This window comes from Hypanus sabinus, chromosome 23 (assembly GCF_030144855.1).
Source record: "Hypanus sabinus isolate sHypSab1 chromosome 23, sHypSab1.hap1, whole genome shotgun sequence".
In the NCBI taxonomy this organism is placed as follows: domain Eukaryota; kingdom Metazoa; phylum Chordata; class Chondrichthyes; order Myliobatiformes; family Dasyatidae; genus Hypanus; species Hypanus sabinus.
In genome coordinates, this window is record NC_082728.1 from 51,095,726 (window position 1) to 51,239,904 (window position 144,179).

The 144,179-nt window shown below is 42.6% G+C and overlaps 1 long non-coding RNA gene across 1 annotated transcript; it reads left to right on the forward strand.

Moving 5' to 3' along the window:
* The first annotated feature begins 20,590 nt into the window (after window positions 1-20,590).
* Window positions 20,591-102,884, forward strand: LOC132380332 (uncharacterized). The gene is made up of 5 exons (XR_009507738.1): window positions 20,591-20,728; window positions 21,402-21,436; window positions 88,601-88,785; window positions 99,460-99,575; window positions 102,761-102,884. It is a non-coding gene; the product is annotated as an uncharacterized LOC132380332 (long non-coding RNA).
* The last annotated feature ends 41,295 nt before the right edge of the window (window positions 102,885-144,179 follow it).

The window sequence follows — 144,179 nt, forward strand, 5'->3', positions numbered from 1 at the left end:
AGATGAAAAGTTTAAAGGGGGGAAATGTCTTCACTCAGAGTGAGAGTGTGGAATGAGTTGCCAACATAAATGGTGCATGTGAGCTCAATTTCAATGTTTAAGAGAAATTTGGACAGGTGGATGGATAGTTAGGGTATGGAGGGCTATGGTTCCAGTACAGGTCAATGGGAGTAGGGAGTTTAAATGGTTGGGCATGGACTAGATGAGACAAATGGCCTGTTTATGTACTGTACTTTTCTATATTTCTATGACTCTATACTACCTTGAGATTCATTTTCTTGCAGATGTTTACAGGAAAATAAAGAAATACATAATAATTTATGAATAACTACATAAATAAAGACTGACAGCAACTGATCTGCAAAAGACAAAATGTGCAAACAAACAATAATAAATAATATTGAGAACATGAGTTGTCAGGTCCTTGAAAGTGAGTCCGTAGGTTATGGAAACAATTCAGTGTTGAGCTGAGTGAAGTTATACATGCTGGTTCAGGAGCCTGATGGTTTTAGGGTAATAACTATTCCTGAACTGGTGGTGTGAGACCTAAGGCTTCTGTACCTCCGACCAACGGTAGTAGTGAGAAGACAGCAGAGACTGGATGGTGATGATGAATACTGCTTTCTTGTGGAAGCACTCTGCTTCTTTGTCAGTGTGCTCAAGGGTGCAGCCGGCCTTATGGTTGAGTCTTTCCATCCTTCAGAAGCTGGTCAACAAGACGTTCTGTTGTGCCCTAATTGTTATGTTATGGCAACAGTTCAGGCAAGAGAGGAAAACAGAGACCAATACCAAGAAAGGTAAAGCTACAGAGAAAAAGAAGCACATGTACATCCATACACACATTGACACAAACACACGTACACTTGGATACACACATACACATTGATACAAACACATGTACACACACACATTGACACAAACATGTACGTACACATATACAGACACACGCAGGTAGACACAAGGAGAAGAAGGAAAACAGAAAGGGGAGGTCAACAAAAAACACTAAAAAAAAGCACGCAAGGCTATGAGAAACTGATATGAAGGAGAGGAGAAACACAAGCAGACTTAAAGAGGAGGCCACAGATACTGGCTCATGGAAGGAGAAAAAGTTGGACAGACAAAGAAAATCAGGTAGATGCAGAAAACTGATCTGACAAGCTGTGTATGTATGCATGAAAATGACAAAAAGCAGAAGGCAGTTCGAATTTGTGTAGGCAATGTTGGAAAGAGAAAACAGAAGCCTTGTGACAATGTGTATCACCATAGCAACATTTAATAATGCCACATAGAGCTTCCAAAATTGGATATCAAAACATGTGTAAGGCCATTGTAATAAATATGGAAAATGTGTTAAAAACTCATGGTATGAAATCACAGAAAATAAGAAAAATTAATCAAAACATTCAGTTCCCCTGTGTTTTAACCAAATAAGAAAATTCACAGAAATTGAAATATTTCAGATCATGTTAATTACAAGAATGTGCATGAAGAGCTGGCTGTTGCCCAATCACTGATGGCCAGCTATAGGAAATGATTGCTAAATAGCATTCTACAAACCAGCTTCAAAATACGCAATCACTGGGCACCGAAGCAGCATTTATAATCACAGTCTGCTACAGGGGATCCAGAGAGTTATTTTATCAAGCTACCTCTCTCAATTAAGTGGAAGTCACTAGTTTCTTACTCCCTTTCACAATCTGTATATTAAATCCTTCCCAACTTTACACCAGATACCCTACTTTCCTTCATTGCCTTTGTACTTAATTCTCCTCACACTCCTTATGACAGAACCCTACCTCTTCACTTTCCTTTATGTTAGATTCCCCACTCTCATTTCCTTTTGTCCTCACTTTGAATTTTCCTTCTTTGCCTTTAGACAAATGCCCCACTAACCATCCCTTTTACACCAGACACCCTACTCTCTTCTTTGATATTAAGCAATACTGTTCCTCTTCTCGACACACACTGGATCCTTAACTCTCCTTCAATGACCCCTCACTAGGTCTTCTGTCCTCTACTGCTTTACAGTCGATCCCTTCTTCTCCTCTTCTTCCCTCCTTCATGGCCTTACACTGAGTGACCTGCTCTCTTTTTCCATTGTAACACTTTGTATTCTGCTCTACCTCTTTTATTCAATGGCCTCACAGTAGATCCAGTAGATCTGCTGTAGTCTTCTGGTTGAATAATAGATTCTCCACCCTCACCCTTCGCTCTCTCTGGAGTGTTTCCATTCTCTTTTACTATCCTTGGTATTAGATAACCCTGTTTTGCTTCTCTTCTCCCCCCACCCCACACCCCAATACTAGTTCCCTCCTTTTATTAGCCCTCACATTAGTCTTTGCTGCTGTTACACTGGATCCCACCACTTCTCCTTTGTCTTATTGTTACCCACTATGTATCATTGTTCGTGCACAGATTCCATTCAATCATCTCATAATCTGTCTTTAAGTAATGCCTTGAACCCTTCTTTATCATCCTTATATGACACAGACAGTCATACCTAAACAATGGGAAGATGGGGTGATGGAAACTGATGAAGGATGCACTCCTACTGAAGTGATGATTGTAGCTGCTATTCCTTCACATTCAGATCACAGAAGTGTCTGACACATTCTGGGGCCTTGATTATGAACCATTGTTCATGACCCCAAGATTGGTTTCAGATTGCATAATTGCTCCATCACTAACACAATTCAATTTCCAGCTCCATCACTTTGTCTAATTCTAGCTTCTCTACCATCCTGACTTGGAAATATATTGACATTGCTAGGTCAAAATCCTGGAACTCCCTCCTTTACAGCTTGGTGGTATATCCATGCCTCAAGGACTTCAGTTCTTCAAGAAGACAGCTCACCATCCCCTTCTCAAGGGCAGTTAGGGAAGGGCAATTGAACACTGGTTCATTCTAAGAAGACACCATCCCTTTTGCTCTGCTGTACCTGGAACTTTGCTGCTCAGTCTCTGATTCAAACCAGGACTTCATCACTCCTCTAGTCCACTGAGAAACTTCTCAATGTAATTAATCCACCTTTGCAGATGTGAATACTGTTGCCAGGACTCTTTGTTCTGGAATTTCTTCCCTAAACTTCTCTGGCTCTCTTCAAAGTTCTCCTCATGGTCTATTGATCTGATGAAGCTTTTGTTCATCTGTGCACTTCTTCCCCTCATGGCTTAGCACCAAATTTTGTTTTATAATGCTCTTGCACCTTGGGATGTTTTGTCACATTGATAGCAAAATAAGTTCTTGATGTTTATGAAATAGAAAGCTGAATTTTATGGAAGTGTGTAAAAGCACATAAACATTTCTCTCAATCACAATGGAGTCTGCTAAAGCCAGTAAAGGTGACCTTCCTCAGGATCTACACTAAGCGTCATATATCTCATCTGATCAATGGGTCAGAAAAGCCCTCAAGTTATTTAACCCCAGATTTAAATACACTGGGAATGGTAGCAACTCTGTTTAGACAGCAGCTAAAATGTTTTAACAGATTGCCTGAAATCTGGTTCTCTTATTTGTATATTCAGATCTGTAAAAGCTTTATGGTTCTGGGCCAACGTCTTGAATCAATTGTGCTGAGTAGCAATGTGCTTACCCATAAAACCCATTGCCTGAACCACACCCAAGTACAACTCACACACTTTGCCTTCAACTTGTTATTTAAATGCGCTGCTATGTAATAACAGCATGGTGAAGAATGTTGACCTATTTACTATGCTAAAAAAAGAATAATTAAAATTGGTGAAAAACAAGATTCCTCTGGTTTGCACAGGAGTAGTAATTTTATGTATAAATCTTTTAAAGTTCTTCAGGTGGGAACATACAGTCTTCTATCTTTCAACATCTGTTCCAATACACATTGTCTGATCTTGGTTACATCATGATCATTACAGCTGTGGGTTACTGGCATGGAAGTACTCATCAGATGCCTGATTAGCTTGCAGCCTGACTGGTGTTAATCTGTGTCTTTTGCCTGTGGTATTACCCGGTAATTTTTGTCTGATCCAGGATGACTGGTGTTAGTTGGGTGGAACAGCAGCACAGTGGCATAACAAGGAGACCCGATGTTTCACAGCTTTACTAACCCACGATTTCAGTCCCGGTCTTCGGTTCTGACTGTGAGGAGTTTGCATGTCCTCCTTGTTACGACATTCTATTTCTGCACAGAGAAGTACCGATTGGTTGCTTAATTAGCAACTGTAAATTGTCCCAAGTGTGTAAGTGAGTAGTAGAATCTGAGGAGGAATTGATTTGAATGTGGAGAGAATATTTCCACTGGTATTGGTTTATTATTGTCACATGTACCGAGGTACAGTGAAAAACTTGTCCTGCATACTGTTTCTACCAATCAAATCCTTACACAATGTACTGAGCTCGAATAAGGTAAAACAATAACAATGTAGAAGAAGCTGCTGATAAAATACAGAGCAGGTGAAGGATAAAGTGCAAGATCATAAAGAGGTAGATTGCGAGGCCAAGAGTCTATCTTATCTTACAAGAAAGTCTGTTAACGGTGGATAAAAGCTGTCCTTCAGTTTAGCAGTACAGGCTTTACTGTTTTCGCCCCAATGGAAGGTGGGGAGAATAGCGTATGTCCAAGGTGAGTGGGGTCTTTGATTATGTGCTGCCTTACTGAGGCTGTATAGACCAAGTCCGTAGAGGAAATACTGGTTCGGGTGACGTGCTGAGCTGTGTCCACAACTCTCTGCAGTTTCTTGCAGTCACATGCAGAGCAGTTGCCATATCAAGACGGTATGCATGCAGAGGGAATGTTTTCTGTGGCACATTGATTAAAAAGGTAAGAGATCTCATGGGGATATACTGAATTCTTTTTGTCTCCTGGGAAGGTAGAAGTGCTGCTGAGCTTTCTTGGCCATGGTTGGGACAGGACAGGATATTGGTGATTACAGTCCAGGGGTGGCTGATGATCAGTGAGTACTTGGTGGGCGGAACTATCTATTTCTATGCTAAAAGTGTTTATAACCTTTGCCTGATGTACTCTGCCTGGTCATAATGGTACAAGGCAAAAGAAAATTGGAGAAGTTAAATTATGATTTTTATTTTTACTTCCAGAGAGACAGGATGCTGCACACAAAATACAAGCCAAGAAAAACAAAAATCTGAAAAGTTTAATCTGAATGTTCGTGTGGCTCCTTCATACTGAGATTCCTAAGTGACTCCTATTCAGTGCTCAGAGGGAGAGCTGTCAGACTGCCAGGCAGAAGGGAAAGCCAAGGGTTCTACACCCTGTCAGAGAGGGAGGTCCCTGTACTGTCTGCAAATGAGACCCAGACACTTCAACTTGGATCCAATTTACAACCACATGCTAGAGGAAATCCTCACATGAAATGCAATCAGGCCATAGCCACCATGCTGTCACATGGATTCTGTTGTTACAGCTTGAGTTGATTAGCATCCTGTGCGTGAATCGTGAACCAATAATTGCAACACACTCTTTTCTTTATCCTTCCCCTGAGCACGCCAACTCTGACAGGGATCCAGCTCCACATGTATGCAAGTTACTCAAGACAATGAATGTCAGCAGGCTACTCAACCACTGAGACTTTGTAGGCAAAACAGTTCTATCCTCACGCACATTTTGCAAATACATAGTTTCAGTATGGATTATAAGACATGTAATCAAAGGTCTGATATCATGTAATCAGGGCTTAATCATCTAATCGCAGCCCCACTGAGCAGTAAAGGGGGGTGTGTTGCAAGATAAGGTAGCATCTTTTAAATGGTACTTTTGACAACTGAGAACGATTTGTTTGGATAAGCATAAAAGATGGATTGGCACCAGGATCAAGAAGAGTGAAGAAGATTTTTCTCAGTTGCCTGATAATAATTCCATCAACTGCCCTGCAGAGAAGACGAGATATGTCTGGCACAACTTGTGTGCAAGCAATAGTAGTTGTGAAATGAACTATAAAAATCTAAGTTCTTTGTTTTTTACAAACATTTTAAATTAAACAATTTCCTCCTATTAATTAAAAGTTGGAACTATTTCTATCTTGTATATTTTTATGATAAAACTTGAGCTTTTTCTTTTCTTTTCAACAAACTCATTTGTTTTCTGATGGTGACGTTTGTAGCCTTGTGATGTCCCAGAATCCTTTCAGCCAATGAAGTACCTTTAAATTGTAGTCAACATGGGTAATATGGCAGCCATTTTGCTCAATAAAAGATTAACAATAAGACCTTTTGCCTTCTTGATGCCTTTTGGTGATAAATTATTAGCCAGGATTCCAGGGTAAGTTCTTGAAGAGCTGTCTTAGGATTGTTGGATCCACCCAGAGAGGCAAATGAGTTCTTGTTTAAATGACCCATAAAAAAAAAACAGCATTCTCAATAATGCACAGCACCCCAACTACTCAACTGAAGCCTATATTACGAACTAGGACTTAAACCAGTAACCTGACTCAGGGGCAATAGTATTATCGCTGACTGACGCTAATGCTTTGGAAGCTAGTATATATGTTATAAATCCAGCACAAAGCTATGACCTTCACTGAAGGCAGATCAACTTTGAAGCAATGCATTTCAAACAGCTTTGGTCTGAATCTGTGAGGACAAGAGCTCAAAGGGCAAAAATTATAAGTCTTTGGCTTCAAACGGGACTCATTTAATAACTCTGGCTGAGCTGCATTGCATTGGTAGGGAAAAGGTAAATCTGTGCCCTAATGGTTCCCAGAGCACCAAATGCTTGATCTAGTTCCATATTCAGCATGCATTTGGTTTTCTGAACAACAGCGGGCTGACTGTTGTATTGGGCATGCTTCAAACAAGGTCTGATAACTGAATACTCAAGAAATCTAACTTTTAATACATGTCAGTTCAAGTTTTTTTGAAGTCAATATTGTCTTCTTTGTGAGGTGTAAGATACAAGTCTTTGAGTTAAGTATATTAAATAAGTTAAAAATCAGCAGGCTTATTTTCATTAGAAAAGAGGGTACTTTGAGAGGGCTTGGACAATGTCTTTAAAATCAGGATCTGATGCAAAATAAAAGTAACGGGAACACACTGGCTCCAAACTGTGCTTTCAGACAGTTGAGGGAGGAATGTTGTTTGAGGTGCCAAAAGATGTCCACCAGTGGAATTATAGGGTTGTTATTGTCACTGTGAATCACTGAGATGGAAGGAAGGTACAATCCAGTATTGTTTCAGAAACTTAATCTAACTTTCTGTCTTAAGTGGCTATTAACTGAACCCATCTTATACTATTCAGTGAACTGATCTAATGAAGGAACTATCTGATAAATTACCATTGTCAAGGAGGAGGTACAGGAGATTGCCTGCACATGCCCAATGTTTTAGGAACAGTTTCTTCCCCTCTGCCCCCAGACTTCTGAACAGTCCATGAACCCATGAACATGCTATTTCCTCTTATTTATTTTATTATATAGCAAACTAATTATAATCTTTCATATCTTACACTGTACTGCTGCCACAAAACAAATTTCACAACACATATCAGTGCTAACAAACCTGATTCTGATAATGTCAATGTTCTCAGTCTGTTAGTTGTTGCAGTTGAACTGAGGACATTATGTGAATATGGGGCAGTTAACACAACTGGCAGAACGTTGTGGGGGCTGAAATTAATCATTTTAGACAGTAGTGAGTGGTATTATACCACCTGTATCTTTGATTTCCTGCTTTATATTGAGCTTCCTTGTAGTTAATGGAGCCAAACATCAAGCAAGCAGTTCAATTCCACTCATTTTATGCCAATGCCCAGAGAAATTTCCACTCTCTACTTATCCACATTACACCTTTTAAAACTAAAACCATTTAAACCAACAATGGGGTTGCAAAGGTGGACAACTAAAAAGGTCAATGAAGATGGGAAACCTGAAAGAAAGTGGCAATTTAACAAAAAAAAACTACTTCAAAGAACAATGTGATTGGAATTTTATTGGCAGAAATCCTCGACTGAAATTCCTGTCTCTGGTATTCCAGTCTCATAATACGCGAAATGAGAAAAAGCTGCTCTGGAGCTGGAGCCAGTCCTACACAAACCTTCAGGCATTGCACGAAATAGCATGTGTTTTTCAGGCTTAGGGACCACCAAATGAAAGGGGGGGGGGGAAGGGAAGAACAAACAGAACACTTCAAGTATGAGGTAAGTAACTCTGCTTCTATAGGGAAACTTGTTACTGGCAACATTCTCCAATTTTAGAAATAATTATTTTGTTTTTTTTTGGCCCTTTCCTCTTTGTATGAATGTCAGCACTGGTTCAAAGCATGGGCAGCCCGCCATACCCAGGATGTTTGTTAGCTAGCTGCTTTCATAGCCGCACTCCACTCTATTCTGCTTCATGTCTGAGCCCCTCTCAACTCCACGAAAAACAACGTCATGCTTCACTTGGACACTCATTGAACCATCTGGTCCAAACATTCTTCAAAGTACAGTAAGAGAAACTCCACAGGAGAATGCAACTAGCATAGAGGACAACGAGTGCATTAAGAGTTAAGCAGGAGATTGATTACCGTGACTACATCGAGGAATAATGTTAAGGTGCGAAGTTCACAACAAGTTCACACCATTGCAGCGATGTTTTTGAGTGCATTCTGTGTACATGCATGCAGTCCAGGAACCTGAGCTGCTGCAAACTGTTCCAACTGCAAGATTCAGAAAATGCCTAATGTGATATCTTACAGTAAATGTGACTGGCCAAGCCAATGATGTTTAACCATTAATGCATTAAAGGTTTGACAGCATCTCTGCAACAGGGGGCATAAACTGATACACATTGCCTGTGTTTCACCAAGATCAACCAGACTGCCTCTCCTGTCCACAGCCACAGCTCAGCAGTGAGGAGCTCTTGTGGCTGCAGCTGCTAATCTGAAATAATAATGACACAATAAAAGGCAATTGTGCCAGGTTAATTTTATTTTTCATTCAAAGAACAACACAAAAACTTACTTTACTCAATTTGTACATTTCTGCTGTTCTTTATATTGGAATTTATCCAAATCATTTTGGCATATCGAAAAGGAGTCATTAAACACTACACTAGGTGGCAGCAGCTAATGGATCAGATATTCTGTCAGTGTGACCAATGATTAAGTGATGGAGTGAGGTATGGCTAAAAGAGCAGCTGCAAGAACAAAGAGAGCTACATATCAACTGAAGGGACATAAACTAAATACCAAAGAAGATACTTCTCCATATTTGCAATGATGCCATTCATTAATGTCTTGAGACTGTAAGGAGAAAAGGGTCAGCCTGACATCGTAGGTGGTGCTAAGAATGGTGACAAGTCTAGGAAAGTTAAACTGATTTAGTCTGAGTCAGAATAGCAATGTCAGGAAGAAAGATTTTTATTACATACATGTTACGAGCAGATTTTACGGACTATTGGATGTCAAAACATCATAGTTGAAGTACAGCTGTTGAGTTTAAGGAGAGGAAGTTTAAAGAAAGGGCAAAACATAAAGCATTCTGGGTTTCTGTCTCCAGTCACGTTCCCTTGTGCTCTGAGCCCCACCTCGGTTCTAGCTGCACACCTGCTTGCTTGCTATACCCTCAGCTCATACTTCAAATGAACGAGTGAACCAGATATCAGACCATCAGGATTTCTGATCAATCAGATGCTGGAGAGTAGGAGTTTTACTGTACTTCGGTAGCTAGCATCCAGTAATCATTGCCATACCTGTTAAACAAATCAACTGACTTCCCTAGTGTCCCAGAAGGAAAGCAAGCTGCTAACACCTCTCTCATCCCAGCCTAGGCAACACTCTAGAGATGGCAGACTCTGAATACACATGAATAACACAACTCAGTCATGGAAATAAAAAGTTGGTGTTAAGATCCACCACCTTCTCAGAGTGCCTTGCAATGGACAATAAACGTCACGTTGGAAGTTTGACAATAGCCCAAGAATCAATTAGATGATAATTAGACAAGTATACGTATTGTATTTTCATAAAGATCAAAACTGCTTCTAGAACTTTTGAACCAAGTTTGTGAAATGTGGATTCTACTATTTCAGTGTGGAAGCACATCTCAGGAAATAGATCCCAAACTTGAACTTTCTCTTTGGTTGTTAACTGCCATTTCTCGGGCACTACAAAGATCCTCTCTCAGCAGACAAACTACAAGAGTGGTAAAGGTTAAAGGTGTGTAGTTGGTGTGTGGGGAGCTTTTTTTTTTGCAAACTGACCATCTGGGCAGTCAAAAGAGGAATAGTGAATTGGCCACTACAATGCAGAGATCTCCAAAAGCTACAGTACTGTATGGAGTGTATCATCACCAGGGTGATGTTAAAAATCATAGGAGGTTTGAAGACATCAATATAATCAGTCATTGACATATTTGCATCACACTGGAGTACCATTGTAAGTGGATTATTTGTGTCTAGAGATGAAATGTTCAGGGGAATAGTCAGCTACCATGAACTGTTTCTCAATCAGCATTGACATTTTCCACTTAACATATTTTAATTAATAGAGTAAGTTTTATTCTATCGTACATGGCAGAAAACTTTCAGAATTGGGAACAAAGCTGTTGAGAAACCCTGCCATTTTAGCTCTCTGTTGATTGCAACAGTCTAATATTTGACAAAGTGCAAGACAAACCCATAACCCCCATCCCCTCCAAGTTAAGTACATGTGCACATTCAAGTTTATGTGAATGTTTGTGTGTCTGCACATGAGTGTGTGTGCCTGTGTGTCTATGTGTGTGTCTGTGTGTATGTGTGAGTATGTGTGCCTGTGTGTCTGTATGTGTGTGTGTATTTGTGCCTGTGTGTTTGTGTGTGAGTGTGTGTGTACATGAGTCTGTATTTGTGTCTGTGTGTGAGTGTCTGAATGTGTGTATGCGTCTTTATGTGTGTGCCTGTCTATGTGTGTATATGTGTGTGTATTTGTGCCTGTGTGTCTGTGTGAGTGTATGTCTCTGTGTGTTTGTGTGTGTGTGTGTGTGTGTGTGTGTGTGTGTGTGTGTGTGTGTGAGAGAGAGAGAGTTTGTGTGTGCCTGCGAGTGAGTGTGTGTATGTGCATGTGTGTGTGTCTCTGTGTGTATATGTGAGTGTGTGTTTGAGAGTATGTGTGTATCTGAGTGTGTGTATGTGTCTGTATGTGGCTGTGTGTGAGTGTATGTGTCTGTGTGTGTATATGAGTGTGTGTGAGTACGTATGTGTGCCTGTGTGAGTATGTGTGGGTGAGTGTGTGTGTGTGTGTGTGTGTGTGTGTGTGTGTGTGTGTGTGTGTGTTGTGTGTGTGTGTGTAATCCTTGTTTGCATTCTATAAACCAACTCTTTCGGGTGACGTTAACACCAGAATGGGAAGCACTCAACTCTCTACCGAGGCATGATTATCAGGAAAAGAGTAGGGTAGACTTAAACCAACAATATTCTGTCCTTGACAAAATTCTTGAAGTACGAACCCATCAAAACCAAAACCCCGTTCTGTGCATTCTTTGTGTGGGTGCCGTTACCTGGAGCATTTAGCAGCTTTCTTAGCTTCATTTAAATGCAAGAAGAATATTAAAGAGCAGATAATATTTGCAATGTTCCTCAAACTACAGATGGCAATCTGAAGAATAAGTCCATTAGTTTTTAATGTTAATACGGGTTGATGCATTTCATGTTTTCTTCTCCCATTCTCTCAGTTGCAGCTTGCACCTCCACCACAGGGGGCAGTCATGGGGAATTCTCATCCTCTTCACTCAGAAGCCTTCCCCTCTGATGCCTTGCTGGCGATTAGGGGCTCATCACCTGAGCACAATCTAGGGACAATGGCCTAAAATACATTTGCACCATTTTGTAAAGTAATCAAATTTTGCAACAAAGTTTGAACTTTGCTCGTCATTCTTAATCATTACTGTACTGACAGCAAACTTTGTGGTATTTCTTAATTAGATCTGAAGCTATACTTAGATAATGGCAATAGATGTTCAATGTGAATCTGCTAATAAGGATGTGTATGTACCAGTGAGGAATGCATGGAGCTTGGCAGAGAGAAGTGAGACTGCAGTGAAAACTGTGCGCTTCTATTATTTTGTATTCCGTTATCATCAGCCTCCTTTATATACATTTCCAAGCATCCTTAGATCAAAGCTTCTGTCCATATTATGACAATCTAATTGCCCAACTCAGGTACTCTTACAAAAGAGACTACTGATGTTACAATGAAAGCCAATGTGCTGACCACAGAATAAGGGATGTAGGTCTCTTCTCTGGAGCCTCCAACATGTGGTGGGGAAGGGGGGGGCACTTGAATCGCATCTTTGTCTCCCAGCTGACACTGGGAAAGCCAAGAAACTTAGAGTGATCAATCTTAGACTATGTATTTTCCAAAGAGTGCTTAGAAAATTCAGAACCCGATCCAACCATTTGCCTCGCTGGAATTAGTGCAGTGTGATATGACGAAAGCCTAGACTAGAAACTGGAACAAATAATCTGCAAGGTTCTAAACCCTTACCTTGGAAAGAATAAATTCTGTAACCCAATTTACCAAATTATTAATTCCTTAATATTGCATATCCAGCATCAGATTCTGAAGTTCACAAAAAAGTTCCCCCGTTTGTTTCTATGTAAAGTTGCTTCTTTACTGATTCATTAATGGTGTTATCTCACTTGAATATTTTCTAGCTTACCTTATGAAAAGTATGGAGTATGAAATATGGCTGTATCTAATTCACACATCCAGGCACCTCATTTTCAGGACCTCAATAAGTAGGCACCAGACAACAAGAGTAAACTCCAGAATTTGAGGGACCTGGAGTGTACTCATGAAGGAGTATGTTGATACTGAACTAGAGAGAACATTTAAAGAGCAAACACGAGGAAATCTGCAGATGCTGGAAATTCAAACAACAACACACACAAAACATCTATAGGGAGAAGATGCTGCCTGGCCTGCTGTGTTCCACCAGCATTTTGTGAGTGTTGTAGAGAGAACATTTGGTGCATAGCTAAAACTATTAACCATTGGACTCATAGAATGTACTCATTTACTAAAAAACTAGTTTGGAACAGCAAGAACTGTCAACTTTGAGATCTAACAGAAGAAGATTAAAAAATTCAGTTCTGCATCATGTTGCTTGCTATATGACTGATTCTGGTATCTCTATCCAAGGTAGAACACCTGCTGCAGTTTTCACTAAATATCAACTAGCTTCTCAGTGCAACAACAGTGATTCAGCTGGAGAATTCTACATTGCTCTGATAGGGAACAATTTCATCATAACACCTTGATCAAGCAGCTTTGCAATCCAGTGCCAACTCTGATATCCGACACATACATTTAATGCTGACTGCCTTAGTGCAAAATTATTCTGCTAACAACCAAGTTTCAGATATATTTAAGGGGAAGAGGAAGGTAGAGGGAGGATGCTATGCTCACTAAAGCCTTTCTTCTGTTAAATAATGGAAATGAAGTAATATCCAGCATCGCTTGACTTGGCTTGAGTGAAGCTGCCTAATATATTTATCTTGTCGACTGTGAATTCTCCAATTTCCGCTCTGCAAGGTTGCAATCACATGGAAGATCACATCCTTCTCTACAATTCACACTTACATCTTCCCCCAAACTCACCCAGCCCCACTTCCACCACCAGAATATGGGGTGCAAAGGAAATGCTTTTGCAAATTGGAATTATTTTTGTGGTCCTTCGCCAATGTTATTTACTGTTGAGTGATTCTTACACACAAGAGCAGGTCATTCTGGCCAATAGGCTGCGCCAGAATTTAAGCTTCACTCAAGATTTTTTACATTCCTGCTCACCTCAACCCAAAGCTTTTTTCTTAATATCCTGTGTATTTAGCTTCTAATTATATGTCTCTCTACTACATCTTTGCTACTTCTTGTCATACCTAGTTCCACTCTCTGGTAATAAAGATTTCTCTCGAGTTTCCTGCAGGATGTATCTATTTTATATCACTTTATATTTTATATATTTTGGACCCTATCACCAAAGTTCAGCAATGAAACAGACCCTTCTGACCCTCAAATCCATACAGATTATCAAACACCCACCTACACAAATTCGAAACTAACTCCATTTTGAGTCCCCATATGACCATCTACTGCACTCAGGTTGTTGTAATCACCTACATGTGAGTAAGGTAGTCAATTAATCCTCATATTGTTGAAATTAAAGAAGAAACTGGTTCTCCTGTAGGAAATACACATGGAAACGAGGAGAATGTACAAACTCCACACAGGCAATGAAGGTGGCAGCCACTGTGCTGTCCTTCAGTGTGAAGTCAGTGTTTCGTACTTTTGTTTAAAAAAAAGGAAAATGAAAGTTGGTATCAAGCTTGATCTGATGGGATGTCTTGTACGAAACCTGCTTACAGTGGTGAGAAGCACATATGGACAAGCCACTGACTGCCCTAAGGTATCTACCTCAGAACCCTTGCCTAAAAGTCTGTCACAGATAATCCCCTTCTCCCATCCACTCACTCGCACAAGTGCTGGATGTGACTGTTATCCAGAGGCAGTGTCCTGGGTTCAATAGGGATCTTTTTTGTGCATGTGTGGGAGAAGGGGGGATTACAAAAACAATTTGTTTAGCATGAAAACTATTACATTTTTGGTAGTTAAGTGTGAGGTTAAGGTAGAAAAAAATAAACATAAAATATTTACATAGCATTTATCATTATCCACAGCTTGCTAACTTCTGAAGGAAAGATTAAAAATTATTGCTGTAAGGAATGTTATCCAAAGTTCTTTTCTCATATCGAACAAGAACTAGCCAATCAGTGCCTCAGGTACGCTCCGTCACACAGTCATAATATGGCTAATCTATCAAAAATCCTTTGATCTCTATCTCGTAACATGACCAATCTACGTTGAAAGCTCCAATTGTCCCCCAGCAGGTTGCAGTGGTGAGCTCCGTATTTTTCTTGGGTCGTCATGTACTTTCTGATGAAGCCACATTCAATAAGACCCTTGATTGGTCCTGGAGTCAGGATCGATCAAGGCAGATTACTGAAGTTATTCAAGGAATTAAATATGCCCTAATCAGAGTGACTTATAGAGAGCTTACATCCACTGATTTTTGTAAAGTATTGTACATTGTTGACATTTATCCACCACTTGTGAGAAGTGGGTACGTTACTGTAAGTGAGATGATCCATTCTATCAGGAAAGACTCAAAGTCAAACAGCACTGATGATTCATGTCAATTGAAGCAGGAAAAAGATTTGGATTGAAATAACACTTTACGTTCATGTGCAGTGAGTTACATGAGAATCAGGTGTGATATCACCTGCATATGTCGTGAAATTTGTTAACTTTGCAGCAGCAGTACAGTGCAATTCGTGATAATATGTAAGAAAAAAGCTGTGATTACAGTGAGAATATATATGTATATGGAATAGTTAAATTAAATAGGTAGTGCAAAAACAGAAATAAAAACCAGTGAGGTAGTATTCTTGGGTTCAATATCCATTCAGAAATCGGATAGCAGAGGGGAAGAAGCTGTTCCTGAATCACTGAGTGTGTACCTTCAGGCTCCTTTACCTCCTTCCTGATGGTAACAAGGAGAACAGGGCGTGTCCTGAGTAATGAGGTTCCTTAATAAAGGACACTGCCTTTCTGAGGCACTGCTACTTGAAGATATTTTGGATACTACAGAGGCTGATACTCATGATGAAGCTGTCCAATTTTGCAACTCTCTGCCGCTTTTTTCGATCCTGTACAGCAGACTATCCACCCCACCCCCGACCCATACCATTGAAGTGTGACAAGCGCTGGAGACAAGTGCGACCTCATACACTCATAGATCCCATAAATGCCAGCGAGGTGAATGACTTAGTCAATTGCTTTCTTTGGTTGCAGTGATCGGGGGAAGATGTAGGGTCCAGAACATGAGCAGGGTTTCCCAAGTTCTTCCTGCAGGCACCAGCTTTTATTGTACTTTTTGCACCTCTCAGGGATAAAGTTCCCCTTACCATCAATATCCAGACAGTGGAAAGTACCTGAGATACAGACTCGTTTCCATTCTATGTATTAAACTGGCCACAATCCTCTTTAAATAGAAACAAATGCTTGCAATGGAGGGTATGTCAATTGTCTTGGTACCCTTCACTTTAGCAGTATATAGAGAGTAGTTTTCAGTGGGCTGCTCTTGAAGGAATAAAAGGTTCTTAAAAGGATGCTAGCATTCAGAGATACCGTTATTACTGCAATGTAGTTAAAACAAACATTCATATCAACTCTCTTTTCTTGCTGCTTTCAGCCTCAATGTCCAGACATAGTTTTTACATTTAATGTAACTTCAGATTTACATGTATGATTGGGGGTCTCACTTTCAAATTGCAAAATGGATCCTCTACCTGACTGTGAGTTTCACAGCAGACGGCATACGGCATACAGCAGACGGTTCCTCTTCTGTTGAGAGGAACCGAGGTGTAATAATGAGACTGAACATTGAACTAAAGAAAACCACCATGGTTTTTGGGTGCAACAAATTAACACTAAAGACCCTAAAATTCCTCATACATGTTTGGTTCTGTAAACTAGATGCATTGCCTATGATGGAAATGGTGGTTGTCTTCAGACCAAACATATTCAAAGGGAGGATGAAGAACATGTTGGTGTGGTCTACTCATTGCCTTGTGCCTGTTATTCATCATAGCATTACAAGAGGTTTGAGGAACAGATTTTAAACAAAAAAAACAGAACGCTTGACCGAAGTGTCATACGAGAACAATTTGTGGTTACAATTCTCCACTGTGTTTAGTGCGAAGGAACTAGGATAGGTGATACCACAAAGCATTCGCAGAAGTCAGATGAAACTGTGAAGCATGAAGTAGCAAAGGTACCAGACAGTCTTAGAGTGTAGGATTTCAAATTAAATATATTTTCTGTCTTGGCAATGTGAGCATTTCAGCTACAAAGTTGTAGCTTCCACAACAGTGTACTTGGACTAATTTCCAATGGTAAAATGCAGATATTACCAGCTTTTAGAAAGATAAGGTCTTATTTTCTATTCCACCATAGTTTTATGTAAAATAATAAATAAATGTAATATTAAGTTAATAAATAGGCTTATAGATCCTCAAGAAAATAACGTTGAACTTTGTTTCAATACTTCTTTCCAAGAAAATATTCTACCTAAATTCTGTATCCTAGAGTTCTTCTTTTCAACTTAAACTAAGTTTCCAGCAAAACTCAAATTAAATTTTAGCTGAATATGCAAATACCTTTATATAATGCAGCAGCTTGCAGGAAAAAAACAAAAGCCACTAACTTATTATCTCAGGAAACAACCTGTTTTCTCCATAAATTTCCATTCCAGGATGGAAATTATCAGTTCCATTCACATTTTACTCCAACCCCATCCCAGACACCTGAACATATCCCAATGCATGTTCCCTGTTTAGTAGCAACCTTGATTCTTAATGTACACAACCTAGATAACTGGATATTCGTACAAGAGAATATATGATTTGGCACAGACATATAAACAAAACTTTAGAATGTATATTAGATATGGATTTTTGTACAGATCCCACTATTCTATTTATTCTATTTGATAGTATCAAGTTACTACTTCTTTTGACTTAGGATATAAAACTCTGCTGTATATTAAAGTGTGCACCTACCTTTTATCATGATACATAAATATTCTGCTACATTGATACACACAGCAGTTTAGATACACAAATATTCCTATTAATAAACTCAGTTTTGAGCACAGATCTACCCATTCTCCTTAATATAAGATATACTTACACTCCCATATACATATCCTTGTAAATAAACACCTGATCTGGAATCATCCCTGTGGACAGTTATGTCTGTCACAAAACATAGCCATGCGGATGGGAACTTCCCTGTCCTTAAGCCTGGACACACACATACTGTACACATATAAAGATGTAGATGTTTGTGAAAACATATCAATGTTGTACACAGCTATGCAAATATGCCAAAGCAAGATAAGCCCACAAATATCTGTGAAGATCTGGTAAATGTAACTCCTATCTGAATGCATTCACCTGCATGGAAGCACAGACTTTGTAAACAAGTCCACTCCCCTGCTCTCCTCTGACCTGTTTACGCCTTTATCAAAGGTTCTGAATTTCTTGCAACCATTAAACAGCCTAAAATTTGTATCTGGCAAATCTTTGGTTGCAGTTTACAAAAGACTTTGAGATCTTTCTCATATGATCCACTGGATGTGATTTCTTGGCCAGTAATTAGTAGAAGACTTTCACGAGTGATAATGTTAACTGTTTTTTTCAGCAGTTCTCCAAACTTGTATTCATAAATGACGGAGATCTTTGAACTGTTTACTTGTACCCTGGTGTTCTAACTTAGTGTCTTCTACATTATTTTCTCTACTTTAAGCAATTGGAAAACTCAAATATTTCAATGCAGCCACCAGCCAGTCAAAGCAAGTAATCTTGAGTCTCATCAGTTGATAAAGAGAGGAGAACCGGGCTGGGAATCAAATCCTTCCCTGCAATGTTTGTGTTAACCTTTCCGTCTGCTTTACATGAAAAATAATCTCAGGACTTTAACTAAATATACACTTTGCTATACCAGAGGTGTACGTGCAACATTTTCTACATCAAGCAACTGGACCAATTCAGCACCAACGCATAACAAGACCGGGAAACCACCAGAAACGCACAATCGGGAATAAAGCCCACCCTTACCGTCAGAGTCCGGACAAGGGAAAGGATATGGGTTACAAACCAGCTTAAGGCACCAACTCCTGGGGCGGGTCGTCTGCTTCAGGTAGAAGAAAACAACGGGGGCGAGTGCCGGGTAGGGCAGGTGCTTCTGATCCTGGTCCTGCTGGGGTCCGCAGCTCTCAGCACCCTCCGGGGGCTCCCTGTACTCCGATCCGGGCTCCTCGCTTTCTTCCCGCTTGTTCTCTCGGTCCAAGTCGTTCAGTTTGATGAACGTACTGGGTAACGGTGATCTTCCTTCTTTCGGACTCGCGTCCCTGTCATCTTCAGCCATGTCCCACCTTCCAGTGTTTATGAGAGATACACCTCTTAAAAATAAAGCAAAGGATTTCTCTTCTGTCTATTCTATATCTTGCCTTAAAGAAGAGTTACAGCACTACGTTGATTCTTTGGAGTCAATTGCAACTCAGGCATGTTTACATGAAGATAATCAAATCAATTTTTACATCAAAATTGACTAGGTAATGATTTTTTTGTTCCAGTTCTTTGAATCACCTAAGATCTTCTTTGGAAACCATATTTCAGATAATTAAAAAAAAACAATGTAGATCCCAACAGGCAGAGTCTCTCCTTGGATTTAATTCTTCACAAAGACTAAACAAAATATTTCTTTATATTTGGGATGTGTTTCTGGGATGCTGTGTAAAATCCCTTTGTCTCGGCTCTTCTACAGAGAGGGTGAAGTCTTTCTGTGTAATATCTGGAAAATCATTGATTAATGTGGAGAGAGAATCACTCACGAAAACAATGCCTTTATTTTTCCGCCTTTCCGTGCAAACAGAAAGACAAACTACATTTAGAGGAACAAAAAGAGCACTGGTAATTAGATCTTTGAAACAAAACCCGTAGATTCTGCACGGTCTTCTGAGGATGGCGAATTTAATCAAAAAGCTGTATTATTAAAACACAAATCATTTCAGGAGGATCTCCCTCTCTCGTTTAACTCTGAAAAAGCAATTATTGATGCCAATTCTTGAGATACATTTAATTCACGTTCATATTTTCTGAAGTCCTTGCAAAGCCAACAGCTGATGAGGATAAAAGAATAAAGCCGAGAGGTGTGCGTCTTGCAGGAAAGAATTCCCCAGTGCAAGCGATGATGTCTCTTTTTATTATATTCAAGAATAACTGATGATAAATTCAATTTCTTGTTGCATAGAGAGAAAAAAATCCTCTGCTGCCGGTTTCTTTTAGATATTGGCTGGTGCTGAAATGTTGGTTGAAGTCTGCTGCTCCTCTCTCGCTGCTACTGCCCTGCATTCATTGAGCTGGAACTGACAATCCCCACACTGAAACCTGCACACCCGCAGCTGGAATCCCAGGCAAACTTCAGACAGTCGCTCTCCCTCTGCCTACGCCTCGATTCACCGACTATTGGTTTCCCGGCTCCGATATTTGCCCAATAGTACGCAGGATTGGGCCGAGCTCTTTCGCCTATTGAACAATTGAAATGTCAGTCATCCACCTAACCCGTCCACGCGTGCCAACAGCTGGAATCGTATTGAAACTTGGGGCCCCGCCTCCCTCAGGTGCTCATTGGCTACTTCTTTACACGAATAAACCATCCAGTATATAGATTATATAAACGCAAAATCTTATTGATGGACTAATCTGTCAATCAAGATGAGGTCCTTTGCTTTGACAGCTGGATTCAAATCCATGGTGCATCCCGCCTCTTCTTGTAATTGGTGCAGAGCCGCCAATCAAATATGCTCGATAAACAAATGGTCGCGCTTGATTAGTCCGTCCCGAATACAGTAAACAATCGGGGGTGACTAAGTGAATAATTTCCTTAGTCACCGAGAAGCGATTGGTTCTTCAAACTTTGATTTGTGCTAACCAATAGGAAGAAAGCGGCAACCTCCTGATTTGCTCGTTCACAACCCATTGAGAAACAGCCGTGCCACCATCAAGTCCGGAGTAATAGCCGGGGGTAGGGGGATTACCGGCTGGAGGGCACAGTCGGTGAGGGGCAGTGGGCTCGGACGGGGAGGAGCAATGGCTGAGACAATAGACACGAACAGAGAACAAGGAGTGTTATTTTAAAAAGGGCCCCAGACAGTCCTTCCAGGTGAGGCGACACTTCACCTGTGAGTCGGCTGGTGTGGTGTACTGCGTCCGGTGCTCCTGGTGTGGCCTTTTGTATATTGGTGAGACCCGAAGCAGACTAGGAGACCGTTTCGCTGAACACCTACGCTCGGTCTGCCAGAGAAAGCAGGATCTCTCGCATTCCCATTCTGATACGTCTATCCATGGCCTCCTCTACAGTCAAGATGAAGCCACAATTAGGTTGGAGGAACAACACCTTATATACCGGCTGGGTAGCCTCCAACCTGATGGCATGAACATTGACTTCTCTAACTTCCGTTAATGCCCCTCCTCCCCTTCTTACCCCATCCCTGACATATTTAGTATTTTTTACCCCTCCTTTTTTTCTCTCTGCCCATCACTCTGCCTGTTGTCCATCTCCCTCCGGTGCTCCCCTCCCCCTTTCTTTCTCTCTAGGCCTCCCGTCCCATGATCCTTTCCCTTCTCTAGCACTATATCCCTTTTGCCAATCACCTTTCTGGTTCTCAGCTTCATGGGGTTAAGGTTTAGGGTTACACCGGAAGACCCCCTCTGGTCTTCTATCATTTCGCATTTTCCCCTCCCGCTCCTACTTTCAACTCTCTTACTATCTTTCCTTTCTGTTAGTCCTGATGAAGGGTCTCAGCCTGAAACGTTGACAGTGTTTCTCCCTATAGATGCTGCCTGGCTTGCTGCATTCCACCGGCATTTTGTGAGTGTTATTTTAAGTTTATACTAATGTGTGCTTATACCGTAGTCTGCTTTGGCAACACAGTGCTAAACTTAATGGCACTTACTACCTTGTCTATGTATGCCCAATATAACAACGAACTTGAACATTGGGAGAAGGTGATGGAGTGAATGGGATTTAGGCTTGTCTTGTGGGCCCTGGAGCAAAAGGAGAGAATATCAATCAGTGGAAGGCATTGGGGTGGTGCTCAGAAGGATACAGAGAAATGGGGGAGAGATGGTATTAGTGTAGAATAACAGGACTGGAAGAAGAAAATGGGCCCAGGGTAAGATGATGGGTTTGGTGAGAGGAAGTGGGCTGAGGAGGTGTCAACTAGATTAAAACATGAGAAGAACAACAATAATTTGGAGGAACACATGAAGCATCAGAGGAATCAAGGTCACGTCTATTATCACTGTCTCATACGACGTGAAATCTGTTGTTGTTGAGCCAGTGGAGAGGTATAAAGTTACAATTAAATGGTACAAAAGAAAGAACATTGAAGTGGTGTTCGTGGACCATTCAAAAATCTGAAGGCGGAACGGAAGAAGCTGTAAATTGTTGAGTGTGAGTCTTTTGTCTCCTTTACCTCTTGTTAGTAACATCAAGATGGTATGTCCTGGATGCTGAGGGCCCTCAATGATGAGTACCGCTTCTTGAGGCACTGACTCCTGAAAATCTCCATGATGGTGGGGATGTTTTGTGCCCATGATGAATCTGTCTGAGCCTACAATCTTTTGCAGTCTCTTGAGATCTTGTGCATTGGAGCCTCCATACCAGGAGATGATGCAACCACTCAGAATGCTGTCCACCTTACATCTAAAGAGTCTTTGGTGATATACCAAAACTCTTCAAACTCATTATAAAGTAGAGTTACTGGGGAGCTTTCTTTGCGGTTACATCAGCGTGTGTGCCCAGGATTGATCCTCTGAGATGCTGAGACCCAGGAAGTTGGAGCCATTCACACTTTGCATCATTGACTGCTTAATGAGAACAAACTGAAGGATGCAATAGTTTCCATTCTCAGCTTCTTACTTAATTAGATTCGAGCACTGGGGTAGCCTTTGAGTTCCTGAAGATTCACTTTTCTTGTCAAGTGAAGATTCTTTTATGGCTGTAAACCCTTAAAAGATACAACTGGGCTGAGGAAATCATAAACACGAGAAAGTCTGCAGATGCTGGAAATCCAACGCAACTCACAAAAAATGCCGGAGGAACTCAGCGGGTCAGGCAGTGTCTATGGTAATGAGTAGATAGTCATTTGGGCAGAGACACTTCTTCAGGACTGGGAAGAAGGAATGATGCCAGAATAAAAAGGTGGGGGGTGGTGAACGAGAGTAGCCTGCTGTGCGGAAAAGGTTAAGGGCTGGAGAAGAAGGTAAGGAAATCTGGGTTGAGCTCATACAGAGTTACAGAGGGTGAAAATTTAATTGGGTTGAATTTGCTTATCAATTTCAGGCTGGTAGTTAAAACGTAAGTCAGGAACTAGCAGAGTTTTTAAAGTTGTTTTGCAACAAATAACATTATATGATGTTATGATGGTTAATTTGTGCTTGGACCAAATATTCTTTCATACAAGTACAGTTCTATGATTGCAGTTTTTACTGTTGCAGTCATGACAAATAACAACAAACGATTACACTTTTTTAATTCCTCTTTCTTAGTCTATCAGTCCTCTTTTGTTTCCTCTCCCTCGTGCACCTGCACCCTCTGCACTGTCCTTTTCCTTATTGCCAACTTTGCTACACCATCCGCTTCCTGGTGGTTCAGCTCACTATGACTGTCTTCCATTTGGCAGTACTCGAGACACACAGCAGGTCAGGTAGCACCTGTGTACATCGTAACAGTTAACGATTCATTTGGCTTGTTTCACCCCTCCATCTATGATGCTGCCTCCAGCACAGCTCAATGTCCCCAGCACTTTTTAAAATTCAGTATTCCAGCCTCCCAAGTACATTGTTTCAATTATTTCATTTAGTGAACACATTTTAATATTTTCTTTCAAGAATAATTGCACAGTGGAGATGTGGCGTCACTAATGCTCTATGCCATCTTGATATCTGTTTTAGTTGAGATGCTTATGAAAGTTAACAACCTTAACAGCTAGACAGGGCCAACTAAAGACTAATTAGTATTTAAGAAGAATGAACAATGACATGTTGGACAAATTCCAAAGTTAGGCTAGTGTTTCATCCTATCTACAGTACCATTCAATGATGTCTATATCTGTCTTTGATTCAGGCTTCTTCTGAATTCTATCACCCTCTGCTGACAGATGTGTCTTGGCCTTTTGCTGGGTAATTTCTCTCCCTAAGCCTCTCTGTCTTCTGCTTTTTTCATCCAAGATGCTTCTTTAAACAGTATCTTTCACTCAGCATGTTACATATCTCCACATGGCTTTGCCTCTAGCCTCCACTGATAATGTTCCTATGTAGTACCACGGAACATTTTGTTACATTAAAGATGCAGTGTAAATGCCAGTGCTTGTTATTGTAACGTCCAACAAGGAATTAAGTTGGAATTTTAAAAGTGTGACCATGGAATGATGATGCTGTAAAGGTCTTGGATTAGCCAGATCTGAATAGTGTGAACTCACTTTGCAGATATGGCAAAAGTTACACATTGTTAGAGCAGAAGTGTTACACATTCTTTTTAACTGTTAATTTACATTGAAGTTAAGATGTCTTTTTAAGGTAAAAATGCTTTCAAAATATTTGTGCTGCAGCATTCAAGGCTCCAGCTGTGCAGTCTTGCTCTTGCTGCCAAGCTGTCCTAACAACAATGTTTTTTTTAAGCCTCCTTGCTGAGGAACCTGACCTTCTCCAATCCCTAATGGGCAATAAAACCCCTTTAATGTCTGAATGGTTGGCAAGATGGTATAACACTACTCCACATTCTGACATGCCAGTGGGTAAGACATACGTCAATTTTCCTTTATCAAGCACTGAATTACAAACTACCATGGGAGCTTTTTTAAACTCACTTTTCATAACCGATTGACAATCAGATTCCCTGCAGACTGTGTTGCTAGAGGTTGTGCTTGGCTCTGAGCTGCTATTTAAGCTTTCCGAATTCTTCATTACTGGCTATTTACTTTGAAAAATGGCTGATTTTGTTAACGTTGAACTCATTCCCTTTGTGGTCCAGTAATAGTTTGTCAATGGATATTAGTCAAAGGAACAGTTTGACAAAGGAACAAATCTGACTTGACTTCTGGTGCTAGTTTGTTGATGGATATTTCCTAAGTTGCTCACTACATTTCTTTCCACCCACACTCTGACCATGTTCACTGGTTCCATTTTATGTCAGAGAAATTTGTATATTACTCAGCCTGAGATTCTTACTCTTCACAGACATCCACAAAACAGAAGAAACCCCCAAAGAATGAATAACAGGAAATCCTAAAGCCCTCCTCCTCCCTCCCATGCACAAGCAGCAGCAAAGCATCAACACTTCCCCTTGCTCCACTTGTTCCAGCAGGAGGCATCAACGCCCACCGCCCACCACCCACCAAGAAAACAATATCAGCAAAAACCATTCTTCACCCAACAATTCATCATGCCACAGGCTGTCTTCCTCCCTCACTAACAAGGGACAGAGAGATGCTCTTTCACAGCGAGAGGGACCAACAAACAACTTGCTGTTTCAATGTTACAGTCTGCAGTGTTGCTTTTTATTCCGAGAATCAGCCGCAGCGAACTCCTCCCCATCATCGAAAGAGTGAGAGAGCCTGAGTGCAGAGGCACCTGACAGCCGCACCCACTGCCCTGATGCTTTGATCTCCCGCGATGCCTCAGTTGCTGACACTGGCGAGGAATTCAAGTCCACAGGGTCGTACTAGGCTACATCCCAGGGCATCTGTCTTCCAAGCCACTGCTGAAGATATTGAAAATAGCCAGTTGGGAAACTCTGGGAACGGGAACCCAACCACCATAAGAACTGTGGTTTGAGTGCAGTGTAGATTACGGTTCTGACAGAACCCCGTCCGTGCTGAAAAGGAAAAAAAGACGTTAAAGAGATTAAATTGAACTGCTTTGCAGGTGAGCTCATAGAAATCGCTCTCTGATGCCATCTTAGCTCCAACCCCAGCCATTTTAGCTCCGTTCCCAGATATCTCTATCTTTATCATATTTGAGCTCATATTTCCTCTTTCCAATCCAGTATTCCTGATATGTTTTGATTTTCCTTAACTAAAGATTCCCCATCACTGTGCCCTGTGACCTCATGCATATCCTCAATCTCTTCTGCTCTTGTTAGTTCTCCTTCCAGAACAGTGGCAGTACCTTCTGTCCCATCAGCCTCCACCATCTCCCCACCTTCAGCAATATCACAAATGGACGGTGTCCTTGATCAACCTTGAATCCTTGATTTGTTTGAGCTTCTTCTCATAATCTACATTCCAAAGCATTCCATCCAGATGAAACTACAACTAGCAGGAAATATGTTCCAGATGCTGGGAGAGTCCAGTACCAGAGGGCATGGTTTGAGAATAAGGGGTAGGTCATTTAGGACAAAGTTAAGGAAAAACTTCTTCTCCCAGAGAGTTATGGGGGTCTGGAATGCACTGCCTCGGAAGGCAGTGGAGCCAATTCTCTGGATGCTTTCAAGAAGGAGCTAGATAGGTATCTTATGGATAGGGGAATCAAGGGATATGGGGACAAGGCAGGAACCGGGTATTGATAGTAGATGATCAGCCATGATCTCAGAATGACGGTACAGGCTCGAAGGGCTGAATGGTCTACTTCTGCACCTATTGTCTATCTTTTTAGTCCACAGATGTGACTCATTGATTTCAATTGCCTGTCTCTTTAATACTCTATTTCATTTCCACCCTCATGGTTTCCTCCAGTATTACAGTGAAAATAAACAAAAAGCATCTGAACGGCTTGTATTTGTGTACCTGGAGGATAGCATTCTATTCTGATCACCCCATTATGGGAAGGATGACGAGGCTTCGGAGATGGTGCAGAAGAGGATGCTGCCTGGATTAGAGGGTATGGCCTCTGGGGTGAGGTTGGACAAGCTTGGGTTGTTACTTTCCTCTGGAGTGGCAGAGGCTGAAAAGAAATCTGATCGTAGTTTATAAGATTATGAAAGACATTGATAGATGGTAGCTAGCTTTTTCTCAGGGTCAAAATACATATTGCCAGTGGGAATACATTTAAGATAAGAAGGGAGTAAATTCATGTAAAGAGTACTGAGCAGGTTTTTTTCAATGCTGAGAGTGGTGTGTACCTGGAATGCACTGCCGCGGGTGGTAGTAGAGGTATGTATGTTAAGACCATAAGATATAGGAGCAGTATTAATCCATTTGGCCTATTGAGTCTGCACCACCATTTCATCATGGCTGATCCATTTTCCTCTCTGCCCCAAGCTCCTGCCTTCTACCCATATCCCTTCATGCCCTGACTACTCATGAATCTATCTACCTTTAATGTACCCAGTGACTTGGCTGCTGGTGGCAACAAACTCAACAGACTCACTTCTCTCAGGCTAAGGAAATTTCTTCTCATTGCCGCTCTAAATGGATACTCCTCTATTCTGATAGAGGTGTTTAAGAGTTTCTTAAGCACATGAATATACAGAGAATGGAGGGATTAATTTAGCTAGATGATTAATTACTTGTTTAATTAGTTTGGTACAACATTGTGGGCTGAAGGGCTTGTTCCTGTGCTGTACCGTTCTATATCTATGTCTACGATCACTGATATTGGGAACCAGATGCAGGTGTTGAGGAAGGACAGGGTGGTAAATGGCAATGCATCATTTAATTTGGACCATTTGTTTGACCATCCATTCAGGCTAGTGATGTAAAGTTCCAATGCCTGTCCATGAACTGTAGCCTCTTTGAGAATTCTCAGTCAAAAAGCAGCAACGACAGAACCTGATTGTAGTTACAGCCGTTAAGGAGACTGAGATACTGCATGCATCCAAATGTTATGGAATTGGGTGTAAGTTAACAATAACAGGAATTGGACTGTGTTTTGTATTCTTTCAATAAAAATGGGTTTGAGAACACCTGGGAGAAGATACTGATATATCCCAAGTGAGGATGTCAGATTCAGTGAACAGTTCCAGGTTATGTCACCAGCTTGCTTACTGAAATGAAAATGAGGAAGGTGAGCAGTACAACAGAGGAACAAGCTAATAGAGCATCGTGAACCCGGTGTAATTTAGATGGAACAATAGATGCCAAGGCTTTTCAAACGACCTACAATTACCACTTGCACATGAGGAAGAACAGCAGAGAGAAGCAGTACATAATTGAACCGACAGTTTGATGAGCATACAATTAAAGAGTGACTTTGCAACCAGTGTTTTCCTGAAATCAAAATAGAGGTTCTTATGTATCAGGTTAAAAGATACTAACTTTCAAAAATGTTTGTGTCAGCTTAGATCAACTAACATAATTAATATTTTAACTATGTTTCAGACAAAGATATATGCACTGGGTCTTTAACTTCCTATTCTTTCTCAGTCTATGCCACAAATAGATTTCATTCTTTATCATACCCTAATGGCTATTCTGTATTATTTTTTCTCATCTTATTTATACAGTCTTTCACTAATGGAGAACTCATGTTAGGAAGTAAGCAATTAATAGCTGAAGACCTGCCACCACTACACACCAAACCCTTCCCCCCATTCAATTCCTCAGCTCCTCTTCTGTACTAGTTTTCCATAGCCTTGAATTTCCTAATCTTTCAGAAGTTTATCTTTTTTTTTAAACATGCTCTCAATGATCCAGCTTCCATCGCTTTCCAACTCCGATCACTTTCCAGCTTGGAGAATTCAAAGCCTCTGCTAGCAGAGAGAAAAAAAAAACTGTTTGCTTCTTATATTCTAGATTTTCGAGCTTCAGAACTGAGGTGTTGGATTTGAACTAAAGTGAAATGGAATGTTTGTGCTGGCCTTTGGCTGATGAACCTAATAATTTCCCCACTGAGAGCCACCAGCAGGGAAATTGATGTCTGGGAAAGATGAGGCCAAGTTATGGCTAGATTTCCGGACTGATAGGAGAAATGGATCTCTTGTGTCCTGGGAGGATGGAATCACATGAAACAAGATGCTTTTGGAGCATGCAACATGGAGACTGGCCATTTGACCCACCATGTCTTTAGAGACCATCAGATACCTAGGTTTATTAACAGCTCCTAAATTGTTCTGTAGATGTCAGAAAGACTTTAAGGAGCCAGCAAATAAGTTATTAACCACAAAATGCTCGGTCTCCTACCTGCTTGTAGTCAAACTAGTTATGTTGTTGAAGACACAAGATATCATGGATGCTGGAAATCTAGAGCAACACACAAAGTACTGGAAGAACTCAGTGGGTCAGGCGGCATCTGCGGAGGTAATGGACAGTCAACATTTCAACCTGAGACTCTACATCAGGATTAGAAATAAAGAGGGGAGATAGCTGGTTTAGAAGTGTGAGGAAGGGATGGAGCAAGGGGTAGTAGGTGAGGGGGTGATCTGCGGTTGATGGAGGAGGGGGAGCTTGAGTGATTTCAGAAGTGGGGAGGAAATAGGTGGAAGTGACAATGGACTGAAAATGCTGGAATGTGATAGTAGTGGACAGTGGAGCATAGAATATAGGGAGTGAAGTGGGGAGAGGAATTGGTGGGAGGAATGTGTGGAGGATGGGCAGATGGAGAGGGTGAGGAAGGGGAAAGAGATGGGTGTTGGGTGCTGGTGAGATCAGGGGAAAAGAGAAAAAAGAAGGGGTAGAGAGGAATGGCTACTGGAAATTTCAGAATTCAGTGTTCATGCTGTCAGATAGAATGTGAGGTATAGCAATAAGTGATCCAGCTTAAACATATACACAGACACTCTTTCTACTGTCCATTGAGATGAAAGACTCCTGACTCCCAAGAGAAACTGTGAAACCCTAGTCCCAACTTCAAACATAAGAGGAAACCTGGATTCACCTATCCACCACCCTGTCTAGACCCTTCAGGATTGTGTATGCTTCAGTCAAGTCCTTTCTATCTCTTTTATGTTCATAGCCTGTCCAACCTTTCCTCATAAGGCAACCCAGTATTACCTTCTTTCTGAAATGCTTCAATGTACAGGTGGAGACTCCAAGTAAGTCTCTACCAAGGTTTTCTTTCTCTTTTAGTACATAGACAAAGTGGTGAGAATGTGTATGTTCTTTGTGTGAGAAGTGAGAACACTGGGGGACCTCCAGTCTCCCTGATAACTACATCTGCATGAAGTGCATCAAGCTGCTGACACTTAAAGACTACACTGAGGAACAGGAACTGCAGCTGGATGACTTCTGGCTCATAAGGGAGAAGATGGAGGTGATAAGTAGGAGCTACAGGGAGGTAGGTATCTGGATACCTGTCAGGAGAGAGAAAGGGAATAGTCAGCCAGTGCAGAGTACCTCTGTGGCCATTCCCTCAGAATAACTATACTACTTTAGATGTTGAGGAGGATGAATTACCAAAGGCAAGCCACAACAACTTGTGGTTCAAAAGGAAAGGGGGGAGAAGAGGTGTGCAGTAGTGATCGGTGATTCCATAGAGGAGCAGACAGGAGATTCTGTGGATGTGAAAGAGACACCCGGATGGTATGTTGCCTTCCAGGTGCCAGAATCATGGGTGTCTGAGATCAGGTCCACAGTACTCTAAAGGGGACGGGTGAGCAGCAAGAAGTCATGGTACATATTGGTACCAACAGCATGGGTAGGAAAAGGGAAGAGATTCTGTGGAGTGAATACAGGGAGTTGGGTAGGAAGCTGAAAAGCAGGACCTCCAGGATAGTAATAAATGGATTCTGCCTGTGTCATGTGCCAGTGAGGGTAAGAAGAGGCAGATTTGGCAGGTGAATGTGTGGCTGAGGAATTGGTACAGAAGGTAGGGTTTGAGATTCTGAAACATTGGGATCTCTTCTGGGGAAGTTATGATCTGTACAAAAATAACGAGGGGGACCGATATCCATGTGGGCAGGTTATCTAAAGATGTTGGGGAGGCTTTAAAATAATTTGGCAGGGGGATGGGAGCTGGAGTGATAGGGCTGGGGATGGGGCAGTTGGTATACAAGTAGATGCAGTGTCTAATGAGTCTATGAGGAAGGACAGGCAGATGATAAGGCAAAATTGCAGTCAGTGGGATGAGTTGAAGTGTAACATGGGGGCAAAGTTGAAAAGGGTGATGAATACAGGATGGAAGGTGTTATGTTTGATTGCATGCAGTATACAAAATAAGTTAGAGATGATCTTGTAGAGTAAACCCTGATGGAAGTTATATACAGGACTCCAAACAGTAGCCAGGATGTGGGGTACAAACTACAATAGTAGATAGAAAAATCATGTAACAGGGGCAATGTTACAATAGTTGTGGGGGTTTCTATATGCAGGTAGATTGGGAAAATCACATTAGTGTTGGATCCCAAGAGAAGGAGTTTATAGAATGCCTATGAGATGGCATTTCAGAGCAGAGTGATCAAGCCCACCAGGGAAAAGGCAATTCTGGATTGGGTGTTGTGTAATGAGCAACTGGAAAAATGAAAATGTACCCCATTCTTTAAGAATGGAGGGAGGTGGAAGAATGGAAATTAAAGGCAAGTTAGCCTGACAATGGTTCGGAAGATGTTAGGGACCATTATTAATGATGATACTTCTGGGTACTTGGAGGCGCATGATAAAATAGGCCTAAGTTAGCATGGTTTCCCTAAAGAGGAATCCTGCCTGTCAAATCTGTTGGAATTCTTTGAGGAAATAAGCAGAACAGATAAAGGAGAATTGGTGGATGTTGTTTACGTGGATTTTCAGAAGGTATTTGACAAGGTGCTGCACGTGAGGCTGCTAAATAAGATAAGAGTGCATAATATTACAGCTATGATACTCGCATGGATGGAAGATTAGCTGACTGGCAGGAGGGGCTAAACTCTTTATTTTCTGGTTGGCTGCCGGAAACCAGTGGTTTTCCGTATCAGTCTGTGTTTGGATCACGTTTTCTTACATTATATGTCAATGATTAGGATAACCGAATTGATGGCTTTGTGGCCAAGTTTGTGGAAGATGAAGATAGGTGCAGGGGCAGCTAGTGTTGAGGAAGAAGGGAGTGTGCAGAAGGAGAATAGGCAAAGAAGTGGCAGATGGAATATAGTGTGGGGAAGTGTATGGTCATGCACTTCGGTAGAAGGAATAAAGGCGTAAACTATTTTCTGAATAGTAAGCAACTTCAGAAATCAGAGGTGTCAGGGGGACTGGAGCTTCCTTATGCAGGAGTGCCTAAAGGCAAGCTTGTAGATTGAGTCAGTGGTGAGGAAGGTAAATGCAATGCATTCATTTCAAGAGGAGTAGAATTCAGACCACACTTGGAGTATAATGAGCAGTATTATATCTGAGTAAAGATGTGCTGGTATTGTAGAGGGTCCACAGAAGGTTCACACAAATGATTCTGGGAATGGAAGGGTTAAGGTATGAGGAACATTTGATGGCTTGGCCTGTATTAATCTCTCCCTCTCCCAGTGTAGAGTGCCCTACAGCTTCAAAACATTGTCCCTGTACCTAAAAAGACCAAGGTAGCATGTCTGGACAACAGGTGTCTTGTAGCACTCACTCAATAATAAGCAAATGCTTTGAGAGGCTGGTCAAGGACTACATTTTCAGCTTGCTACCACCCAAACTGGATCCCCTACAATTCGCTAACCGACACAACCAACCGACAGATGATGCAATAGCCACAGCTCTACATGCCATCCTTGCACATCTAGAGAAGAAGGATGTTTATATGAGAATGTTGCTCTTGGACTACAGTTCAGCATTCAACACCATAGTTCCCTCCATGCTTGACAAGAAGCTCAGAGATCTTGGCCTTTACCCTGCCTTGTGCAACTGGATCCTGTCCGATCACTGGTAGGTGGTAAGAGTGGGCTCCCTCACTTCTGCCTCTCTGACACTTAATACAGGAGCCCCACAAGGTTGTCTCCTAAGCCACTTCCTTCACTCTCTGTATATCCCATGACTGTGTTGCCACCCACAGCTCCAATCTGCTAACTGACTTCGCTGACAATACTACATTGATTGACCTAATCTCAAATAATAATGAGAAGGAGTCATCACCCTGACAGTGATGTCAAGAAAACAACCTCTCCCTTAATGTTGCAAAAACAAAGGTGCTGGTTGTGGACTACAGGAGGAATGGAGACAGGCTCACCCCTATTGACATCAATGGTTCTGGGATTGAGAGGGTGAACAGCTTTAAGTTCCTTGGCATAAACATCACCAAGGAGCGCAGCTGTGTGGTGAAAAAAGCACAGCAGCACCTCTTTCACATTAGATGGTGAGGAAGTTTGCTATGGGCTCCCAAATCCTAAGAACTTCTACAGGGGCACAATTGAGAGCATCCTGACTGGCTGCATCACTGCCTGGTATGAGAACTGTACTTCCCTCAATTGTAGGGCTCTGCAGAGAGTGGTGCGGACACCCCAACCTATCTGTAGATGTGAAATTCCACTATTCAGGACATTTACAAAGATATGTGTATAAAAAGGTCCCAAAGGATCATTGGGGACCTGAGTCACCCTCACCACAAACTGTTCTAGCTGCTACCATCAGGGACATGGTACTGCAGCATAAAAGCCAGGACCAATAGGCTCTGGGACAACTCCTTCCATCAGGCCATCAGACTGATTAATTCACACTGAGACAGTTGTATTTCTATGTTATATTGACTGTCCTGTTGCGCATGCTGTTTATTACAAATTACTATAAATTGCACATTGCACATTTAGATGGAGACATAACGTAAAGATTTTTGCTCCTCAGGTATGTGAAGGATGTAAGTAATAAAGTGAATTCAATTCAGTACTAGCTGAAGTTTAGAAGAATGACAGGGATGTAATTGAAATCCATGAGATATTGAAAGGCTTAGATAGAGTGGATGTGGACAGGATAATTCCTGTCCTGGAGGAGTCTAAGATCAAAGGGTACAGCCTCAGAATAAATGGACATCCATTTTGGAAAAAATGAGGAGGAATTTCTTAAGCCAGAAGGTAGTTTTTCTGTGGAGTTCATTGCCATAGAATGCCGTGGAGGCAAAGACATTTTGTTTATTTAAAGTGGAGGTTGGTAGTTGCTTGATTAGTTTTGGGTTTCAAAGGTTACAAGGAGAAGGTTGAATTGGGTTGAAAGGGATAATAAATCAGCCATGATGGAATATTGGAGCAGAGTCGATGGGCTGTATAGCCTAATCCTATTTCTATATCTCATGATCCACAAATTGAGACATCAATATTATAGTGTGAGCCTTGATTACCACAAAAGAGGTGGGGAAGATCTTAAATGGATTTTTTGCGTCTGTATTTACTCAGGAGATGGACATAGAGTCTGTAGAAGTGAGGCAAAGCAGCATAAAGTTCATGACCCCTATACAGATTACAGAGGAGGAGGTGTTTGCAGTCTTGATGTAAATTAGAATGGATAAATCCCCAAGGCCTACTAGGTGTTCCCTCAGAAATTGCAGGGACCTTAGCAGGGATATTTAAATCATCCTTCGAGGTACTAGAGGACTGGAAGATAACTAATGTAGTTGCACTGTTTAAGAAAAGCTGTAAAGATAAACTAGGAAATGATAGGCCGGTGAGCATGACATCAGTCGTGGGAAAGTTATAGGAAGGTAAATAAAGGTCTAGATAGATGAGTATTTGGATAGATATGGACTAGTTAGAGAGAGATGGACTAGGTAGAGTGAGAGCCTGCGGCATCTTGAACTATTGAGTAAATAGTGATTTTTGATGGGTTCTAGATTATGGTCTCTTTAGGGCTTTGCTATTGCTTGCATGCCAGGTGGAGAGGAGTGGGAGGAGGGTTGATGCTTTTGTTGAGACAGGTGGGTGGAGAGGGGTGGGAGGAGGGTTGATGCTTTTGCTGAGACAGGTGGGTGGAGAGGGGTGGGAGGAGGGTTGATGCTTTTGTTGAGGCAGGTGGGTGGAGAGGGGTGGGAGGAGGGTTGATGCTTTTGTTGAGGCAGGTGGGTGGAGAGGGGTGGGAGGAGGGTTGATGCTTTTGCTGAGACAGGTGGGTGGAGAGGGGTGGGAGGAGGGTTGATGCTTTTGTTGAGACAGGTGGGTGGAGAGGGGTGGGAGGAGGGTTGATGCTTTTGTTGAGACAGGTGGGTGGAGAGGGGTGGGAGGAGGGTTGATGCTTTTGCTGAGACAGGTGGGTGGAGAGGGGTGGGAGGAGGGTTGATGCTTTTGTTGAGGCAGGTGGGTGGAGAGGGGTGGGAGGAGGGTTGGTGCTTTTGTTGAGACAGGTGGGTGGAGAGGGGTGGGAGGAGGGTTGATGCCTTTGCTGAGGCAGGTGGGTGGAGAGGGGTGGGAGGAGGGTTGATGCCTTTGCTGAGACAGGTGGGTGGAGAGGGGTGGGAGGAGGGTTGATGCTTTTGCTGAGATAGGTGGGTGGAGAGGAGTGGGAGGAGGGTTGATGCTTTTGTTGAGGCAGGTGGGTGGAGAGGGGTGGGAGGAGGGTTGATGCTTTTGTTGAGACAGGTGGGTGGAGAGGAGTGGGAGGAGGGTTGATGCCTTTGCTGAGGCAGGTGGGTGGAGAGGGGTGGGAGGAGGGTTGATGCTTTTATTGCTCTTCGTGTGTGTGTGGCGATGCTTTGGGAGTTCACTGTTTTCTTGACATTCATTCTTTGGGGTTTTTTCTTCTGTTTTGAGGAGGACTGTGGAGAGTAAGAATTTCAGGTTGTATATTGTATATGTTCTCTGATACTAAATGGAACTATTGACCCATTAGTGTTAAGGCCCCTATGGTGTTTAGCTTACTTCCCTACAAATCCATCTATGCCATTTTTCTGCATTTTCAAAGCACTGCCGCAAGGAGGTTCTCCTGAATTTATAAATGGGTTTATTCATGACCAACATATAATTCAGCTTCCTGGTTCCAGTTTTGACCAGAGACATTCAGAAACATTTATATCTTACAGACTTCTCTCACCTATCCATCTGCCTTTATTTTATGAAGAAAAGAACCCTTCCTTGCATGTTCAAAATACATAGAATGGTGCTAGAAAGTTTGTGAACCCCGTAGAATTTTCTCTATTTCTTTATAAAAATGAACAAAAATGTGATCAGATCTTCACATGTCCTAAAATTAGATAAAGAGAACAGAATTAAATAATACAAAAATATTGTACTTGTTCATTTATTTATTGAGAAAAATGATCCAATATTACATGTATGTAAAAAAAAGTATGTGAGCCTCTGGGGTTTTTCTTTTCTTCGGTTGTCCATCGGAATCTGATGACGACGTCCACTCCTTTAACGGTGATGACTATGCAGTACTGTCCGGGACCCACAAGTTCTATTGCAGGTGGGATGTGTATATGTGGTAGTGGTGGTAGTGATGGCAACCATGACAGAATTTCTCCTGGCTCTCTTCTGCTGTCTTCTGGTTGTTCTTTCCAACTCCAGAATATGAACCCTGTCCCTACACAGCTGTCGCCAAGTGTTATGGTCAGCAGCAACATCATCCAGGTCCTCGGGTCTGATATTGCACTTTCTTAATGCATTCTTCACCTGATCCTTATAGCGTTTCTTCGGCCCTCCAGCTGTGCGTTGACCATGATGTAGCTGGCCGTACTCTGTGGAGTAGCCGACATGGGGGCATCCTTATCATGTGCCCCAACCACTGCAACTGACGCTGAATGATCATGCCCTCAATACTTATGCAGTTGGTCTTTACAAGTATTTCAGTGTGACAGTGTGAGGCACCCACTCACGACAGGTAATTCCCAGGATATGCTGAAGGCAGCTTATGTGGAAGCACTCCAAGACTTGCTGTGACGGCTGAAGGTTACCCAAGCTTCACAGCTATAAAGGAGGGAGGTGACACAGACTGCTTGGTATACAGTGACCTTTGTGAAGGGACGAAGGCTCCTGTTCTGAAAGACTCTACGCTGAAGTCTCCCAAAGGCAGCTGATGCCTGTTTAATGCGGCTCTGGATGTCGTTGTCAATGCCGCTATCCTCAGAGAGAATGCTCCCCAGATATTTGAAAGATGGCACTACTAACAGCTTTTCATCACCAACAGTGGAGGCAGGTAGGGTGGGTGGGACACTGACACTCCATTGGCAAACCACTTCTCTCTTGGTGGTATTGACAGTCAGCCCCATCCTGCTGTACGCTCTCACCGCCGCAGCAAGGGCAGTCTGAAGATCCTCTGGAGTGTGGGCCACAAGAGCACAGTCGTCTGCATACTGCAGTTCCAGGATCTGTTCTCTACAGAGTTTGGTGGTTGCATGGAGCCTCCTGATATTAAAGAGGTTGCCATCTAATCTGACGTCCACTGCCACACCGCTGCTGTCCTCAATCTCGTGGAGAAGCTTGGTAACACACAGGAGGAAGCGTTAAAGAGCACTGGTGCTAGCACACACCCCTGCCTCTTGTCCTCCTATGGTCACCCAAGCAGTCATCCCATCGTGGAACTGGCGGAGGCTGTTAACAAATTTATTGGGACAGCCAAACCTGAGGTGGACATCCTATAAGAGCTCTCTCTGCACAGTGTTGAATGCTTTGGAGAGTTCGACAAAGGCCATAAACAGGTCCTGATGTTGCTCCCGGCACTTTTCCTGAAGCTGTTGGGCTGTGAAGATCATGTTGATCGTACTCCTGTTCTTCCTAAATCCACACTGCGATTCAGGCAGCATTGACTCGGTGATGTTGCTGATGAGCCTCTGAAGCATCACCTTAGCCAGGACCTTTCCAACAACAGAAAGGAGTGATATGCCCCTACTATTGCCGCAGATGGCCTTGTCACCCTTGTTCTTATAAATGACAACGATGTTTGCATTTCTCCATTGCTGTGGGATGTTCTCATCAGTCCAGGCCTTGGTGATGTACTGCTAGAGGGTGTACCCTCCGTTCTTCAGTAACTCAGCAGGGATACGGTCAGTGCCAGGGGACTTCTTGTTCTTAAGGGAATGGACAGCTGATAGAACCTCCTGGAAGGTTGGTGGTAGACTGAGGTCGTGGATAGGAGGCAGTTTGTCCAGGAAGGGGGGGGGTCTGCGTCAGAATCCTGATTAAGCAGGGTGTTGAAATGCTCAGCCCACCTCAGCAGAATGGTATTCTGATTCTTCAGAAGTGTTAGACCATCTGCTGTTTTCAGGGGAGTAACGCTTCGATTTATTGGGCTGTAGATGGATTGGACAGCATCATAAAAATTATGCATGTCATTATTATCAACAAAGGACTGGATTTCATGTGCCTTTTCAGTCCACCACTCATTTTGTATGGCCTGTATTGTCTTTTGCACTTTCCTCTGAGCTGCCTACCAATGCTGCCTGATGCTGATGGATGATGGGTTATCTAAAGCTGCCTGGTGTGCTTTGTGCATGTCCTTAAGCAAGTTGTGGATGGTGTCTGAGTTATCGTCAAACCAGTCTTAGTGGTTTCTGCTCTTATGGCCGACGGATTGGGCTGCTGCCTCATAGAGTGCAGAGCTGATATAGGTCCACTGTTGTTCCGTGGTATTTTCTGAACTCAGACAAGGTTCCAGCTCCCTTAGTTTCTCAGCTAGGATGCGTCAAAATTCACTTCTTGCTTCTGTGTTTCTCAGGCGATTGTAATTTAGCCGCTTTTTATTGGGATTTTGCAGCTGCAAGGGGGACGCACTTTCATATGGAGCTTGGCCACAATCATACGATGGTCAGTACAGCTCTCTGCACCTCTCATGGCTGATGAGAATATCTTTGATGTCACTACATCTCACAATGATGAAGTCGATCATGTGCCAATGTTTAGAGTGAGGGTGCATCTATGAGGTCTTATATTTTGCCTTCTGCTGGAAGATGGTGTTGGTTATGGTAAGGTTGTTCTCAGAGCAAAGAATAAGTAGCCTAATGCCATTTGCATTGACCTTGCCGTTACCTAGCACTCCACTCCATATCTTGTTGTTCTGTCCCGCCCTAGTGTCGAAATCTCCAAGCAAAAGGATCTAATCATTCTTAGGGATCCGGCAAAGAGCATCATCCAATGGCTGGTAAAAGCATTCTTTGGCCTGATTCTCAGGTGGCAAAGTTGGTGCATAGGCACTGAGATGCATTGCATAACATTTCTTTGCCGGGGGATACAGAGGGTCATTGGTCTTTCACTAATGCCAACAGGTGTTTCTGCTAGACTTGGTAGTGTTCTTGATGGCCAATCCTACTCCGTGGAGATGTCCACCTGTGGGGAGACCTTTCCAGAAGAAGGTGTAACCCATCCCTTCCTCTGTTAAAAGAACCTTCATCCTGGAGCCTGGTCTCACTTAGGGCAGCATTGTCGATGTTGTAGCGCCTCAGCTCAGCAGCGATCAAGGCTGTTCTCCGGTGAGGTCTGTCAGAGATGCCATGGTGTTGGTTATGGTAAGGTTGTGCTCAGAGCAAAGAGTAAGTAGCCTAATGCCATTTGCATTGACCTTGCCATTACCTAGCACTCCACTCCATATCCTGTTGTTCTGTCCCGCCCTCGTGTTGAAATCTCCAAGCAAAAGGATCTAATCATTCTTAGGAGAGTCCAGGAGAGTCCTTACATTCCATGTTGCCAGTTTTAAGTTGTATTGTTTCTTATTTCGAACACAGTGGTGGAATAGCCCAATAGGCATGGTAACCTATCCAGGTGAGTGATTGAATGGGCAATTTTTAGGCCACCTTTTCTAGGCCCTTCCCCAATTGGGGTAAGCAGTCTGGTCCCTAAATAGGGCTGCTCAGTCGCACAGGGGCCTGCTGAAAACAGCTGCCACCCAGTCCCAGCTGCTAGCGACCAAATACCCTGTACTGCTGCCATGCAGGGTTCTGACCAGAAGCTCCCAGTCCATTCATACCTGCTCCCATTTCCAGATGCCCCATTGCCATCAGACTTCAACCATATGTAAGGTCCAGGTATTGTTCACCGTGGTCAGAGGTGGAGACCTGTGCAAGGAAGATATTAAAGTGCCACAGGGGGTGTGCCATCCCCAGTAACACTGTCTTCACCATGATGGGGTAAATCCCGGTGGCAAGGGTGAACCCAGGACAACTAGTCCCACATCTTGGCTGCAGGAGGCTGCCGGGTCCTTGGTCTGTTCAGGCCCGCCTATTGCGCACCACCAGCACATTGCTTTTCTGTCAGGGTGTGCTCCCTTAGCCTTGTCTCTGCAGACATACCACAAGGCAGTGGGGCTATTTACCCATAGCTGGGACAGTGGTTGATGGGCGCCAAGGTGTGTTCACACAGTGGTGGGCCTGCATGCCACGTCTCTGGGGCCCACTGCTGCTCCGTGATCCCCTGTAGTTTAGCCGGGGACTGTAAGATACCAGTTTCCGCGTGTGGCCCTGTAGGCACTGCAGGAGTCTTGGTGATGGAGAGGCTCTGTACTGGCAGGAGGAGGCTTACACACTCGGCTGCTCTTTTCACCCTCTGTTGAGAAGGCTAGCTAGTGGCAATAGTTTTAAGCAGAGAGTAGCAAGCAGAGAGCACTCTGCAGCGTACAGCCTGCAGTATGCACCAACTACAAGCACTAATACGCTACTGCACTAGACGCTTCACACACACCCTGTGAGCAGATACTCCACCCACACAAAAGCTATTTGGAGTCAGCCTTTCTAATCAATGAGATGAGATTGGAAGTGTGGGTTGTAGAGATGCCCTGCCCTATAAAAAAGGCACACAAAGTCAGGTTACTGACAGAGCCTGCTCTTCTCAAGAAAGAACTGTTCACATGCACCAGGCCTTGATCAAAACAACTTTAAGGCGATCTTAGAAGAAGAATTGTAGAGATGCATGAAGCTGGAAAAGGCTACAAAAACATTTCTAAAGACCTGAGTGTTTATCAGTCCACAGTAAGAGAAATGGTCTACAAATGGAGGAAATTCAGACCTGTTGTTACTCTCCCTAGAAGTGGGCATGCTACAAAGATCCCACAAGCAGCACAACGTGCAATGCTAAAGGAGGTGAAAAAGAACCCAAGGGTAACAGCAAAAGATCTGCAGAGATCTCTGGAACTTGCAAAATTCTCTGTTCATATGTCCACTATGAGAAAAACATTGAACAAGAATGGTGTTCATGGGAGGACACCATGGAGGAAACCACTGCTCTCCAATAAAAACATTGCTGCATGTCTCAAGTTTGTAAAAGACTACCTGGAAGTCTACAATGCTTCTGGGACAATGTTTCGTGGACAGGTGAGACAAATGTTGAGCTTTTTGACAGAAATGCAGATTGCCATGTTTGGAGGAAAAAGGGCACTGCACGCCAACACCAAAACCTCATTCCAACTGTGAAGCATGGTGGAAGGAGCATCATGGTTTGGAGCTGCTTTGCTGCCTCAAGGCCTGGACAGTCTGCAATTATTGAGGGAACAATGAATTAAAAATTGCATCAAGACATTTTACAGGAGAATGTCAGGGTAGCACTCCATCACCTGAAGCTTAATAGAAGTTGCATAATGCAACAAGACAATGATCAGAAAGACAAGAGTAGCTCAACAACAGAATGGTTTAAAAAGAAAAAAAATTTGTGTTTGGAATGGCTGAGTCAAAGTACTGAATTTCAGCCTAGGGAAATGTTGTGGAAGGACCTAAAGCAAGAAGTTCATGCAAGAAGCCCACAAACATCCCAGAGCTGAAGCAGTTTTATAAGGAGGAAAGGCCTCAAATTCCTCCAAGCTGATGTGTAGGACTGATCAACAGTTACTGGAAATGCTTGGTTGAAGTTATTGCTGTACAAGGGGTCACACCAGTTCCTGAAAGCAAAGGTTCATATACAAACAAACAGGTTAAGATGGCGCTGGTAACTGGCGACTCTGCACGTGCTTTCCCAAGCAAACTGCTCTCTACACTATCCTATACCCGAGAAACCCTTCTAAACCTCCAATTTGCTACATCTAGCAAGATCAACAACATCCTGGCGAAGTTACTGACCCAGCTGGAGATCATCAATGTGCTAGAATTGCTAGAACTCCAGACCGTACCTGGACCCGATTGTCGAGGCCTGGTCCAAGGTTCGCTACATTCCCGGAGACCCGTAGCCTGCTACCATGTCGGAGCGCCTGGAGACATGGTCCATTCTGACCAGCACCTCTCCGAAGCAGATGACCACACAGAAGTGATGTCGGAGACCTCAAGATACCCCAGATGCTTCCCTGGAGCGAACACCGTAGAGCCTCATTGGTGACTATCAGCTGCTGGAAGTGAGGCCTCCGCCGTCGACCTCGGAAATTGAGCCCAGGGCTCGGATGGACGGAGGCCTCCACAACCGTGACACAGTTCATGGACTTGTTTCAGCCGGCAGTCCGGCCCTCCAGGATTAAGTGTCGGCTTCAGGGCCCAACCCGATCGATAGCCCGGGCCCCGAACAGTTGGATGTGGCAGGGGACCTCACTTCGGAAAATCGGACCATCAGGCCATACTCCTCCTCCCGGCTTACAAACAGAAACTGAAGCAGGAGGTCACAGTGTCAAAAATGGTGTTGCATTGGACAGAGGAAATGGATGAGGTCCTCCGTGACTGCTTTGGATTGGTGGCTAGTTAATATTCAAGGACTCGGCAGCTAACCTCAATGAGTATGCCTCAGCTGTCATGGATCTGGAAATGCACAGACTGTGCGTCTTGCAAGATGATCCGGGTATTCCCTAACCGGAAACCTTGGATGAATTAGGAGGTCCAATTCCTTTTGAAGGCTAGAGCTGTGGCTTTTAGGTCCGGAGATAACAGTCGCTACTTGGAATCCAGGCGTGATCTCCGGAAAGCCATTAAGGGCGCCAAGAGGCAATATTGAGTCAAGTTGGAAGCCCAGGCTAACCAGAGGGATGCCAGTAAACTATGGCAGGGTCTAAATGAGATCACTGGGTGCAAAGAAAAGGCTGGGAATATCAATAACTGTAGTACTTGTCTTCCTGACAAACTTAACATATTCTACGCAAGATTTGAACAGAAGAGGAGCATCCCGCCCCCTCTGGATGAACCGGACCTGGTGGCATGAAGATTCATCGCCACCGAGGAAGATGTTAGAAGTCTTCCTGAAGATAAATCCAAGGAAGGCGACGGGCCCAGATGGCGTCCCCGGATGGGTTCCCGGGCCTGCGCAAGCGAGCTAGCTGGAGTGTTTGCTGATGCCTTCAACTGCTCCCTGCTTCAGTCTAAGATCCCCTCGTGTTTTAAGAAGGCAACGATAATCCCGGTGCCGAAGAAAAGCAAGGTGGCGTGCCTGAATGACTATCGACCTGTAGCCCTGACATCAATTGCTATGAAGTGCTTTGAACAATTGATTATGCCACACATCAACCATAACCTACCAGTCAACCTCGACGCTTTGCAATTCGCCTACCGGAATAACAGGTCAACGGCAGATGCCACCTCTCTGGCACTACATTCCTCCTTAGAACACCTGGAGAATAAAGACGCATATGTAAGGCTCCTTTTCATTGACTACAGCTCTGCCTTTAATACCATCATTCCAAATAAACTGATTTCTAAGCTCTGGAACCTGGGTCTTAGCACTCAGATCTGCAGCTGGATCTTCAACTTCCTCACAGACAGGACCCAGACTGAGAAAATAGGGGACAAGCTCTCCTCTACAATCACTACCCCACGAGGCTGTGTACTCAGTCCCCTGCTGTACTCACTGTACACCCATGATTGTGTAGCCAAGTTTCCATCAAACTCAATATATAAGTTTGCTGATGACACCACAATTGTAGGCCATATCTTGGGTGATGATGAGTCTGAGTACAGATAGGAAATTAAGGACCTGATGGCATGGTACAAAGACAATAACCTTTCCCTCAATGTCAGCAAGATGAAGGAATTGGTTGTTGACTTCAGAAAGAGTAGCGGACCACACAAACCCATCTACATTGGTGGTGTGCAGGTGGAACAGGTCAAAAGCTTTAAGTTCCTCAGGGTGAATATCACAAATGACTTGACGGTCTAACCAAGCAGAGTCCACTGCCAAGAAGGCCCACCAGTGCCTTTACTTCCTGAGAAAGCTGAAGACATTTGGCCTGTCCCCTAAAACCCTCACTAATTTTTATAGGTGCACTGTAGAAAGCATTCTTGAAGGGTGCATCACAACCTGGTATGGAACCTGTCCTGTCCAAGACCAGAAGAAGCTGCAGAAGATCGTGAACATAGCGCAGCACATCACACAAACCAATCTTCCATCCTTGGACTCACTTTACACCACATGCTGTCGGAGCAGTGCTGCCAGGATAATTAAGGACAAGACCCACCCAGCCAACAGACTTTTTGTCCCACTTCCCGCTGGGAGAAGGTTCAGGAGCATGAAGATTTGTACGGCCTTTCCAACTGTGCTAAGACTGCTGAACTGATCCTGACCCGTATCTTCAAAATATCTGGACCTGACTTGCACTACCTTACCTTCCCTTTTCTATTTTCTAATTATGATTTATAATTTAGATTTTTATTATATTTACTTCGATTTGTACTTCAGGGAGCACGAAGCGCAGAAACAAATATCACTGTGATGATTGTACTCTCTAGTATCAATTGTTTGGTGACAATAAGGTAAAGTAAATACATGTAATATTGGATCATTTTTCTCAATAAATAAATGAGCAAGTATAATTTTTTGTGTTAGTTATTTAATTGGGTTTTCTTTATCTAGTTTTAGGACTTGCATGAAGAGCTGATCAAATTTTAGGTCATATTTATGCAGAAATAGGGAGAATTCTACAGGGTTAACAAACTTACTAGTACACTGTGTAATCTCTAGCTGTTTCTCATTTGAACAATAACACTTCAATACTGCCTCAGGCACTAAGATATTAGCCTAAGTAATGAAGCCAAGTCTCTCGTGGGAACTTGAACTTGCAACCTAGCTGACAGGCAAGAGTACTACTACAATTAGTCATATCTGAGCCCCTACACAGGTGCACAACAACATGGAAGTACCTTATGCACAGCCAGGTTCCAAGAGGTAATGAATAAAATATTTCAAGTTTCCAGATTCCATGGCTTATAATATTTTGATTTCTAAAATAATAATTTAATTTTGAATAAACTGTTCTCAGGTTTCCAGTGGGTACAGGTATCAATATTAACCGATATTTTGATGACCAACTCTGCCATCTTCATCAGGGATAATGCCTGGCCATGTCTAGTTCAGTGGTATATATGCCCCCATCATTCATCCCTCTCTATTGGTTAGTCCTCATCCAAACAGGTTTCTGCTATCCCCCTTTGTTTTATAATTGAATTCCAGTTCCTACTTAGAGCGAGACCTTTTTCTTTGTTAAAATTCTTTTTCTCTAGTTGTATTTCAATGGTTTCCTTCTCCAGACAGTCCCGTAAGCTATTGGTATGGTACAGTAGTTCTGTGTCACCGAAGTCAGTCCTATGGCCATTGCAAATGCAATGTTCTGCTAGCACTGAATTCTCTGGGTAACTCAAATGGATATACCTCCTGTGCTCCTTGATGAGGGTTTCCACCATGTGCCCCATCTGGCTGATAGGTACTGCTCTGCACTCACAGGGAATCCTGTAAATGCCAGCCATACTGAGTCCCAGGTCACCTTTGACCTGCATAAGCTGTGATTTGAGTTTCCTTTTGGACTTGGGATGGGTTCAGGGCAGCTGTGAACATCACATCATGAACTTGACCAGCTTCTTAAAGATGATAACCAACATCCAACTGACCCTGGATGACATGATGGCCAGTTTCAATGTGGTGTCCCTGTTCACGAGAGTTCTTATTAAGGACACCTTGGTCCTTTTGTGGTCAAGGTTTGTCATCAAAACTTTGGTTAAAATCAATACCTGTACCTAGCTGGAAGCCTGAGAAGAGCTTATTCCTCATATACACTGGAAAAGCACTAGATCCTTAATTTAATCCTGTTTACATGCTATTACTGTAAATGAGACTTGAACATTGGTTAAGAGACACAGGAAGAAGTTGTTTAGATAGTGCCATGGGATGTTAAGCATCCATCTAAATCAGCAGAATAAAAAATAGAGCTTTCTTATTTCATGCAGAGGACAATTCCGCTCTCACTGTACTATTGAATTATCAGGCCTAATTACACTCCAGTGAGGCTAGATTCCCTAATGTGCTGACTCAAAGGCAAAAAAACTTACCAGTTTGCCAACTGGGCAGCAACCAAGAGCTGGGAATCCTGGATACTGATTTCCTTCTCAAGTCCAAGTTCCTGAGATCAGCTGAGGGCAGAAACACTTAGTCTGTGATGGGACTTTAGATTGCCATTAGTCTGAGTGGTTTAGTGTCAGATCAGAAGATACAAGTCTCCTGGTGATTTGGGGGATATTCATACTGCGCTACTCTACTTGTTCAGCTTGATAGTTCAAAAGAAAACATTCATTTTTAGTGCTTTAGATTGATGACTAAAGCTAGAGAAGTTAAATGCAGATAAGCTGCAGAAAACCATGATTCAATTGTCTTGAAATACTTAAAATATTTAACTTGGAAACATATCATTCATCCCAACCATTCTATTCAGTTTAATATTCCACACACAGTTCCATCTCAGTTATTCACCATATCTTTATTTTTCCTTTTAATTCCATTTATAAACATGTAGAAGAACTTTACCCAACCCTCCAGTGACCCAAGTTCAATCCTGACCTCTGGTGCTGTCTGTGAGGAGCTTACATGTCCTCTCTGTGATCCCACGAGTTTCCTCAGGGTGGTATAGTTTCCTCCTACCTCTGAAAAATGTGTTAGTTGGCATATTATTTAGCCACTGCATGTTGTCTTTAGTGTGTAGATAAGTGGTAGAATCTGGGTTAGAGGTGAGAGGGTGTGCAGAATTTTAAATGAATTAAGACAGGATTTGTTTAAAAAGTGTGGCTGATGGTCAGTGCAGACTTGTTGGGCTGAAAGGCCACCTTCTGTGCAGTATCTCTCAATGTCTCTATCTAAGTTTTTAGCCTAATGTTTGTAATCCACTTACTATTCTCACCATGCCAATGCAGGAAATCGAAACTCTGCCTCAAATTCTCAGTGTAGTTGGAATCAGATTGAAAAGCTTGTGGGGCTTCCTCTGTGCTGTACAGTCTATTTTGTTTTACCTATGCAGCATCTTCATGCAAAGCTGTTATAACATGCTTATCTCCAGGTGAAAGCACAGTTATATTCTGGGTTTCTCAGGATCTCAACATTACTGAATTACAAATAAAATAGTAGATCTTATAGTAGGAAGTTAGCATGTGGATCACCTTTACAGCAGTAAATGACCTTCCAGTAAAGAACAAGTGGATTTTCTAACAATATCACTTTGTTGTGTATCTGAAATTGAATATTAAAATGATAGGTTTTTGCCTTATGAGGAATGAAATGTATGTATGGCATCCGTTAGTCTTGTGAGACCATGGAGCTGTGCCTGGAAAATCTTCTCCAGGGTGCAGGCCTGGGCAAGTTTCTACTGAAGACTGGCTGTTGTCCATGCAGCAAGTCTCCCCTCTCCACACCACTGACGTTGTCCAAGAGAAGGGCAAGGGCCGATACAGCCTGGCACCAATGACGTCGCAGGAGTTGCCAGAACGAGGTTGAAGACAACGTTGGACTGCCTTAGGGACTCCAGCTCTGGATTTGTCCTCAGGGTTTACTCCCGAAGCCTTCTCCATGTGGGTATGGCCGCAAAGCAGCGAAAATTTGAAATCAGAGTTTTTCCTCTCTTAGATGGACTGCCTTCCCAGGCCGACGAGCTCCATCTATCTGAAAGGAATGAACTGGTAGGCAAGTATTGCTTAGAGTTTAGAGGGGATGTAATTGAAACTTAAACACTTCTTATAGGGAGGATATTTTCTCTGGCATTCTAGAACCACAGTCACAGTCACAGAGGAAGAGTCATTTGGGATTGAAGAGATGGGAAGTTTCTTAATAGAGGGAATGGTGAAACCTTGGAATTTTCTATCCTGAAGACCTCTGGGGGCATAATTATTGCATTCACATGAAACAAGGATCAATATATTTTTAGAGATTGAAGGCATATGGGAATAATACAGGAAAATGACACTATAGGTAGAGAAACAGTCATAGACTTGACTAAAAGTAATGAAAGCTTATAGGACCTGCTCCTAATTCTTACATTTATCAAAAAAGGGTTTTGGGATGCAGAGCCATCATTCCCATCAATGGCAAAAAGAATCCTAAGACAGACTCTGGACAGATGGCTATTACACTGGACAACACATTTTTTCCAAAGTGTTGCTTCCTCAGAAACCTTTTTTGTTTATGATAGACTGCTTGGAGCTGAACACACATATACTTTCAGGCTACTTGTATCATGTAGGAATATGGAAAAACTAGAAATTAACTTTTATGGAACATAATGTGTTTAATTGCATTATGATGCTGATGCTTTGCATAGTTCAGCTGAGCTAAAAATGGTTTGTTCATGATGTTCTTCTATACTCAGTGTCTGAAGTTCTTGCTTAAGCATCCAGCAATAATCAGCTGACATTGATGGATTCCAGTTGCCCTGATGCGGTTTCTCCATGACTGCAACGTCCTAGTAAAACCTTTCACAACGCTCATCACTGACAGTGCAAAGATTTGCCGGAAAGACGTCTAAATGGGAATGCAGAAAATAAATTTCTATTGACATGTTGCAATACATTGTTTTTTTATGCTTGAAGCATGTTGTCACCCAGCTGCATGTAGTCTGGTGCTCTGTAGTTGCCAAGAAAATTTTCAACTGTTGGCGTCCTCTTTGCTCCTTGCTCCAGTTCCTCTCCATGTACTGTCTTATAACCCTCAGATTCTGAGTTACCTTGCTGGTCTTCCTTTGCATTGTCTGCAGTTTGTTCCATAGTGCACTGAGCAGCACACAAATATAAAGTCTTCAAACCTGCTAGTTATGTACTGCAGTGTGTCTCTGGTATGACAGAGACCATGAGTTCTCATCCCAAGAAGACCAATGGTGATTTCAATCAGCACCCTGGTTTGCATGTCTGTCATTGTGTCTTTTTTCAGCTGTTGTTGTTAGTGAACACACTGGAATGAGGCATTGCTGCAAAAGGCCAGCCAGATCTTTTTGAACAGTAGAGGATGCGAGGCAGAGCAGGCAAAAATCTGGTTGTGTGAGAGTTTCATTTTTGGAGTATTGAAAGTGAGATCTGAGCGAGAATGGAAACCATTGAAAACAGCAAGCCTTGTTTTCTACTCAACACCTATGTGAGGATCTTGTTTGTGGATTTTAGGTCCGCTTTCAACTCTATTGTTCCAAAGTTGCTCCACAGCAAGCTAAGCCAACTAGCTGTACCCAACGGTATCTGTCAGTAGGATAATGAACTTCCTGACAGGAATTAAGTAGTATGTACGCCTAGGCTCCTACTTGTCTCATTCCACCTTCTCCAGCATCTGCACATTTTCTCATGATTAGGAGTATTGTGACCAACTTTATCACCATTTGGTGTCCTACAGCCTCCTCCCTCTCCATGTCCAGGTTGCAGGGAATGGTTCACTCAGTGGAGAAGATCAGTGGGTGTCGGCATTGAAAGTCCTGTTCATCACCAGAGTGAAGAAAAGAGCTGAAAAAAATTACTGCTGACTCCCACCACTTTAGCAGTCACATGTTCACCAAATTGCCATCAGGGAGATGCTACAAGTCCATCACTACCAGCATTACACTTCATTTCCAAAGTTCTTTCCTGTAGCTATCCAGCTTCTCAACAAAACTCACTCAGGTGTAATATCCTAACTATCCCTGCACAACATTCGTTATATAGTCTTTCCTGGTCTCCTTATTCTGTTGACAATTCTTAAGTCTGTTAAAATGTTCACATTTATTTGTTTGATTATTAGCGCTTACACACGTGACTGTTCTGATGATGTCTGATTGCTCATGGCTGTTTGCACCATTGCTTTGGAAATTGTTGGTTGCTGTTTCATTGTTTGTTATAGTGTTGTCCTGTGTTTTGGGTTTGGTGCTGAACAATAATCAATTCTGATATGTTTCACATACTGGCAATAAAGTGATTCTGATTGTTGTGTTTGAGTTTCATTTTAGAGCAGTAGAGTGGTCATTTTAGTGAACTGGCCCTTGGAGTGGACAGAGTTAGGCTGGGGAATAGAGGATTTGGTTCAAGAAGCTTTTGCAAGGTAAAACAGTACAGGTGAGTAGCTGGTAAGAATATGTAATAGATTTTTAAAATCTATGTTAGTTAACTAAAAAGATACCAAATCAAAATAAATGAAATAAAATGGGGGTGCAGGTTCAGGTGATATGTTGTAGCTGCATCATATGGGAGCTGGTGGACCCCACTGAGGTTTCTAGTGACCACAACTGCAGAAAGTATTAGCGGCTCAAGGATTTCTGACTCAAAGTTAATGACCAAGTATCGGAACTTAAAATACAGTGATGAATTGTGGAGCAAGAGAGTTACCTCGATACTGAGTTTCATGAAGCAGTCGCACCCATTAGATTAACTACTTCAAATTCAGTCTGTATCCATGGGCAAGAGTGTGCACTGTGAGTGGGCCAGGTCGGGGGAAGGGAGAAAAGAAATGTCATTGTCATTGAGGATAATATAGTTAGAGGAATAGACACAATTCTCTTTTGCAAGGATTGGGAGTCATGAAGGCTGTTGCCTGTCTGGTCCCTGGGTTTCAGTACATCTCATCTGACTATAGGGTAATTTGGAGGGGAGGGGAAGGATCAGTTGTCGTGGTCTATGTCAGTATCAGCAATGTAGGAAGAGCAAAGTAAGAGGTTCTGCTGAGGGAATTTGAGCAGCTTGGGACTAAATTAAAACACAGAACCAAAAAAGTTAATAATCTCTGGATTGTTACTTAAACAATGTGCAAATTGGCACAGCAGTAATAAGATCAGATAGTTAAGATGGTGTGGAAGAAGTGGGTTTGAATTTGTGGATATTGGTACCAGTATTGGGGAATGACGAAGCTGTTCTGATGGGATGAGCTCCACAGCTCCATGCTGGAACCAGGGTCCTGGCAAATTCTATTGTTCGGGTTGTGGACAGGGCTTTAAACTGAATTATAGGTGGCGGGGGTGAGTCTATTTAATTGAAGGAGAGTGCAGAGGAGGTTATGGAAGTCTCCAGAATTAAAAAACGAAAAAATTTAGAAAGGGATAAGGATTTAACTTCCAATAACACGGAGACAAAATTGAAAAGGGTAGTTAATACAGGACTGAAGGTGTTACCTTCATTATTTGAAGACACACAGTTAATATGTTCATGATCTCGCAGTATAGTTTGAAATTGCCAGATATGATGTTTTGAACTTCGCTGCATCATGCTGAAGATAGATCACAGCTACCTTAACATTGAGGGTAGACTGGGAACACAGGCTATATGGTGGGATGGTTGAGGAACAGTGGGAGACTTTCAAAGAGATTTTTCAACAAAGGTATATTCCATTTAAGAGCAAGGACAGAAAGAGTAGGGAAAGCCAGCCCCAAGTAACTAAGGAAATAAAGGAAGCCATCAAACTAAGAGCTCATGCATACAAAGTTGCCAAGAATAGTGGGAAACTGGAAGATTAAGAAAACTTTAAAAAGCAACAAAGAACCACTATGTGAGCAATGAAGAAAGGGAAGATAGATTATGTAAATAAACTAGCACAAATTATAAAAACAGATAGTAACATTTTTTATAATTGTTTAAAGCGGAACAGGTTGGCTAAAGTGAGCATAGGTCCCTTGGGGGATGGGAAGGGGGAATTGATATTGGGGAATGAGGAGATGGCTGAGGCTTTGAATGACGATTTTGTGTCAGTCTTCACAGTGGAGGATATGTCTAACTAGAGATGATATGGATGCAATGGGAGGTGAGGACCTAGATACAATAACTATCGCTAAAGGCCTTGGTGATAGTTACAGTAGAGACTTTGGTGATGATTTACCAAAATTTTCTGGACTCTGGGCAGGTCCTAGTGGATTGGAAGAAGCTGAAAGGCACGCCACTGTTCAAAAGAGGATGTAGACAAAAGGCAGGTAAGTATAGTCCAATTAGTTTATTATCTGTGGTTGGGAAAATCCTCGAAGCTATTATTAAGGAAGAAATAGCAAAGAATCTGGTAAGAAATGGATCCATCAGACAGACGCAGCATGGATTCAGCAAAGGCAGATCCTGTTTGACAAACTTACTGGAGCTCTGTGAGAATATAACAAGCGTAGTGGATAGAGGGGAACAGATGGATGTTACTTGGATTTCCAGAAGAAGTTCCATAAGATAAGGATGCATAGAATTGAGAGTGATATATTAGCATGGTTAGAAGATTGGTTAACCAATAGAAGGCAGAGAGTTGGGATGCATGGGTGTTACTCTGGTTGGCAATCAGTGGCAAGGGGTATGCCTTAGGGGTCAGTACTGGGCCCGCAACTGTTCATGATATAGATTAACGACCTAGAAGAGGGGACCAAGTATAGTGTGTCTTTGCTGATGACACTAAATTGAGTGGAAAAGCAAATTGTGCAGAGGATACGGAGAGTTTGCAGAAAGGTAAGGATAGGTTAAATGAGTGGGTAAGGGTCTGACAGATGGAATACAATGTTGGTAAATGCAAGGTCATCCACTTTGGAAGGAAAAATGGAAGATCAGATTATTTAAATGGTATTTTTATTTAAATTGCAGCATGCTGCTATGCAGAAGGACTTGAGAGTGTTTGTACATGAATTTCAAAAGGCTGGTTTGCAAATACAGCAGGCTATCAAGAAGGCAAGTGGGATATTGTCCTTCATTGCTAGAGGGATTGAATTTAAGAGCAAGGAGTTTATGCTGCAAGATTCGGGGGAGTAAATTTAGGACAGAGATGAGGAGGAACTACTTTTCCCAGAGAATGGTGAATCTGTGGAATTCTCTGCCCTATGAAGCAGTGGATGCTACCTCAGTAAATATTTTTAAGACAATGTGGGATAGATTTATGCACAGTAGGAAGATTCAGGGTTATGGTGAAAAGGCAGTTTGGTGGAGATGAGTTCATGGTCAGATTAGCCATGATCTTATTGAATAGTGGAGCAGGCTCGATGGGTCTACTGTTTCTATATATTATTTTCTTATGAAGGATGCCCATCATATTTAGAGGACAGACAGGAGGGCAGAGGGTGTGTGGGGGCTCTGCTGGTAAAAAGTGAAATCAAATCTTTAAAAAGAAGTGACATAGAATCAGAAGATGCAACATACTTGTTGAGAGAGTTAAGAAACTGAACTTGATGGGATTACGTACAGGCCTCCGAACAGTAGCCAGGATGTGGGATGCAAATGGGGGACAGAAAAGGCATGTAGAAAGGGCAATGTTACAATAATGATGGTGGATTTCAATTTGCAGATAGATTGAGGAAATCACTAAGAGAAGGAATTTGTAGAATATCTATAAGATTGTCTTTCTTAGAGCTTGTGGTTGAGTCCACTAGGTGAAATGTAATTCTGGATTGGTATTGTTGTGTTAAGAACAATATTTGATTAGATTAGGGAGCTTAAGGTCAAGGAAGCCTTAGGAATCAGTGATCAGAATATAGAATTCTCTTTGAGTTTGAAAAGAAGAAGTTGAAGTCAGAAGTATCAGTATTACAGTGAAGTAAAGGGAACTACAGATGCATGAGAGAAAAGCTGGCCAAAGCTGATTGGAATGGGATATAGCAGGGATGACAGTAGAACAGCAATGGATGGAGTTTTAGGAGAGCAACTCAGAAGATGTATTGGATCTATTCATTCCATAGGACATTTTAAAGGGAGGATAAGGCAACCATGTCTAACAAGGGAAATAAAACAGCATAAAAGCAAAAGAGAGGGCATACAATATGGCAAAAATATTGGGAAACTAGAGGATTGGGAAGCTTTTGAAAACCCACAGAAGGCATTCTAAAAAGCCAAAAAGAGAACAGATTGAAGAAGATAGTATCTGGCCAACAGTATAAAAGAAAATACCAATATTTTTTTCAAATATATAAAAAGAGGCAAGAGTGGATATCCTGGAAAATGAAGCTGATGAGGTTGTAATGGGAAACAAAAAATGGCAGATGAACTGAATAAGTATTTTGGATCACTCTTCACTAATGGAAGACACCAGAAATTCAAGAGTGTCAGGGTAGAAGTGAGTGTGGTCATAATTATTAATGAGGAGGTTCTTAGGAAGCTGTAAAGTTTAAAAAATAATCACCTGATGGAGTACATCATAGGGCTCTAAAATAAGTAGCTGAAAAGATTGTGGAGTCATTATTAGTGATCTTTCTAGAGTTGCTAGATTCTGGACTGGTTGTGGAGATGGGCAAATTGCAAATGTCACTCCACCCTTCAAGGGAGGCAAAACACAGGAGATTATAGAAACACCATGCCTGCCCCTTCACCTATCTATATGTCATCTGCAAATTTGGCCACAAAGTCATCAATTTCATCATCCAAATCATTTATATAGCCTAACTTCAGTGACTCGGAAGATGTTGGTGTCCATTAGGTTTCTGGGTATTTGAGGTATATGATAAAATAGCTGAAGCTGCATGGTTTCCTTAAGGAGACATATTGCCTGGCATATTTGCTTTGAGGGAGTAACAGGCAGGATAAACAATGGAGAGAGAGTGGACAATGTTTACCTAGATTTTCAGAAAGGGTCTGACAAGCTGCCACACATTAGGCTGCTAAACAAGGTAAGAGTCTATGGTACTACAGGAATGAAATATGGACAGAAGATTGACGTACTTGCTGGAGGCTCTTCTGATTGTCTGCCAGTGATTAATGGTATGCTGCAGTAGTCTGCGTTGGAATCGGGTCTTTTTTGCGTTATATGCAAGTGACCTAGATGCTTTGTGACCACGTTGGTGGACAATACAAAGATCGGTGGAGGGGCTGGCTCATGCAGGATTCCTTAAAGGTAACTTGCAGGTTGTGTTGATAGTAAAGGAAGGGAAATGCAATGATAGTATTCATTTTGTAAGGACTGGAGTTTAAAAGCAAGGATATAATGCTGAGACTTTATTTGGCATTGGTCAGCCCACCCCGGAGTCCTGTAATCAGTTTTGGGCCTCATAACTAAGAAAGGAAAAGCTGGCATTGAAGTGGGTCTGGAAGAGATTCATGATAATGATCCTGTGAATGAAAGGGTTAACGTATGAGTAAAGCTTAAAGGCTCTGGCTCTGTAGTCACAGGCGTTTAGAAGAATGAGGGGGGATCTCAATGAAACCTACCCAGTCTTGAAAGGCTGAGCTAAAATAAATGGGGAAAGGAGGATTCCAATACTGGGAGAGCCCAAGACCAGAGGACACAACCTTAGAATACAAGGGCTTCACTTTAGAACAGAGGGGCAGAGGAATTTCTTTAGGCAGAAGGTTCTGAATCTGTGGAATTTATTGCCACAGAGAGCTCTGGAGGCCAAGTCATTGGGTATATTTAAAACAGAGTTTGATAGGTTCTTGATAGAAAAGGAGTTAAAGGTTATTGCAAGGAGACAGGAGAATGGGTTTGAGAGAAAAAATAAATCAGCAATGACCCAATGATAGAGAAGGCTCGATGAACTTCATGCCCTAATTTTGGTTCTTTGACTTATGGTCTTATGGAGGCACAAGGAGCCAAGTGCCCTGTTTCTACTTAAGTTTTCATCTCCTTCTGAACCACGGAGCTTTTCCTCCAAGGTCCATTCCCCCAGGCAGTTCCAGCTGCTAAAAACGTCAGGTCTTGCTGCTTCCTTCAGGATGAAGAAGTCATGTGTGCTTCCCAGGAGCATGAGGGACTATTTCAGAAGGTCTGTCAGCACGCAGTGGAAAGCAGCAATGCTGGTAAACCTGAGTACCCGAGGTGCCAACTTGTACTGTGGCCATCCTGATGCCGTACTGAGCAACAGATTGAGAGATATGACAAGGATCTGTTGTCTCTGCTAGGAAAGACCATGTTGAAGAGGTGGAGAATTAATATGACCTGGACCTCCATGTAGAGAGCAGCTTATGCTTGAAAACAAAAATCTTACCATGAAATACCACTTGGAAAACTCGTGTGTGCAGATGACCTGTTCATTGGAGTGGTCCAATTAAACTAATTTCTGGGCAGCAAAACAAAGTGCCTTTTGTTTAAAGTGGGTCAATTTTAACCTAACCTGAAGGAAATCGGTGTAACTATAGTTTTGTAACCCCCCCCCAATTTTATTTCCTATTAAATTATGATTTTCAGAATATTTTTATTATTTTCTTAGAATCTTGTTCTCATTGGAGAGCTACTGTTTTTTCTACCTGCATATTAAACTGTTCAAGATTCAAGATTGCTTAAAGTCTTTATCAGTGTAAAGGAGAGCAAAATAATTCTTACTTCAGTTCTAATGCAGTACAAACAACATACAATAAGATAAAGAATAACATAACAAAATGCATAATAAATATAAATATTTAAGATAGCTTAAATACACAAATTGATTGTTATGTCCATAAAGTGCTCAGCATACCAATCCAACTTTTGAAGTTCAGGAGATTGTCGACCTTTGCACTTCTGTGATTTGGGCATCATCATTTAAACTGACAGTGCACTTCTGATAGTGTCGGAGTCCCAATATCATGGCGTTAAACACTTAGAGCAGGGCTTGAACCCACAACCTTTTAATGCAGGGATTACAGATCCATTGAATCCCATGTGATTTCTACCCAGCAAGTTAATATTAGCCCCATTATTTGGAGGCCAAAGTATAACAATGAACAAAGGGCTGTACCCAAGAATTCTATTTATTTGTCAGAGCTTCGGAGAAACAGATTATTAAACTCCACTTTCATGTTTTTTGAGGAAGTCAATACATTTTGGTAGTTTCTCCTAGGGAACTTTAAAACGATAACCCAAAGGGAAGTCATAAAGTTACAATGCAAAACCTGCAGTTTCCATTCATCTAGGTCCCTGTTGTTTGCTTGCTTTTTAAAACACTCGGAGGATCCCCATGTGTTACAAATCAATTCTGTGATCACATGCTTTCAGCTCTACAGATAATAAACAGTGCACTGAAATATCAATATGTATGCAGGTGGGAAGTACACACAAGGTTTTAACAATCAGGATACTCTATTGATTAGCAATTGTGTCTGCCTAGCTCTATAAAATGTTTACATTCTCGGAAATACATCTTAATTAACTACTACTAATCCCAAGGAGAGGGGTTAAAGAGGTTAGATTAATTCTATTCCCCTCTTTTCCCCTTGGCTTTGCAGATTTTACCTCTAACAACATCTCTTCAGTTTGCCACTGAACTTCATTAATAAATAACATTCTGTGAAACTTTCAAGAAGTTCATTCCAGGTCATAACATCAGCTGCACAAAGAAAATTAGTCTTGCTACACCCTCTGATTTTTTTCATGGTTAGCTTGTTTTCCTCAGCATATATATTTTGCCTTACTGGGTTGAACTTGCAGAAAATAGACATGATTTTGCTTTGGGAAGAATTACTCAGTAGGTCAGTGGGTGGTAAAATAGCTAACCAAATCTCACAAAGGATCTTCAACCTGAAATGTTAGCTGCAGTCCTCTTTCCACAGATGCTGCATGATTTGCAGAATGTATCCAGCTTTGTCTCTTTTTATTTCAGATCTCCAGCATCTGCGGTAATTATTTTTGATTTTCATTTAATGATTATATCTGCAAATACTATTGGATCTGCTAAGCACCTCTTGCATTTTCCTACTTTGATTTTAGTATCAGAGTTCTAGTATCTGCGGGTTGCTGTATTTTTGTTTACTGGCAGGATTGTGCAAAGGATGATCTGGATGAACTAGGTTTGGAGCAGCTAATCCTTCATATCACAGTGAACAGGGCCCCAAGTCCTCGGGGTCACGTTGCTGGTGGCTGGTGGTGTCGTAGTGCGTTCGGCAGAGGACGGTGCTCAGAGAGGCTGTGCTGGAGGGGATGGTTGGAGGTTCGACGGACTCAGTCCACTGCATTTGGGGTGCTTTCATTGTGTGCTGCGTCTGCGAGGCTGAGTCCGGTGGTGCTGTGGAAGTCCAGAGCGGGGGTATTCCCTTCTGCTGCCTGCGTGGGATGATGACTCTACCGGGACGCTGAGGACTTGTGGAAATTGTGTGGTGGTTTCTTTCGAAATTATAGTCTTTTAACATCTTTGGGACTATTTTTTACTGTGCCCATGATCTGTTTTTTTTTATCAATTATGGTATTGTCTGCACTGATGTAACTGTATGTTAACTATAACTATATGTAACTATGTGGTTTTGTGTAGGTCTTGTAGCTTTAGTTATTGGTTTGTTGGGTGGTAGAGTTCGTCTCCTGATTTGGTGTGTCTGGGTAGTCTTGTTTCGTCTGGTGGCTTTGGAGCTCCTTTCTGGGGAACACACTAAGATGGTAGTGTGATATTAATACGCAGCAGCCTCTCCGGACTCTGGATTTGGGGATTGCCAAACGTTATGTGGATTTTCTGGTATAATCTGTTTTATTATGTGCTTTTGTGATATCATTCTGGAGGAACGTTGTTTCATTTTTTAACTGCATTGCAGTTGTGGTTTCTAAATGACAATAAACGGAAATTCAATTCAATTCAATTCAACATGTCAAAGTGCAGAAGCCTAGATAATTTTTCTTATATCCATGAACATCAAAGGTTAATGAGAGGAAATGGGTATAACTCGGTAATGTCACTGAAAGAAAAAGAATACTATGAGCTCTCAAATTTTTACCAAATATATAATAGCTTCAGCAAATGAAAGCAACAAAAGAACTGCAGATGTTGGAAATCTGAAATGAAAACAAAAAATGCTGAAAATACTCAGCAAATCAGGCAGCAACTGTGGAGAGACAAGCAGTCAAAGTTTCAGTCCATCACCCTTTTGTATCTTCAGCCACCTTACCAACCACACTCGAGTGTATATAGGATGATTTTCATTCTAGTAGGTGGAATGGTTTTCTGATTATTGGCAGTAGAGGAAAAGAAATGCTGATGAAAATCAAACAGGGCATTCATATTCCATAAATCCAAAATAAAAACAGGAAATGCTAGAAACACTCAAGAGGCAGATGCATTTGCAGAAAGAGAAACAGCTAACATTTCAGGTTTGCAAACCTTCATCTATTGACATGAAGTGTTAGCTGTTTCCATAGTTGTTACCTGACATTCCCTAGATTTCCTGTTTTTATGACAGGGCAAGGTTATTTCATAGTATTGCTGTTTATAACTTCAACCTATTAGATCACAAGACCATAAGATATACGAGCAGAATTAGGCCATTTGGCCCATTAAGTCTGCTCTGCCATTTCATCATGGCTGATCTATTTTCCTCCCAGTCCCAGTCTCCTGCCTCCTGCCTCCCCCTTCATGCCCTGACTAGTCAAGAATCCACCACCCTCTGCGTTAAATATACAAGAAGACTTGGCCTCCACAGCTATCTATAGTAATAAATTCCACAGATTCACCATTCTCTGGCGAAAGAAATTCCTCCTCATCTCCTTTCTACTCATTGTATCTACCTGATAACTTGCACAGTAAAAGGATGATAAGCTGAATAGCCTCCCTCCAAATTGCCTGAGGATTTCCCAAAGGAGGAGACATCAGCAACACTGTAAGTGTAAATGAAATAATAGTGAGCACCAGTATTGCTAACACTTTGGGCCATTAGTCTGGAGAGAGTAGTCATTGAAGCACAGAAGAATGTAGTGAGACTGGATATGTGTCAGACCATGTGCATCCTTTTACATGGATATACAATGTTAATTAACAATTGAACTGTTGGAGAAAGGGTCATGAAGCAATAAGTGAGATATTGTAGTGGTGTGCTACATGCAGTGCTAAAATTACGACAAGGAGTCGGTAACTGCAGTCGAAGGAAAAACTTTATTCGAAATCCTCAGCCTCACTTTTAAGCCTCCCTCAACCTGCCCCCCGTGGTGCAGAGGCTCCAAAGCTCTGTGCTCGCAAACCCCCGTAGGCTATCTCCCTTAGCTGGAAAGCTGGCTAATTGTGAGCCGGTTCGGATGTGCCAGGAAATGGGTCGCCACAATGTGTTTTATTTTATTTCAGCAAAGCCATTTCTCAATTGGTATTCTTATCTGAATCCATAAAATATGAATATATTATAGAACCGTATTGAAGTGCAGCAGAGTTATTAGAACCTTCAGGAATAGTTGCACTTTCAAACAAATCTAGGGAGACAGGAGCTATAGGCAGGAAGTGTATTTTCTGCTTGTCAGTGGCTAAAAGCCTTCCTCACTTACTCTAGGGTTTAAAATTCTGACAGAGCATTTTACTTTACCCCTGATAAAATATACAAATAACCAGGACAAGAAGACCCAGTTGACTGATTGAACCAAAGTGACCTGAACATCTTTAAACATGCAACTCTATGTTAAATCTGAAACTTTATTCTTCCACTATGCAGCGCCATCCCAAGAAAATTTTTAAACATTTATTACTCACCTTGGGGTCTATCAATCCTGCATTAGACCAAACAGTATTTTTCATTAGTCAATCTACTTAAAATGACTAGCATCTGGATTTTTTTAATCCTTTAAAATGTTCCTCAACTCTTCGATGAAGTCTGTCCTGAAGTCCATCTTGGAGGCCCAATGTATGCCTAACCACTGGGAAAAGTCTTGGGACATTAAAATCACTGTCCGAATTCAAATTTCTTTTACTTAATATTAATGACATTGATATATAATCTGAAAGAAAACCAGCATATTCTGGAAATGTTCAGCAGTACCTGATCCTGCTGATTCATCTGGCATCTGTGGAGATGACATGTTGGACCATCTATTCTTTTCCTGCCTGTAAGTTTGGAAGTTCTAACATCTATGAATTATCTACAACAGGTCAGGGAGCAATTTCAAGAATTAGTACATATGTTGTACTTATATAATCATCCCTGGCAAATAGCACCAAGTCATGTCAACATATAATAGCTTCATTTTCTTTCAGTGAATCTGAATGTCTGCAAGAAAATGAACTACAGGGTAATATATGGTGACATATGTGCACTTTGATAATAAACTTACTTTGAAGTTTCGGCTTTGAAATTTGAATCTACTAAATGCATTACCTACCAATAGAATTTTGGAGGCAGGGCGCAATGTGATTCCCACTGGACATGAACTTCTAGGCAATAATGCCTTGACCTCAAAAATATGCCTGTGCACTCTAAAAAATGAATTACTTTTGCAGTACATGGTTGTAGCTACTTGACCTGACACATCAGTCAAACAATATAGGATAATGACCAGTTAATCCATTTTGATTAATAAGTGGTGATATCGAAGAGCATGATCAAAATACATAATTGTGAAATGCAGAAACAGCCTTTCATTTCAATAGCGAACTATAGTTTTTAATGGCTCCTTGTGATCTCTGGTTTACCTGCTCAGGTTAATTCCACACTCACTAAGTACCTCACTGGCATGTGAGCCAGTTTGAACAAGGTTCCTTGTGCTTTGATTGGTAACCATAGGATCTTTTACCTCTGAGATGGCAGATAGCTAGGTTTAATGTCTCATTCAACAGATCAACACTTCCTCAGTACTGACACTGGAAAATCAGCCAGGATTCATTACTCAAGTGTTTGAAGTGAAATTTGACTCAGGCTTGGATGTACCTGATTGGGCCATGTCTGACAAGAGCTCTGCAATATTTTCAAATGATTGATGCACGTTTACCCTAAACTCACCAGTGTTCTTTAAATGATGAAAACTCAGTTACTGTTTATTCCTCTCCTACCCAAACAGTTCCACCGGCAGTTTGAGTAAGTTGCTCAAGATTTCCAATATCTGCAGAACCTCTTGTATTTGATCAGTTCTTTGTTCGGAATAAAGAGGTACGTAGTCCTTCAGTCTGATTTCTTCAGCCAGAAAGTGGTGAACCTGTGGAATTTGTCATGTATGAGGGCTGTAGAGGCTAAGTCATTGGGTCTATTTACCACAAAAGATGATGCAATCTTGATTGGTAAGGAGACGAAGAGCCATGGGGAGAAGGTGAGAGAATGGGGTTAAAGTATCAACCGAGGTAGACTTGATGGTCCAAATGTCCTAAATCTACTCCTTTATCTTATAGCTTTAAGAATGATGATTCTAACATATATTGTTATTCCTCTCTGTGCCTGGTGGTACATCAGGTGGTAACCTTTGCTGTTTCTTTAGCATTTTGTCTATTTTTTATAAGGCCGAGTTGCTTGCACAACTCTCAACCCTGCATGGATGGAAAGTGTGCAAGGATATGGCTGGATTTGAACTCGGATTCGCCTGGAAGTCTGGTGCTGATGCTACTGCACCACTGGCTAGCTAACTAACATATATAGTTTTATAATATTTATTATGAACAGTTACCAAACCAACTGCCTGGAAATTAGGATTTTTAGCAAAGAATTTTGGTAGTTCAGTCTATTGTTTCACAACACATATTAACAGCATTTTTATTATTAAAGCACACTTTCATTTATTTTTACTGAAATTTATTAGTAATTGAATTTTTAAAATGAATATTTATGAATGTGTCTACATTTCCACTGTGAATTGGAGGGAGACAGTGACAGGTTGAGTTTTAATCTGAATCTCTTTGAACTCTTCAGGGGTATGATGGTGATTGGTGATGTGTGGTTGATAAGGTTACAGCTCTTGGTGATGGTTGCTGTAGTGAATTTAAGAAGCTCCACGAAGAGAATATATCTTTACAATTAAGAGCAACATTAGAATTTAAAATAGTCTATCAATGCTTGAACAGGTCAAAGTGGTTCCAGATTGGTTCCAATCCTATCATACAGCTTGGGGCATCTCTAACTAATTGACAACCTGCACAGAATTCAAGATGAATATTCCTAGAAGATGGCTCTAATGTTATCAACCTATATGAAAACTTTGAGGCATCTATTCATGTAGACCCCAAGATTCTTCTGTTTCTCCATATTTTTGTGAATCATAATTAACCTAGTACTCTGGCTTTGGGTTTCACTTTCCGAACTTCACACTTTTCCTGATTGAACTCCACCGTCACTTCTCAGCTCAGCATCCTATCGGTGTCCCATTGTAACCCACAACAACCTTCTATACTATCCACAACAGCACCGATATTTGTGTCATCTGCAAACTTAGTAATCCACCCTTCCACTTCCTCATCTATGTAATTTATATCAAAAATCATGAAGAGTAGGGGATCCAGACCAACAAAGCACCACTAGTCAGTGACATCCAGACAGAATATACTCTATCTGCTATCATCTTCTGCCTTCTGTGGGCAAGCAAATTCTGAACCCACACAACCAAATTTCTCTGGATTCTATGTCTCCTGGAGTTGAAGTTTATTGTTATCCAACAACCAATTAAAACAATGTTCTTCCGGACCATGGGGCTCCTACACAACATATATCACAAACAGCACACAAATTAAAATGTACTGTAAGTAAGTTAGTAAAATTTAATAAAAAATGCATATCATAAAGTGCAACACAGGTAAACAGCAAACAGTGGGATAAACAGTCCACTATCCTGGCGGCAAGACCTCGGTGGTGGCAGGATATTCATTAGTCTCACAATCTGAAGGAGGAGGCTGTTACCCATTCTGGAAGTGCTGCTCCTGATGCTTCTGTGACTCCTTCCTGATGGCAGTGGGTCAAGGAGATTGTGGGTTGGGCGGCAGGTATCCTCAATAGTGTTTTGGGCCCTTTGTCTGCAATGCTTCTGGTAAATAGGGGATAAGAAGAGCCCGATAATCCTTTTGGCAATTTTTACTATTTTCTCTGGGGTCCTGTGGTCCAATGCCTTACAGCTTCCATACCACACATTGATGCAGCCAGACAGCTCTCTCTCGATGGTGCTCCTGTAGAAAGTTGTTAGATTTGGGGCAGAGAGTCTTGTATGCCTCAGTCTCTTTGGGAAGTGTAGATGTTGCTATGTCTTCTTGACTATTGAGGTGGTGTTATGGGTCCACATTAGTTTGTCTGTTATGTGCACATCAAGGAACTTCATGCTTTTCGTTCTCTCCACATCAGAGCCATTGATGTGCAATGGAGAGTGGTTGACCTATTCCTTCCTGAAGTCCACAATCATCTCTTTTGTCTTGTCCACATTGAGGTTGTTGCTCTTGCACCATCTGACAAGCTTCTCTACCTCTTCTCTGGATGCCGACTGTTATGGTGTCATGATGGCAACAACTAAACCCAGCTGTGAGGGAACAGCAGACTCTGTCATGGTAGTTCTGGCAACAACTCAACCCAGGAGAGGAGGAATGGCAGACTCTGTCATGGTTGGTGTTGACAATGACACCTCCCAGGGGAGGGGGAATGGTAGATTCTGACATGGTTGGTGTTGACAATGACACCTCCCAGATGAGGGGGAACGGTAGACTCTGTCATGGTTGTTGTTGACAATGACACCCCCCCCCCCCCCCCCCCCGCCGGGTGAAGAGGATTGGCAAACTGCCATGTAGAGATGGAACCAAGAGGTTATACATAGTAGTGATATCAACAGAACCTTGGTGGCATGACAGAGTGACACCACAAGACACATCCTTCTCAACACAAAGGACTCTGTAGTTTTGGCTAATTGAGAGTCTGAGTTAAATACTCACAGGAAAACAGGTGCCAGTCACAGCTAACTTGACAAGATTAAGCAGAAAGCACAAGAGCTTAATAACTTTCGTTCAGACAACAATGAGTAAACACAGGTGCTCGAGACACCCAGAAGCCTCATGGCGCAGAGACCTGAAGGGCCTCATCATTGTTGATGAGGCAGGTCACTGTAGTATCATCAGTGAACTTGAAGATCCTGTTTGAGCTGAATCTGGTAGTGCAGTTGTGAGTCAGCAGCTTGAACAGTAGCGGACTGAACACACAATCGCGAGGGCACCAGTGCTCAGCTTGATGGAGCTGGAGATGTTTCTACCAACTTGGACTGACTTGGGTCTTTCCATATAACAATTACAGCACGGAAACAGGCCATCTCGGCCCTTCTAGTCCGTGCCGAATGCTTACTCTCACCTAATCCCACTGACCTGCACTCAGCCCATAACCCTCCATTCCTTTCCTGTCCATATACCTATCCAATTTTTAAAAAATGACAATATCAAACCTGCCTCTACCACTTCTACTGGAAGCTCGTTCCATACAGCTACCATTCTCTGAGTAAGGAAATTCCCCCTCGTGTTACCCCTAAACTTTTGCCCCTTAACTCTCAACTCATGTCCTCTTATTTGAATCTCCCCTACTCTCAATGGAAAAAGCCTATCTACATCAACTCTATCTATCCCCCTCATAATTTTAAATACCTCTATCAAGTCCCCCCTCAACCTTCTACGCTCCAAAGAATAAAGACCTAACTTTTTCAATCTTTCTCTGTAACTTAGGTGCTGAAACCCAGGTAACATTCTAGTAAATCTCCTCTATACTCTCTCTAATTTGTTGACATATTTCCTATAATTCGGTGACCAAAACTGTACACAATACTCCAAATTTGGCCTCTCCAATGTCTTGTACAATTTTAACATTACATCCCAACGCCTATACTCAATGTTCTGATTTATGAAGGCCAGCATACCAAAAGCTTTCTTCACTACCCTATCCATATGAGATTCCACCTTCAAGGAACTATGCACCATTATTCCTAGATCACTCTGTTCTACTGTATTCCTCAATGGCCTACCATTTACCAGAATGTCCTATTTTGATTATTCCTACCAAAATGTAGCACCTTACACTTATCGTCATTAATCTCCATCTGTCATCTTTCAGCCCATTCTTCTAACTGGCCTAAATCTCTCTGCAATCTCTCTTCCATCCAAGATCCAGTTACAGAGAGATGTTTTGAGTGCCTACAAGGACAGTTTACCCACCAGCCTCTGAGGGATGACCATGTTAAATGCTGAGCTGAAATTGATGAACAACATTCCGGAGTACAAGACAGCATTTTCTAAGTGGGTCAGAATGGAGTGAAGGGCTGAGGCTATGGCATCATCAGTGGACTTGGTTTGCTTGGTAGGAGAACTGGAAAGGGCCTAATGTAGCTGGAAGTTGGGATTTTTTACGATCCATTATCAGCTACCCAAAGCACTTCATGATTGTTGAGTGTGCTACAGGATGGTAATCATTTAGGCCAGTTATTGTTGATCTCTCAGGCACTTGAATAATGGTGGCTGCTTTGAAGCCTACAGGGACAGCAGATTGTTTCAGAGAGAGATTAAAAATATCCTGACTTTCTGAACCAGCTAATTATGGGGAACCTTCTTGAATGTCTTAATCCATTGTATCCATTGCTCTATCTTCATCAATTTGTTTTGTAAATTCCTCAAAGATATTCAATCAGGCTCGTAAGCAATTACCTGCTCACAAAGCCTACCAACTATCCCTAATCAGACTATGATTCTCCAAACATTTGTAAAGCCTGTTTCTAAGAATCTTTTCAAATAGTTTCCCCACCTCTGAAGTAAGAATCACTGGTGTATAATTTCCAGCATTATCTCTATTACTATTTTGAACAAAGGAATAACATTTACCACCCTCCAATCTTCTGGTATTACTCCTGTGGCCAGTAAAGATGATTTACCTATCCTAATATTTTTCAAAAGTTCCAGCATATTCTCTTTCTTAACATTTTCATGTTCCACCAAATATGCTGAGCTCATATTTATCAAGGTCCCTCTCAATGGTAAATACTGAAGCAAAGCATTCACAAAGGACCTTCCCTAGCTCCTCCAACTCCAGTCATATATTTCCTCTTTTATCCCTGATCAGTCCTACACTCTCTCATGTCATCCTCCTTGTATGTACAGAACACCTTGAGTTTTCCTTAATCCTACTTACCAAGTCCTTCTAATGTCCCCTAAGTTCCCCTTCAAGCTCCTTCCTGGCTGTCTTGTAACTCTCAAGAGTTTTTGTTTGATCCTTGCTTCATAAATCTTAAGTCTGTTTTCACCCTCCTTTTGACTAGATGTTCTACTCCTTCTGTCAATCATGGTTCCTTAACCCGATCATTATTTCCCTGCTTCAATTGTACAAACCTATCCAGAATACCATGCAAGTTCTCCTTAAGCAATCTCCACATTTCCATTATACACTTAGTTTATACTTCCATGTTTCTGCCTAACAGCATTATAATTCTTATAGTTAAATACTTTCCCATACCTTCTGCTCCTGTTGCTCTCCAAGGTTATAATAAATGTCAGGATGATGTGGTCGCTGTCTTCAAAATGATTACCCACCATGACCTGGTTTGTTGACTAGTACCAGATAAAGAATGGCATTTCTGTCCACAAATAATTGATTGTGGACTTTAGGACACACCATTTCTCACTGAGGGATTGAAGTAGAAAGGGTGAGCCATTTAAAGTTCCTGGGTACTGATAACCCTGAGGATCTGTTCTGTGCCCAAAATATTGATGCAATTATACAGAAAGCAGAATAGCAACATATTTCATCAGGAGTTGGAGGAGAATTGATAGGTCACCAAATCTCTACAGATGTACCATGGAAACCATTCGAGCTGGTTGCATCACCATCAGGTATGGTGGGGCCACTGCACAGGATTTGAAAAAGCTGCAGAAAGTCGTAAACTCAGCCAGTTCCATCAACAACCAATTTCACGAGATATCCCAGTGACATTAAACCACATTCTCATTCCAATTCTGATTATAATTCTCCTGTAGTCAGCTTGACATGTGTTGTGCCAGGAATCCTTCAAGGTCACACCTAACAAATTCTGCCCCATCTAAGAAGGTGACAATCAATAATAGGGAAGTTGAAGTTATCCATGGCAACAACCCTATGATTTTTGCATCTTTCCAAAATTCTGTCCCCCAGTTGGATCTTTGGTGTCTCTGTTGTTTATTGGGAGGTCTATAGAATACTCCCAATACAGAAATTTCTCCCATCCTCTTTCTGACTTACACCCACATTGATTTACTGGTCAATCCCTCCGTGACATCCTTTCTTTCTACAGCTGTGATATTATAATTCACATTTTATCGTAATTAACATTTTGCTGCCCATTGCTCAGCCCAACAAGTGCATTAAACTCAGACTTATTAACGCTATACTGACTGCAGAGAAGACAGTGCTGAATTAGAATGGAGGGCCAATACAACATGTTAACTTGCTCAGCTTCTTTCATATTCTGTAGCAAACTGGAACCAGAACAAGCCCCACCACATGGCACATTTTAAAAGGGGATTCTACCACTTGCATTTTACTTACTGATTAACTTTTTCCTATATGTTGCTGTCATGTTTCAATACTTTGGGACATTTTTAGCAATCTTCACTGTTTATCATGTGTACTAGGGCAAGATGTGCTACATGCTCCCACATACCAGGGCATTGGTAAGCATCTCCACTGCTCTAGCCTTACAGAGCAACCGTCAGTTGCCAAAGATATGGTGCCTGTCAGCTCTCATGCATTGGAATCCTACCAGACTAGACTTGGAGCTAGCTGTCATCTACTGTTGGATAAGAGCTGTATCTCCTTCATGGAAAGTTGACAGCGAGTGGCAGATTGTGTGAATCCTTGCAATGTTTATGGAGTTTCTTCAGCTGCAGGATGCCATTGAATACACACATTTGCTTTGCAGGAGCCATGTCTCATCTGGGACATGAGCTGCACCCAAGGCTCTGCTTTTTCTCTGGTGTGTATTTGTGTATAAAGCATGCCAAATTTTGGTATCCTGGCAGAATGTAATCCAATACAAGCAATTTCCTTCCCCATATACAATTAGTTTTCTTGAGATGTCACAAAAACACAAGAAAAGAAGCAGAAGTTGGCCATTCAATCCCTCATTCCTGCTTTTCCATATAATAAGTTTCTGGCTAATCTTTTAGCTCAGCACCTGTTTCCTGCACTAACCCTATATTGCCTGATTTCCTTAATATCTAAAACTCTATGTCTTCAATAACCTCAACAGCTAAACTACTTGGGCCTTTAGGGTACAGAATTCGAAAGATTCACTAAGCAAAGGAATCCTTTTGATCTCTATTCTCACTGGATGGCCCCTTACTTTCTGACTGTGACTCTTGCTTCTAGACACCCCCAAAGAAGTGGAAGATTTGTATTTACCTTGTCAAGCCCCAGTTTTGTATATTTTATTGTGATTGCCTAAATTGGAGAGAATACTGCTCCAGGCTACATAATCTCTCCATATTATGACACACCTAGCTTCCCAAGAATCCAGTGAATATTTGCTACATTCCCTTGATCACAGCCACATCCTTCCTTAGAAAGGGAGACCAGATGTGTACAGAATATTCCAAATGCAGTCTCACCAGGGCTTTAAATTGTTGAAACAAGATGACTTTTTACAATCTGTATATTCAATTTCTCTTACAATAAAAGTACAGGCTGTAGGGGATACACTACTCTAATTCTGTACATGCTCACTGTAAATTATAACCAAGCTGTGGATACATAAGGAGGTCATTCAACATAGCATGTCTGAGTTGGTTGTCGAACAGCTACCAATCTCATCCTACTTTCAGCACTGCTTCTGCGGCTCTTCCAATACAAATTGACTTTTTAGATGGTATGAAGGACTTTGTTCTACCACTCAGGTGCAGTGAGTTCCAGACCCCTAGTACTGTCAATATTTCCTCCTGTCTAACCTTTCTAAAAATTAATTTGTATAGCTGCCACTTGGTTTTTTTTTGCCCTCAGCTAGGCCTGTTGGATTTACTCTGTCTTGGTCCACCATAATTTTATAACTTCAATTAAGTCTCTGCCAATCATCCCCTATTTCATTGAAAACATCCCATTTCATCTGTTCCGTAGGCACAACTTTTCAGCTCCGGCAGTATCTTTGCACCTTGCAATTACAACTTCCTGTAAACTATTTTGCGAAACTTCCCTGTTCTTGCTGTATTGTAGTTAAAAATGGAAGATGTTTATTGAACTATTTTATACATCTGTTCTATTACTTTTAAGAAGTTGTGGACATACAGTGCACTCCAAGATGTTTCTATACCTCCTCACTATTCTTCCATTAATAATTAATTGCCTCACCTAATTGCACTTTGATATTACCTCATATCCTATTAGACTGGTGTTCACAATGCACAAGCCATATGTTAATTTGTTGTGCTGTGTATTCTATGCAGGCCAGTTATTTTTTGGAAGTAGGTAACAGTGTAAAGGCATTTGACATGGTGACATAGCACTGATCTCCATCTCCACAGGTGCATCCATAGAATTAAGTTTCACTTCCCACTTTTCTGCCCAACAGATCAGATCATCAATATCCATCTGCAGTCTAAAGCTGTATCCTCCTGAAATTAAAATCCTTTTTCCCTCCAACCAATCACATGACTATTTTTCCCTTTTACCTACAGATTTTTTTAGCACATCAAAAAATGATAAAGATACATGAAAAACCAAAGGACTGAATGTCTGACCTTTGGCACCCTTTGGTAACAGCCACACCCACAAAATGCTGGAGGAACTCAGCAGGGCAGGCAGCATCAATGGAAATGAACAGATTGTCGATGTTTCAGAGTGAGTCCCTTCTTCAGCACTGAGATTGAAGGGGGAAGATGCCAGACTAAAAAAATGGTGGGAGGGGGAGGAGGCTAGCTAGAAGACGATAGGTGAAGCCAGGTGAAAGGAAAGGTCAAGGGCTGGACAAGAAGGAATCTGATATAAGAGACAAGTGGACCAAAGGGTAAAGGGAAGGAGGAGGGACCAGAGGGATGTAATAGCCAGATGAGAAGAGGTAAAAGGTCAGTGTGGAGAACAGAAGAAGATGGGGAGAGGAGGGGATATATTTTTAACAGGAGAAATTGATGTTCACGCCATCAGGTTGGAGGCTAGCCAGATGAAACATAACTTGTTGCTCCTCTACCCTGGGGGTAGCTTCATCTTGGCAACAGTCATAGAATCAATTAAAAAAAAGGATCTAGTGCTTTAATGTCAGTTAAAATCAATACCTATACCCAGCTGGAAGCCCAAGAAGAGTTTATAGAATCAGTTGTTAACCACTACTCTTAGCTTCCTGCCTCTGGATCAATTTTGGATACAATTTGTTGTTCACCCTTGGATCCCATGTTCTGCCTAATGTAACCTCAGAAATCTATGGTGACCATGGACTGTCCTCAAGGATCCTTCTTGCTATTCCCTCAGAATATCCAATCCTGTCAGTCGGACTAATAATGTCCCTGATCATTTAAGAAAAGATTATCACTCAGTAGAGGTTCCAGTGGCCTGCTTATTAATAAAGTTGAACTAACTGGCCTGAAGTGACTCATTTTAAATCTTTTCTCCCTTGTTGAACAACAGTACAAAGGTAGCCGTTCTTCAATCATCTGGCACCACTTCTATAGTCAGGGATAAACACTGACTATGGTTTTACCAAGGCTCATCAATATCAGGAACAGTCATTTTATGGACAATTAAGCACCAATTAATTGGATTAAACTTGTCATGTTCATTATGTACAGGAATTACTTGTACTAGTTTTGTACTGTACTGGAATAGTTTGGGTAGAGGTTTGACTAGATTTAGACCACATCTCTCAGTTCTACAGCTGAGATGTTTATTGTTATATTCAGCCATCTAGATGTCAAGGGGAGAGAATCAAGTTAGCTGAAGATTGGTTTCATTATTAATGATAAATGAAGACTGAAATACTATTCCTCCCTTCCCCAACATATCCCCAATTGTGACTTTTACCAGCCTGCAATATACGTTGTGCATTGGAAGAGGTTTCTTCCTCTTCAGGAGCATGACCGCTCGATTCATGCATCCTCTGTGGCTTGGATCTAGCAACTCACTTTGCTTTGGAATGTTTATAATGCTCGCTTCTATTGTCTACATGGTTTGTGTTTTTTGTTAGTCATTTTTAAATGGGTTCTTCCAGCTTTCTCGCTTCACAACTTTGGGGTTTCTTGCTTTGTAAGCAAACAAGTCTCATGCTTGTATAATTTATACACTCTTTGATGATAATTGTACTTTGAAGCTTTGGAACCTTGCACTAGATTCTTCCACTTTGGTTTTGCTGCATTTCCATCTGGTGACTCACACATCACAAGTCAGCAAGAGCAGATGGCAAAGAAGGGACAGTAATGGGCACAAGATGCTCTGAGAGCTGGCAATATGTCAGGATGCTGTTCGAGTGACAGTAGAGGATGCGTGAGGTACTCCTTTCCCCTCATGTTTATATGCACCTCTATAACTTCACCTCTTAACTTTATGTTCCAAGGAATAAAGTCCTACCCTGCCCAATCTCTCCTTGTAACCCAGTCTCTTGAGTCTTCATAAAATCCTCATAAATCTTTCATGCAACCTTTTCAGCTTAATGACATATTTCCTGCAGTTGGGTTACCAATATTGAGCATAATACTCCAAGTGGAACCTCATCAATGTCTTGTACAATTGCAACATAGCATCTTGCTTCTATGCCCAGACCAATGAAGCATGCCTCCTTCTCCACCCTGTCTGAGTGACACTGCTTTCAGAGGTTTACCACACGCACTCATGTGCTTTTGTCCCTCTGTTCTACAACACTCCTCAGCGCCCTGCTGTTGAATGTGAAAGTACACAGCAACTTTGACTTCCTAAAATGCAACAACTTGTTCTGTATCTCCATTTGCCATTCCTCGACCCTCTTACTCAGCTGAACAGGATCCCATTATTATTCCTGACAATTGCCTTCAGCGTTTCGACGTTCATTGAATTAGGATTTCTTACCTGAAATGTGTCATATTATGCATCATAAGGTATATTTTGTGGAATTCTAGTGAAGTGTTCTTTAACAGGATCTGATTTCGTCAGTCCTTAACTCAGATGTCTAGACTTGACACCCCAGATCCAAACATCACATTAGATCAGTTTTGCAATTAGCTAAGAGTGACTAATCATGCTCAGCAACTTATCCCACTGCATTGAAAGCAGATACCATTTTAAAATTAAACAAAATAAAAAATCTTCACCCCACTCTCCCCTCTCAATGACCCAACCATATCCTAACACACAGCAAAACCAGCCCCTTCACATAGAACATCAAACTTAACAGGGAACAAAGAAAGATCACAAATAAGAGAAAATCTGCAGACGCTGGAAATCTGAACAATACGCACAAAATGCTGGATGAACTCAGCAGGCCAGGCTGCATCTATCGAAAAAAGTGCAGTTGATATTTCTAGCCTGAAACATCGACTATACTCTTTTCCATAGGTGCTGCCTGGCCTGCTGAGTTCCTCCAGTATTTGTGTGTTTTACAAAGAAAGATCAGTTGGATTTATTTTAAAAGTTTCAAAGGCTCTGTTAAGTAATCTATTCCTTGATTGTAATATCTCAAGTGAAGCATAATCTGGATTCTTTCACTGTAATATAAACCGCTAATTAAAAAAAAACACAGAAGAGGTTGTGAATTGAATTTAAAATCAACAATTACTATGAAGTTATTAACCTCCTGGAGATTTTTCTGTGTCATCACTCATGCTAGAATGGATTGCAAAGCTTCATAAATATAGAAACAATAGTTACAATACTGAAAGAGGCCATTCAGCCTATTTATTCAATACTGGCACTATGTAAGACCTAGCCACTCCCATTACTCATCCTTCTGCATCTAGCCCAGTAGTTTCTTTAACTTTCAATATTAATCCTGCTTCTTCTGAACACAACAGTGCATTGTACAACTAACCTCTCACTGTGCAGAATCTTTTCTTATATATTTAAGTTACCTTTACCAATCACCTTAATTCAATGACAAACATGAGCAAGTCTGCAGATGCTAGAAATCCAAAGCAGCACAATTAAAATGCTGGAGGAATTCAGCAGGTCAGGCAGCATCGATGGAAATGAATAAACAGACAATGTTTCAGGCTGAGACCCTTCTGAGACGGAAAGAGGAAGGTGTCAATAAAATGGTGAAGAGAAGGGAAAGAGACTAGTTGGAAAATGATAGGTGAAGCCAGGTGGGTGGGAAAGTCAAGGGTTGCCTAGATCTTGACCACACTAACAATGGGAACAGCTTCTCTCCATCTATATCCTCTATGATGATAAATACTACCAACATTTTCCCTTTTGAACTCTAGGAGAAGAACCCCTTTTCTCCATTATAGCCACAAAGTTAAAGTTGCATATTCCTGGAATCATTTTTTTCAACCATCTGGTAAGACATTACATCTTTCCTCCATTATGGAGCTGAGAACAAGACAGAATATTCTTGCTGTGTTTTATGAAAGTTCATCATCACTTCCCTGTTCATGTACTCTGCACCTGTGATTACGAGGCCCAGGATTCTGGATGCATTTTCAACCACTATCCAGACATTTTCACTGAACTATGAACATAGATCACACTGCTCTTGAATCTGTTTTGGAATCACACCTTCTGGGTTATCTTGACAAGAACAACATTTTATATTTTCACTACTGAATTTCATTTGCTACCTATCTACCCATTCCACTATCCTGTTGATATCTTGCTGATTTTCATTACTACTCTCCTTACAATTAATGACACCTCCACGTTTTCTGTCAGCTGCAGCATTGGAGTGGTGCCCTGTGCATCTAAACCATCACTCTTGATTTAGGACAGCTCCATGGAGCTGTATCTTGCTGCCAACCTATGTAGAATTCCACCGTACACATTTCTCTGTTTCTAAAATCCTTTGTCTACTCCTCTTTGTTTCCTGTAACTTAGCTAATTTTCTTTACCAGCTGCTCCAGACCCTTTTATTCTTTAGCTTACAGTCTTGCTGAAAAGCCTATTATGTGGCTCTATATCAAGAGCCTCTTGAAATTCTATGTATTGTTAAACACATCAATAACATTTCCTTTGTCAACCCTCTCTCTTGCTTTATCAAAGAAATCTCGTTAACTTGACATTATTTAAATTTAATGTCCACTCTGACTTCTCTAAACGCTCTTCACTTGTCCAATTTAATGCTAATTCTGACCCTGATTTTTGCTTCTTGAACTTTCCTCACCAGAGTAAACTGATTGATCTGTAGTGTTTATTTATATACTCAGTTTTGCATAACAGTGTAATATCAGCAATTTTCTGATCCCAATCTGTAGATGTTTGGTAATTACGGTGAGGACCTCTGTAATTTTCCCAGCTACCTGTGATTGATCATACCTGAACCAGGTAATGTTCACTAGTCTTTCTGTGACACATTTTGTGTCAACTTCATCCCATCCACAGTGATGCATACTTTATTCTTCACTGAGATTCCAACAGCAACTTATTCCGTGATGAACCCAGATATACAGTTTTCATTTCTTTCATCAGCCTCCATGAGTAGATTTGCGGGTTTGGTTACTGACTGGTCTGTATTTCTCTTCTTGCAACCCCTTTTCTGATCCTGTTGCTTGGATCTTCTTTCCGTTTCTCACGTATCCTGCATCTTTTACTGTATTTCCTTTTCTCTCGTTTCTGGAACTTACTATAATCAGCCTGGCATGCACCTGCATTAACAATCGGGCATCAGCCTTATGTCCTTCATCTTGTGTTCTCATTTATTTTCAACCTTTTTAGCTTTTCATGGAGCTATCTGTCATGTCTTGTAGCTTCAAAACATAAAAGCTAATTGAAAGAAAAACAAGGGGGTCTGGAATGCAAGTCTAACTTTGTTTTTACTATAAGTGAGGCGCATGTGTATCATGTGGTACCTTAATTCAATGACAAACATGAGCAAGTCTGCAGATGCTAGAAATCCAAAGCAGCACAATTAAAATGCTGGAGGAAATCAGGCTCGTGAGGAATGATCTTCCCTTCACAAAGCCATGTTGACTATCTATGAGTAGACTGTACTTCTCCAAATGCTCGTAGATCCTATCCTTAAGAATCCTTTCCAGCAGTTTTCAGACCACTGACGTAAGACTCACTGGTCTATAGTGCCCAGGTTTCTCCCTATTACCTTTTTTAAACAAGGGAACTACATTTGCCATTCTCCAGTCGTCCAGCACTTCCCCTGTAGCCAGAGAGGATTCAAAGATCATAGCTAATGCTCCTGCGATCTCTTCTGTCAATTCCCACAACAACCTGTGGTGTATCATATCCGGCCCTGGGGATTTATCAATCTTAATGTTTTTAAGAAGATCCAGCACTTCTTCTTCCTTAATCTCCACATTGTCCAGCACACAGGCCCGCTCTACTTTGACCTCATCCTGATCAAGATCCTTTTCATTTGTCAATACTGAAGCAAAGTATTCATTTTGGACCTCCCTAACCTCCTCCGCCTCCAGGCACATATTGCCCTTTTTATCCTTTAGCAGTTCCACCTTCGTTCTCGTCATCCTCCTGTTCTTCACATATGCGTAGAACACCTTGGGGTTCTCCTTAATCCTACATGCCAAGGCCTTCTCATGCCCCCTTCGAGCTTTCCTACGTCCTTTCTTTAGCTCCTTCCTGGCTACCCTACATTTCTCATAAACCCCTCCTACTTCCGGCTTCTTATATCTAACATATGCTTCCATTTTCCTCTTGATGAGTTGCCTCACGTGTTTCATCAGCCATGGTCCCTTTTTCCTACCACTAATGCTTAATCAAACAATATATTTACAATTATTCAAATATTACTGAAATATTAAATACACAATACCCCTCCCTGCTTAGCTATAAACTCTGACTCAAAATAGAACTCAGTAGTAGTTGGCAGCCGTTGATCCCAGGGATCATGGGTTTGTGCCTCTGATGGATTGTATCCTTTCCAGCACACAAACCTAGGCAACAAGATTTGAAGAACCAGCTGTTGCCCATGCAGCGGGATCCCCCTCTCCACATCACTGACGTAGTCCAAGGTAAGGGCAATGTCGATACAGCTTGGCACCAGTGTCGTTGCAGAGGTTGCCAGAGTAAAGTTGTAAACAACATCAACTTCTCAACTGATTGAAGTATCATCTTCAGATGATATCAGACAGAATCTTCACTGTGTGGGAGTATCTGTTCTTAATCTTTCTGAGTACCCACTTTTGAAAACCTCAGTAGTCCCTCTCCGGGACTGCTTGTCCAGGAGTGGAACATTGAACCTCCTTGTTTAAGAAGCCTCCAGTTTGTCTGAGTTGTTTGTCTTGCATACATCTTCTGAGACTGGGTTTGAGGAGACACAAATGTGAATGGAAGGGATGATCCAGGAGCAGCAAAACTGGTGAATTGTTAGTTGTGGAGTGTGCTGAGAGGACCTGCCCCTGACAAAGCCATGCTGACTATTCCTAATCATATTATACCTCTCCAAATGTTCATAAATCCTGCCTTTCAGGATCTTCTCCATCAACTTGCCAACCACTGAGGTAAGACTCACAGGTCTATAATTTCCTGGGCTATTCCTACTCCCTTTCTTGAATAAAGGAACAACATCTGCAACCCTCCAATCCTCCGGAAATCTCCCATCCCCAATGATGATGCAAAGGTCATTATCAGAGGCTCAGAAATCTCCTCCCTCGCCTCCCACAGTAGTCTGTGGTACATCTCATCTGGTCCTGGTGACCAATCCAACTTGATGCTTTCCAAAAGCTCCAGCACATCCTCTTTCTTAACATCTACATGCTCAAGCTTTTCAGTCTGCTGCAAGTCATCACTACAATCACCAAGATCCTTTTCCATAGTGAACACTGAAGTAAAGTATTCATTAAGTACCTGTGCTATTTCCTCCGGTCCCATACACACTTTCCCACTGTCACACTTGATAGGTCCTATTCTTTCACGGCTTATCCTCTTGCTCTTCACATACTTGTAGAACGCCTTGGGGTTTTCCTTAATCCTGCCCACCAAGGCCTTCTCATGGCCCCTTCTGGCTCTCCTAATTTCCTTCTTAAGCTCCTTTCTGTTAGCCTTATAATCTTCTAGATCTTTAACATTACCTAGCTCTCTGAACCTTTTGTAAGCTTTTCTTTTCTCCTTGACTAGATTTATTACAGCATTTGTACACCACAGTTCCTGTACCCTACTATAACTTCCTTGTCTCATTGGAACATACCTATACAGAACTCCACACAAATATCCCCTTAACATTTGCCACATTTCTTCTGTACTTTTCCCTGAGAACATCTGTTCCCAATTAAAGCTTACAACTTCCTGCCTGATAGCCTCATAATTCCCCTTACTCCAATTAAGTGCTTTTCTAACTTGTCTGTTCCTATCTCTCTCCAATGTTATTGTAAAGGAGAAAGAATTATGAGCACTTTCTCCAAAATGCTCTCCCACTGAGAGATCTGACAGCTGACCAGGTTCATTTCCCAATACCAAATCAAGTACAGCCTCTCCTCTTGTAGGCTTATCTACATATTGTGTCAAGAAATCTTCCTGAACACACCTAACAAACTCTACCCCATCTAAACCCCTTGCTCTAGGGAGATGCCAATCGATATTTGGGAAATTAAAATCTCCCATCACGACAACTCCGTTATTATTTCCAGGATTTGTTTCCCTATTTGCTCCTCAATATCCCTGTTGCTATTGGATGGCCTATAAAAATAAGTAAAGTTATTGACCCCTTCCTGTTTCTAACCTCCACCCACAGAGACTCTGTAGACAATCCCTCCATGGCATCCAACTTTACTCCAGCCGTGACACTATCTCTGATCAACAGTGCCATGCCCCCACCTCTTTAGCCTCCCACCTTGGCTTTTCTGAAACATCTAAAACCCAGCACTTGAAGTAACCAATCCTGTCCCTGAGCAATCCAAGTCTCTGTAATGGCCACCACATCATATCTCCAAGTGCTGATCCACGCTCCGAGCTCATCCACTTTGTTCACAATACACCTTGCATTAAAATAGGCACATCTCGAACCATCTGTCTGAGCACGTCCCTTCTCTATCACCTGCCTATCCTCCCTCTCACACTGTCTACAAGCTTTCTCTATTTGTGAGTCAACCTCCTCTTCCCCAGTCTCTTCAGTTTGGTTCCCACCCCCAACAATTCTAGTTTAAACTCTCCCCAGTAGCCTTAGCAAACCTCCCCACCAGGATTCAAGTAGAACCCGTCTTTTTTGGTACAAGTCACACCTGCCCCAAAAGAGGTCCCAATGATCAAGAAATATGAATCCCTGCCCCCTGTTCCAACCCGTCAGGCACACATTTATCCTCCACATCATTCTATTCCTATACTCACTGTCATGTGAGAAACACTTTGGACTCTTCTTCTAGCTCTATCTGTAGGTAGGCCTCAGCTAAGTCCACTTTGTTGAAGCGGTTTCCTTCAGAGTGTATTGACCTACTTTCAGTACTGGGTTGTTGGTTGCATTAAAATCACCACAAATCATGATGGACCCATCCATCTTGGCTACTGGGACCACTGACATTGCCCATGGGCTCCACTCAACCTCGGAAAGAATTCTTTCAGCCTCCATGCAATCTAGCTCATTGGCTAATTTATCACCGATGGTATAAGAAATCGGATGGGCTTTGTAAAACTTGAGTGTGGCATTTTCATTTACCGCTATTTTGGTCTTGATATGATTGAGTTTTCCATTGACATCCTTGAACACTGCTGTGGCATCGTCCAGTACCTTTCTTAATTCACTTTCAGTTGACTCTATCTCAGGGAACGTGGCATTGAAATGGTGGATGGAATTCCAATCAAGCTATAGTTGTCTCAGCCACACGTGCCCCACAATGCTGTCCCTCCTGTTTTTACCGCATACAAGCCCAATGTGGCTGGTTGGTTGTTGTATTTCACTGTTACAAATGTCATTCTCACCGGAGGTATCTTTTCTCCAAAATAAGCTCTCAGTTGGATATCTGCAGGCTTCATTTCAGTATTTTTGAATATTAAATACATAACGCTATGGCTTTAATTTCCCTGCTCCTTTCTCTCATGGGGATATATCCATATTATAGCAGATAAATCTTTACTTTAAAGTCTCCCATTGTTCAGTTACACATTTTTTTTCTGCCATACTTTGATGCCACTTCACCTGGGTAGTTCTATTCTCACCCCATTGGTGTTGAACTTCTCCAATTGACTCGACTTACTTGGAGTAATCCATGCCGAAGGGTTTTAGCCCAAAATACTGACTGCTTTTTTCTATAGATGCTGCCTGCCCTGCTGAGTTACTCCAGCATTTTGTGTGTGTTGCTGGAATTTCCAGCATCTGCAGATTTTCTCTTGTTTGGAGTAATCCGTATCCTTTTCATAGCAATTCTAAACTTTATGATATGTTTGTTGCTCATGAATGACTTACATTTGTTCCAATAGCCTGGCTCATTTGCTAGGGTCATATCCAGTAATCCACACTTGAAACATACTGATCTATAAACTTCTCCTGACTGTGTTTATAAATTGCAAAGGGGAATAGTTACTAATGTATGATATACTGAATTTCCTGTTTAAATTGTGCAATAATGAGGTGAATAAAAGGATCTATTTTCTGGTCATACCCCATACTTGTATGTCTTTTGTTTTTATAAATCCAAAATGCCAGTCCATGTCCAACATGGTTTCTATGAGGTGGCACTAATTACACACCCAGTCATCTAACTGGATAGGAACTCTCAGCACTCCTTCCTCCCTTGAGGCAATGAGATGCCAACAAACTATCCACTGACCCCACGCAAACTCGGTCTTGTTCGTTGACTCAAACTCCAACGTAGTTCTTTTGAAGGTGGATGGCCACATTCAAGTTAATGGAGCAGAGCTGGGCATGATAGTGACCAGAGAAGAAATGCATCTGTAAGCTCAATATACTAGAATCAGGTTTATTATCATAATTCATTCATTATGTGCCATGTCATATGATGTGGGTGATCATGATCTTTTCGTGACCATGATTGTTCTCGGCAAATTATTCTACAGAAGTGGTTTGCTGTTGCCTTCTTCTGAGCTGTGCTTTTTCAAGACGAGTGACCCCAACCATTATCATTACTCTTCAGAGATTGTCTGCCAGGCGTCAGTGGTCGCATAACTTGTGATATGCACCAGCTGCTCATACGATCATCCACCGCCTGCTCCCATGGCTTCACGTGACCCTGATCGGAAGGGTAAACAGGTGGTTCACCTTGCCCAAGGGTGACCTGCAGGCTAGAAGAAGCACCTTGCACCTCCTTTGATAGAGATATATCTCCACGCCTCCACCTGTCATCGCTGACATATGTCATAAAATTTGTAGTTTTAGGGCAGCAACAGTATAATGCAAGACAAACTGTAAAAGTTAGAATGCTGCAAAAATAAAGAAATACATAATTAGATTGAAAAATAGATAGTGCAAAAGAGGATTAGTGAAGTGGTGTTCATAGATGGATTCATGAACCATTCAAAAATCTGATGGTGAAGTGGAAGAAGCTACTCCTGAAATGTTGAATGTGGAATTATTCCTGCCACAGGATCCAGTGCTGAGCACTATGGTGGAGTGGGAGGTTTGATGCCTCTGGCCCTCTCTGTACAGGTACTCAAGTCTGAAAAGTGTTGACATGAACCTCCTAAGGAACTGCTGGCTAGTTGTCAACATGACCCAACCCATTATTTTCCTTTGAATAAAAGCAGACGATGCTGGAAACCCTTGGCAAGTTAAGCCACAACTGTCATAAGGTGTGTGTTGGGAATGGGCACAAATGCAAGACAGACACTGAAGTACTAGGGAGAGGACTAGGTGTTTCAAGAAAGCAAGGGAGATAGGGAAGAAACAATGCTGGACAAGACACAGGCCCCGGCCAAGACTAGGAGACAGGGCATGGGCTAGGTGTAGAGTAGAAAAGTGGGACCTGGACTAGGAACTAGGATCCTGGACAAGGACTCCGAACCAGAGACTGGACAGGGACCCGGAACCTGGGTCCTGACTCGGCTTGGACTCCGGATCCAGGCGAGGACTGGACGTGGGGGCAGGATGAGGACATGAAGCACAGACTTGGTCTCGATCGAGGGAGAGCAGGAACGCAGAGCCTAGGTCAAGGGAGGGCAGGAACACAGAGCCTAGGTTGAGAGAATGCAAAGCAGAAGTGGGGAGAGGCATAGCTGGGCACAGACACTAGCCCTGGACAAGACCAGGACTCGGCCTAGGCTATGAATTGGACATGGACTGGAACCTCTTCGGAGCCTTGGTCATGGAATGGAACCTCCACGGAACCTAGGACTTGAGCACAGGAACACTGGGCCTTGGACTGGAACACAGAACACAGAGCCGGGACCCCTCCTTGGGACAGGACTTAGGGCCGGTACTCATACACGGACACTAAACACAGGGACACAAAGAGACATTTCCAAGCTCAACAATAGATAGTTCCTTCTGCTGGCATGGCAAGGCTCCGGTATCACTCCAGCGGCTGAATGACAGCGATACAAGCGAGGTGAGGTTGCAGGCAGGGCTTCAGGCCAGGCTTCAGAGGGAAGGAGGGGAACAGTCCAGCCTCAAAGATGGCCTGAATTACTCCACAGAGGCAAGGACAGAATACCAACGAGACAAACCAGCAACCACACGCGAACCCAGGGCCACTTATATTCCAGCCCTGACATGCGAATCAGGTGCCTGTGATTAAGCCCAACTGAAACAATGGACAGCTAGAAGACCCGGAGTCTGGAGACCACAGACCGGACCATGAACCGGAATGCAGACTTCACGGACTGGACTATGACAGCAAAAGTGAAGAGAGAAACCAAATGAATGCTTCTGGTCAATGATTTTTCTTCAAAGTTGGCGAAGGATCATTACATTGCAACATTAACTCTCTCTCTTGCTTTCTGTCTGTCTATCTGACTTTGTCTCTGTATCCATGTTTCTGCCTCTCTGCCTGTCTTTCTGTCTGTCTGTCTCTCTCTCTCTGTCTCTCTGTCTCACTCTCTCTCTCCCTCTCTCTGTTTCTGTATTTTTGTCTCTGTCTGTCTGACTGTCTGTCTCTCTCTCCTTCACAGAGACAGCAGAGAAAATCCAGTATTTTCTGTTGACTTCAGATATCCAGTAACTGTTAGGTTCTAACTTTAAATTATCTGCTTGTTTGCTTCCTGGGCTCTTATGATTTGTGTGGGAAGGGATTTAGCTGACACAACATCTTGAATTATCACTTACACTTGGTCAGTATCTGTGCGTGTCTAATTAGTCATTGGCCCTGATATTAGTCACAAAGTTACAGAGAACTACAGAATGGATACAGACTCTTTGGCCCAACAAGACCATTAAGCATCTTCTTTACACTGTTCTCCTCACATTCCCATCAACACCACTCATCTACACGAGGGCTAACTGATAGTGGCCAATTAAACTAATGCTCTGCGTGTCTTTGGGATGTGGCAGGGAACCAGAGCATCCAGAGGAAGCCCAGGTCTCGCAGAGTGAATATCCAAACTCAGCACAGACAGCTCCCAAGGTCAGCATTGGACCCAGGTCTCTGGAGCTATGAACAGTGGCTCTATCAGAGCAACTTCCGGGCGAGGTTTCAGATCGGTGACGGGAGGATCCATGGCCAGTGTTGAATGGAGTGCAGCTTTAAGCATATAACAATTACAGCATGGAAACAGGCCATCTCGGCCCTTCTAGTCCATGCCGAATGCTTACTCTCACCTCGTCCCACTGACCTGCACTCAGCCCATAACCCTCCATTCCTTTCCTGTCCAAATACCTATCCAATTTTACTTTAAATGACAATATTGAACCTGCCTCTACCACTTCTACTGGAAGCTCGTTCCACACAGCTACTACTCTCTGAGTAAAGAAATTCCCCCTCATGTTACCCTTAAACTTTTGCCCCTTAAGTCTCAACTCATTTCCTCTTGTTTGAATCTCCCCTACTCTCAATGGAAAAAACCTATCCACGTCAACTCTATCTATACCCCTCATAATTTTAAATACCTCTATCAAGTCCCCCCTCAACCTTCTACGCTCCAAAGAATAAAGACCTAACTTGTTCAATCTTTCCCTGCAACCTAGGTGCTGAAACCCAGGAACATTCTAGTAAATCTTCTCTGTACTTTCTCTATTTTGTTGATATCTTTCCTATAATTTGGTGACCAGAACTGTACACAATACTCCAAATTCGGTCTTACTAATGCCTTGTACAATTTTAACATTACATCCCAACTCCTATACTCAATGCACTGATTTATAAAGGCCAGCATACCAAAAGCTTTCTTCACCACCCTTTCCACATGAGATTCCACCTTCAGGGAACTATGCACCATATTCCTAGATCACTCTGTTCTACTGCATTCTTCAATGCCCTACCATTTACCATGTAAGTCCTATTTGGATTATTCTTACCAAAATATAGCACCTCACACTTATCAGCATTAAACTCCATCTGCCATCATTCAGCCCACTCTTCTAACTGGCCTAAATCTCTCTGCAAGCTTTGAAAACCTACTTCATTATCCACAACGCCACCTACCTTAGTATCATCTGCATACTTACTAATCCAATTTACCACCCCATCATCCAGATCATTAATGTATATGACAAAGAACATTGGACAGATCCCTGAGGCACACCACTAGTCACCGGCCTCCAACCTGACAACAGTTATCCACCACTACTCTCTGGCATCCACCATCCAGTCACTGTTGAATCCATTTTACTACTTCAATATTAATACCTAATGATTGAACCTTCCTAACTAACCTTCCGTGTAGAACCTTGTCAAAGGCCTTACTGAAGTCCATATAGACAATATCCACTGCTTTACCCTCGTCATCTTTCCTCGTAACCTCTTCAAAAAATTCAATAAGATTTGTCAAACATGACCTTCCATGCACAAATCCATGTCAACTGTTCCTAATCAGACCCTGTCTATCCAGATAATTATATATATCATCTCTAAGAATACTTTCCATTAATTTACCCAGCTCTGTGAACATGCTGTGAACATTTCACTGACATGATTTTGTTGCTCTGAAAATGAGCTGATGGGCCGTGCCTGGTCAAAAGGGTTTTGTAGAGCACAAGAGGGATGAGGGGTCAGGGGTGTTTGGATGGATGGATCCCTGGTGGCAGGTCTGTGAAGCAACTGGGGAAAGGATGGAAAGTGAGGAAGAGCCAGAGATAGCTGTGAATTAGGCTGCAGAGGCTGGGGCAAAAATAGATAGTCAGCAAACAGCTGAGGGTTGGGGGGAGCAGCTGTAATTGGGTGGCAGTTGTCAGAGGGGACAATAATGCCACACAACTAATTATCTATCGCTAACAAGGTTTTGAGCATGGAGCCTCCTTAAAAAGTTTCAGTGGCTGACCTGTTCCCTGGGAGTGGATTGATCATTTGGCCATTACAAAGCAGGAGTGAACGGTGAGTAGTATAGTTAAAGTAGATTGCCAGAAGTGAGGACCTAGATTCAGGGTTAGGGGCAAGAGACAGAGGGGAAACGATGGGGTCTTTATCACCCAGCAAGTGGTGAGTACCACGGATACACTGCTTGAGAGAGTGGTGGAAGCAGAATCAGTGACACCTTTTAAGAAATGTCTAGACAAGCACATGAATTGTCTAGACATAGAAGGCTACAGGCTGGAAGGAGGAATCAATACAGATAGGCCCATACTGGTCAGTATGGATGCAGTGGGTTGAATGGCCTGTTTCTCTGCTCTATCACTCTGTAGCTGTATGAATGGGTTTATGAGTTGGGCTTCTATTCAGATTTTTATCTTGTTAAGTTCCAGTTGGAGCATAACCCAGCATTTACTTTAGGGCTTAAACAATCTCTGCTTAATAGCTTCATTCTCCTTTTCAATACTGTTGCTTCAGAATAAATTTAGGATTTAACCAATCTATTAGGCTGACTGTTCTCAATTTTAAGTCATCTTGTCATCTGATGTTCAGCCATAGTGATCAATAATACATTAGTAGTAGGGATGAGAATCAAAATACTGCAGATGATAGTAGTCTGAAACAAACCAAGAAGTGCAGGAAGCTCTCAGCTTATCAGGCAGCATTTTTGGGAAGAGAAACAGTTAAAATGTTCGGCTGAAGACTCTCCTTGCCAGTTATGTTTTTTTCCTCAGGGAAATTTTAATTCACAAAATAGGAGAACTTGAGTTGGTTTGAAAGGATTATTTTTAATATCAAACCACATCCAAGTTCTGGCTTTATCAGAGTTGAATTGAGATTGGGAAATGGAGGAGGAGATAAAAGAACATCTTTTTATGGTAGTTCAGTTATAGAAAAACTTAAGGAGGATAGTAATATCTACTTTCCTTTGTTTTCCTGTTCCATTTGGATTTGTCATGGCTGCAAGTACTTGAATAGGTATTCACAAAGGAGCAAAGTTACTCTGACAGAAGACTAGGGAGGGCTGGGGTGCAACCCTCTGCTAACTCAGATATTCCCGAGATTCACTGTCTTTGCTCAGGGAACCTCAGAAATTCTCTATCCCAGAGATCAAAGATGAGGTACATGAATATTTGAAAGACTGGGGAACTGATTATTTTAAGGATCTGGCATAGACGATGAGTTGAAATGGGGGGCAGATCTCCCATGATCACACTGTATGGCGAAGTATGTAGAGCAGCCTATACCTGCCTCTTACTTTTTATTTTCTTTGTTCCCTAACATCTCTCTTCATTATTGCCTCCTATGATCTCAGTTAAAAATGTTCAGAGAATAACAGCATAATGTTCATTCAAACCTCATTCCAGAGACTTGGACACAGAAATCTCTACTGACACTTAAGTATCAGACTCAGGGAGGGTAGTGCAGTCTTGCAGATGAAAAATTAAGTCTAGGCACAACTTATTCTTGCAGATGAATGCAAACATACTCCTGGCAGCTTTTAAAAAGTAAAGTAAGAAGTTAGCCTTGATAGGCTTGACTAATATTCAACGATCAGCCAACATTCACCAAACTCAATCATCCAGTTATTTTTTCACTGCTTTCTGTGCGGATTTATCAGATGTGAGTTTGTTGTTGTTTATTTTCCTATGAGGGTGATTGAATTTCAGAAAATATTTCATTTGTTGAAGTAATTTAGTATGATTGAATTACTTTTTACCTGGTTTGGCATAACATTGTGGGTCAAAGAGCCCGTACCTGTACTGCACTATGTTCTGTGTTCTGAAAGGTTCAAGGAAAGAGCTTAATTCTTTCTTATTTTATTCCAAAATATCTACCCTACCTACTCATCACCCATCCTGGCCTTGGTGCGCTGCAATATTGCATTGAAATGGTCCACCTCTAGATTGCTGGATTAGTTTTAGTGTAGCAGTAACTCTGTTACTAGAATTCACCTCCTAACTAAATAGTTCGGATTCCATATTTCACCAGTTTATCCAGATGTTGTGCAGTTTCTCTTGATGTTCTGCTACAGCTAAATATGCCTGGTCTCCTTGCCTGATGAACACACTGCAGTGTTAATTGGCCATCATTCATTCTTCTCACCCAAGCCTAAAGCAATCATACATTTTTCATCAGTTTTTTTTTTGATCTTGTGTCTCTGCTGGCTCATTGAATAGGATTTATCAGGTGTACAAGGAAGAATAGAATCATTTACCTGTGATGCAAACAAAGGTAGTGAAATAAAAAGTTACAACAAATTTTACGTTCATCATGCAAGGGATTGCACTCTGTCTCTGGAATGGATCTCTAAAGGATCCAATATTGTCATCCCAAAGTTCAGATCCATCCTTTGCTATCCCCTCTGCCTTCAGCAAATCTCTGATATTGGCTTTTGCAGACCTTTGACATTCTTTTACAAACTTTTTTTCAAAGTTCAAAGTTCATAGTAACTTTATTATCAAAGTACATATTCCTTACCATATTCTACCCTGAGATTCAATTTTTGTGGACATTCACGGTAAATACAAAGAAACACAATAGATTCAGCGAAACACTGTACACAACAAGATGGACACATAAGATGGACAAAAGACAACAATCTGTGCAAGTACAAAAAGCACAAACCAAATGAAATAATAAATATCAATAAATAAGGAATAAATATCGAGAATATGAGATGAAGTATCCTTGAAAGTGAGTCTATAGGTTGTAGGAACAGTTTAGTTTTGGGGAGAGGGAATTTGAGAGAAGTTATGTCCCCGGTTCAAGAGCCTGGTGGTGTGGATCCTGTACCTCCTTTCTGATGGCAGCAGCATGAATGGTTGGCTTGGATGGTGGGGGCCCTTGATGATAGAGCTCCCACCATTCCTGCGACAGCACTCCTTGAAGATGTGTTCAATAATGGGGAGGGCTTTATCCATGACGGACTGAGCTGTAGGCTTTTCTGTTCATGTTTCTATACCAGACCAAGATGCAACCAGTCAGTATACACTCCAAAGCGCTTGTAGTTTTAGATGACATGAAAACCTTCACAAACTTCTAAAAAAATTAGAGGCACTGCTGTGCATCCTTCATAATGGCATCTATGTGCTGGTCCCAGGACAGAGCCTCTGAAATGATAAGGCCAAGGAATTTAAAATTGCTGATCCTCCGATGAGGACTTGCTCATGGACTTCCAGTTTCCTCCTCCTGTAGTTAAGAAACAGCTCTTTGGTTTTGCTGACATTGAGTGAGATATTATTGTTGTGACACCATTCAGCTGGATTTTTAATTTCCCTTAATGCAGTATTGGAGCTGTGCTTAGCCTCACAGTCATAAGTATAAAGTGAGTAGAGCAGAGGGCTAAGCAGATAATAGATGCATGCTGATGGTGATTGTGAAGGAGATGCTGCTATCAATTCAAACTGACTTGCAAGTGTGGAAATTGAAGATCTAGTTGCAAAAAGAGGTATTAAGGCCTACATCTTGGAGCTTATTGATTAGTTTTGAGGGGATATAATAGTATTTCATACTGATCTGTAGTCAACAAACAGTATCGTGATACATGCATCTTCACGGTCCAGCCATTTTAGGGATGAGTGAAGAGCCAATGAGATGACATCTGCTGTGGACCTGTTGCTTCTGTAGACAGAATGGAGTGGATCCAAGTCACTCCTCAGGTAGGAATTGATAGATTTCATTATCAACCACTCAAAGCACGTCATCACAGTGACTGTAAGGGCTACTGAATGATAGTTGATAGTCATTGAGGCAGGTTAGAACATTCTTTTTGGGCACTGGTGACAGATCCATCAGAGACAGTCAGTCTCTCAGCATTTATATTCTGCGACTCCCTTTCTGAATTTGTCAACTTCTCACCCTTAAGTTGTTTTTTAAAAACTTTTCTCTTTAGCCAAAATTTTGGACCATTCTGCTACTGCATCCTTACATGACATTGCCAGTTTTACTATGTGATAAACAATGGGACGTTTTACCCTTTAGTCATATCATACAATAGCATGTGGTTTACTGTTGTTACTAATTAACTTTATTACACTTTGAACTTTAATTCAAATATTTTCCTTGAGCTCACTGGAAAGAGCTCTCATGTAAAGCAGCGTTGATCTCTCACAGTAATTGAAAGTTCAGAGAATTGTTGCAGCTGCCAGTTCTTTAAATGTTGAATCATTATTGTTCCAATCATGTTGCAGGTTTGGTTGGACACAGAGAGACACCGAATCAAGCAAGAGCCCTGTTCCCTGTTAATTCTGGCTACCACCTCCATCACCACATCCACCTGAGCCAGCTGGCCCCTCCCTGTAACAAGTCCCTTGGCCTCTGCCTGCCTCTGCACAAACTCAGCACTCCCCCCTCATGGCTTTTCTTTGGCTTACAGGTAACAGATCTGAGATTTATTCACACATTTTGCTGAATTAAAGTAGTGTGATATTTAGAAAGATAGCCCTGTTGCCCCTCTGTGTCTCAGTAGCCACTTTAACAGCATGATTACGCAGTATGTATGTCTAGAATGTTGTGGGTATGAAATGAAATGACATCATCATATGTATATTAAGGTGCAAGCCAATGTACCTTTCTGTTAAACCAAAATAAAGTACACAGCCTTGATTGGAAATTCTTGTGTCCTGTAGATATACTGATGGTTATAGTTCACCAACAATCCCAACACAACCCGTCTGTGCCAGGAAAGTTCATCACAACCACTAAAGGTTTTATTCAAGTGTGGAAGCATAGTTTTAGAGTGGGAACTTTAAAGCTCAGGGTACAGACAATTGAAGCAGGGCCACCATTGTTTGGTCATCAAAATCTAGCATGTATGTGAGGCCAGAACAGGGAATGTTTGTACAGGAGGGGAAGGGTGAATTGGTTTGAAGTCAAGAATAAGGATATTAAATCGAGGCACCACTAGAGTGACCGAGTGGAAGTCAACTGTGAGTAATCCTCGAGTCCACACATTGGAGGTTTGAGCTGCAATCCCACTGTTTCAAATCTCCTCAACCCAGACGAGTATCACAAGATCTTGCTGAATCCCCAGCTTACTAGATTGTCCAGTTTTTATGCGGAGTTAGTTGTCAGAATACTGCTAAATCCTTGACCCAAGAGAGCAGATGTTGTAATCTGGAGCAACAAGTAATCTGCTGGAGGAACTCAGTGTAGGTAGCATCCTGCATCTATAATAGCCAGTGAATAAAGTTGTTCCCAGTTACAACAGGATAAACCAGGAAAGTGGATGGACGCATGGCAGATGGAATTTAACTTGGATAAGTGTGATTAGATAAATTTTGGAAAGTTAACCCAGGCTAGGAAATGCACACTGATTGGCAGGGCCCTGAGGAGTGTTAGTGACACAGTTAGACAGTATAGTGACGAAGACCTTAAGACAAAGGAGCAGAAGTCAGAAGAAGACCTATGGCACTTGTATCTTCATTGGTTAAGGCATTGAGTACAACAGTTAATACATCATGTTGCTTTGTACAAATTATTGGTAGCTCTGCACGGTATGTAATGTGCAGTTCGGGTCACTATGCAATAGGAAGGTTGTGATTGACTGAGAGATGATGGCAATAGGATTCCCTAAGTGTTCCCTGGACTGGATGGCTTAAGTCATAAGGAGCAATTCGATAAGTTGGAACTGGATTCCCTAGACTGAGAGTGGCTAAGGGATAACCTTCTAGATGTTTATAAAATTTTGGAGTGCATAGATAGGGTATTTTTTTTTTCTCTCAGAGTCCCTAGTCCTGATGAAGGGTCTCGGCCCGAAACGTCGACAGTGCTTCTCCTTATAGATGCTGCCTGGCCTGCTGTGTTCCACCAGAATTTTGAGTGTGTTGTTTGAGTTTCCCGCATCTGCAGGTTTCCTTGTGTTTGGTGTGGATGAGTTTGGCTGGAGGTCCTGTTTCGGTATAACTCCCTGAATCTATTACTTGTCAATTATTCTGTATTTCCTCTTTGTGATTTTTATGAATGACCTGGATGAAGAAGTAGAAATGTGGATTAGTAAGTCTGCTGATGACACAAAGGTTGGGGGTTTTGTGGATAGTGTGGAGGGCTGTCAGAGTTTACAGTGGGTCATCAATACGATGCAGAACTGGACTGAGAAGTGGAAAATGGACTTCAACCCAGAAATGTGTGAAATGGTTCATTTTTGTAGGTCCAATTTGAAGACAGAATATAATATAAATGGTAAGTCTCTTGGCAGTGTAGAGGAACTGAGAGAACTTGGGGTCCATGTTGATAGAACACTCAAAGCTGCTGCACAATTTGACAGTGTTGTTAAGAAGGTGTATGGTGTGTTGGCATTCATCAATCGTGGGACTGAGTTCAAGAGCTGTGAGGTAGTGTTACAGCTATATAATACCTTGGTGAGACCTCATGGAGTAACTTTGTTAATTTCTGGTCATCTCGCTACAGGAAGGATGTGGATACTATAGAGAGAGTGCAGAGGAGATTTACAAGGATATTGCCTGGATTGGAGGGTGTACCTTATGAGAATAGGTTGAGTGTACTTGGTCTTTTCTCCTTGGAGCGACGGAGGTTAAGAAGTGATCTGAGAGAGGTGGATAAGATGATGAGGGGCATTGATTGTGTGGATAGCCAGAGGCTTTTTCCCAGGGCTAAAATGGCTAACACAGGAGGGCATAATTTTAAGTCACTTGGAAGCAGATACAGAGGGGATGTCAGGGTTAAGTTTTTCACATACAGAGTGGGGGGTGCATGGAATGCACAGCCGGTGGTAGTGGTGGAAGCAGGTACACCAGGGTCTTTTAAAAGTCTCTTAGATAGGTACATGGGACTTAGAAAAATAGAGGGCTATGCACTAGGAAGATTCTAGGTAGTCTCTAGAGTAGGTTACATGGTCAGCAGAACATTGTGGGCTGAAGGGCCTGTAATGTGCTGTAAATTTCGATGTTCTATGTTCCTTCTTTGGTTTGGCTTCAAGGTTACATAGGACCTTGGGACACTTACACAATCAGAAATTGTCTTTAGAATGCCATTACTGGTGTTGTCTCTCTGGAGTTTGAAACTGAAGATTGAATTGAAGGTCATTGGAATAATTCTCTCTTCATTTGCCTGTTTCCTTCTGTAGTTTAATAGCCTGTGTTGGGTGGATAAGCAACTGCTGGGTATTCAGCTTGGAGAAAATCTTTCAGAACAGGGATACACAAAACAAAAACTAAGGAGCCAAATGGTGATCACAAACGTCCATTGTCTTCTGCTATATGAAAAGCTTTCACCTGTAAACTAAGTTGCACAAGTCATTGAGTCAGTGGACAAATTAATAGGAATCATAGCTGGGAAATACAATCATACAGTCAACCTCTTAATGCAGAATGTGATTGAATTAAGTAAAAATAAATTGTTAAATTTGATTAGCACTTGCTGGAATGTTTTGAGTTAAATAGATTTAGTGACCACTGTATTAGTTACACCTGTACACCTGCTTATTAATGTAAATATGTAATTAGCCTATCATGTGGCAGGATCCCAATGCATAAAAGCATGCATACATGGTCAAAAGGTACAGACCAAACTTCAGAATGGGCAAGAAATGTGATGTAAGTGAATGATTTTTGGTGCCAGATGGGGTGGTTTGAGTATCTCAGAAACTACTGGTCTCCTGGGATTTTCATGCACAGCAACCTCTAGAGTTTACAGAGAATTATGCTAAAAAATAAACCAAAAAGAAAAAATCCAGTGAGTGGTAGTTCTGTAGGCAAAAGCACCTTGTTAATGAAAGAGGTCAGAGAAGAATGACCAGACTGGTTCAAGCTAACAGGAAAGCCACTGTAACTCAAATAACCAACAGTGGTGTGCAGAAGAGTATATCTGAATGCACAATACATCAAACTTTGTACATAATGTTCACATGAAACTGATTCTATCTCATCTTCTGCTCCAACCCATGCAAGAACATGAGTGAAATTTGCACAGATTCCCATACCCTGTCCCAGATGAGTATTGTCCAACATCTTTATGGTTTCACAATGCAACTGAATTTGTTTTCTTCAATAATCATTTCTGTCCAATGGTAGTAAGACAGGGAAAACATTAACTTTCCAATAAAAAAAGAAGGCTATTGAAATATCAGAGATATGATAGCATCAAAATTTACATCTTTCGATGAGATGAGAAATTTGAAAGAAAAGTGTTCTGTGTTCTAACCTTGGAGACATTCATCTTGCAATTACACTAATAATTTAGTTGTCATCCACATGTAATTAGACCAATAGTTTCCAAAGCAACCTCTGTTTATGTTAGAACTGAGTGAGCACATGGCCACTTTGATAATATGAACCTAACATTACAGATTTTGCATTAACTACCCTCAAAGAGTTCCAAGAATAGCTCCAGGTAGCTGAAATCAAAAAAGAATTTCAGCAATGTTTTCAGCCTACACGAAGAGATCTGCAGATGCTGGAAATTCAAACTCACACAAAATGCTGGTAGAACACAGCAGGCCAGGCAGCATCAATAGGGAGAAGCACTGTCGACGTTTCGGGCCAAGACCCTTCGTCAGGACTAACTGAAAGGAAAGATAGTAAGAGATTTCTTACTACTTTCAGATATCTTACTATCTTTCCTTTCAGTTAGTCCTGACAAAGGGTCTCAGCCCGAAATGTTGACAGTGCTTCTCCCTATAGATGCTGCCTGGCCTGCTGTGTTCCACCAGCATTTTGTGTGTGAATGTTTTCAGCCTACTTACCAACAAACTTTGGGTTGGAACACAGGCAAATGTCATGTATCCACAGCATCAAAGTGACAGAATAAATATCTTGAGCAGAATTTCCACCACATCTATCATTAATTGCAACTTTGGTGGGAGATTGGCAAAAACCTTCAGTGAACAAGTGTTTCTTAACTACTTCACTGGAGCTTAGCACAGTCACCACTGAAGTTACTGTGGTGATATTTTGAATTTGTGAAATAGTGTTTAGCTAGTATTAGTTGACCTTAGAACATCTCTGCTCTTTATTTGTTTGCTTTGAGTTTGGATATGAATAACCATCATCAGAAATGAGAGAAGTGGCTAACTGTGATCACTATTACTATCTCAATCATTCATGTGATTACTGCCACTGCTTCAATTATTCCTCCATCACCACTGATGTCTCAGCTAACTCCAAAGCAGCACCACCATCTATCTCAATCATTCCTGTCATCACCCACTATCTCAATGATCCAAAACAACTTATTAGGCAAGGCAAAGGTTGCAGCAGAAGACCATTTGAACTTTCTAGTCTATACCACCATAAAATTAGACCAAGGGTCACTTGCATCTAATCTCCACCTACCTGGTTTAATATCATATCTCTGAAAAACCTTGGCTAACAAAAACCTATTAGCCTCAGTGTTTCCTTGGATGCATTGGACTTAATAGGATTCTTAAGGAGTAGACATCCAGATTTCCATTTCTCTTTGCACAAGGAAAGGTTTCCCATCAGCCTACCTTTCCTTTGTTATGGTCCATTGTCCTGGAATGTTTTATCAAATTATCCTGAACTATCCTGTCAACATTTTAATCATCTGAAGCATTTCATTAGGTCACCCATTATCTTCAGTAACAAGTTCCTAAGATTCCTTTCTTGATAATCAAAACAAAGAACCATTAGCTTTTCACACTGACTTTGCACATGTATGTGAAATTTAGAATTATATACAAACTCAAGGGAAAATAACAAACAGCCCTTATGTACTGAACAGCAACACAGACTGGGAGCATGATCTCCTTGACTGCAATTTTATGTCAGAATTCAGTTCCTGATTCATCATACTTCTTCTTTATTTCTTAAATGCTCCTCATTCCTAGATAGCTTTTCCAATTTAACAAATACAGTTCAAAAGATTCAAAAGATTATTATATCTGAATTAACCTGTCTCAAGGATTGTTGATTCTAACTTCAAACCAAAGTGTTGAAAATGCAACCAACACGACAGAGTCCTGTCTGATGTAATGGTGGCTCTGGATGTTAGAAGCCCGTTATCTGAGGGAACTCCTCAGTGTCCTGCCTCCTGGACATTGTTCCAGAACTAAGGGGATGGAATAAAAATAGAAAAAAGGCCAAGTTCACTTAACCTATTCTCATAAGGTATGCTCTTCAATCCAGACAACATTGTTGTAGATCTCCTCTGCACTCTCTCTATGGTAGTGACGTGACCAGAACTGAACACCATACTTCAAGTGGGGTCTAACTAAAGTCTTATATGGCTGTGACGTTATCTCACGGCTCTTGTACTCAATCCCATAGCTGATGAATGCCAACACACCATACGCCTTCTTAACAGTACTGTCAACCTGTGCAGCAGCTTTGAGTGTCTTATGGACATGGACCCTAAGATCTCACTGATCCTCCACACTGCCAAGAGTCTTATCATTAATATTATATTCTGTCTTCAAATCTGACCTACTGAATTGAACCACTTCACACTTGTCTGGCTTAAAGTCGATCTGCCACTTCTCAGCCCAGTTCTGCATCCTATCAATGTTGCACCTCTGACAACCCTCCACACTATCCACAACACCCCCAACTTTTGTGTCATCAGCAAACTTACTAACCCACCCTTCTGCATCCTCATTTTTTAAATAAAAATCACAAAGAGGATGGGTCCTAGAACAGATCCCTGCAGAACACCACTGGCCATTGTCCTCCACACAGAATACAAACCATCCGCATCTACCCTTTGCTTTCTGTGAGCAAGCCAATTCTGGATCCACAAAGCAAGGTCTCCTTGGATCCCATGCCTCCGTACTTTCTGAATGAGCCTTGCATAGGGAACCTTATCAAATGCCTTATTAAAATCCATATACAATACATCCACTGCTCTACCTTCATCAATGTGTTTTGTTACATCAATAGAATGTGAATAGAGTCACAGCTAGTAGATATTATGTTATCACAGCTATGTTGTCTGGAAGGGTTTGATGGGAACTTAGGGAGAATAGATGGGCTGTTTAATGGTTAGCATTAGTGGGCTGTAGGTCTTATTTCTAAATCTACTGTATATTCGTGAAAATTAGGTTGCATTGCTTACTGCTGCTTAAGCCCATTTGACTATGTTGAATGAGTATAGTGACCTATACCAGGTTCAAATAATTAATTCCTACATTGCAGAAATAATTAATCCTCTGTAAGCAGTTTGTGATGGGATGGGATGCAAACATAAGGCTTGTTTTTGCTTTTTTTCACATATAAAATAGTTAGTCATTTCTGAGGTATAGTGTAAATGGAAACCATTCTCTTTTGCGACAACATTCATTTTAATGTTACCAGATGCCTTTGTGATTATGAAATTTAAATGAACATCCGTAAAGTAGGGTCATTGAGCAATACAGCATAGGAGTCCATGCTTACCATATGCTATCCAGCTGGTCCCAATTTCCTGCATTCGGCCCATATCTTTCTAAATCCCACCCCTCCATGTTCCATATACACCACTATTTGCATATGAAAATTATCCCCCAGGACCCTTTTAAATATGTAAATTACAACCCATTAGAGATTATTTTCTTGGAAAGAATAAAAAGTAAAACTTTTTAAATTGACACCATCTTGAGGTAAAACCTAACAGAAGCTCTCACAGCTGTTTCTGTTTGTTCCGAGCAGTTGCCTCTCCTCACAGTGCAGGCCACTGGTGGTACTGATTCTACTCTCATGTTCGCCAACTTTGTCACACAACACATCTGGTCTTCGAACATGGAGTGGAGGTCTGTACTCCGAACTGACCTTTAATTCCCCCAGATTTCTCTTCCTAAATCCTAAACTGACCTCCAACTCCCCTCTCTGTCCTCAAAACCATCCCTATAAGCTGAAAAAACAACAAAGTCCGAGCCCTGACCTTGATAGAAGACAAGATGTTCTAAGCAGTTGCTGAGTGGTCTAAACTTTATACCTACTCTAAGCAGTTGGAGAGTGTCTGGTGTGAGACCTCTTAATTAGCTCAGCGCTGGGATCTTGAAGATATCCCAGAAGTGCCACACATGAGGCTGCTAAACAAGATAAGAGCCCATGGAATTACGGGAACGTTACATACATAGATAGAGTGTTGGTTGATTGGCAGGAAACAGAGAGTGGGAATAAAGGGATCCCATTCTGGTTGGCTGCCAGTTACCAGCGGTGTTCCACTGTTGGGGCTGCTCTTTTTACGTTGTATATCATTGATTTGGATTATGGAATAGATGGCTTTGTGGCTAAATTTGCTGACGATACAAAGATAGGTGGAGGGGCCGGTAGTGCTGAGGAAACAGAGAGTCTGCAGAGAGACTTGGATAGATTGGGGGAATGGGCAAAGAAGTGGCAAATGAATTACAATGTCGGAAAGTGTACGGTCATGCACATCGGTAGAAGAAATAAACAGGCAGACTATTATTTAAATGGGGAGAGAATTCAAAGTTCTGAGATGCAACTGGACTTGGGAGTCCTCGTGCAGAATACTCTTAAGGTTAACCTCCAGGTTGAATCAGCGGTGAAGAAGGCGAATGCAATGTTGGCATTCACATCTAGAGAAATAGAGTATAGGAGTGGGGATGTGATGTTGAGGCTCTATAAGACACTGGTAAGACCTCACTTGGAATACTGTGTGCAGTTTTGGGCTCCTTATTTAAGAAAGGATGTGCTGACATTGGAGAGGGTTCAGAGAAGATTCACTAGAATGATTCCGGGAAAGAAAGGGTTAACGTATGAGGAACGTTTGACCGCTCTTGGACTGTACTCCTTGGAGTTTAGAAGAATGAGGGGGACCTCATAGAAACATTTCGAATGTTGAAAGGCATGGACAGAGTGGATGTGGCAAAGTTGTTTCCAATAGTGGGGCAGTCTAGTACGAGAGGACATGACTTGAGGATTGCAGGGCGCCCATTCAGAACAGAGATGCAAAAAAATTTTTTTAGCCAGAGGGTGGTGAATCTATGAAATTTGTTGCCACGGGCGGCAGTGGAGGCCAAGTCATTGGGTGTATTTAAGGCAGAGATTGATAGGTATCTGAGTAGTCAGGGCATCAGAGGTTATGGTGAGAAGGTGGGGGAATGGGACTAAAGGGGAGATTGGTCAGCTCATAACGAAATGGCAGAGCAGACTCAATGGGCCGAATGGCCAACTTCTGCTCCTTTGTCTTATGGATATTTGAGCTGGAATCTCGAAGATATTTGTGCAGAGTCTTACCTAGCTGTCCTAGTGAATAGATACTTACAATGTCTAACTAGTGAGGGCTGGCTCTCCAATTACTAGTTTTTATTTATTGAGATATAGCGCAGAGTAGGCCTGTCTGGCCCTTTGAGCCATGTGCTCAGCAATCACCCAGTTAAATCATGGGACAATGATCAATTAACCTACTGACTGGTAGGTCTTTGGAATGTAGAAGGAGGAAACTGAAGCAGCTGGAAGAAACTCACATGGTCAGACGGGAAACGTATAAATTCCTAACAGTGGGAATTGAACCCAGGCGTTGTGCTAACCACTGCACTACCATGCACCCCCCTACACCCCCCCCCCCAGTAGTTGTAAGCTACTAGTTAGATTTTCAACTGTAATTTATATTAATAATCTATTTGTGCATATGAATTTGACCTATTCCATGCTCAATTTGCAGATGAATGTTGTTCAGTCTGCCCCATCACCATCATTACCAGCCTATGGAATATTGAGCTGGTCGGTCAAAAGTGCAATTCATCTCAGCACATCTAAAAGTTGCTGGAAGCCCATGATTTCGTATGGCTTACAGTACATACTTACTTTACTGCCAGCAGAAACTAGAATTTCCTGGGGCCATTTACAACTTCTGATGTTTACTCATAAACTCATAATCATATAGTAAAAGGGCTTGGAAACAGATGTTAATTAGAGGCTGCACTATCATAGAAACTTGTCCACAGCAGTTCTAATTCCTCTTTTATATGGGCATTATTGTTTTAGAGGTCTTTGTGGACAGGAATTGACAGAACATTATTCCCTCTCCATGGGGTAGGGGATAGGGTGGTCCTAAACCAAGAGTCATAGTCTGAGCATAAGGGTTGACCATTTGTTCTGAATGAGATGGACTTTGGAAACTGGAGGAGCCAGGAGGTCTGGGAATCAAATGGGAAAGTTGGTGATTTCAGAATCAGGTACAATCCCATTGAAAGGTGTACAGGCTTGCCTCGCTTCAGACCCCTGAATAAGATAGGGTCTGCAGTAGGATCAAGACAATGATCCCAGGAGTGAAAGGTTAACGTATGAGGAATGCTTGATGGTTCTGCGCCCATACTCATTGGAGTTTAGAAGAATGGGGGGGGGGGGGATCTCATTGAAACTCATTAAATATTGAAAGCCCTAGATAGAGTGGATGTAGAGAGGATATTTCTAGTAGTAGGGGGAGTCTAGCACCAGAGGACACAGCCTCAGAATACAAGGATGCCCTGTACAACTGAGAAGAGGAGAGATTTCTTTAGCTGAGAGGGTAGTGAATCTGCAGAATTCATTGCCAAAGAAGGCTGTGGAGGTAAGTCAGTGGGTATATTTAAAGCTGAGGTTGAAAGGTTCTTGATTAGTAAGAAAGTCCTAGGTTAGGGGTAGAAGGCAAGAGAATGGAGTTGAAAATATCAATGAAAATATATCATCCATGATCAAATGGTGGAGCAGACTTAATGGGCTGAACAGCCTTATTCTGCTCCTATGTCTTATGGTCTTATACCACAGATATTTGACTTGGCACCAGGTAAAAAGTAGTTAAATCTGATAAGAAGTGAGCACAGTTCCTGTGACAAATAAGTAAAAGACATGTGTTTAGAATTCCATTCCCCCCTCCCCCCATGGATGTGAATTTTAGGAGCAGAGCAGAAAAATTTTCATTAGGATATACATACCCTCAACTTCAGAAAAACAAGACTTAACAGAAAATCATAAACTTAAGAAATTCTGCAGATGCTGGAAATCCAAAGCAAAACACACAAAATTCTGGAGGAACTCAGCCGGTCAGGCAGCATCTAGAGAAATGAATAAACATCAACATTTTGGTGTGTGACTCTTCTTTAAGACTGACAGTCTTCTTAAAATACTTTTCAACAACTTGATTTTCATAGATCCAAAACTGTGAACCAACCTTGGACTGTGCCTTTAGAACACAAATCTACCCTTACCGAGGCACACCTCATCACACTATGTTTGCTAACCATCTGTGTGTTGGATTCCACCAAAGGTAAGCTGGAATTTCTGGTAGAGAGAAAGGCTTGTATTGGTTTAGTACCGTTTACCCTTCCTGGAGGTCACGTAGCACTTTCCAATCAATAACATGTAGTATATTTGACATGTAGTCATTGTAATGTTGGAAACCCAGCAGTTAAGTTATGCTGTGTAGAATTTTCACGGACTACAACATATGCGTCATTCCTATCGAGTTCTGATGAAGGGTCTCAATCTGAAGTAGCGACCATCCATTTCTCTTCATAGATGCTGCTTGGTCTACTGAGTTCCTGCAGCATTTTGCATCTGTTGATTCAGATTTCCACCATTGCGACTCATTCCTGCTCGCCGTTATTTAGAATCAGAATCAGATGTATTATCTCCAGCATATGTTGCGAAATTTGTTAACTTAGCAGCAGCAGTACAATGCAATACATGATAATAAAGAAAGAAAAAACAAGTAAATCCATTACAGTAAGTATATATATGTACATATATTGAATAGATTACAAATAGTGCAAAACAGAAATAATGTATATTGAAAAAAAGTGAGGAAGTATTCATGGGATCAATGTCCATTCAGGAATCATATGGCAGAGGGGAAGAAGCTGTTCCCGAATCGCTGATTGTGTGCCTTTAGGTTTCTGTACCTCCTACCTGACGGTAACAATGAGAAGAGGGCATGTCCTGGGTGATGGGATCCTTAATAATGAACGTCACCTTTCTGAGGCACCACTCCTTGGAGATACGCTGGATGCAAAAGAGGCTAACTCCATGGATGGAGCTGACTAATTTTACAACTTCCTGGAGTTTCTTTCGGTCCTGTGCAGTATTTCCCCCACCCCTCCCTGATACCAGAATCTGACCAGATTCTGATGCAGCCTGTCAGAATGCTCTCCACAGTACTTCTATAGAAGCTTGTGAGTGTTTTAGGTGACAAACTGAATCTCTTCAAACTCCTAATGAAATATAGCTACAGTCTTGCCTTCTTATTCATGAAATTAGAATCACACCATTGACGGATTTGGAACCTTAATTCCCAATAACTTGTTTAGATTGGGGCACGGGTGTGCTTTCATGGCCCTACAAGGCAGCTCTTCTGCCTTCTCAGATTTCTCACACTAACAGTTTCCTTGCTTCATTAGGTATCAAGAGCCATTTCCATGGCTGTCATCTATGGAGCTAACTGATGCCCACCAACACTGGCTTGAGAGGGGTGTCAATGCCAGGAAGGTGCTTGGAAAATTAATGAGATGTTTGAGTCGAAGTCTCTCAGGCCTCACAGTCTTGTGAAGGAGTCAAATGCTCCTCATCTGCATCATCCTCCCTGCATCCATTATTCACCTCCCAAGCTACAAGTCAGCACAAAACTCATTGCCAGCCTGAAATACTGAACCTGGAATGGATTGCTTGTGAGCTCTATCCATTCTCCAATTATTGGGTGGCACAGTGGTGTGGTCAGTAGTGCTACTGCCTCACAGTGCCAGAGGAGGCTAAAGAAATTCAGCATGTCCCCATTGTTCCTGAACCAGCATGGATAACTTCACTCACCTCAACTCTGAGCTGATTCCACAACCTATGGACTCATTTTCAAGGACTCTACAACTCATGTTCTCAGTATTGTCCTTGAGAGGCTGAATGGTCTACTTCTGTACCTATTGTCTATTGTCTATTTGCACAGATTGTCTTCTTTTGTACATTGGTTGTCAGTCTTTGTATGAAGTTTTTCATTGATTCTATTTTATTTCTTCGTTCTACCATGAATGCCCACAAGAAAATGAATCTCAGGTGGTACATGATGAGAAATATGTACTAATAAACTTACTTTGAACTTTGATCCCCACCAAGCTTTATTGATATACAACAGAGGGCACCCTATCGCAACGTAGCAAAACTTAGCAACCGCTTTGCCTGGGACCGCCAGAAACTGCAGGGAGTGGTGGACACAGCTCATCTCCCCTCCATGGGACTCCATTTATACTTCTCACTGTTTCAGTAAAGCAGCCAACATTACTGAAGGCACCTTTTACCACCACCCCCCCCCCCCAATATTCTCACTTCTCCCATTGGGCAGAATATTCAAAAGCTCAAGGGCAGCTTCTATCCCACTGTAATAAGACTATTGAATGGTCTTCTTCCATGCTACAATGGACATTCAACCTCACAATTTACCTCATAATGGCCTTGCACCTTATTCTCTGCCTGCTCTGCAATTTCTCTCTAACTGTTATGCTATATTCTGCATTCCACTATTACTTGTCCTTTGTAATACGTCAAGGTACTGATGTGATGAAATGAATGTATAGTTGGCATGTATGTCAATGTTTTTCTCTGTACCTCTGTAGATGTGACAATAAGAAACCAATCCTGGCCTTGGGGGTGCCATCTGCTTCAAACCTGTGCACATCCTCCTGACTGCTTGGATTTCCTTTTGCTGCTTCATTTTACTCCCATGCCCCAGAGGGTTTGGTAGGCTAATTGGCCACTAAATTGCTTACCTAATGTGTTATTGGGTGTTAGAATCAGGGAGGAATTGATGAGGATGTAGGGAGAATTAAAAATAGGATTAACGTAGGTTTAATGTACTGTGAATGGTGTTGATAATCAGCACAGAATTGATGGGCCAAAGAGCCTATTTCTGCACTGTATTTCCCTCTAATTACATTCTTTTATTTTTTGCTCTGATATAGTTGAACAATTAAACCACTGCAATGATAAACCAAACCTCAAACAAAATACCAACAGCCTAGAGCAACTCATCACTCTCGTCCCAAGGAGCTTGTGAGTCAATAACCCATATGAACAACAAATTTACTGGTTGAGTTGATAGAAACACAATAACATTTTCTTGACATAATGGCTATCATCAAAATGCTGAACCTTTTACCCGCAAGAAACCACAATTCATAAATCCAGGAGTCAAGTTATCAAGTCGCACATCATCACTGGTGTCACCTGGATTCTATTACTACTACTCACATCTTGTCTGAACAGAAATTTGATTTGTCCATTTTCACAGTCCAATAACCATTGCTTCCGATCATATCTCACCCTATCACAACTTTTCTGTTCGTCCTCTAGTACTGTGATTTACTGTAACAAAGCCCCTCGGTACCGCACTTTATTTTTTCTCCCATATACTCAGTACTTTCTAGTGGAATAGTTAAACCCAGACAGTGTGTTTTTCTCTTTTCTTCGCAGCTCAAGTCATGCTTATTTGAAAGAAAGAACTTGCATTCATATAGCACCATTCAAGATCAGCAGCTGCAGGACTTCATGGCCAATGAGACAAGATGATAGCACTGTTATTATCATTTGTAATGTAACTAGAGAAAATCCCATGATCTTATAATGAGAATGTCGGCTTGTAAATGAATACCAAGAATTTTCTTGTTCTCCTGAGAAAGAGTCAATTGTGATTTTTGAATCTTAGACGGAGGATGGCACCTCAGTCTTGCACCTCAAATGAAAAATGATAGCTGCCGCGATGTTGGACATCTCTACAACATCTTGAGGATCAACATCTTAAGCTGATAACCCTGTGACTTTCTGACTCAGAAATTAGGGTTTTGCCACAGAGTAAAGGCTAATACCTGAAGGTCTTTTAAACACTGATACCTAGGAATTCTGCTGTACTTCACAGTGATTCTATGTGACGTATGTTCTGCGTTTTAGAAACACAGATGCCGAATGTGATCAATTGCAAATGGAGAGCACGTGTCTTAGACTGGACTATTTTTCTCTATGATATGTTATGTGCAGTAGGTGCTCAGTATGCATGTTCCTGGTTGCACATTGATAGCCTACCTGCCAGTATCCTATCAATAACTTCCTCAGCTGATCTCCGCCATCTCCCCCCTGACACGCCCACTTCTCAGATCTCTCTGATCTTCCTTCCCGTCCTGCTCCTTCAGCCTCTCCTATAACCCTCTACTAAGCTCCTCACTACTTGATCAGTTCTCCCTCAGCTACTAACTCCTTAAAAGCCCTGTCCTTCTCCCCACTCCACTGCACCCTTCCCTTCAGAACCTCTATAAACCATCTATGAAGCCTATTCTCTTCATCTGATCTTTGTACTGTGCCCCTGCAACCTCTTCCCAGAATCCTGGAGTTCTCTCTCCACAATCTAATCACCTTCCCAATGTTCTCCTTCTCCACCTTGCCCTACTACTATCTCCACAATGCTGAACATCTCATTCCCTCATCTTATTCTACCATCATCTTCCCCATTCAGAAATCTTACAAAAACATACAGCATGGAGACAGGCTGACTGCCAAGCAACAATTCTACACTGATCCCATTATATTTGCACCATGAACTCCTCTCAGATTCTACCACTCACACAGACACAGACACAGACACACACAGACACAGACACACACACACACACACACACACACACACACACACACTCACACATTCTCGCACACACTCACACACATGTGCATTTGCACACACACTCACACACACATTCACACACATATGTACACTTGCACATACACAATCACACGCACTAACACACAGACAGACACACACACACACATTTTGGGAATAAAATCTTACCCTCTGGAAGTCCACAAAAATATGAACTTCACCTTACTGTTCCTCTTTTGCACTATTATTATTTATATATTGTAACTTATATAAATTTTTATGTCTCACACTGTGTTGTTGGCACAAAACATTTCACAACATACGGCAGTGATAATAAACCTGAGTCTGATTCACACAAGGGGCAGTTTACCATGGTCAATTAACTTACTAATTCATATATCTTAGGGACATGGAAAGAAACTTCAACCAATAATCGCAGCTGTACTATTCAGCAAAATCTGCTCTACTTAATAGAATTGGCCATTCCAGTAAGTTTAAATATATGAAGCTAATATTCAGATTCCAATTCGTCTATGCTCCTATTCATTATAATGTTGATTATTTTCACAGAATCAACATCTACTGCTAACCTCATGGTATATCATTCTCATTATTCATATTTCAAGATTTGGGCATCTAAGCACTCAGGAATAAATTCTGTTGAATGCACTAAGTAGGCAACATAGTTACATGGGTACTATAAGCTTCCCTCCTGAAATTTGGACCCACGGAAGTCATTGGAAGCAATGTGTGATTCAACATTTGATTATTGTTACATCTTTAACAGAGGTTAATCTCAGTTCCTGGTGCTCCAAAGACTTTACATATGCAGTAAGCATGCATGGTCCCTTATTGACTGGCTTTAATCAGTGCTGCTGCAAACTTCAAACTTCTCCGTGGATTGTCACCTTGTCATGGTGGAAAAACCTGTGTGGTCCTGAGATCCCGAGAGCGATGCCATCTGGAGCTATGCTCCTGGTAGGATCACTCATGGTAGTAAGGTTGAGGGTGAGGTCCCTGACAAAGAACAATCCAACCAAGACCTCAATAGTGGAACAGGTGGATGAAGTTACTTCAAGCTCAACGGCTGTGAAGGCAGATGAAGGCCGCGACAAATCCGTCAGCTCCAATCGTCGTGGTTTCCATGCCATTGGAATTGGTTGATTTGTGAAGTATTGTGTGCTTCCTGGAGTGCAACCTCAAGTACGCATTAAACAAATACATGCACAGCTGTCTTCACTCAGTAGGTCATATCTTCAAGTCTTTCGGCGATTGGGGGGAGGGAGACGGGAGCAGGCAATGTAGTGGCTGGAAGGTCCTAGTCAAGAACCGGCAGGAAAACATGAGTACTTGATTCAGTCACTCAACGTTTGGACAGAAACAGAAAAGTTGTTCAGTAGCAGTATTCATGTCTGAGCAGTTTACTCACCTTGATCTAGGAGGGGGCTAGAGAAAGTGCCCTAAAAATAGTCTGCTTCACCCCATCCTGTCTGGAAAGGCGTGTCCAGAGGGATCACCATCATGTGGTCGAAAAACACTGAGAAGTGAAACTATGAAATCTGGAACCTGGAATATATGAACTCTGATGGATAACCCAAACTCAGACTGATCGGTGAGGAGAACTGCCTTTGTTTCCCGGGAACTCCAAAAATTCAACTTTGACATTGTTACTCTGAGTGAGAGCTGCTGAGCTGAAGAAAGGCAACTAAAGGAAGAGCAAGGTCAATACACCTTTTTCTGTAAAGGAAACAGCCTACTTCAGAAGCTGACAGAGCAACCACTGGGAATCAACGAACATCTCATGACTCTACGAATCCAGCTCATCAAGAACCAACACGCCACCATCATCAGTGCCTATGCTCCAACTCTGGACACTGAAGATGAAGCAAAGATGAACTTCTATGCCCAACTTAACGACGTCCTTTCCTCTATTTCCAACAACGACAAGATTATTCTCTTGGGAAACTTTAATGCCAGAGTTGGGAAAGATCATAGGCTCTGGTCTGGAATAATAAGCAAGGAAGGAGTTGGCAAGGTCGACGCCAATGGAACACTCCTCCTCACCAAATGTGCTGAACTCAACCTGGTGATTACAAACACCCTGTTTCACAGGAAAAACAGGCACAATGTCTCCTGGCAGCATCCACGCTCCAAAACTGGCACCTCATCAACTACATCATTGTACGATCTTGGGACCAACAAGATGTACTGATAACAAGAGCTGTTACTGGTGCCGACAAGTGCTGGACAGACCATCGACTCATCTTGTCCACCATGAGAATGAAACAACAAAATCAGAACACTATTAAGAAATTCAATGTTGACATCCTTCAAGACATCAACCATGTACAGAAGTTCCAACAAAATCTTCAAGAACAACTGCCTCAACAAATCCCACCATCTTTAGAAGAACACTGGAATCAATTGAAGAACACTATCATCACCTCCTGCAAAGAAACAATTGGGTTCAAGATGAAAAAACATCAGGATTGGTTCAATGCTAATGACAAACTACTCCAACAACTCATCGACAAAAAGAGAAAAGCTTTCATCACTTTACAATGTGACCAACAATTGGCTGCCATCAGGAATGCAAGGCTGTAGTCCAGAAGAGCACCCAAAACCTGAAAAACCAATGGTGGAGGAAGAAAGCTCAGGAAATCCAACAAGTAGCTGACGCCAACAACACTTGAGGCTTTTTCAATGCAACTAAAGCTTTTTTTGGCCCATACGCTCACAGTCAAGCCCCTCTCAAAAGCAAAGATGGTTCACCCATCCTGAAGAGCAATGCTGACATCAATTCTAGATGGACGGAGCACTTTGAAGACCTTCTAATGACAAGGTCCAACATCATCTTAAGTGCGCTGAAACAGCTTTTGGACTTCCCTGAACAAGAGTCTTTCATGATCGTGACATCTGAACAGGCACCAAAGTGTTAATGTACAAAGCAGTGATAATCCCAATGTTCCTGTATGCATCAGAAACCTGGACAACATACTGTCGACATCTGAAGGCACTTGAAGAGTTCCATCAACGCTGTCTTTGAAACATCTTAAATATCAGCTGGAAAGATAGAAGAACCAATGTCAGTTTGCTAAATGAAGCAAAAACAATGAGCATTGAAGCCTACATCATCAAGAACCAACTCAGATGGAGCAGTCATGTTGTCTGGATGAAAGACGAACATCTGCCGAAACAAATCTTCTACTCCCAACTTAAAGAAGGCAAACGTAAAAGAGGCGGACAACAGAAGAAATTCAAACGACTTAAAAGCCACCATGAAGAAATGTAACATCGGCATCACCAATTGGGAAACTAATGCCAAGGACAGGAAACTCTGGAAGCCAATATCAGAGAAGGAGCAGCAACTTTCGAAGCCAACAGATGTGCAGAATTAGAAAAAAAGTGAAGAAAATGGAAAGAGAGGCAGCAACAACCAAAGCCCGATCTGCCATCTGGAACTACCTGTCCTGGATGCGGAAGAACTTTCAAAGCCAAGATTGGACTCATAAACCACTTGAGAGACCATAAATAGATCAATGGAATGAAGACCCTCATCCTCGACCTCGAGGGATAGCCATGACGACAACGAAACTTAAGAACTTTAGTTTGACAGAGCACAACCACATTTGTAGAGACAGCTTTTAGAAGTATTAACTAAGGCTCATTAAACTTCAATACTCTCATTTCACTTTCCAAAGAAGTGCATCTTGGCCAAAATTTAAACAACAATGCAAAAACAAAATGGATTCCCTTATCATTCTTCTTACTATTACTGGCCCGCTTCCAAAATGGCTACAGGTATTGTACTTCCAGGAGCTGTGGGAAGTGCCTTGCAGCTTTGATGAGGTGTTCTAGAGAGGCAAAACTCAATTTTAGTTCATTGAGTTATGTTGGGTGTGTTCCATTACTGACACTCTCAGTTATAGTATAAAGATTCAAAGAACATTTATTATCAAAGTATGTATGCAGTATACAACCCTGAGATTCATCTTCTCCCCAGACAGCCACAAAGCAAAGAAACATTATGGAATTTGTTCAAAGAAAATATCAAATGCTCAATGTGCAAAAAAACCAAATTGTACAAACAGCAATGAATGAACGAAAAACAGAATACAAGACATTAAACCACAAAGTCCTTGAAGCAATCCAGAATGTTCAGTTCAGTTCAGTTTAGTAATGTGTCATTTGTTAGCTAAAGGCCGCAGAGCCAGTCTGCCCCAATCAAAATTGCACAAAATAGCAATAAAAAAGAGTAACCAGAAACACTTATAACATGAACTGCAGAGTCCAATCCACAAATCATGTTGATTAAACTTTGCCCAAGACCTGAGACTCTGGCACCATTCCCTGGCAGCATTGAGCAAGAAGGAGAGAGAGAGAGACCAGTCAACCGTGGGCACCTTCCTCTGGCAGCAGCAAACAAGAGCAAGGGAGAGACTGGTCAAACACAGGCTGAATCCACTGGCCTTGTGCCCTCATCCTTGCTGATTTCAATCTAGCTCGACGCTTTAATCGGCAAGAAATGGAGTCAATCATGGGCTCATGGCCTACCTCCAGGCTTCTTGGCCTCCAAGCTGCACACTCCACTGGAATACTCACCAAAATCCCTCGGAGTCAGCAAAGCATCAAATTGTGCAATCACCCTGAAAACACACCAGTAAAATGTAAATCACAGATTTCAATAGAACTAGAATCATGTTTGAAAAAAGAAGTAGTTTCGTGAACTGTCTGAAGGATGTCACCTTTGGTCACAATGTCTGCTGGTGCCACTGTCTTCAGTATAAGGTGCTTCTGTCATTGCAGTTCACCTCTGAATGAGTGAGAGTTTGAGTAGCACAATGTACTGACACTGTGAATGGTTGCATAATTCATTGAGAATAAGTTATCTGTTAACAAGGTGGCCTGAGGCTACAATGAATGTTCTGTAATTGGAACATATTACTCAGAGACGGACCTCAAGTATCATTTGAGGACTCAGCAAGCAGAGTTTGAGAAATGTTTTCAAGAATCATTTTCATTAAGGTGGACAGATTTAATTGAATATCCAGTCAGATTATCATCTGGTAGCAAATTTTCCATGCAATAATTTCCTCGCCACTGTTACAGGTTGATGGTTGTAGACATTAGTCAATAATGATCAGGGTATGTTGTAATGGCTTCAATCTCAATTTGAGGCAGCACTATGGGAATCTGTCTGCATTGCTTACTGCCTCAGAAAACCAGCCAACACAAAGACCCCACTGATGTGGACTTTCTCTCTTCTTCCCACACCCCCCATTAGGCACAAAATACAAAAGCCTGAAAACATGTTCCACCAGACTCAAAACAGCTCCTGTCCCATTATAAGACATTTTGTATGAATGTATGCATTCTTGACTTCACAAGTCAATTCATGGACTTCCACATTATTGTTTGGTTGCACTACACTTCTCTGTAAACATCACATTACTTTTTGCGCTTTGTTATTGTTTATTCCTTTTGCAAACTCTATGTACTGATGTGATGAAGCAATCTGTATGGATGATAGGCCAAATAAAATTTTTCACTGTAGCTCAGTGCATGTGATAACAATAAATCAATTACCCAATTCTCCAATCAGAAGAAAAGAAGAGGGTCTCAGTTGTGTTTCGATTGCTGATATCCTAGTCAGAAGGAACTAGTTTACACTCCAGTCCAATGCATGAGACAGTCCTCAGGGATGTCTGCACTGTCAGAAGCACCTTCTTTTGGACAAGGGATTAAACTGAGATGAGTTTATTCTCTTAAATGAGTGCAAAAGTTATCGTATTACTTCCAAATGAAAACAAAGGGCTTTTCCCAAGCAATTATATAGTTCAACACACACAGAATGCTGGAGGACCTCAGCAGGTCAGTCAGCATCTATGGAGAGGAATAAACAGACGATGTTTTGGGCTGAGGCCTTTCAACAGGACTGAAAAGGAAGGGGGAATAAGCCAGAGTAAGGTGGGGGGAAAGGAAGGAGTACAAACTAACAAGTAATAGGTGAAACCAGGTTAGGGGGTAGGTGGGTGGTTAGGGTAAGGTGCTTTAAAGAGAGAAGCTAGGGGGTGATAGGTGGAAAAGGTAAAGGGCTGAAGAAGAATGAATCTGATAGGACAGAAGAATGGACATTGGGAGAAAGGGAAGGAGGAAGGGCACCAGAAGGTGGTAATGAGCTGGCGAGGAGAAGAGGAGTGAGAGGGGAACCAAAATGGGAAATTGAAAAATAAAGAAAAGGTGGTGGTGGGGGGGGAATTAGTGGAAGCTAGAGAAATCAATGTTCATGCCATCAAGTTGGAGGCTACCAGATGGAATGTGTGCTGTTGCTCCTCCAATCTCAGAATGGCTTCAAGATGACAGTAGAGGAGGCTATTTGGAACGGAAAGTCAAATTGAAATGCTGACCCTCCAGGAATTCCCGTCTTTTGTGGTGGACAGAGCGAAGGTGCTCAAAGAAGCGGTCCCCCAATCTATGCCTGGTCTCACCAATGAAGAGGGGTCTTCATCATAAGCACTTGATGCAGTAGGATGACCCTGACACACTGGCAATTGAAGCATCACCTCACCTGTTTGGGGCCCTGAATGGTGGCGAGGGAGGAGGTACAGGGGTAGTTGTAGCAGGTGTCCCTCTTTCAGCTTTGATTATGCTGATAATAATTTGGTCTTTGATTATGTTGGCTGCTTTTCTGAGATCTTTTCTGAGATTTCTGAGATTATGAGTGCACAAGGGAGACATCTTGAGCATGACCACGCAGAAAGTGGAGAGTAGAGTGTGGTAGGTTAGGGAAAGATATGTCTAATGTCAGGATCCTGTTGTTGATGGCAGAAGTTATGGAGAATGATATGCTGGATATGGAGACTTGTGGGGTGTTAATACCATAAAACCACAAGACATCAGAGCGGAATAAAGCCATTCCATCATGGGTGATCTATTAACCCTCTTAACCCCATTCTTCTGTCTTCTCCCATAACCTGTGCTGCCTTGACTAATCGTTCTCCACTTATACCCAATGACTTGGCCTTCACGGCTGTCTGTGGCAACCAATTCCAGAGATCCATTGTCCTCTGGCTAAAGAAATCCCTCCATGTCTCTGTTCTAAATGGAATCCTCCTATTCTGAGGCTGTTCCCTCTGGTTCTAGACTCACCCACTACAGGAAAAATCCTCTCCACATCCACTCTATCTAGGCCTTTCAATATTTGATCGGTTTCAATGAGATCGGAGAACAACTTAACCAAACCATCAACCACCTGAGCTACACATTTTCCAAATTATTTCCATAAAGCTTGTCAGTTCCAATCTAAAAGGCTCTAGAGTAGTTTGGCCCTTGAAAATTAGATGGAGACTAGCTATAGCATTCTACTCCACAGCAATCTGTGACCACATGAGCCAGCATATCTCTCCATCTGCCATTAGCATCTAGCTAGTAGACTCACTTTAGCTCAATGAGAAGTTGTGGCAGACAATGGTAGGGCAACTATCTGATGTACCTAAATACAACATGACAAACAGGTGAAGCTGCAAAATGGCATGGTCTAGCCACAATAAATGTTAATGGAAATGTAAAATTAAGCGATGAACTGTTAGATAAGAGGTTCCCTGTCATTAACCGAGAGGTTCATAGACCCCAGGTTGGGAACCCCTGTGTTGGATGAAGATCTATGAACAATTGATCCATGCAAAATACAAAAGATGAAGCATTTACACTCCTCATGCATTTCATTCTGGACCCACTTCAGGACCGAGAGTTCCAGCACCAACTTCTGATGGTTGGGATGTTGTGGGCTGGCTTGCCTGCACCATTCTTGATAAAGGTCATCATTTCCGTAAAATGGACATCAAAAACGACATGTTGTTCTGGGTTATCACATTACCTCTCTGTCGAATCCTACCAGCATCTATAATATTGCAGTTCCTGAGAAACAAACAAAACTGTCTAAAACACATTTTTTTAAGTTCAGGAAGAAGAATGTTCAGTCAATGAACCATTAAATGAAGAGAAATAATATTACATGCAAAGGTGATACAGTTTGCCTAAGATGATTGCAGGGTTTGTTTGAGAATATAATTGGTTATTGATCCAGGGATGCTAACTGTCATGCATGCCAGACGTGGAGATAAATGAGGCAGGTGAGCTGAGAGCCAGTCTGAGATGAAAATTATCTCATCCTGAAAATAATTTTTAAAATGTCATCTATAAACTGGTTAATTCCCTCAATAGAAAATAATGGCATGACATCTGTATTATTAATCCTCTGGATATCGGTGTTGCAGACAAGAAATTTGCCTGGTATGAGCTTGGGTTTTTAAACAATCTGACAGGATCAGGGCCACTTTTACTCCTACCAACCTTCACTGTCTGAATTTAAAAGATTTTTAAATGTCATCCCTCATATCACAACATCCTATCGTCCGGGTTCAAGCCAACTTATGTATTGATATCTTTCTATGGAGGACTGCCATGCCAACTGACCTGCTGGACATTAGTCATAGCTTACAGCTTCGAAATATTGATAAAAGGACAGAAAAATAACACACGCAAAAGACCCTTCGTCAGGGTCTTGGCCCAAAACATTGACAGTGCTTCTCCCTATAGATGCTGCCTGGCCTGCTGTATTCCACCAGCATTTTGTGTGTGTTGTTTGAATTTCCAGCATCTGCAGATCTCCTTGTGTTTGCTGACAGAAAAATAATCTGTGTTTGGACTGAAGTATACTTGATATTTTGAATAAGACTTTTTTCCTCTTTGACTTGTGAAGTTACAAGCAGACTTCAGAAAAATATGGACATATATTGGCCAACACACACACAAAATGTTGGAGGAACTCACCAGCTCAGGTAGCATCTATGGAGGGAAATATACAGTCAACATTTTGGGCTGAGACCCTTCATCAGGACTGGAAAGGAAGGGGACAGAAGCTGGAATCAGAAGGTAGAAGGAGTGGCAGGAGTTAAACTAGTCAGTGATAGGTTAGACCAAGTGAGGGGTTGGGTTGATGCTGGGAGGTGATAGGTGAACAAGGTAAAGAAGAAGGAATCTGACAGGAGAGAACAGAGGACCATGGAATAAAGAGGTGGGAACCAGACAGGAGGTGATGGGTGGGTCATGAAGGTGGGGTAAGAGGGCACCAAAACAGAAGTAAAAAAGAAGGGGGGAATAGAGAGGAGTGGTTAGTATAAGTTAGAGAAATTGATCCACTGTTCTCTCCTATTAGATTCTTACTTCTTCACCGACTTTATCTCTTCATGCATCCTCTTCCAGATTCTTACAACATCCAGCTTCTTTATTAACCTGGTTTCTACCCCCTTCCTTTCCAGTTCTGATAGATGCTGCCTGATTTGCTGAGTTCCTTCAGCATTTTGTTGCTCAAGATTTACAGCATCTGCAAAATCACTTGTGTCCTATACGTTGGCTGAATGTCTTCATCAACAACAGTGCAGGCAGCTCCCTATGTTGGAGTCATTCTGTAGTTTCTGATCTGTGGCCAATGGATAATCATGGTAAGAAATTCCCTCAAAGACTGGTGGGGATGAGGGCTTGCGGCCTCTCAGTCACCGAGCCTCCCCTGGCTGACAGGTCCCAGGACTGGAGGTCTGACTGAAGTAGCCAAGTTCAGAGGTCGAGGCCCAATGGCCCAAGCCTTGGTCTGTAATTCTACAAGCATCTGGGGAAGTTGGAGGCCGGATATCTGTGAGTTTGTGAGTCCACTGGAGGCTGGAGGCCCAGAGGCAGCCTATCCTGGGGTTAGAGGATGGTCTGTGATGGATGAGTGGGTGGTGGGAGGGAGGAGGTGGCCTATCCTGGGGTTAGAGGATGGTCTGTGGTGTATGAGTGGGTGGTGAGAGGGAGAAAAGGACCTTGTTTTACTATTGTTGCTGTTGCTTGTGTTGTTGGTGCTGAAACGTGTGGCAATACTTGTGAGCTGCCTTCAGTACATCCTTAAGTTGTTTTGGTTGTTAAACACAAATCACAGGTTTCTTTCTATTTTTTGATGTTTACTTGATAAATAAGTGAATCTGATACCAAGGTTACATTTTGGCAATTGACTCTAACAGGGTCACCTGCCAGTGAGGAGTGGGGGGCTGTTCTACAATATTAATCAGTTTGCAAAGGAGAACATATTTATAAAAGCTAACATTTCTTCAAATAAATATAGGTCCCAGCATTGAACTCTGTGGTATGCAATAAGCCACAGATAAATTAAAAAATCATTCTTCCACTAGTACCCTCTGTCTACTAGCCCTAAGGCAATTTTGAATTCAATTAGCCTGGTCACCCTAGATCCCCTGTACCTTAACACAATGGACTAGCCTGCCATGTGGGATCTTGTCAGATATCTTTCCAAAGTTCATATAGACATCTACCACTCTGCCTTCATCACTCTCCTTTGTTACCTCTTCAAAATATTCAGTCACATTAGTGAGATAGGATTGTGCCTACACAAAGCCATGTTGACTGTCTCTGATCAACTCCTGCCTTTCCACGTATCCATAAATCCCATCTCTGACTGATGTAAAGCTCACCATTGTGAAGTTACCTGGCTTACCTCTGCTGCCCTTCTGAAATCAAATAACATTCATTATTCTTATTCTTATTACTATTTATATTCATGTGGAGCTCAAAAATCACAGGGGAAGTATATAAAAGAAGTTGCCTTTACTCAATGCCTTTCACAGTGCTTATACATCACAAGGTCACTTACACCATTACAAGTGTAGGCACTGTTGTAAAGTAGGAGGACTGAACCTCATTTTAGACAATACAAGTTCACACAAACCCTGCATTGCAAAATGATGAGATAGTTGTTCGTGTTGTTATTGAAGGAAGATTATTGGCCAGGAAGCCAGGTTTGTAACACAGTGGCACCATTGATAGAGCTGCTCAAAGTTGAGTTCAGTCAATTTTATTATCATATATGTCACCACATACAACCCTGAGATTAATTTTCCTGTGGGAATACTCAGCAAATCTATAGAATAGTAACTATATCAGGATCAGTGAAAGATCAAATGAAGCATAGAAGACAACAAACTGTCCAAATGCAAATATAAATAAATAGCAATAAATAACAAGAAGATGAAATAACAGGATAAAGAGACCTTAAGGTGAGACCATTGGTTGTGGGAACATCTCAATAAATGAGTGTAGTATTTTGTTCAAGAGTCTGATGGCTGAGGTGTAGTAACTGTTCTTGAAACCTGTGGTGTGAGTCCTGAGGCTGTTGTACCTTCTACCTGATGGCAGCAGCAAGAAGAGATCATGGCCTGGGTGGTAAGGGTCTTTGATGATGGATGTTGCTTTTCTACGACAGTGTTTCATGTAGATGTGCTCAATGGGTGGGAGGGCTTTACTCTTGTTATACTGGGACAAATCCATTACCTTTCCTGGGATTTCACAAAATCAGAGACATGGGTTCACTCATGACCTCAGGTGCTGTCTGTGTGGAGTCGGTACATTCTCCTTGTGACCATGCACGTTTCCTCTGGCTGATGCCATTTCCTCCCACATTTCAAAGGTGTGGGTTCATAGGTTAATTGGCCATTGAAATTGCCCCTGGTGTGTAGGTGAGTGGTAGAACCCAAGGTGGAGTAGGTATCACTGTGGGGAGGATAAGACATGATATTAATATATGAGTAATATAAATATATGGTTGCTAGTTGATGCATATTCGATGAACTGAAGAAACAATTTCCAGGATGTATCTCTCTATGAGTCTGCAATCCTATGATGCTAACACATGCTACTTTTTTGCAAATCAGTTGAGAGAGCTGGCACATCTTTATTCCAAATATATCAGCTTTGGCATTGCAACCGTGTACTGAAAAGCACTTTTAACCCAGTCCCTGTGCTGTCTCCTTGGAGTACGATCTGAACTCAGAACCTTCTGACTAATGGCAAAGAGCGCAACCAGTTGAGCCCCAAATGACATCTCAACCATTACGTTTTTCCTTTTATGTTTGGGGTCCCAATTTCATTTTGCTGCTTAAATATATAAGGTGACTAAGGTTCTGTTAAGATTATAAATGCAAATTACTTTTTAAATTCACTAATATAGTATACGTGCAATTATGCTTTGCAGTTGTAATGAGTTTGCTACAAATTACTTTTGATGTAACAAAGTAGGAGCACTGAATTTCGATAGGATGATAAATATTTATAGACCTTCACTAAACTTAAACACACTGCATGCTTCCATTTCTTGTGAGGTAAACAAAAATATTTAGCAATTGTGTCTGCCTTTGTAAGGCTGTGAAACATGAAATGAAGCAGAAAATATTATAAACTGTCTGATTAATTCAAATGAGATGCATCCCTCGGAAGTGTTCTAAATTGGTATTTTGCTTCAGCAAACCTTGACATTTTCTCTGTAAGACCATCTACAAAATTACCACGACCGCAAAAAATTGATGTTTTCTGCTCAGTGGCTAATGTGTTTCACACAATGTCACAAAGGGATTACAGCCAATAATGAACCAAATACAAGCCTTATGGTAAAGTGAAGTAAGAAACGGCCAGAACACCCGCTAGCTCCATTCCACTGTATCTGCATAGAGTGGCTCACTGTGGACTCTGCTGTAAGCATTTAGTTTCGTCAGTTCAGCACCGAAGCTAATCAAGTCAAACACTATCATGTTCATTTCTCTGCAGATGTTTGAGACCCAATTCCAGAGCTGATATGCAAGTGACTGTCCCAGAGAATAAAGATAGAATTTGACTGAAGATGGCATCAAAGAGCCTTTTCCAAACTGAAGTTATTGGGCTTCAGTGAGAAGAATTTCCAGAGTCTTTGGAAAAGGAAAACTGTTGCGGATTTTGGAAGTCAATCTTTCCAATCCCTAGGCAGTGCCCTAGACACAGCTCCCTCCATCTGCTTTATCATTGACCAGTTCTCCATCATAAATTCAAAAATTGGGATCTTTACTAATGCTACATAATGTTCAATTGTGCTTGCAGCTCCCCAGTGAATTAAGCAGTTTAATCTTGTAAGCAGCAAGGTCTAGACAACAGCTAATAGGTGCCAATTAATACTTGTGCCTCAAGTTTTGCAGGCAATGTCTATCTCCAACAAGAGAGAACCTAACTAGTTAATTACTATTGCCATGTTCTCCACTATCAACATCCTGGGCACAACATATTAAACTGAAACAACTTTTTAAAAATTCAAAGAATAGTTTTTATTCATAAAGAATATATACAAATACAGAGAACAGAGTGTGTGACTGTACATTGGTAGTGTAATTCCATTATACATTCTCAATGTACCCAAAATACTGGTGGAATGCAGCAGGCAAGGCAGCATCTATAGGAAGAAGTACAGTCAACGTTTCAGGCCGAGACCCTTTGTCAGGGTCTCGGCCCGAAACATCGACTGTACTTCTTCCTGTAGGTGCTGCTTAGCCTGCTGTGTTTCACCAGCATTTTGTGTGTGTTACTTGAATTTCCCGCATCTGCAGATTTCCTCGTATTTACATTCTCAATGTTATTGTTTCTATACCTTGGTAGCATTCACATATTTTGAGGATGTTGTACTACTGCTAGTCATGTGGCCTCCTGGGATGATACCAAATGCAATCCAGGTTTCTACCCTGGATCTAGCCCCTCAATGTCCAGCGGCAGAAGGACTCTCACTTACAGTCCCTCCCTACAAGAACTTTGTGTTGGCTGAAAGAAATTTCAGTGTGTCCCTCAGCATGTGTAACTGTCGCCTAGAGACTGCCAGTTGCCAGCTTTCCCTGATGGACATCCCATTGTACTGGAAGACTACACATCTAAACAAGCAACATTAGGTTGTTGTTCAGTCATTGAGTCCAACTATTCATGATCTCATGGACTCCTCACACCAAGACTTCTTGTTGGAAATTGCCTCTCTAAGATCCCCCAAGGTCATACACATTATCTGAGTAATATTATCTATCCATTGTAGCCTCTGCCGTCCTTTCCTTCTTTTACCTGCTGTTTTACCTAACATCAGTGTCTTCTCCAAGGAAACCTGTCTTCTCATGATGTGAACAAAATATCTTGAAGGAGGAGCTTAGGAGGATTAATGGTGACTAATGGCGATACCTTTTCTTGCATCTTTGGAAACAGCTCTATTTCCATCTTTAATATCTCTATTTTCCCCTTTCAAAATTTTTTTGACAACCCTGACCAGGAGTTATATGCTGATTACAGTTCTTTGTGGGAATGGGACCCGCTCTTGGGGTTTCATGACTGGCCACTATTCGGCACGCCAAGGGCTCGGCCCAAGAGCTTCGCTTGCCTTCAGAGGACCAAGATCTCATGGCCCTGGCGGCGGGGGGGATTGGAGGTCAGTGCCTCTGCAGGAGATCGGTGTGACGTTGGAAACAGAAGATCTTTGGCTGTGTGCCTAGAGAACTGAGATCTTTGGGCACAGAGCTTGGAAAAAGCGACGGAACGGACTTTGAACACTATAAACCAGCGAGTTGTTTGTTATGTCTCCCCTCTCACTGTGAAATGGAGACACCTCTTTCTCCCTTATTAGGGGGAGAGAGAAAACACCTGTGATATGTTAATTACCGGGTCAAGTAGTCTTTGAGGTTTTGCAAGTCTGTGTCTTTGTTGTTGCCTTGCTCAAGCTTGAGTTCTCGGTGGCAAGAGCCATTGCATTTTTTGCGGGTGGGGGTGGGGGGAAATCATTGATAGCTGCCACTTATGCATGGGAGGGAGGGGAGCTGGGGGGGCACTTTGAGGTTCTAACACTTAACTGCCATTCATTCTTTGGGGCACTCCTCTGTTTTTGCGGATGTTTGCAAAGAAAAAGCATTTCAAGATGCATATTGTATACATTTCTCTGACATTTGAAACCTTTTGTATCATAATCAGGCCTCCTAGTTAGCAGTCTGGTTGTATTTCTTCAAGCATTGACTTGTTGGGTCTTCTTGTTGTCCAACAAATTCTTAGCATTTTCCTCCAGCATCCAAGTTCAAGGGTGTCTATTCTTTTGTATTCAGCCTTGCTAATGGTCCAGGTCTCTCAGCCATACATCAGAACCAGAAATACCATAGACTTGACTATATGGATCTTCGTGGACAATGTTAAGTCTCTGCTCTTCAGTATTTTATCTAAATTTGCCATTGCTGCCCTGCCCAGAAATAAGCACCGTTTAATTTTGTGGCTGTAGTTACTATCAATAGAAATCTTTGAACCAAGGAAGATAAAATCAGTCACTGCTTCCATTTCCTTTTCATTTATTACCATGGAGTTAATAGGGCTGGTCGACATAATCGTATTCTTCATATTGAGCAACAAGCCAGCTTTTGTCCTTTCTTCGTTCACTTTTATTAGAAGCTTCCTCAGATCCTCCTCACTTTCAGCTGTTAGAGTGGTATCAACTGCATATCTGAGGTTGTTAATATTTTGTCTGGCAATTTTTCTTCCAATATTTGAGTCCTCTAGACCAGTGTTCCTCATGATGTGTTCAGCATATAGTTTAAATAAGTAGGGTGACAGTATGCAGCTTTGTCGTACTCCTTTCCCAATCTTGAACCAAATTGTTGTTCCGTGGTCAGTTCTAACTGCTGCTTCTTGATCTTCGTACAAGCTTCTCATAAGGCAGATCAGATGTCCAGGTACCCTCTTTCTTTAAGGATTTGCCATAGTTTATTATGGTTCACGCTGTCAAAGGCTTTTAGAGTAGCTAATAAAATATAGATAAGTACTTTTCTGTAATTCCCTTGAGTTCTCCATTATCCAGTGTAGGTTAGCAATTTGGTCTCTAGTGCCTCTGCCTCTTCTAAACCCAGCTTGTACATCTGGAAGTTCTCGTTCCAATTTTGCTGGAGTCTTGCTTGCATAATCTTTAACATTTCCTTGCCAACATGTGAAATTAGTGAAATTATACCATAATTTGAACATTCCTTTATATTTCCCTTCTTGGGTAGTGGGATATAAACTGATCTTTTCCAGTTTAAAGGCCATTGTTGGGTTTTCTAGATCTGCTGGCAAATTGCATGCAACACTTTTACAGCATCAACTGGAATCCTGTCACATCCTGCAGCCTTATTATTGTCAATGTTTTCTATCATCCATTCAATTTCACTTTCTAGAATCTCCAGCTCTGGATTGATGAGGGAGTCATTGCAGGTGTCTTTGCTGTTGGGATCTTTACCGTACAATTCTTCTGAGTATTCCTACCATCTCTTTTTGATGTCTTCTGCTTCGGTAAGGTCCTTCCCATCTTTGTCTTTTATTATACTCATTTTTGCATGAAATGTTCCTTTAATTCCTCTAATCATCTTGAATAGATCTCTTTGCTTTTCAATTCTGTTGGCTTCTTCAGCTTCTTTACATCGCTCCTTTAAATAAGTTTCCTTATCTTTCCTTACTATCTTCTTGAACTTTGCATTAAGTTGGAGGTATTTGTTCCAATCTCCATTGGCATTCACTTCTCTTCACTGCTCAGCCACTTGTGGAGCCTCTGCAGAAAGCCATTTTGCTTTCCCGGTCTTATTTTTGTATGCAATATTTTTTATTGCCACTTCGTATAATGCTTCTTACTTCTATCCACAGTTCTTCTGGCTTCCTCTCTAGCAGAAAAATCTTTAATTGTCAGAAAAAGAGTACCAAATCAGTGATTGCATACAACCCCCAAAATGATAGAATGATCACAATACGACTTCAAGGCAAACCTTTCAACATCACAGTGATCCAAGTTTATGCTCCAATCACAGATGCCAAAGAGGATGAAATTATCCAGTTTTATGAAGAACTGCAGCACCTCCTGAATATGACACCAAAAAAGATGTTATGTTTATCATTGGGGACTGGAATGCTGAAATTGGAAATCACAGAACACTTGGAGTAACAGGCAACTTTGGCCTTGGATTACAGAATAAAGCAGGACATGGACTGGTAGAATTTTGCCAAATTCTCTGGCAAATACCCTCTTCAAACAGCATAAGAGGTGGCTCTATACATGGACATCACTGAAACCAGATTGACTATATACTTTGCAATCAGAAGTGGAAGAGCTCTCTGCAGTCAGCTAAAACAAGACCAGGAGCAGATTGTGGCTCAGAGCCTGAGCTGCTTGTTGCAATATTCAGAATGAAACTGAAGAACCACATTAAATACTGTGGCTAAAAGAGACTGAGTACTCTATGGTAAGTGAACAACCTCGTCACACCCTAAGATGGTTGACGGTTGATATGGATGTGAAGGAGTCTTATATCTTACCAGAGAGCATTAGTGGTGAGTGTCGTGGAAAACTTTGTCTGGATGAGCGTGGCTGCAACAATGCTCACGCTTCTTGGCACCATGTAGGACAAAGCAGATATTTGATTCCTCACCCATCCACTAGCTCAGACATTCATTCCTACCATCACCAGTGCACTGTAGCCCTGTTACGTACACTTACAATTGCAGTGAAGTTACTTGCCCAGTGTACTCTGACACCATCTGCTAACCACAATCTCTAGCAGTGAGGAGGATATAGGTAGCAAGTATATAGGAACATCACTATTACTTGCAGCCTCCACTTCAAATCATCCAGCATCCTGTATTGGAAATTGATCACTGCCCCTGCATTGGCACTGGGTCTAAATTCTGGATTTCATTGTGGAACAACCTTCGCCAACTAGACTGCAGCAGATCAAGGTCAGCTCAGCAATGTCTTCGCAGGGACAATTATGGATGGTAGCAAATGCTGGTTTTGTGTTATTAATGGAGCCTGCATGAGGATCAGACCCACAATTAAATAATTCATAGAAGTTTCATAAATCACTTTTTGTCTCTATTCCTGGTTTACACCTTTCAGTCAACACTACCAAGTCTCACGAGGCCTGGATTGTATATGAAGGTGAAGATCACTGTATGGAAATTTGTTCATGGGCTAGGAGGAATTGAGTGCTTCTCTCTTAAGCTTCAGGACAACCTTCAATTTTCTCTCTTTGACTTTCAGTCCTGTGTGCTCCACAGGTCTCTTCTTCCCAAATGTTTTCAACTAATCTCTTCATCCTTTATGACCTTTCTCATCCTGAATAATCCCTTGGTCATTTTGGCAGGTGGATAACATGTGCACAGCCAGAGGCCATATCCCACTGGTATAATGAAGAGGGATTTGTGAAATCATTCTATTGACCTCTTAATGACATTTTACACTATAAATAATAATTGCTTTTAGGGTAATCATAAGAACAGTTTCTTTCATATTGCTTTCGGAGTTCTGAACCATTCACCTAACTCACATCTTGGTACAGTAGTGTAGTGGTTAGCACAATGCTTAACAGTACCAGCAACCCGGGCTCATCTCCCACCGCTCTCTGTCAGCAGTTTGTGCGTTATCCCTGTGACCATGTGGGTATCTTCTGGAAGTTCTGGTTTCTTCCCATAGTCCAATTGGTAGGTTAATTAGTCAATTTAGTCTGTGATTAGGCTAGCATTAAGTTGGGGGTTGCTGGGTGACGCGGCTCAAAGGGCTGAAAGAGTCTGTTCTGTGCTGTATCTCAATAAATAAAAAAATTAAAATCTCCATCCCAGTGGTGTTGTCACATTCTCAGACTCTTAATTCTTCCTCCCTTGGTTATTCTGTTATTCTTACTTCAGTACTTCTGTTTGTGCACCTTTTCATATTTTCACAACAATCCTCACACCATTCTTCTGCTTTGCACTCTCATTGTGTTTATTGGCTATATTTGTTGTTAGAATAAATGCAACAAGGGTGCAAACCAGTAAAATGATCCAAATATGAAATTATACATAAAGAAATGCTGAAGTGATAACACTGCTTATTCTGTGAGTTTCATGCAAGCAAGGAATTTTATTCATTGTTAAAACAGGAAATGTTTTAACATTGTCAGGAAATGTAGAGGAGGCTTGACCCAAAATCAAAGTGGCGGAAGTAAATTAATTTTTACCAATGAAATGCAAAATAATAAGCCATGAAGGATCACAAAACAATGGAGAACAGGTACTTAACACAACAGGCAACAAGGTAACTTAAGGCTAGTTGCAACTGGTTGAGGCTAGCTGATTCAATGGGTGAACAAGTACTATGAGTACGAGCTGGGTTTAAATAGGCTGCAGGTGATCAGGTGGAAATGAGCGGCAAGTGACTCCTGTTAGCTGGATGGGTATTGGAAGGTGCCTGCCTGACAGGATGGCCACCCCCCCCCCCACCTCATGGCCAGAACCCAATGACTCAGAATGACCAACTCCCCTCCACCTCATGGCCAGAATCCAAAGAGTCAGAATGACCAACTCCCCTCCACCCCATGGCCAGAATTCAATGACTCAGGATGACAAACTCCCCTCCACCCCATGGCCAGAATCCAATGACTCAGGATGACAAACTCCCCTCCACCCCATGGCCAGAATCCAATGACTCAGGATGACCAACCCCCCTCCACCCCATGGACAGAATCCAATGACTCAGGATGACAAACTCCCCTCCACCCCATGGCCAGAACTCAATGAGTCAGGATGACCAACCCACCTCCACTCCATGGCCAAAATTCAATGACTCAGGATGACAAACTCCCCTCCACCCCATGGCCAGAACTCAATGAGTCAGGATGACTAACTCCCCTCCACCCCATGGCCAGAATCCAATGACTCAGGATGACAAACTCCCCTCCACCCCATGGCCAGAATCCAATGACTCAGGATGACAAACTCCCCTCCACCCCATGGCCAGAATCCAAGGACTCAGGATGACAAACTCCCCTCCACCCCATGGCCAGAATCCAATGACTCAGGATGACAAACTCCCCTCCACCCCATGGCCAGAACTCAATGAGTCAGGATGACTAACTCCCCTCCACCCCATGGCCAGAATCCAATGACTCAGGATGACCAACCCCCCTCCACCCCATGGTCAGAACTCAATGAGTCAGGATGACTAACTCCCCTCCACCCCATGGACAGAATCCAATGACTCAGGATGACCAACCCCCCTCCACCCCATGGCCAGAATCCAATGACTCAGGATGACCAACCCCCCTCCACCCCATGGACAGAATCCAATGACTCAGGATGACAAACTCCCCTCCACCCCATGGCCAGAACTCAATGAGTCAGGATGACTAACTCCCCTCCACCCCATGGCCAGAATCCAATGACTCAGGATGACAAACTCCCCTCCACCCCATGGCCAGAATCCAATGACTCAGGATGACAAACTCCCCTCCACCCCATGGCCAGAATCCAAGGACTCAGGATGACAAACTCCCCTCCACCCCATGGCCAGAATCCAATGACTCAGGATGACAAACTCCCCTCCACCCCATGGCCAGAACTCAATGAGTCAGGATGACTAACTCCCCTCCACCCCATGGCCAGAATCCAATGACTCAGGATGACCAACCCCCCTCCACCCCATGGCCAGAACTCAATGAGTCAGGATGACTAACTCCCCTCCACCCCATGGACAGAATCCAATGACTCAGGATGACCAACCCCCCTCCACCCCATGGACAGAATCCAATGACTCAGAATAACCAACCCCCCTCCACCCCATGGCCAGAATCCAATGACTCAGGATGACCAACCCCCCTCCACCCCATGGCCAGAACTCAATGAGTCAGGATGACTAACTCCCCTCCACCCCATGGCCAGAACCCAATGACTTAGAATGACCAACCCCCCTCCACCCCATGGCCAGAATCCAATGACTCAGGATGACCAACTCCCCTCCACCCCATGGCCAGAATCAAATGAATGACCAACTCCCCTCCACTCCATGGCCAGAACCCAATGACTCAGGATGACCAACTCCCCTCCACCCCATGGCCAGAATCCAATGACTCAGAATGACCAACCCCCCTCCACCCCATGGCCAGAACCCAATGACTCAGGATGACTAACTCCCCTCCACCCCATGGCCAGAATCCAATGACTCAGGATGACCAAACCCCTCCACCCCATGGCCAGAACCCAATGACTTAGAATGACCAACCCCCCTCCACCCCATGGCCAGAACTCAATGAGTCAGGATGACTAACTCCCCTCCACCCCATGGCCAGAATCCAATGACTCAGGATGACCAACCCCCCTCCACCCCATGGACAGAATCCAATGACTCAGGATGACCAACTTCCCTCCACCCCATGGCCAGAATCCAATGACTCAGGATGACCAACCCCCCTCCACCCCATGGCCAGAACCCAATGACTTAGAATGACCAACCCCGCTCCACCCCATGGCCAGAACTCAATGAGTCAGGATGACTAACTCCCCTCCACCCCATGGCCAGAATCCAATGACTCAGGATGACCAACCCCCCTCCACCCCATGGACAGAATCCAATGACTCAGGATGACCAACTTCCCTCCACCCCATGGCCAGAATCCAATGACTCAGGATGACCAACCCCCCTCCACCCCATGGCCAGAACCCAATGACTTAGAATGACCAACCCCCCTCCACCCCATGGCCAGAACTCAATGAGTCAGGATGACTAACTCCCCTCCACCCCATGGCCAGAATCCAATGACTCAGGATGACCAACTCCCCTCCACCCCATGGCCAGAATCCAATGACTCAGGATGACCAACTCCCCTCCACCCCATGGACAGAATCCAATGACTCAGGATGACCAACTCCCCTCCACCCCATGGCCAGAATCCAATGACTCAGGATGACCAACTCCCCTCCACCCCATGGCCAGAATCCAATGACTCAGGATGACCAACTCCCCTCCACCCCATGGCCAGAATCCAATGACTCAGGATGACCAACCCCCCTCCACCCCATGGCCAGAATCCAAGGACTCAGGATGACCAACTCCCCTCCACCCCATGGCCAGAATCCAATGACTCAGGATGACAAACTCCCCTCCACCCCATGGCCAGAATCCAATGACTCAGGATGACCAACTCCCCTCCACCCTATGGCCAGAATCCAATGACTCAGGATGACAAACTCCCCTCCACCCCATGGCCAGAATCCAAGGACTCAGGATGACCAACTCCCCTCCACCCCATGGCCAGAATCCAATGACTCAGGATGACAAACTCCCCTCCACCCCATGGCCAGAACTCAATGAGTCAGGATGACTAACTCCCCTCCACCCCATGGCCAGAATCCAATGACTCAGGATGACCAACCCCCCTCCACCCCATGGACAGAACTCAATGAGTCAGGATGACTAACTCCCCTCCACCCCATGGACAGAATCCAATGACTCAGGATGACCAACCCCCCTCCACCCCATGGACAGAATCCAATGACTCAGGATGACCAACTCCCCTCCACCCCATGGCCAGAATCCAATGACTCAGGATGACCAACTCCCCTCCACCCCATGGCCAGAATCCAATGACTCAGGATGACCAACTCCCCTCCACCCCATGGCCAGAATCCAATGACTCAGGATGACCAACCCCCCTCCACCCCATGGCCAGAATCCAAGGACTCAGGATGACCAACTCCCCTCCACCCCATGGCCAGAATCCAATGACTCAGGATGACAAACTCCCCTCCACCCCATGGCCAGAATCCAATGACTCAGGATGACCAACTCCCCTCCACCCCATGGCCAGAATCCAATGACTCAGGATGACAAACTCCCCTCCACCCCATGGCCAGAATCCAAGGACTCAGGATGACCAACTCCCCTCCACCCCATGGCCAGAATCCAATGACTCAGGATGACAAACTCCCCTCCACCCCATGGCCAGAACTCAATGAGTCAGGATGACTAACTCCCCTCCACCCCATGGCCAGAATCCAATGACTCAGGATGACCAACCCCCCTCCACCCCATGGCCAGAACTCAATGAGTCAGGATGACTAACTCCCCTCCACCCCATGGACAGAATCCAATGACTCAGGATGACCAACCCCCCTCCACCCCATGGACAGAATCCAATGACTCAGAATAACCAACCCCCCTCCACCCCATGGCCAGAATCCAATGACTCAGGATGACCAACCCCCCTCCACCCCATGGCCAGAACTCAATGAGTCAGGATGACTAACTCCCCTCCACCCCATGGCCAGAACCCAATGACTTAGAATGACCAACCCCCCTCCACCCCATGGCCAGAATCCAATGACTCAGGATGACCAACCCCCCTCCACCCCATGGACAGAATCCAATGACTCAGGATGACCAACTTCCCTCCACCCCATGGCCAGAATCCAATGACTCATGATGACCAACCCCCCTCCACCCCATGGCCAGAACCCAATGACTTAGAATGACCAACCCCCCTCCACCCCATGGCCAGAACTCAATGAGTCAGGATGACTAACTCCCCTCCACCCCATGGCCAGAACCCAATGACTCAGGATGACCAACTCCCCTCCACCCCATGGCCAGAATCCAATGACTCAGAATGACCAACCCCCCTCCACCCCATGGCCAGAACCCAATGACTCAGGATGACTAACTCCCCTCCACCCCATGGCCAGAATCCAATGACTCAGGATGACCAACCCCCCTCCACCCCATGGCCAGAACCCAATGACTTAGAATGACCAACCCCCCTCCACCCCATGGCCAGAACTCAATGAGTCAGGATGACTAACTCCCCTCCACCCCATGGCCAGAATCCAATGACTCAGGATGACCAACCCCCCTCCACCCCATGGACAGAATCCAATGACTCAGGATGACCAACTTCCCTCCACCCCATGGCCAGAATCCAATGACTCAGGATGACCAACCCCCCTCCACCCCATGGCCAGAACCCAATGACTTAGAATGACCAACCCCCCTCCACCCCATGGCCAGAACTCAATGAGTCAGGATGACTAACTCCCCTCCACCCCATGGCCAGAATCCAATGACTCAGGATGACCAACCCCCCTCCACCCCATGGACAGAATCCAATGACTCAGGATGACCAACTTCCCTCCACCCCATGGCCAGAATCCAATGACTCAGGATGACCAACCCCCCTCCACCCCATGGCCAGAACCCAATGACTTAGAATGACCAACCCCCCTCCAACCCATGGCCAGAACTCAATGAGTCAGGATGACTAACTCCCCTCCACCCCATGGACAGAATCCAATGACTCAGGATGACCAACTCCCCTCCACCCCATGGCCAGAATCCAAGGACTCAGGATGACCAACTCCCCTCCACCCCATGGCCAGAATCCAATGACTCAGGATGACCAACTCCCCTCCACCCCATGGACAGAATCCAATGACTCAGGATGACCAACTCCCCTCCACCCCATGGCCAGAATCCAATGACTCAGGATGACCAACTCCCCTCCACCCCATGGCCAGAATCCAATGACTCAGGATGACCAACTCCCCTCCACCCCATGGCCAGAATCCAATGACTCAGGATGACCAACCCCCCTCCACCCCATGGCCAGAATCCAAGGACTCAGGATGACCAACTCCCCTCCACCCCATGGCCAGAATCCAAGGACTCAGAATGAACAACCCCCCTCCACCCCATGGCCAGAATCCAATGACTCAGGATGACCAACTTCCCTCCACCTCATGGCCAGAATCCAATGACTCAGGATGACGAACCCCCCTCCACCCCATGGCCAGAATCCAATGACTCAGGATGACCAACCCCCCTCCACTCCATGGCCAGATTCCAAGGACTCAGGATGACCAACTTCCCTCCACCTCATGGCCAGAATCCAATGACTCAGGATGACGAACCCCCCTCCACCCCATGGCCAGAATCCAATGACTCAGGATGACCAACCCCCCTCCACTCCATGGCCAGATTCCAAGGACTCAGGATGACCAACTCCCCTCCACCCCATGGCCAGAATCCAATGACTCAGGATGACCAACTCCTCTCCACCCCATGGCCAGAATCCAATGACTCAGGATGACCAACCCCCCTCCACCCCATGGCCAGAATCCAATGAGTCAGGATGACCAACTCCCCTCCACCCCATGGCCAGAATCCAATGACTCAGGATGACCAACCCCCCTCCACCCCATGGCCAGAATCCAATGACTCAGGATGACCAACCCCCCTCCACCCCATGGCCACAATCCAATGACTCAGAATGACCAACTCCCCTCCACCTCATGGCCAGAATCCAATGACTCAGGATGACCAACCCCCCTCCACCCCATGGCCAGAATCCAATGACTCAGGATGACCAACTCCTCTCCACCCCATGGCCAGAATCCAATGACTCAGGATGAACAACCCCCCTCCACCCCATGGCCAGAATCCAATGACTCAGGATGACCAACTTCCCTCCACCCCATGGCCAGAATCCAATGACTCAGGATGACCAACCCCCCTCCACCCCATGGCCAGAATCCAAGGACTCAGGATGACCAACTCCCCTCCACCCCATGGCCTGAATCCAAGGACTCAGAATGAACAACCCCCCTCCACCCCATGGCCAGAATCCAATGACTCAGGATGACCAACTTCCCTCCACCTCATGGCCAGAATCCAATGACTCAGGATGACGAACCCCCCTCCACCCCATGGCCAGAATCCAATGACTCAGGATGACCAACCCCCCTCCACTCCATGGCCAGATTCCAAGGACTCAGGATGACCAACTCCCCTCCACCCCATGGCCAGAATCCAATGACTCAGGATGACCAACTCCTCTCCACCCCATGGCCAGAATCCAATGACTCAGGATGACCAACCCCCCTCCACCCCATGGCCAGAATCCAATGAGTCAGGATGACCAACTCCCCTCCACCCCATGGCCAGAATCCAATGACTCAGGATGACCAACCCCCCTCCACCCCATGGCCACAATCCAATGACTCAGAATGACCAACTCCCCTCCACCTCATGGCCAGAATCCAATGACTCAGGATGACCAACCCCCCTCCACCCCATGGCCAGAATCCAATGACTCAGGATGACCAACTCCCCTCCACCCCATGTCCAGAATCCAATGACTCAGGATGACCAACTCACCTCCACCCCATGGCCAGAATCCAATGACTCAGGATGACCAACTCCCCTCCACCCCATGGCCAGAATCCAATGAGTCAGGATGACCAACTCCCCTCCACCCCATGGCCAGAATCCAATGACTCAGAATGACCAACTCCCCTCCACCCCATGGCCAGAATCCAATGAGTCAGGATGACCAACTCCCCTCCACCCCATGGCCAGAATCCAATGACTCAGAATGACTAACTCCCCTCCACCCCATGGCCAGAATCCAATGACTCAGGATGACCAACTCACCTCCACCCCATGGCCAGAATCCAATGACTCAGGATGACCAACTCCCCTCCACCCCATGGCCAGAATCCAATGAGTCAGGATGACCAACTCCCCTCCACCCCATGGCCAGAATCCAATGACTCAGAATGACCAACTCCCCTCCACCCCATGGCCAGAATCCAATGAGTCAGGATGACCAACTCCCCTCCACCCCATGGCCAGAATCCAATGACTCAGGATGACCAACCCCCCTCCACCCCATGGCCAGAATCCAATGAATCAGGATGACCAACTCCCCTCCACCCCATGGCCAGAATCCAATGACTCAGAATGACCGACTCCCCTCCACCCCATGGCCAGAATCCAATGACTCAGGATGACCAACCCCCCTCCACCCCATGGCCAGAATCCAATGAGTCAGGATGACCAACCCCCCTCCACCCCATGGCCAGAATCCAATGACTCAGGATGACCAACCCCCCTCCACCCCATGGCCAGAATCCAATGAGTCAGGATGACCAACCCCCCTCCACCCCATGGCCAGAATCCAATGAGTCAGGATGACCAACTCCCCTCCTCCCAATGACAGGATGACCAACTCCCCTCCACCCCATGGCCAGAATCCAATGACTCAGAATGACCAACCCCCCTCCACCCCATGGCCAGAATCCAATGAGTCAGGATGACCAACCCCCCTCCACCCCATGGCCAGAATCCAATGAGTCAGGATGACCAACTCCCCTCCACCCAATGACAGGATGACCAACTCCCCTCCACCCCATGGCCAGAATCCAATGACTCAGAATGACCAACCCCCCTCCACCCCATGGCCAGAATCCAATGAGTCAGGATGACCAACCCCCCCTCCACCCCATGGCCAGAATCCAATGACTCAGGATGACCAACCCCCCTCCACCCCATGGCCAGAATCCAATGACTCAGGATGACCAATTCCCCTCCACCCCATCACCAGAACCTAAATGTCTTAGGATGATTTGGATGGATCTGGTGGAACTCCTTGTTGAGCAATGGATCCAAGATGAAATTGGACCAAGACCTCTCCTCAGGGTCATACCTAATTGCAAGAAGTGTCAACCATCGACTAGTTACTGCACATCCTGTCCACGATGGCCAGCAAACCATGCACACTGGACCACTTTCCATGATCTTAGGTTCCAGAGGTGCAGGCTCTGGTGGGCTGAGTGGTCCATGGACAACAGGTTTGAGGTAGGACACATGGAAGGTGGCTGTGATCCTAAGGGACTATGGCATCTGGAAGTGACACGATGGGTAATATTGAAGGGTCCATTAAAACAAGGTGAGAGCTTGCAGGAGTTGGTGCCCAGGAGTAGATCTCGAGAAGACAACTGGGCATGGTCCCCAGGCCAGAGTAGTCTGGCTGGGTGCTGGTGGTGGTAAGCCTGGCTGCAGTAGACACATTTTGGTAGCACGGATGACCTTCTGTGTCCTCTCCTAGTTTCTTGGCAGTGGTGAACCACAGTCCTGGAGGACAGGACCTCCTCTGTTGGCTCTTCCACGGGGAGCAACAAGGGGTTGGTAGTCATGAAGCACTTCAAATGGTGACATATCCTGTGGCAGAAGGGATGTTCAGATTGTTGGACAGCTCAACCCAGAACAGATTCTTCTTCCATGGGGAAGGGTTAGAAGCAGCAAAGCTTTGTAGAAACTTCTCCATTTGCTGATTGGTGTGTGCACTGAGTGGGAATAGAAGGTTTGCCAGAAGCAGGAGATGAATTGTGGGCCCCAGTCCAACACAATGTCTTGAGGGAAGTCATGGAGGTGTGCTATATGTTGGAGAACCAGGTCCACCATTTCAGTGGTTGACAGAAGTTTGGGAAGGACAATGAAGTGGGCTCCTTGGAGAACTGATCCACCACTATCATGATCACCATGACCCTTCAAAAGGTGGCAAACCCCTGATGAAATGCATGGCCATGTAGGACCATGAGTGTCAAGGGGTCGGTAGCAGCTGCAGGAGCTTTGAGGGACATTGATTGGAGGAATAGGACTGCACACAATGGGACAGGCAGTGACAAACTGATATACATCTGCAATCATGGTGGGCTACCAGAACCAGTGTCACAGAAAATCCAGTGTCCACCACATGCCTGGATGAGAGAGGTGAGGAATGGGTCCACTGGCACACAGCCATTAGCACATACACATGTCTTGGCTGGAGCAGGCTTGTGCTGCAGGGCCTGACAAATTGAATTTTCCAAGGTCTCAGACGATCAGGGTGAGGATCTAAGAGGATGCAATGATGGGATGAGTGTTGATCTCCTTTTCCACTGAGTCAAACTGTCAGCCTTATGTTCATGGAGCCAGGTCAGTGGTCTTATTGTCCCAGTTAGCAATGGCCCAAGTCAGAGCTCGCTTCGTCAAGAGGAAGATAATAAATGCAATCTTGACTTGATCTGTAAAATACAGAGATGGCTGGACACACTGTGTAAGACACACTGGTACAAGAAGTTGCAGCACCGTGTTGAGTATCCATTGAAGCATCTGGGCACCAGAATCTGGAGGAATTTGATTGGCATGGGGTTGCTGTATCGAGATGGGGAGTTGGTTGAGAGTGGTAAGCAGATGGTCAATGGTTTCCTGCTGTTTCTGGATTGTGTGTTCATGCCAATGGAGTCCTTCCTTTAGGCATGCAGACTCTGCTGGGTCAATCACTAGTTCAACAATCCTGTCAGGTAATGTAGAGGAGGCTTGACCCAAAAACAAAGCAGCAGAGACAATTTAGCAGCTAATGATACTTTACTAATGTAAAGAGTGTTTCTTCTTTTTGTTAACTAGCAGGAATGCTAATTTACTGATAACGAGAATGGTATTCCTTTGTAAACCCAATGGAGATTAATGTTCTTTCTTCTGAGTCTGTAAGCTTTTGTTGACGGGCTTTTGGGCAGATCAGCGCGAGGGGGTCGAGAGAGAGGACGCAATGCTGTAAGCTGGGTGAGGATTGGACCCCAAAGGGGGGTCCGAAGCCGGGAGGTACTCCGAGGAGGGGGGATGAAGCTAGATGTGCTTGGTTGACCACTCGGAGGGCCCTGAGCTGCGAGTCAAGGCGTTCAGAGGGTCCTGAGCTGCGAGTCAAGGAGTTCGGAGGGTCCTGAGCTGCGAGTCGAGGAGTTCGGAGGGTCCTGAGCTGCGAGTCGAGGAGTTCGGAGGGGATCGAATGATGGCCAGAAGACTTCAGAAATTGAGCTCCAACGGTTGTGCACGAAGTGGTTTGGACTTTGATAAGTTTGGCGCCTTTTCTTTATTTTTTTTCTCTTCATATATACTGTATCGTTATTAATCACTTAGTTATAGTAACCTTTATAAATTGTACTCATTTAATCGCATATGGTGTACTGTCTGTTTTTGGGCGAGGCAGGGACATCACACAGCATCCGCACCAGCTGATTACCCAGTTTGGCGGGGCCGAAGGCTGCTCCCCCTAGACGAGAACGAGTTGAGCAAGCCTGAGGCGACCCAGGGGGTTACATTAATAAACTGGAAAATACTAAGCCAAGAGAGGATTACAACAGGAGAGTGAACAGATGCTTAAGACAACAAGCAACAAGGTAAATGAAAACTAGGAGCAACTGGTTGAAGCTGACATTGGCTGGTTCAATGGGTGAACAAAGACTGTGGGTGAAAGCTGAGTTTAAATATGCTGCATTACAGATAAATGGGAGCTGACTCCTGTTAGCTGGGTGGAGACTGGGAGGTGCCTGCATGTTGCAGGCCTAATAAAATGGGCTGAATAGCCTAATTTGACTGCCTTACAGTATTATTGTCTTCACTGCACCTTGACAATAAACTAATCTGAATGTGAAGAATTGGAGGAGGTCATAGCCTCTGATATTGAACAGGGAAGTGAATTGGCAACTTTCTTATTAACAATCACATAGACAGTTAACCAGTTGAACAAAAAGTTCTGCCTTCATTGATAATTGGGCAAGAGTAGTGAAAGGGGGAGACTTTGTTCAGATTGAATACAGCTAAATAATTGCATCTATCAAGCAACTCAGCAGTCAATCAGCCAACCAGCACACAATTTTGCCTCTCCTAATGGCACAGTTGTGATATAGCTGAACAGATACCAACTGCAATCTAGCCACTTGTCTTGTTGCATGAATCTGCTTTACCTCAAGATGAACCATGACCACATATCCTCCAGAACCATGTAGAAAAGGTGAGGACAGCATTCACATACATGTATGTTAAAAGGGGTTTGTACTCAGTGATAATTTTAAGCTCTGTACTTGCAGTAAACTGCTCCATTATTGAGCCCTCTTGTCCCTCTGAGACTCAGAAAATAGACCCTATCTTAAAAGCATGTATTGACACATAAAACATAGGAATGTAAGACATAGGAACCATTTGGTGCTTTGAGTCTGCTCCAACATTCCATCATGGCTGATTTATTATGCCTCTTAACTCCATTCTCCTGCCTTCTCACTGTAACATTGATGCCCTGATGAATCAGGAACCTATCGACCTTTAAATGAACCCAATGACTTGGCTTCCATAGCCATCTGTGGCAATGAATTCCAGTTTCGCCGCTCTCTGGCTAAAGAAATTCCTCCTCATCTCTTCTAAAGGGAAGTCCTTTTCTTCTAAGTCTGTGCCCTCTGGCTCCAGACTCCTGAGATATAAGATACATCTACTTTATCAAAGCCTTTAAATATCCAATAGGTTTGTAGGTTAATCTACTCATTGACTTGTTCTGCTGCCTTTAAATATTTATTGGCATACATGCCACCACATGAATCAATAACATGGTATTTATTTGCACTCCCTTTCAGAGTATACACACATGTCCTTTGCACAAGAGGTTCCCCACTCATTCTTCTAAATTCCAGCCAGTACAGGTCCATGACTATCAAACATCCTCATACATTAACCCTTTCAATCCCAGCATCATTCTCATAAGCCTCGTCTGGACCCTCTCCAATGCAGCACATCCTTTCTTAGAAGAGGGGCCCAAAACTGCTCTCCAAAAATTGGTGCTTTGACCAATGCCTCAGTGTTTCGTCCTTGCTTTTATATTTAGTCCTCTCACAATGAATTGTCACGTACATGCAACCCTGTAAAAGTATCAGCAGCAATACAACACACCTGGAGTCTGGTTTTGCTGTTAACAAAACACCATTTGTTTAGGAACTATGTTATATAGTAACTTAAACCAGGTAAATCAAGAGTTAATAGTGTTATGCACATATATAGGTGTAAATATATAGATCACAAAACTTCTTCAAGCTTTGGTGGTAAGTGATACAGCCTTAAGTTCAGTTCAGTTGCACAGGTTAATTAATGCGAGATGTTTGTAATCCAAAGGCGAATGTTGTAAGAAGGCAATTACGTTGAAATCCCACAGATTCCATGGCAGCAATACAAACTAACAATGCAGTAGGTTTTCTCTGAAGTTGTTCCATTCCACACACGAAGTATCACTGACAGTGACCTTCAATGAATATCCTTTCAATGCAAGTGGTACCACACCCGAACTCAGCTATGGGACATCTCAAAGTGGTGACCACAGGATACTTAAACAGAGTCCACCTATGGATTATCACCAACAGTAGCTTATCACAAAGGGGACCCTCTTCAAGGGAGCTACCACCCAGGCAAGGGTCGACACACCAGTAGATTCCACAAGGTTACCCCAATCACACACAACATGATTTATCCAGTTCCACGACATACGAAATAACTCCAACAGTGATTTGCCACAGGGGTGCCTTTCTTCAGTGAACTACCACACCCAGACAAAGGATAAACACACACGTAATATTCACAAAGGTTTCCCCTCACCAGAGAACCCACTCCTGTGGATTAACTAAGTGACAATCACACTTTCATAGCCGAATGAAAACAAAATCATCCTCATGGGCTAATTAGAAGACAGAGTCCAAACCATATAAGCATATAACAATTACAGCATGGAAACAGGCCATCTCGGCCCTTCCAATCCTTGCTGACACTTACACTCACCTAGACCCACTGGCCCGCACTCAGCCCATAACCCTCCATTCCTTTCCTGTCCATATACCTATCCAATTTTACTTTAAATGACAATACCGAACCTGCCTCTACCACTTCTACTGGAAGCTCATTCCACTCAGCTACCACTCTCTGAGTAAAGAAATTCCCCCTCGTGTTACCCTTAAACTTTTGCTCCCTAACTCTCAAATCATGTTCGCTTGTTTGAATCTCCCCTACTCTCAATGGAAAAAGCCTATCCACGTCAACTCGATCTCTCCCCCTCATTATTTTAAATACTTCTATCAAGTCCCCCTCAACCTTCTACGCTCCAAAGAATAAAGACCTAACTTGTTCAATCTTTCCCTGTAACTTAGGTGCTGAAACCCAGGTAACATTCTAGTAAATCTTCTCTGTACTCTCTCTATTTTGTTGACATCTTTCCTATAATTTGGTGACCAGAACTGTACACAATACTCCAAATTTGACCTTACCAATGCTTTGTACAATTTTAACATTACATCCCAACTCCTATACTCAATGCTCTGATTTACAAAGGCCAGCATAGCAAAAGCTTTTTTCACCACCTTATTCACATGAGATTCCACCTTCAGGGAATTATGCACCATTATTCCTAGATCACTCTGTTCTACTGCATTTTTCAATGCTCTACCATTTACCCTGTATGTCCTATTTGGATTATTCCTACCAAAATGTAGCACCTCACACTTATCAGCATTAAACTCCATCTGCCATCGTTCAGCCCGCTCTTCTAACTGGCCTAAATCTCTCTGCAAGCTTTGAAAACCTACTTCATTATCCACAAAACCACCTACCTTAGTATCATCTTACTAATTCAATTTACCACCCAGCATCCAGATCATTAATGTATATGACAAGCAGTGAACTCTTTGTCACTAGGTTTCTTCTGTTTCAAATTTCCTCTCCTCCCCCCTCTTCTCTGCAAACTTTTTCTATTCGCAGGAAACTTGTGAGAGTCATTTATCAATACTCTGGATCGATCTCAACTCACCCCTTTTGGGCTACTGAAAGCTTAAACCAGCGACCGACTCACTGGTGTCTTCCATTGACCGAATCCATCTTGACTCTAACTGTGTGTGCCTGTGTGTCTGTGACTGTCCTTGTATATTCAAAACAAGCTGCAGAGAAACCATAACATCGATTGTCCATCAAATAACTCCATATATCCCTATCTCTCTCTCTCTGGAGCATCTCAAACAGTGTCCAAAAGGTCAGTCTCATTCTCCCAGCGTTTTAAAGTGACAGTCCGCAGAAAAAAAAAAGAACTCTAGGGGTACATAACAGAATGCTAACATTGTATTTGCCTTCCTTACCATTGTCTCAACTTGCAAGTTAACCTTTAGAGAATCCTGAACAAGGACTCTCAACATCACAGTACTGCCTGCAACTACCCAAGATTAAAAGCATGTACATCTTTGGGGGAACAGCCCTACTGGCTATCCAGGGAGACATAATCAGCCAATGTAATTGGTGATGCTAATTGGTTTGTTATTGTTATATGAATTACAGTGAAAGGCTTTTGCTTGTCAGCCCACACCTCAACAGATCATTCCATATGTCAAGGTTGTACAAAGGGACAAGCAATAACAGTATGAAATGTATATTACTACAGTTTCAGAGAGGATGCAGTGCAGGTAGACAAATAAAGTGTAAGGGCTATGACAAGGTAGATTGGGAAATCAAGAGTTTTATATCAGCAGGACAGAAGCTGGTAGATACCCTGAAGCTTTCTGCCTGATGGAAGGGGGAAGGAGAGAATCCTGGATTTTGTTGGCTTGTTTCCTGAGACATGGGCAGTGTAGATCGAGTCAGTGGATGGGAGGCTGGTTTACGTGATGGCTTGGGATCGTTTCATAATTCTATGCCATTTTTGCAGTGTTGGGCAGAGCAGCTGCCATATCAAGCTCGGATACTGTCCATGGTGCACCTGTAAAACTGGAGAGTGTCAATGGATCTTTAACCTTCTGAGGAAGTAAAAGCTCTCATGTGCTTTCTTAGTCATGTGGTTGCACCAAGTCGCGTTATTGGTGATGCTTACGCCTAAGTACTTGAAGCTCTTAACCATTTCCACCTCAGCATCATTGATGTAGACTGGGGCGTATACTCTGCCCTTCCTGAAGTCAACGACCAGCTCTCTTGTTCTGCTGACATTGAGGGAAAGGCTGTTATCATGACATAAAGTCATTAGGCTTTTTAACTCCTTCCTGTACTCCATCTCCTTATTGTGTGAGATCCAACCCACTACACTGGAGTCATCTACAAAGTAGTAAGTGGTGTTAAAGCAGAGTCTGGCCACATGTGCTGAGTGTATAGCAAAGAGAGAGGAAAGTCGCAGAGTCACCTCACAGCAGCTGAGCAGCTGAAATAAAGGAGGAGATTCCCTATAACTATTCTTTTGGGGGACAAAGCGGGGAGTTAAAGGTCAGGTTAGGGTTTAGGGACAGGGATGTGGAGGAGTTAGAGGTAAGGTCTCCACCCCATGTTCTGCGTTGTAAGTCCGATGACATGGACAGGTGATAAAGAACATTCACAGTTCAGGCCTCTGCTTCATTCTCAAAGGTCAGTGGCGTGGACAGGTGACGAAGGTCATCCACAGTCCAGGCCTCTACTCTGTGTTCAAGGGCCAGTGGCATGGACAACCATGCCATCATTCCGTGCTCAAGAACTGTCCATATGTGTGTGGGTGGGAAGGAAGAAAGGGGCTTGTTTTGTTGCCAATCGTATTTTGCGTTGTTCTTCCAAGCATTGTTCCTGCCAGAATGTGTGGTGACACTTGCAGGTTGCCCCAGCACGACCTTAGATACAGTGTTTGATTGTCAATACAAATGACACATTGCACTGAATGTTTCAATGTACATGTGATAAATAATTCTGAAGGGGAGTCTGAATAGCTACAGAGTAATTGACAGCACGCCCCTCTCTTCCTCTTGAGGAAGCATGGCAGGGCCACTTTGAAACTCCAGCACAAGGTTCAACATGGGTGCCAGGATGGAGGAGGGATGAATCACCTGGAGCTACGTGAAACACCTGAGGACCCTTGGCAGCATCAGGGAGGGGGAGTCTGGAACCTGGGAGCAGAATAAGAGATTGTCCATCTGAGGCAGAGATGGGAAAGAATTTTTTCTCTTCGAGGGTGATGAATCTTTTGAGTTCTCTGAGCCAGAGGACTGTTGAGATGGTTACAGAATAAATGCAGACCCAAGATAGGTGGATTATTGTCCCATAAGGGAGTAAAAAGTATTGTGAAAAAGGCAGGAAAATGGCTAAAACCAAGATCAGAGCAGGCATGATCTTGGTACGTGGTGTCTTAGCCTAGAGGGGAAGAACAGCCGACATGTTTCTACGTTTACATATTTTACCTAATCTACAGCTCTCCAGCTCATGGCTCTTTGGGTGGACGTAGAAGTACTGTTCAAATGCAATGGGGCTTTCAGTCCCCAACACCACTTCAGGACTGAGCTGAAGGCCCCCATTATCCTCTAAGAGATTCTTTTTCTTCAACTCCCCTTCAAAATTTACTTTGAGACACTAGCAACTTGTTTTTGACCCCTGTGCTGAGGAAAATAAGGTCTTCCTATTTACTTCATCCCAGCCCCTCATAATTAGATGTGTCTCAGTTAAATATCTCTCAGCTCTGTCTATTCTATATTAAAAAATTCTGCTTTATCTAATCTTTCCCCATTTCTGTGATTTTCCAGTTTTGGCAACATCCATGCAAGTTTCCTCTCAGTACAATCAATTCTTTCCTGTAATGTGATGACCAGAACTACATTTTATACTCAGGCTTGTCTCACCAGTGTACCATACCACTCTAGTATCACCTCCCTATTCTTAAACCTAATGTATTAAATAACAAATAAGGTAATCGCCAATGCCTTTTAGTCAACTCATTGACCCGTTATGCTGCCTTTAAAGATTTATTGGCACAGATGCCACCACATGATCCAATATCCTGTTGTTTATTTTCATTCCCTTGCCTTGTTGCACATCCTGAAATGCATCACCTCACACTGCTCTGAATTAGATTCCATTTGCCAGTTTTCTGTCCAATTGGCCAGACAATACATTCTTCCATATTCCAAAGCTTCCCTCCTCCATCAAGCACACTGCCAATTTGGTATCATCTGCAAACATACTTACCATGTCTCCTACATTTAAGCCCAACTCAAGAACACACAGATTACAAAAAGGGATTGAGTGTCAAATATGTGAAACCTTTTTGGCAATAGGTTTGCCGTCAATCATTATTCTTTCCTTCTTCCCACTAAGTCTATTTTGGATCCAATTTTTCACTCCCCTCTTGGACCCCATGAGCATTTACTTTTTTTGATCATCCTGCCACACTTCAAAGTTATTAGTGAAATCTATGTAGACTGATCAAGCTCACTGTACTCATTGACCTTCCTTCAAATCTTCTTAAAAATTCAATCATCACTCAGACGCAACCCTCTCTTAAAACAATCCATGCTGACATTCCTTGATTAATCTGTGCTTTTTCAAGTGAAGGTTATATTGTTTCTTTGACTAGCTTCCAATAATTAGCTCACCACAGAAGATAAACTAACTAGCCTGAAAGTATTTAGTATATTCCTTCCTCCTTATTGGAACAATGACACATCATTAACCATCCTCCAATCATCTGGCATCATTCCAGACAGGATTAACAAAGAGTGGTCAGAGTCTCTATAATATCCTCCTTTGCTTTTTTACGGAGCCTGAGACAAATTTTATCCATAAGAAGTAGAAGCAAGGGTTAATCTTTTTTCCCTTTGAGCCTGCTCTACCATTCAGTAGTCAGAACTGATCTTCTACCTCAGCACTATTTTCTTTGATTCTCTTTAAATTCAGAAATCTATGGGTCATGGTTTTGTATGCAATCAATGATTGAATTTTCAAAGCAGAGAATTCCAAAGATTCACCACAACTCCAATGAAGACATTTTCAAGTTCCTGAATGACTTCCTTTATTTTGAAACTATGGTCCGCAATTTTAGACATAAGAAAGGGACACATCTATGATATTTTAATTTTCTGAGAATCTTTTCAGATTCTCATTATTTTAACTTCAAGCAGTCATCACTCATCAGGTGACAGACCAAACACCCATGATCCAGTCTGGTGAACCCTCAATAGCAAATATAATGATATTTTTTAAGGTAAAGGGACCAAAACTAGACACAATATTCCATTTTCAATCTTGTATTCAAATCCACCAGCAATAAAGGCTAACCTACAGTACTTTATCTTATTCCGGTAAGCTGTGTCTGAGGAAGGCAAAGGACCCTTGAAATGTCAACATTCCCCAACCTCTGAGAAAAATCAATCGAACTGTGTCTTAAATATACTTTATATTTAATGAGTTAGCCTCTGCTGTTTGCCTGGGCAGTGAATACCACAGGTTCACAACCAAGCAGACTTGCGCTCAATATTTCAGTATTTAGCAGTCTGACAATTCAGTATTTCACACTCAAACACTTTCACTACAACAGGGGCATGCTTTCCCTCTTGTGAGAAGAGATCTCCAAAATATTACTTCACTTCGGTTATTTGTACTGCGTTGATTATCCTGTTAAAGAAAGAAGAATGTTTAAACTGGAAAAAGTGTAGTGAAGATTTACAAGGATGTTGCCAAGTCTAGAAGGCCTGAGTTATAGGGAGAGCTTGTCTAGACTAGGTATTTTTTCCTTTGAATGTAGGAGAATGCAGGGTGACCTTATAGAAGTGTTTAAAGTTATGAGTGGCGTAAATAAGGTAGATGGTAACAGTCTATGCCTCAGAGTTGGGAAGATAGGTTTTGGGTAAGAGGGAAAGTTTTAAAACGGACATAAGGGGCAGCTTTTGCTACACAGAAGGTAGTAAGTATATGGGAAAAGCTGCCATAAGAAGTGGTAGCGTCATTGAAGAAACACTTGGATGGGTACATGGAGTAGGGGGGGCATAGAAGGATATGGGCTGAAAACAGGAAGTTGGAACTCGCTGTGTGGGCATCATAGTCAGCATGGACTAGTTGGGGTGTATCACTCTATGGGTGACAGTATGTTCATTAAAACTATACCCACATTCACTTCCTCCAATCAGAGGTTTCCTTTTACATTCCTCTGCTTTCCTTTATTCTCTCGACTCAATGCATTCTAATAAAATATTTCTAGATGAATTTTGATTTTACTTGTTATTGCTTTTCTATATCCTATTCACTTTTCTAATTTCACTCTCACTCTTTATATTTTACTTCAGGCTTCGCTGTATTGAGCCCTTGGTGCTGATAGAAGCTTCTCTTTTTTGCCTTATCCTTCTCTCTATACAACTTCTCCTCCAGCAGGGGCAGAACAAAAATGTTTACCCAGAACTTCTTGACCTCCTGCTGGGATGAATCCAACTGTTCTGAGATTCATCCACCATCAAGTAACTGCTTCAAGTTCACCTTCGTTAGATCATATGTCACTGTATTAAAACTCGTACTCCAATTTTTTAATCTTTACTCTGTTCATCTTTGCTCTTTTTTAATGATTGTGCTAAATCTGAGTTTCAAGGATTCTTCATCTCATTTTCTCAATATTTATTATATTTTTTTCTGTTTTGTATTTGCACAGTGTTGCCTTTTGCACGTTGGTTGTTTGTCCATCCTGTTGGGTGTGGTCTTTGACTGATACTACTGAGTTTCTTGGATTTTCTGCATATTCCCACATGTAAACAACTCTCAGTGTTGTATATGGTTTTTGATAATAAATCAACTTTGAACTTTGAAATCTAACTGAACTATGATTGCTTTTTCAAAAAATGTTCCCTCAATAATACTCCTTTCATCTGGTCAGCTTCATGTCTAACATAAAATCTAAGGTAGTTACTCCATATTGAGCTTGCTATGATTACAAATTACAAGTCGCAATTTAGGATGCCCTCTATATTTTTACAGTGATTATATCGTAGTTCATATTAGGTTAAACAAAACCTTCAACACTTCTCCCTAAGTGCCTTTGTACCTGACAAAAATTAGTCCACAAAATGTGCTTCACTTCAGACAATATTCCCCAAACAACTCACTTTCTTTTGTTCTTCAGTTCAACCTTTGCAGCCTTATTTATCATCCCTTTTCCGAGCTGTGTTTATTATTTAACCCATATTGTGCCGTGTCTTTCCTTTTATCCCTGTTGCTGTCTTGTTTAAAAACCCTATAATGAGGACTGTCCTTCGCCACTTTGAGCCACATTTCAGTAACAGTCAGAATATATTGTCATTATCCATGCCTGCAACCCATCCATCTTATTCAGTTAAATATATTCATTGTAAAAGTGCACACTTCATGACAATATGTGTTGCAGCAAAGTTACAAATGGGGAATTACACTGATTGCCCACTGAGTGTGTGTTGGGAAGATTTGCCTTTGGCTACTAGTGCTGTACATGTGTGAATCTATCATGGATGCAATCTTGAATGGGGCTGAATGTTAAATCACATGCTAAATCACATGCTTAGCATCGGCACCCACAGACAGCATCGATTTGGCAAGGCAGCAGTGGGATCCAGGTTTAGAGCATATCAAAGTGACAGGGCCTGTGTCCTAGAGCAAAGAATGGTGCAATTTTTGGACAATTTAAATGCCAGGCCAGCTTGAAAAGGCAGAGTGTCGGTACCAGAGGGGATGTATGGACTAATTCTACTTACTGTTCCTCAGGGTTTATTTGTCTCTGCGCTAAACTGAGGCTGAGGCCGTGGCCTGCTCCGGCTTCTCTCGGCTTTGTGTCTATGGACTCAATTTCATTCTGAATTCAACTACTTTTATTGTGTACATGATTTGATTTTTCTGTCTCTGCAAGAGTACGAAACTGGAAAAAAACTGGCTTTTACTACTGCATTAACTTGCTTGTCAAACTTAAAGGTGGAATCAAATATCACACCAAGGGATTTAACATGGGCTTTGACAAGGGTGGACAGGTTACCAAGACTGTTGGTAATCACTTTGATGGAGTCAGGGGGCCAAACAGGACAACTTCAGACTTGCCTTCATTCAGCTCTAAGAAGTTTTGTGCCATCCAACACTTTATGTCCTCAAGGCAGTTCATGAGGCTGGCTAGGTTTGACTGGTTGTTTGGTTTCAGGGGGAGATAAAGCTGTGTG